A 121,896-nucleotide genomic window follows, 5' to 3' on the forward strand; every position below is an offset into this window, starting at 1 on the left:
CGGTTCGGGTTAGCATGTCGGCTAGCTGTCACGTCTCCTGTTTTGTTTACGCTCTTTCCTCCATCTCCAAAGCCGGGGCAGGGAAGTTGTTGGGAGTTGCAAGAAGTCAACAGTTTTGACCATTATGGAGTAATTTTGCCTTGTCGTACTGAATAAATGCAGTTGGAATATTTCATATTCCATTGAGCACAAGACAGACATTTGTCATGACCATACCATTTATTTAGCAATTGGGGAAAAACATTAGATAAAAAAAATATCCTGTAAAAATATTGGAGTAGAGATTGAAACATTCATGACATTTTGCTCCTCTGTCGTATTTTCCTCGTTTCTAATAATTCCCTCTCAATGGACTGAATTCAAAATCAGATGAAATCGTGACCCTGCCGATGTCATCCTCCAGCTGGGGATGCTAGAGCGCGTGGCTAAACGGCAGATTAAAAGACTAATTTCTCATCATCTGCGCTTTGCCAAATTGTTGTATATAGTCAAATCGTCTCAAAATATGATTCTAATTCACATAATGATGCTATTTTTTTAAAAAAATTATGTTGTCACAGGCACTTTAAACAGCGTGTTGTGAATTAAGAGATCAAAATAGCTGTTGCTGTATCACAAAAGCTTCAGGCTTCTGCTGGAAAGCAAAAAAATTAAATAAATGATTATATGTTAAGGACAGGCTTTTAGCACAGCATCACAATTTACTGGTTTAATCTATAGCAATTTAAATAGTGGAAGGCGTGTGCTCAGCTCTGTTTAAAATGAGTTTCAATGAGATCAGTTAATCCTAAACACAGCCAAATTATTAGGGCTGTTTTATTCCCTGTGTTCATTTGAATGATCTCAACACATTCAAATGATGGTTGTGAACAAAGCAATATGCGGGTTGAAGTGCTATAGCAGGCTATTTACCCAACACGTGTATATACAGCTTTGCACAATTTGAAGCAGCCATTCCTGTGTGTTAGTGCAGTAAAATAACACATGGTCACACCACAGCCTGACCCCTTAGCGTCTGTCTGATCTGGGGCGTCAACTTTACCTTTTACTGTCCCTTTGGAGTGAATAATTGGGTGAAATATTGTCAGTGAAATGGACGCTTGCACTCAAAATGGTGACGGAAAAAGTAAAAAGAAATTTTGTAAAGAAATGAACAACACAAGTAGTCAGGTTTATTCAAAACAAATCAGGAAAACTACATAAATGATATCCTTAAAATAGAATTCAAAGCCATTTTGTTACGCGAAGAACCTAATGCCCGAAATGTTGGATTTTCGTAAAAGAAGTTAAACGTTATTAACAACTATTGAACAGTCAGATGGTGAATGTCAAATGACTGCAGGCAGTTTGCAGTGCATTAGGCTTGTTGTAATTGGACTTGTTCAAGAATGTGAAGCGGTGTTGTTCTTGGCTGTCTGGGGAATACTCTGATCCTATTTAATGCAGGAACAGCTGTTCGGGATCACAATCTTAACTGCTCACCATATCTGTTAATGTACTAGAAGAAGCGCGGACTTTCTTGTAACAACACATTGGTTAGAGACAAAAAAATTCCCAAAAAAGGATTTTCATAGGCAAGATGCAGCTCATGCGCGCAAATCATGACTCGTGACTAAACTCAACTGTAAATATAACGGAACTGTACTCAACTAATATTCTACATTGGATTCTCAAGAAAGGTTGAAGCCACCTGAACATCATGCATTTTGTGCATTTGAGTAATTTATTTGCATACCGTTAGAGAGGACTGGCATTTCATCAGTGGAGCTAATAGCACAATTTGACAATCACTGACGTAGAGAGTGTTGATATTTCTGAGGCTGAAGGTTGCAAGCATGTCTTTCCAACCTTGAAGTTTCTTTCTATTTTGTATAATTTTGCAGTTACACTTGTATAAAGTGCAATTTAGTATCGTTGAATTGCAATTAGAACACGTTTATTTGTTATAAGATTTCATAAACAAACTGACAGTTGTAACATCAAATCAAATCAAATCAAATTTATTTATATAGCCCTTTACAAAACCCGAAAGGTCCCCAAAGTGCTTTACAACAAAGACAAACATGGCACATAGTAAATAAAAGGCAGGAAAGTATTATACAATGACATTAGGAAGAAAAGAAAAGAAAAAAAGAAACGAAACATCGCATCACGATTAGTCAGACAGCAAACAAAACAATAAAACAGATAAAATCCGAAAACATTAAAAACCCTAAGGAAATAAAACCAGGCTAAATTAATCTTGGGGAAAGGCGAGTCTAAAAAGGTGTGTCTTTAAACGAGATTTAAAAAGGCCCAAATTTGTAGTGGTGCGGATCTCCGGGGGAAGACTATTCCATAACCTGGGTGCAGCAACCGCAAAAGATCGGTCTCCCCACTGTTTGAGTTTGGACCTTGGGACTTGCAAATGAAGTTGGCCGGTAGAGCGAAGAGTCCTGCCAGAGTTACGGATGGTTAAAATTTCTGATAAGTAAGAAGGAGCCTGGCCATTAATAGAATTAAAAACAAACAGTAAAAGTTTAAAATCAATTCTAAAATGGACTGGAAGCCAGTGGAGCGATGATAGCACGGGGGTAATATGTTCACGTCTAGGTGTATCTGTTAAAAATCGAGCAGCAGCATTTTGAACAAGTTGGAGACGAGAAACTGAGGACTTGGGAAGACCAACATAAAGTGCGTTGCAGTAATCCAGCCTCGAGCTTATAAAAGCGTGAATTGCTTTTTCCAGGTCGTGGCGAGTAAGAAAAGGCTTCACTTTGGCCAAGAGACGGAGCTGGAAAAAACTTGCTCTTACAACAGAACTAAACATCAGCAAATGTAAATCAATTTCTTTGTCCGTGACTTTGTTTTTATGGGCTCAGATGACCGGAGTAGCTTTTGGATCTTTGGTACATCCATCATGTAATTTTTGGAATTGATGAAGTTTGTTTGCCAACCACACAATGACACATTATGAAGACCACCTGCAAAAAAATTGGCTTTTTCAAAGGCAATAAAATGCTGTTTTGATTGACATCCAAATTGAAATCCCTGTTCCTTGACCAAAGTCAAACCTTTTAATAAAAGGTTGTCAGCTATCTAAAAGAACATACAGTACCCATATTGATGATCAGTGTTGTCACAGACTACTTGAAAAAGTAATTTAATTACTGATTACGCCCAAAAAAATTAATCTAGTTACTTCACTGATTACTTTATTATCAAAGTGACCAAGTTACTTTAAAAGTAATTTATCAGTTACTTTTTTCCAATTTTACTCCCTTTGCCACCTCAACATAAGAATAACAACAGAAAAATGTCATCACATGTAATTGACTTTCCGATAATTGAATTTAAAGAGGACGATCAGAATTTTTCACATATGGCTTAATCTTCTAGTTACCGGAGGTTGAATTAGTCAATGGAGCTGATTTCAACTGCCATTGAATCGCGCTAGCTAAGCTACTCCGGAGCCCTGAAACTAAGAAATAACAGACAAACTGCATGGAATTTGTTGAAATCAACTCCACCGGCTAATTAAACCCCCACTAACACGAATATTAAGCCTAATGTCAAAACTTCTGAACTTCGGGTTAGGGTTTAGGTCATGGGTGTCCAAACCTGTCCGCAAGGGCCGCTGTGGGTCGTGGTTTTTGTTCCTACCAATTAAGCACAGACAGTTTAACCAATGAAGTTTATGCTAAAACAAGCAGCACCTGACTGCAATCAACAGATTACTCTTGTGAGACACCAGATTGGTGAAAAGATGTCATCTTGTTTTGTAGGAATGAAATCCAGCACCCACTGCGGCTCTATGTGGAATAGTTTGGACACCACTGGTTTAGGGGTTAACAGCATATCAGTGCCACTGTAAAACAATGCAAATTGACTGCACAATAATCAACAACACACTAATTAATTTCACAGTGCAATAAACACAAAGGTGGGGATGGGCGCGGATGCGCGCGCGCAGCCCGGAAGTACGCCGTACACATACGGTCAATTTGGCCACAAAACGCGGCGGCAACTAAGCACTTTATACTCAATCAGACTTACAACACATCCCAAAGATGCTAAACGAACACGTCACCTCAAAGCATAAATGCGCAACACGAATATGATGTAAACAATGCTTGCCAACTTGGTGCAATGACTACCTAGCGTTGCAACGGCAAAGCTACGAAACGGCCTCACATGTAGGGGGTCCAACATATCGCTGGAACCCTACAGAATGAAGGCAAAATACTCACGTTCATTTATATCAGCATTCCCTCGCACATCTCAATAGGTGGCTGCACTCAGCTAGAATGGGCACCCGTACTGGCACACGCCTTTCTCAGTCTCAAAACAGTGCGTGTGACTCGAGACCAAAAGTAGTAACAGAGCGGTTACCATGGAAACAGACTTTCTAGCATTTTCTATTCAAAATGCTCTTCGTACATGACTACAGTATTCTTCATTCTACATACATTATGAGGCAATAACAAAATACTAACGCACAGACACTAAGGAAACTAACTTTAATCAGATTACTGGTTTGGAAAAATGAACGCGTTAGATTACTCGTTACTGAAGAAAGTAATCAGATTACTGTAAGGCGTTAGTGATAACACTGCTGATGATACAGCATTATTAAAACTATTCAGGAATGTTTTTTAGGAGTTACCATTGTGAATTGCCTCTTGTTTTAGTGAGCCTTAATTTTCTGTGATTTTTACTTTGTTTTGTGGACTTACTTAAAAAAACAATATTGTTCAATTTACATTAAAGAGTCTGAGTTGCCTACCTTTGTTATTCAAGGACTGCTTCATGATCTTAAATGGAATTAGAGAGGATTGCTGTCATTAGCATTTGTTGTTCAACTATAGCTTTACTTTTGGATACAAAACACTTCCAGATGAATGTCTTCGCATCATTTGAGTGGCTGTGTCTTCTAGCTCTGTCTTGCTGTGTGCTGCTCCATTTTGTTGGCATGCAGCTTGTTTGACCCCCCCTTTCACGCCCCATGCCCCTCATCCAGGGCCCACTCGCACATGTTTTTCCCAAACACACCAACTTTTAGCGTGCTGTTAATATAGTGTAGTTAATTTTGCTGGTGCATTTAACAACCATAAAACACTAGGGGGTTTCAAAACCGCAGGGCGTAGTAAGATTAAGAGTTGCGAGGTTCAAACATATAAAGAAAATGTATATTGACTTGAAAAGAGTGGTGTGCGTGGCTTCACTTAACTAAATGGGGCACTTAATGGAGGCTGTATGATTCTGGTTGGCATTGGTGGGTGGTGTAAAAATGAGGGCCACAACTGTTTTACACAGTGTTGTTGGAGTTGCATGACTGTGCGGAAAGTTACTCTAAGACAGAATCGCAAACATTTCGTGACAAATGACGGTTAGCCATTAGGGGTCTAATCTTAATTATTGGCAGACACTGAAGGATATATAGAACATTCTCACCATCATGTGACATGTTCTTCCGGTTGGCAACAAAATCAAACGTTCACAAATGGCGCAAATAAATAATAAACAAACCACACACCATTTCATTTGCCCAAGCACTTGAGAGAACAGTAAGAAGAGCTGGAATGAATGATTCTGGGATATCCAAAAGACGCTATGTAAGGGAAATAGCTCCGAGAAGAGACCCCGCAGCTGCCATAATTTATATTTTATTCATTTTTCTAATGCATTGACAGTGACAATATTTCAAAGTCATTTAAGATGGATATTTACCAGCAGGAAAAAAAATAAATATACGGAAATTTGTGTTTTCTGTAAACTAGTCTTGTCCTACATTGTATTGGGCATTGCATTTCCATTGAAAGGCAAGGTCAGTCCAGACTCAAATTTTTTGGGGAAGTTCAAAATTGTGCACCACATTCAGAAATATCCAAAGAAATTGCCAGTATGCCCAAGGTTACAAGTATCATTGAGACTGATACCCCAACCTGATTAGGTTATCAATAGGTTTCTGTCAATAACACAACATCATTGCTACTGATTTTGTGTCTGTGCCTGTCAGCACTGATGATCTTACAGAAAAAGAACATATTTTTGAGCCGGCAAGTAAATGCCATTCTGTAGCAGTCAAACAAGTACTTACCTATAGCATCCGTCCAGAAAACATATTGCTACATAGATTTATACGCATTCGAGCATTCAAATAATTGTATGAAAAAGCATCAGGAGAATGTAAAGAAATCCTATCCAATACTACTGTACTACCTCAAATCGGGGGACATCTGGGTAATAGAAGTTACTGAGGTAGACTCACATGAGCTCCATTGAACAAGTACGGGCCTTGGAAAACAGCTGATACAATTGGAATGTTGGGGCCATGACGTTTTGACGTCATCCATGAAATACCACAATGCTTTTAGCTACTTCACTGCACATTGAAATAAAGCAGAGCGAAATGTACATCCATGGTGGTTAACAGTGTTGGGCACATTACTTTAAAAAGTAATTAGTTACAGTTACTCACAACTTCTTCCAAAAAGTAACTGAGTTAGTAACTGAATTACTCTATAGTAAAAGTAACTACGGTAGTTACCAGGGAAAGTAATTATTTCCTTTACTTCAAAAAGAAGTTGTTGTATGTCAGAGAATTTGAAATTTTCTGAGCAGTATTCGAGTCAGTTGAATAGAGAAGAACAGACAGGTAGTTGTGTTATAGAACCTTGTAATATTTATTGCACCTCACCAGCAACAGATTTATCCTACACTTGAAGTGCAACAAAAATAAACAGTAAACAATATAATAAAATAACAATCAGCAGTAAACAATATAAAGTGAGTTTAATCAATTAAATCTAACTCTCACAACCTGAGACAACTGGTCAAATAGACATAGCCTCCCGTACTTCAAGTATTTTGACTTGAAATGGTGTTTATATCTCCACCTTGTAAAGGACAAATTTTCGGCTGAATTCTCTACCGTCATATCCCTCTGCATCTGTTTTGCGTGTGTATGTTTGCTGCACGCGCTGTTCCGGTTTGTGTGTGCAAACACCGGCTCTGATTGGCTTACCATGACACATGACTAACCCTCAGCCAATCACAGTCACTTCCATCGCATCTATCCAGGTGGTGCATTCAGGTAGCCTCGTTCCCCTACTCCTCCCGTCACCCTCAAAGCATCTGCCGTCCTCAAGATGGAAGCAACATTCTTGCTGGCTGATAGTGGGGGATGGGAACGAGGCTAGCATTCAGGTGTAGCAAAAACAGAAACGTTAGCAAGCTTTGGAAAGTGTTGTCTAATTGAATGAGCAGAGACAAACAGCCTGGAGTCATAGGGAGTACGCGCTGTAATATTCTGATACAGAATTATCCGAGGCACCCTAAAGTGCACATGGCGCCAATATTGTTTTGCTCACATCATGCAGGAGTGAGCTAGAGACACGGCCTGCCGAAAGCAGTACGTTTGTGTTAATGTTGAAGTTATATGTGCTATTAAAGAAACAGAGTGCCAGCACGTCCTGTGTGGTATATCTTTGCTAAGAAAAAGCACAAAACAAAACACATGCGCTTTTCCCGAACCTGAACGCACCCCAAGTCTTAGACAGAGCAGAGTAGACTCGCTACGGCTGGTAGTTTTGTCAATTTATTCAGAGTAAGTAATGCACCACTTTTGACCGTTAGTAACGGTAACGGCGGAAAAAATGATTCGTTAGATTACCCCGTTACTGAAAAAAATAATGCCGTTATGTAACGGCGTTATTTATAACGGCATTACTCCCAACACTGGTGGTTAAATAGAATTAGATTGACTAAATAAGGTACAAATTAGCTAATAAGACAATGTTCCAATTCAGTATAGTTGATATTTTCACTTTACACAACATTGTGAATATTAGACATGTAACGAGGTGCGCCGAGCCTTCGAAGCGTGTGTCGAGAAATGAAGGGTAATTTTCGCAAAGTGCGTACCGAGGCTCGCTTCATTTAGGGAAGGTTCCGAAAACGATGACGTCCGAAGCCTCGCTGCCCAGCTGTACCACGTGATTGATTCAGGGAGTGCTTTAGATTTTGCTGCGCGGTTTGACAGCTCGCTACAGTATATAAACACCTCCGGCTACATTCAAAATGAGGGTGTTTGAGGAAGCGTTGCGACCAGGTGAGAGTCTGGATAGTTTGGAGGTGGTTTGAAGAGTGAAATGTTAAGGAGTGGTACAGTAGTTGATAGGATGGAGCCAGCAAAAAAGAGGACTTCCCCCGTGTGGAAAAACTTTTGTTTTTTATTTGAAAATGAATGAACCCCACTCCTTCCCCATGCTGTACATCAATGTTCAAGTTACACTTTTAATGTCCTCTGCCTGATTACCCTCATGTCAATTTCAGAAAAAAACATTGCCCAAGCAGTCATATCATGATAATACCATTTGGGGAATTCATTTCACACGCACACATTGCACACTATTTATTACATTAATCCCGTGCTACTTTTTAATCTTGTTATAAGTATCTTGTTATAGGAATTAAAAGAGTTCTAAAGACATTTATGTGCACTTAATATTCATCTACAAATTTATCTACACTTACATACACCCTCAGGTATTTATCATGAGAGAATGAATGAACGAATGAATGCAAAAATGTACAGTATGTATTATTTATACATTATTTTATGTATGTTATTTATATTAATAATATTTAAGTTTCAAACTATGCTTTAATGCTCTAACGATAATGTATGCATTTTTAGGATTTTTATATCCAATTATTCATATAATTACACCAAAACAATGTATGTTAAAAATGGGTGGGGGCATGACTTTATTTTGCACTTTTCACTTTACGCGGTTGGTTCCGGTCCCCATTAACAGTAATAAGTGAGGGATCACTGTATATACATATGTGACAATCTATATACATAGATGATTTGGTAAAACAATATTTTGAAAATTAAATCCTTCCTAACAGAAACACACACACACAAAAAATCAACGAATAACTCATGTAGTTGAGAGAAACTGACTGTGATCATACACTTAACCAGTAGTTGGTTCTGTTCTCACATGAAGCTTTGAGAAATGAACCCTTTCTCGAACCATTTGGCTCAAGTAATTCAATGCCTCACGAGGCTTCATCTCACCATCACTAGACTGAATAATGAAAGAGACAATTCTCTGGTTACCAATGCAGATCTTTTTGTCTTCAAAGCTCGAAATTGTCTTGTCTTACCTTATAACATAGGACAGGGACAAGTCCAGTCCTCGAAAGCCACTATCCAGCTTGTTTTCAATGAATGTCTCCCTCTTTTAACACACCAGAATCAAATGATCAGCTCATCAGCAAGCTATGCAGGAGCCTGATAACGATTTGATTATTTGATTCAGGTGTGTTGGAGGAGGGAAACATGGAAAACAAGCTGGATGGGGGCTCTTGAGGATCGGACTTGGGCACCCCTAATATACTGTAGGACATTGAATATTTTCTGTTAAAGCAATAGTACTCTTTTAGTATAAATGATCTTCATGTGAAAGATGGTTGCTCAAAGAATCTAAAAATGCAAATCAGGATTTTCCTGTTGTTTTTCCAAGTAAAATCAATGTATGAAAGGATTATACACTACACGACTGTAGCGCCACGGAAAAGCAGCAAACTGGGAGCTGCAGATAGCCAAGCAAAATCTTTGTTTATGCTGTCATGTACCAATGTACCAGCGTAATGGATCACACTGCTGCATCACAAAGTTTTCATCACAAGGACTGTGTACTCTTTAATATGTCACAAAGAAAAACAGAGAACAGTATATAGGGCACGAACACACACACAGTGTCAAGTCGTCAGCGATTCAGCGTACGTTTGCATGCCAACTAGCCATTACCGCTTGACCTGATTTTTTTTTTTTTATTGCCTGTCAACATCAATAAAACCCTGTCTCTGTGATACACAACTGGCACCTCGATCTCGCACGTGGCAATACGCGACTTTAAATATTGCCATCGCAATACTCAAGGAAGTTTTGAGTGTATCTGACATTATGGGCTTCTGGCATTTGAAAATGGCTGCTCACAGCTATTTTGCGTAGTTCCTGATAAATATTGGTCTTTATTGAAGTTTTTCTCCACTATTACACAGCAGAAAAATGAAATTATTATTTTTTTAAATTCTTTGACAAAATTCTGCAACAGCCACCTGCTGCAAACAACTTCTATTAGAATTTTTTATCCCACCTCAAAACCTATTTTTATTCCTTGGCTTTTAGCACAGTTTGCGTTTCTGCCCTTGCTGTCTTTTGTTATTTGTTGATTTGATTTGAGGATGTGAATGTTTGAAAGAGTGAAACTTAAGAGTTTCATTCCTTGTGACACTGAAGGACTGAATATGAAGCCCATTTCTTCTCTTATCTACTGGCTGTAGTGGAGCCCTAGCAATAAGATTTGCTTGAATATTCATTGGGTCATCAGAGGAACGTCTTAGAAATCATAATAGAACCAGTGTTGTGTTGTTTCATTTTCATATCCCTTTCATTTACTCATAGCGCATTTCTCAGATGACATTGTACAAAAGTCAGCCCTGCACTGGTCGCCAATCAATCACTGGGCACCAGAGACAAAAAACTACTTGGCTAAGAGCAAGAAGAAAAATGAGGTTATTCCATCGAGTTCTCATTAGTTATTGATCTCGACCATAGGACATAGGAACTTTTGCAATGTGGATTATATAGCGGAGTACGAGATCTACACTGAGGAGAAAAACTCTTAAAATGAAGGTCATTACACAGTACGCGTCATTCTCATTGTTATGTATACTATGACATACATACTGTATTAGGTCCATTAAGGACTACATCAGATGAAGATATTATGAGCATGAACATATTAACATGATTGTGCAAGAATTTTCTAAAGGAATTTGACAAATCGTAAACTTTTGATTATTCTTTTCAGTGTGGACCTGATATTTTTCATAGTTTATAAGTACAGGCGTGCTGCTGTTGTCTGCCTGAACAAAGCAAATGGTTGACCCAAAGGGAGACATCTGTTTCTGTTTACCTGTGACATCTGTTGCTGAGAATTAGTCATATATAACATTTGCAACATTTGCTTGACTGCCATAGTGCTTTGGGGCAAACATAGAAACAATGGTTTAATCTTAGAGTAGAATATTACGACAATTTAGCTCAAAAAGTGCAGACCTCCACTACTGAGAATGTTTTCTGATTTCATCTTCAATTTCAGTAGAATTGTTCTTGTGGTTTGTACAAAATATTGCCGACAGTCATCCAAACACGTACGGAAACGCATAAGACCTCAGCGAATGAACGAATGTTCATCTACTAGTGATAAAGTTATTCCAATTCACAGCAGAAGCTTGTTTTTCTGTTTATTAGTTGTTTGTAGTATATCCTAGAATGATTTCCTGACTAATGTATCGATAATCGTTGTATCGCGATATCATCAGATCATCGTTATCGTGAGCTTTGTATCGCAAATCGTATCGTATCGTGAGGTACCAAGAGGTTACCACTCCTAATGACAAATTTCATATTTTCCTCTGCATTGCCGGCAGAAGGTCAGATTATTTTCCAGTGCTGGTTGGGTTTAGCCAAGGCACAGACTATCACAGATTCTACTGCAGTTCGTTGTCTTTATAGACAGAATGCGTAGGTGGAGCAGAGGCATTATGGTGGTCTGGTTTGGTTTCCACAGTCTTAGATCTGTGCTTTTCTGTAACTTTTGGGTTTGATCTTATACTCTTGCTGGAGTGGTTTGCAGCTGAGTTTGAAATGGTTTTTCAATGAGTATCGGCATTTCCAAGAATAAGTTGCTAAGCCTCAGTCTTAAAGGGTGGCAGGCCCTCTTCAGGTCGGAGATTAGATTCTGTCCAAGTGGAGCAGTTTAATTAACCTGGGATCTTGTTCATGACTAAGCGAGAATCAACAATGTATCATTTCATTATCTGCAGTGATGTACTAGTATATCTATATGTAGTCACAAGCTGTAAGTCATTACCAAAAGAAGAAGTTCACAGATACAAGCTCCTGAAATTATTTTTCTCTTCAAGGTGTCTGGGCTCTCTCCCACCTGTATGAGAGGCTTGGTCATTCAAGAATGACTCAGTGTACAGCAGGTACCGTACTCCTCAACGTCGAGGGCTCAGGCATATTTTTAGAATTCCCGCTGAGCGCCTTACTGGTGTGGAATCCAGTAGGAGATCTCGGGGACAACTCAGGTCCCTTTGGACTGGCTCTTGCCTGAAAGTGCTATGGTATCCCCATAGAGGAGCTAGACAGGGTAGCTGAATAGAAAAAAAGTCTGGCCTTACCTGACCAGACCAAAGACAAACAGAAAAAATTGAGATGGATGGAATTTAAGTGTAAAACATACAATACCTTTACTCGAGGTTGTCTTTATCAACCGGTTTCACATTTGTTCATTGTGTACTAGTATTTGAATCATGTTCTGCCATGGATTAAAATAACTGACTGAACAAACTGTGTTAACGACAAACAAGACAATCCTTCATCACTACCACTGGAGCCATTTTTCATACATACTTGTAATGCCTGTCAAATATTTTATTTCAAACACTATATTCAGGATATATAAAGGTTTTGTTGAACAGCAAACCCCTGTTGGTAAAATATATGAAACACAATTTTCCTGGTTATCATCTAGCTGCAGACTTCATTGGTTAACACTATTTTTTTCCTTCTGAGTGCAGAATGTGGGGTACTATAGCAATTAGTTCAAAGTGGGAATCGGAATGATGGCAGGTGCTCTTGTTACAGGGCTCCAGACTGCGACCAAATGGTAACATTTTGCGACTAAAATTAGAAAATTAGTAAATTAAATTAAAAAAGTAATTTTTTTTATCTACTCGCACATGCGTGACCAGTAACATTGCGGGTTTTTTGTTTGTGTTTTTTGCTGACAAACTTCTTCTGTCATGCCACGTCACTTCCTGTTTTATTTTGAAAGCTTCACCCTCTTCATAGTCGCGTACTTGCCCTTCCTCTAGTCATCTAATCACCTATTGTTTCCACCTGTTCCCCATTACCTTGTGTGTGTATTTAATGCCCTAGTTCCCCTTGTCTTGTGCAGAAGTGTCTTTCATGTAAGGTCAGTCACATCAGCCTCTCGCCATTGCATCATAGTTATTTCGGTACATTATCCTCCATTGGAGTGCTTTGCGTTTGTAACTTTTTATCCTAGCCAGCTTGAATTTTTCCTCCTTGTGGAGCGCTTTGTTTTTGCATTACCTCCCGTTTGGAGCGCTTTGTGTTTGAAACCTTATTGTCTTTCTAGTCATCCTGACTCATTCCTCCGTTGGAGCGCTTTTTGTTTGTGCTTTTTTTCATCCCCGCATGTCAGCGGAAGAACCTGTGTTTTCAAAATAAATTTTTGCCTGAACCTCCACAGCTGAGTCCGCCTCGTCATCTCGGCCTGACAGAACACTTCTGCCAGAAATGGACCCAGCGGAGTCTCCCGATTTTTTTGCCACGATCCGAGAGCAATCGGCTCGTCTCACCTGCCAGGAGGACTTTCAAGCCACAATGGCTGCACAGCTGGTCCAAATGCACAATCAGCTGAAGGAGCTCACAGCCCAGCTGCTCCCAGCACAACTGGCTTCAGTTTCCTATACCCCTGCCTGCCCCCCTCCTGCTTCTTCCGCCCTGGTTCCTGGAAGAGGACCAAGATTGGCGCCGCCAGAGCGATTCTGCGGGGACCCAGGTACTAGCCAAGCTTTCGTCACGGAATGCAGTATGCACTTTGACTGTTCCCCCCATGAGTTCACGACTGACCGTTCTCGTATTGCCTTCATGGTGTCCCACATGTCGGGACGGGCCCGAGCCTGGGCCATGGCTGAGTGGGAGCGTGATTCGTGTTCGTGCCACAACTTGTCCTCATTCATAGATGCCCTAAAGACCACTTTCGACCCAGTATGCTCCGAAAGAGATCGAGCAAGAGAGCTCAGCAGCTTGCGTCAGGGTAAAGCCTCGGTCAATGACTATGCCATTCAGTTCCGTACCCTGGCCGCAGGTTGCGGCTGGTGCCACACCGCACTCTATGACACCTTTTTTAAGGGGCTCTCCCACTCTATCCGGGATCGCCTGGTACCACTCGACCTCCCGGAGGGGTTGGATGACCTCATTGCCCTCGCCATACGCACCGACCATCGCCTTGAGGAGTTGAGCAGGAGCCGGCCAATTCAAGCTGTGAGGCCACCTCCCCAGTCGCTGGTGCGGTCAGGACCTCGCCGCACCCACATCCTACCGGCCTCACCTCCTAGGGATCCTAACGATGCCATACCCATGCAGCTTGGTCCCACACGCACCTCCCCTGAGGAACGCAAGCGCCGACAACTAGAGGGGCTATGCTTCTACTGTGGGAGTTCGGGACACCTTGTGGCAGGTTGCACCGCCCGCAGGCCCAGACCGAGCCATGCCAGTCAACCAGCAAACCCCACCCACCGCTCTACGACCACAGTCCAGGTAAAGCACAGAGCTTTGTCATGTACACTCGCTGCCCTGATAGACTCCGGCGCGGACGACTGTCTGATGCCTTGGGGGGTTTGCCATCTCATGGGCCTTCGTGCTATCCCTCTAGAACGAACCCTGGTGGCCAGATCTCTCAATGGTGAGAGACTGTTTTCTATCACCCACTCTTGCGAGCCTATAGAAGTCACTGTCCAAGGACACACTGAGACAATGTCTTTCCATTTGTTTTCTGCCCAAGCCCAGACATTGGTTTTAGGCCTCTCATGGCTCCGCAAGCACCAACCACATATAGATTGGAACTCTGGGTCCGTACTGGGGTGGGGTGCGGACTGCAAGGGACGTTGTCTGGTAGAAAAGAACCCTGGGGTCAAAGGTCCTGTTATTGGTGAGACCGCAATTTATAAGTTTTCTCTCTCTATCACTCCAGAACCAGATATTGATTTGAGCACCATCCCAGAGTGCTATCACCATTTGCGCCAGGTTTTTGACAAGGCTCGGGCCCAGGCTCTGCCACCCCACCGCCCCTATGACTGCGCCATTGATCTCGTCCCGGGCTCCACCATCCCTAGGGGGGGCCTCTATCCCATCTCCGGACCTGAGAAAGCTGCCATGCGCGAATACATCCAGACCTCCTTGAAAGCAGGGCTCATCCGTCCTTCCTCGTCCGCGGCTGGAGCAGGTTTCTTTTTTGTCGGAAAGAAGGACGGGTCGCTCCGCCCCTGTATTGACTACCGCCGGCTCAATGATATTACCGTAAAGAACCGCTATCCCCTCCCCCTCATGTCTTCGGTGTTCGACCAATTGCAGAAGGCCAGGGTGTTCACGAAGTTAGACCTGCGCAGCGCCTACCATCTAGTCCGCATCAGGGAGGGGGATGAGTGGAAGACTGCTTTTAACACCCCAGACGGCCACTATGAATACCTGGTCATGCCCTTCGGTCTCACGAACGCACCCGCGGTCTTCCAGGCTTTGATCAACGATGTACTCCGTGACTTTCTTGACCGTTTCGTTTTTGTTTATCTAGATGACATCCTTATTTACTCCCCGGATATAACTACCCACAAGCAACATGTAGAATCTGTTTTAAAGCGTCTTCTCGCCAACAGTCTTTTTGTTAAAGCTGAAAAAAGTGAATTTCATGTCGACACGATTTCCTTTTTGGGCTTCATTGTAACTCCGGGGGGTGTTCAGATGGACCCTGCTAAAGTAGAAACGATAGTTAATTGGCCCACACCGGGCTGTCGAAAGAAACTTCAGCAGTTCCTCGGGTTCGCTAACTTTTACAGGCGGTTTATCCGCGGTTTTAGTAAGATTGCAGGCCCTCTCCACGCTCTTACTTCCTCCAAGGTGCGTTTCGAATGGACCCCTGCAGCTGAAGCGGCTTTCCTGGCCTTGAAGACCCGCTTCACCACAGCCCCCATCCTGACCATGCCTGATCCCTGTCGTCAGTTCGTGGTGGAGGTCGACGCCTCCAGTGAGGGCATCGGGGCTATACTGTCCCAACGAGCGGAGCATGATGGGAAGTTGCATCCCTGCGCCTTCCTCTCCCGCCGCCTGTCTCCAGCAGAGCGTAACTACAACGTGGGCGACCGAGAACTTCTTGCCATCAAGACCGCTCTGGAGGAGTGGCGGCATTGGCTCGAGGGGGCGGAGCAACCCTTCATAGTTTGGACAGATCATCGCAATCTGGAGTATCTCAGGACAGCTAAGAGACTCAATTCTCGCCAGGCCAGGTGGGCGCTCTTTTTTGACCGATTCTCCTTCTCTATCTCTTACAGGCCGGGGTCCCAGAACATCAAAGCAGATGCCCTCTCTCGCCTTTACGACCCCGAGCCTGTAGCCAAGGAACCTGAACCCATCCTGCCACTGAATTGTGTGGTAGGGGCGGTAACTTGGCAAATAGAAACGGAGGTTAAGCAGGCATTAGGGGGGGTCCGGACACCTCGGGGGTGCCCTGAGAACCTACTTTTCGTCCCGGCTAACCTACGCCCCCGGGTGATCCAATGGGCCCACTCCACGCCGCTTTCCTGTCATCCGGGAGTCAGGCGCACCATGCACGCCATCTCCCGGAGGTTCTGGTGGCCAGGCATGGAGCCGGAGGTCCGGGAGTACGTCGAGGCTTGCTCGGTCTGCGCCCGAAACAAGACGTCCACCAGACCACGCATGGGCCTCCTTCAACCTCTCCCGATTCCCTCCAGACCATGGGCTGAAATATCTTTGGACTTTGTCACGGGGCTCCCTGTCTCCCAGGGAAACACCACGATCCTGACAGTAGTCGACCGGTTCTCCAAAATGGCCTACTTCATAGCCCTGCCAGCCTTACCCTCTGCTAAGGACACTGCAGGAATCATGATACGACAGATCTTCCGCATTCATGGCTTCCCCCGGGACATAGTCTCTGACCGGGGGCCACAGTTTGTGTCACGCTTTTGGAAGGAGTTCTGCCGTCTCATCGGAGCCAAGGCAAGCCTCACGTCGGGATACCATCCAGAGTCCAACGGCCAGACCGAGCGCCTCAACCAACAGTTGGAGACCGGCCTCCGGTGTCTGGTATCCCAGAATCCATCCACATGGAGCAACCACCTGGTCTGGGTCGAATATGCCCACAACACGCTTCCCACCTCCGCCACAGGTATGTCACCCTTCAAATGCGTCCATGGCTACGATCCGCCTTTGTTTAGTGCACAGGAGCGTGAGGTCTCTGTCCCGTCGGCCCATGCCTTGGTCCGCCGTAGCAGGCGCATCTGGGAAGCAGCTCGACAAGCCCTCGTCCGACAAGGGGATCGGGTGAAGAAGGCCGCAGACCGCCACCGACGTCCAGCACCCGCCTACCAGGCGGGACAGCGAGTATGGCTAAGCGCCCGAAACCTTCCCCTCCGTGCCACCTGCCGGAAGTTGGCCCCCCGCTTCGTGGGTCCATATCCAGTCTCGAAGGTCATAGGCCCGGCAGCAGTGCGTCTACGTCTTCCACGCTCCCTGAGGGTCCACCCCACTTTCCACGTCAGCCAAGTCAAGCCTGTGGTGGAGAGCTCCATGGTACCTGTGCCACCCCCTCCACCTCCTCTGGAAATCGACGGCGGCCCTGCCTACCAGGTCAAGAGGCTGCTGGCGGTGCGGCCCCGAGGTCGTGGCTTCCAATACCTAGTGGACTGGGTGGGCTACGGCCCGGAGGAGAGACAATGGGTTCCCTCACGATTCATCCTGGACCCCTCCTTGATCAGGGACTTTCACAGGGACCACCCCGACCTGCCTGGACCGTCTGGCAGCCGGTCCTAAAGGGGGGGGTTCTGTCATGCCACGTCACTTCCTGTTTTATTTTGAAAGCTTCACCCTCTTCATAGTCGCGTACTTGCCCTTCCTCTTGTCATCTAATCACCTATTGTTTCCACCTGTTCCCCATTACCTTGTGTGTGTATTTAATGCCCTAGTTCCCCTTGTCTTGTGCAGAAGTGTCTTTCATGTAAGGTCAGTCACATCAGCCTCTCGCCATTGCATCATAGTTATTTCGGTACATTATCCTCCATTGGAGTGCTTTGCGTTTGTAACTTTTTATCCTAGCCAGCTTGAATTTTTCCTCCTTGTGGAGCGCTTTGTTTTTGCATTACCTCCCGTTTGGAGCGCTTTGTGTTTGAAACCTTATTGTCTTTCTAGTCATCCTGACTCATTCCTCCGTTGGAGCGCTTTTTGTTTGTGCTTTTTTTTCATCCCCGCATGTCAGCGGAAGAACCTGTGTTTTCAAAATAAATTTTTGCCTGAACCTCCGCAGCTGAGTCCGCCTCGTCATCTCGGCCTGACATCTTCATGGTTAAATCAACTAGTTGGCGGTAATGTAACGAACTGGTGTGCCAAGGGAAAATAAAACAGAAGTTAAAGCTGGAGGTGGGGCGATGCGTGGACTCTGTTGAGCGGGTTATAATTGGGGTGGTGCGAAACCCTGACAGCACTTGCGAACAATGGTGAAAAGTACAATAAGTCATCGCTGTTGAGCTGAAAGCCAACACATGGGGTGCGATTCGACTGCAGTGGCAAGCGGCAACAACACGCACCGCTCGTCTCTGAGTAGCTATGAATTTTGAGGGCATTTTAAAAATTTCCAGTCTTTTCTGAGCGCCAACAGCTTCCCATACTGCTGATTTTTTATTTATGTCTCGGAAATCGTGCAGGAGAGGTATCATAAAATATGCTGGTTGCAGACTGCTGAAATGATATGCTCCTCCTTGTTGAGTAACAAAGTATGGCGTGTGGGTGTCAATTTCTGGGTTGGCCAGTGTCCTCGCAGGTAATTTGTCGATCAATAAATCAATTGCTGATTGGTTCAGGTGACAGCGACAGAAATAGAACAAAATTCCCATGTTAACTTAATTTTTAAGGCGTATACTGGTTGATGTCAAAATAAGTTTGTGGGTTTATGCATTTATTATGAAAGTATTTATCAGTTAAACAGTGAAAATTAGAGGGGAAACTTTGCATGTCAATTTACAGTTTGTGAATCTTGTGCACCTAAAATTTTAAGTTAGGGGCCATTGTGCTCCTAGTAAAAAATGTTAGTCTGGAGCTCTGTCTTGTGTTTTTAATGATTGCATATTGTATTGTTGGAACAGTAGCAGACTGGCCAGCAGTTCTGAAGTTTTGAGGTTCAAATCCGGCCTTCTTGTGTAGATTTTGCATGATCTGTTTGCATGTCTTTTTTTTTTTTTTTTTTTTTTTAACCAATTGTGCTTCATTGAGAGGGACAAGTTCCAATAATAGAATACAAACCAGCTATACAAGAAAATAAGTGCACGAGTTCATCATATCAGCCCAATGTCAAGTGGTTATTTTGGATCATTTTTTTAATTCTAGGAGAGAACATTGTTGTCTTGTCAGTCAAGACCCACAGTGAAAATTGTTGTCCTATTTGAGTGATAGCAAGTGGCAGCAAACCTGCACAAATGGGATGGGGAATAACATGAATTCACACTTCAACTGAAATGGGTTTGTCTGTTTCAAAATGTGCTTTTACTCAACCCGTATCTTGAGTTTCGTGAGAATTTTTAATATATTTCAGACTTTTAAATCACTATTGAACAGTAGTCATGCAGACCACGAACCCCAAACATGTCTGCTTCCAATTAAGGCACTGTAAAGTTCTGAGACCACCCCTTGGTGCAGATTTACAGGCCTAACCCCTTTAAGGACCTCAGAAACACCTGCACTCCTCACACCCCAGCTGAAGATAGTTGTGAGCAGGATAGGTTTGTGTGTGTGAAGTTATTTAAGACACATGCAAACATTTGTTGTGACAAAAGGGCTTTATTACAAAGGTCTCAATTGTAAGTTCTGTTGTATGACTCTGATGATCTTTTCGTGTGTCTGTTTTCATTCAATGAATGTACATCAACCAAATTCTCACAGGACCATGTGGCCAGAATTCCAACAAGCCCCCATTTCTTTACAAACAGTGATAGAATTTTCCAACTCTTGTTCATAAAACTCCTATTCTTCAACAATAGCAAGAGAAAAGAAAAGTGACATTAATCAAGTTTGTTTTGGAAGCACACCATAATTTTGTGTAATTATAACTATTGACTCCTCAACAGTTAACATTACCCTTTTTCGACCAAATAAACCAGGATGCCTATTCAGTGCTAGTGCTCATGCTAGTGCTTTGTTGTAGTATATTGTGTTTTTACACATATATTGCACTTAGCTATATTGCACTAAAATGTCTATGTTCTAATACTTTTACTCTCATGATTTTGATATCACATTTCATATGATGGTTGTGAGAGATTATGGACTTCTGGCAGATGGAACTGGACATGTGCTCATGTTTCGTCGGCTCAAGGAAATGAAATCATGGTATCATGATCATCAACAATCATACTGGTGACCAGTGTTGTTAATAACGGCGTTAGAATACAACGGCTTTACTAACGATGTTATTTTCTTCAGTAATCTAATTAATTACTTGTCTCATCTTGGCAACGCCGTTACCGTTACTGAGGCGGAAAAGGCGTGCGTTACAATGCTTTGCGATGTTGGTTGACTGATGCGAGAAAAGTCTGAAAAAGACGGACTCACGGAGACGACAGAGCAGAGCAGGAGTGGGGAGGAGGCAAGGGAATGTGACGCCGTTGCAAACGCGATGCTACTATGCTAGGTGGCTCCAATAATATCTGACTGTAGCCAATAGCCTACAAACTACGCCCACGTGATGCTTCGGTAGAGATCACATATATACAGAACTAGATGCACATGACAGACACGGCGACATTGGCAATATGTATTATAATAACTAGATGCGTTAGTAAACAGCCGCCATCTTAAAGCAGTAGACTTCTCAAGAAAGCTCTGTTATAGAGAACCTTCCTAGCTAACCTATGAAACGTTTTATCTAAAATACTCCTAAATCGGCAAAACTTGACTTAAATCTATCATTAAATGATGAAACAGTTTTAAAATGTACACATGTTGAAAATAGACAGAAGGGAACTAATGCAATAACGGGAGCAATTTAAACAACTTTAACGGTTGATTCACAACATTAAATGACTTCCACACTTAGCAAAGGTTACTATCTAGTTATCGCAATATCCGCAATACACCTGTGTCTAGTGAAGTTCAGGGTAAAGAATTGGGCTAGGGCCAATTGTCCCAAAAACCCTTTAAACTTCACATTGTGTGACCTGTTTTTTTTTTTTTTTTGAAAAAAAAAAAACATGAAAATTATCATCAGTTAATTTGCCAAGTAAGTAATTACTCTTACATTCAGTTAACTGAGTTACTTACGCAATTACCTTTTGGGAGAAGTAATTTGTAACTGTAATTAATTACTTTTATAAAGTAAGTTTAACAACACTGCTGGTGACAAGAGTGGAATGACAATGATATGACCTGCCGAATCCCTCAGTATTCCAAATAAGGAGACCAGCAGAGATACAAGGCTAGAATTGGTGTTTTTTTTTTTTTTTTAATCTGCAACTTTTGTTCACGCCTACAAAACCAGAGACCTCTAGGACGTGTTGCCTTTTCGTCTGCCTCCTCGCTTTGCACGGGGAGGTCCAGAAACGATCCAGAATGGATCAATATTGCATTGATTGTAATCACTGAAATCTTAGCTAAACTTTGTATTTGAGACCAAGTGAGAAAGTTCATTCTTCCCAGGAAAAAGCACATCAACGTATTCTGGTTTACAGTCAGATAACACGTCTGATATTTGGCAGATGGCATTTGACTATTACAGTTGTTTCTAATAACGTTCTTCATAAGAAGTCGATTTTTTTTAATCGGCAAGCATCCAAGCTGGCGCCACTTCATTGCATTACTGTAATAGTACCTCACTACACAAGCAGTGTGTAGCAGTGTAATGTATTTTGTCCTACTGCCATTACCGTAAGTTGGTATGTAAGTAGGATTTGACACGAGCCAAGATGAAAATGCAGCGCCCTGGTTGGCTATGAGAGTAAGAAATACCAGGTAGAGGCTCTGAAAAATGCTTGTAAATGCTCCCAAAAAAGTCTCGCAAACTTCCCAGTAGGTTAGCGCTAGTCAATCAGCGTCACAAACCTCCACTTTGAATCAAATCAAATCAAAAGCCTTCATTGTAATTCTATGTAGTGCAGACAACGAAATTATGCTCCACTTATGATAAATGTTAGAAAAATGAATAAATAAATAGATAAATAATAAGGCACTTTTGCATCTGTTGATCGCAGTATTGCACATGTTACTGTACAGTATTGCTCTTATTCATAGTTCAACGATGCCTTGTTTTTCGCGATTAATGGGGACCAGAATCCTCAGTGAAAAGTGGAAAAACTGAAAAGTAGGGTTTAATTACAGGACCTGCTTAATACGTGGGGAGAACTTGGCACACCTCCTGGATGTCGTGTAGGCCCACTCACGAATGAAGAGCGCTTGTGGCCGGAATATGATGCTTCATTTGCAGGTAAAATAAAAGTTAACATTTCCCTGGAGATGTTTGAAGTTTGTATCAGGCTTTGGGTGCTCTCAAAGCGGTTAAAAATTGTGAAATGCCACTGGAAATAGTGTTGCGATGGTGCACAGCCAGTCAGCTCATGGGATGAAGCCACTCTTATTGACAGTCTCATCGGTTGATCATAATGGGAGATGCTGCAATGGTGCTCCCATGTGTCAATCTTTCACGAGGAACCAATCACCCGCCTTGCATGAGTGCTCGTGGGTATGTACAAAGCCCCTGAGTCATGTTTGTCCTAGTGTGAAACAATGTCTCTTGCTCCTCAAAATGAAACCAGGTATTATAATTATTACTTTTATTACTTTTTTTATGAATACGTTTTAAAACTCCACGATGCAGTGAATCCATGAAATGTGAAGTCGCGAGGGATCACTGTATAGCGCATAATGTTCACAGATTACAGTTCAATCCACCCAAGAACCAGGATTTAACACTGCCCTAAGCATGTGCCAAGATGAAAATAGTTTGTTCTTTGGGGTCAAGAAAGCAAGGCATAGGGCAGGAGTAGGCAAACTATTCTACAAAGGGCCACAGTGGGTGCGGGTTTTTGTTGCAACCCATCAGGACATCTTTTCCACAATCTGGTGTCTTATAAGTGAAGTGCTTCTTGTTTCCCTGGACCTCTCATTGGTCAAACTGCCTGTGCTGGAGCAATTGTTACAAAGACCAGAACCCACTGCAGCCTTTGAGGACCGGTTTGCCCACCCCTGGCGTAGGGAGTGGAATTCATGAGATTTATGTAATGTGAGTATGTGTGCTGCTTCACACACAGCAAAAAGCGTGTTTTCCCAAGCTCATTCTCTTTATTAAGCATAACCGACACAAGGCTAGAACACACAACAAGCGGGAAAAGGGCAAAAGCTCAAGTGCAATAAACACTCAGCTTTGTATTTAAATGTGGCACATTGCTAGACGTTGATATCAAGACGAATAAACAGGTTTGCTCGGGTCTTGAAGGTCGACATGCGTGAAGCATATTTGACTGCAAGCAAACCTTTGTGGGTAGGAGATGCTAGAACTATCATAACACCCACTTTTTACAAACATGATCAAAAGGTATTGAGGTCATATTTTTTTTATTTTTCGCTGCGACAGTGCAGTAAAGCTGCGTGTGTTATATTTGTTGGCCCTCTGGGGGCCCCTGCTGGTTGGAAGCCCTAGGCAGTTGCCTAGTTTGCCTATTGGGACGTGACGCCTTTGACTAAACGTACTTCATAAAAGTACAAAATCTGATTTTTAAAGGCGGTAAGAAATGACAATGCTTTCTATGATTCAATTTCCCACAGCTGGTGTGATGTTATCGCAGAGGACTGATGTCATTAATAAATGGGGAATTACACTAACACAACTTAGTGGACAGTGACACTGGGGGACGAACAGAAAACCTTTTTTTTTATTTTTTTTTTATTAAATAATATATTTTGATTTAAGAACAACACATTATTAAATATAATTTATCCAGGACAATAAAATCATAATCATTTCATTTTATCATTCCTTTTTCATCATTTTATAGGCTGAATTTGAAAAAAAAAAAAAAAAACCCACACCGGGGACATAGCAAAAGTCCATAAACAAACTTTTACCATAAGTAAATTAAACGGTAACACTTTATTTGAACTCTGTGTCATAAGACTGTCATAAGACTGTCATAACTATGACATGACACTGTCATGAACACTAATGAATGCTTATGACAGATGTCGTTAAGCGTCTTAACCCTAACACAGTTCCTAAACTCTAATCCCAAACAAAGACATTTGAAAAAATCTCAATATTGCAACAAAAGTGACATAATTTATTAAATGAATCTCAGTCATATCTGTCATAAGCCCTCATTCATATTCATGACAGGTGTCATAAGTGTAGCCAATTAGATTTGAAAATTTGAATTTAGAAGCCTGTACTCTTAAATTTAATACAGACGGCAATTGATAATACACACACAAAAAAAAGTTGAATCCGTATTTATCCAATTTTTGCGAAAATACAGCTTAGTTCAGACTGGGTACACAAATGGCACCCTAAAAAATGACCATTTACTTTTAATCAATAGGAAAATTACATAAAAAATGATTTTGGGAGCAATGGTAATCAGACCGTATTTCCCAAAGGTCGAAACAGGATGTTGCTATCACGTTTGCTTTCCATTTTCAGCTCTGGCACAGATTCAGGCCACCTTGGAGAATCTGAAAACCATTACAATTGTGTTGGTCAGAGTGCACTGTTTGTATAGCATCTCATAAAAGCATCTCTTGCCTAGCCAAAAGGCATTGTAATGAGGTGAAAGGGGTGATGCTGGCGCTACAGCAGGGATGGGATACCTCCGAAGAGATATCATTCTAGACGAGAAGAATTGAGAAGTTCAACAGACCTTCCCAAGCAAGTGTCTCAATTACAGCCAGTTCCACATATATGATTCACATGCATGTGTTTGGTTTCACAGAAACAAAGACATCAGACCACAGTGTTGTAATTCAGAGTGGCCGTCTATCTGTCTGAGGTTACCCTCACGCTTGTTTCAAACACTGGCTTTTGCATGCAATGCAGGATTAGGGTAAAGATGTTCGTGTTCACAAGCCTTCCCTTTGTCTCATCCACACCGAGCCATCCAACTTGTCTAAAGCATGGTCACGCACACAACGACAGAGCAAGCTGCTGACTGCTCCCTTTTCAAAAGACCTTTCAAAGAGTGGAACTTGATAGACCCTTACATTTGTATCTTTGCTTTGGCACCATAAAACGCACTTAACTTTGCGTGTGTTTAGATGCGGGAAACATCAGATAGTCATTGTGAACTCATCACTTAGGTGATATCCATAATACAAAGCTACTTGCCTATTGTGTTGTTAACATCGGTGACATGGTGGTGTCATTCATGCTTTACACATCTTATCGCACCGAACTGCCCATTCTATCTTTATGGGGTCAAACTGTTTTCTTAGGAATGCATTTAAGTTTCAGGCTATTTGTCAAAAACTTCAGACTCAGGAGGAACAAGGTAATTTCATAAGATCTAAGGTCTAACCCTCAATGGGTATTGAAGGATGTTACAGGCATATGACCATTTCTTTGTTGTTGTATGGACTGTGTGGCCAGCTTTTATAGACCATTCTATCCCTGTACCAGAAAGATATTGGTTTGCATTATTGGCATTATCATATTGGCCCGAATATACTGTAAGACGGTGTTTTGTGCATTGAAATAAGATTGAAAAGGAGGGGTCGTCTTATATTCGCGGTCTAGACATTATACCCATTCACGACGCTAGATGGCGTCAGATATCATTGAAGCGATGTTCTGTCGTGACAGATCTCAGCTACTCTCAAATTTAACCAGTTTGCATTATTTTATTGCAATGTTTTTCCTTATCTAGATTTGTTTCAAGAATACAGTTACAGTTAGACTTCACTTTGATGGTTAATGCAGTTATTGCAATTTTGTTGTTTTATCACAATAGATTGGTTTATTTACATTTCAAAAACCAGAAGCCATTCATTTACAAATGTGATTGCACTTCAGTTTACATATTTAAATGTTCAGATATTAAGATTTGAATGAGGCAAAATAACATGCTTTTTCTCTCAAATATATTGTTATAATCATTTATTGCGGATGTACTGTAATTATTTTCTGTATAAAAATTAATTTGGTGTTCAAAAAGTCTTTTTTCAAACTTGAGACTTGAAAGAGAGGGGGTCGTCTTATAATCAGGGCCGTCTTATATTCGAACCGATACGGTAACTTAAATCAATTTATTGTGTTAAGGCTTGTCTTTGTCTTTCATTCATGGTGCAGACGAGACACAAAGGAGCTCCAATTTAGTGAGTCTCATCTGTTTTTTGTGCATATAATGTGGTTGGGATGGCATCACTGAGCTGTTGATCTGTGTCTGTTAAGTGATATGCTTGCAAGTGTGAAGCCACTGAGAGAATCTACATTCTGACACTCATCTACAGTGTATCACAAAAGTGAGTGCACCCCTCGCATTTCTGCAGATATTTAAGTATATCTTTTCATGGGACAACACTGACAAAATGACACTTTGACACAATGAAAAGTAGTCTGTTTGCAGCTTATGTGTATAATAGAGTTAATTTGTTTTCCCTTCAAAATAACTCAAAATATAGCCATTAATATCAAAACCATCAACCAGCAACAAAAGTGTGTACACCCCTTTGAATAAACGTACATCCCTAAATGTCCAAATTGAGTACTGTACACTGTTGAGACGGTACACAAGAAAGCCTGCAAACAGTTTGCTGAAGACATGTCAACAAATCACATGGATTACTGGAACCATGTCCTACGGTCTGATGAGACGGGCGGGCTTTCTTGTGTACCGTCTTCAGAAGAGGCTTCCTCCTGGGGTGACAGCTATGCACACCAATTTGATGTAGAGTGCGGCGTATGGTCTGAATACTAACAGGCTGACCCCCCACCTCTTCAATCTCTGCAGCAATGCTGACAGCACTCCCGTAACGAGTCACATGACATTTTGGAGGGAAAATGACAAGAAGTACTCAATTTGGACATTTAGGGATGTAAGTAGTTTCTATGCTGTGTACTCACTTTTGTTGCCAGGGGTTTGGATATGAATGGCTATATTTTGAGGTATTTTGAGGGATAAATAAATTAACTATATTATATAAGCTGCACACAGACTAATTTTCATTGTGTCAAAGTGTCATATTTTCAGTGTTGTCCCATGAAAAGATACTTATGGTAAATATCTGCAGAAAGGCGAGAGGTGTACTACCTTTTGTGATACACTATATGCTTACAAACTTTGTGTAGCACCCAAAGGATAAGGTCAAAGGAACAAACAGTGGAAAGGAGCGTGCCCTTCAAGGGTCAAGGCTTCCCCTAAGAAATGAGGTCAAAACTTTGCTCTCAATAAAGCTGCTCCTATATCTACATTGAGAGAATAATTTCTAGTTTGTTTGTGTATCTACTGTGGTTCTTTCTTGGTAAGGTGTTTATATGTTCTAGATGCACTGCCTGATGGCTAGCCTGAGGATAGAGAATCAGGAATCAAGAACCGAAGGATGTGTCATGGTTAGGGAAGTCTAGGCTTTCCTGCTCAGGTGTTACTTGAACCCAGATAAATGTTAAATAATGGATGGTTAAAACCCGAACTCAATAATTAATGAAATGTTCTTTCAGAACAGGTCTTGAAAAATATTTAAGACCTACGCAAAGCCTCAGAACTTTTGTGAGTACTTGACAGCCTCCACCTCTTTTGTGGATCAGCATTTTCGCAATGAGGGTGTCTGTAATGTGGTAGTTTTACATTTTCATGTAACACATGACTGTTAATTGTGAGTTCTTATTAAACCACAGTATTTCTAAATCTGTCCCAGTTCATTGGATTATGACTGTCCTCTTATGATAGAGGATGTGCAAACCTATATATTTTAAATATTAGATCATTAAATGAGATCATTGTAAAATAATCATCCCCTGACATCAATCACAACAACTCCTCAGCAGTCTACCTCCAACTCTCACGCTATCACACTGATGTCATTTAAAAGCTCTTCTAAGGGGATTATTATTTGTTCATCACTAGCAATAAAAGACTTTCAACACTTTATGCTCCGTTAGAGAACAAACAGGTATTTAAGCATTGAGACTAAGCAGATAATAATGCTTATTAAGAGGATTTAACACCATGAAAAACAAACTTTCGACAAGTGATGTGCCCTTGACATGAAAAACAAATGCAGACAACAATAAAAGCTTCGTTTTTATTTTCTCCGTCTGACCACCTGCATTTTGCAAGATAGTGCCAGTTAAGACATAAAGCAAATGAAAGCCAGATTTTAGGGTCTAGTGAGTTGCAAGGACGACATGTAACGGGTAAACATCACACTCACGCACACATCACACTGTACGCGAGAGTCATTAGGCAATCCATCTGTTCTATGCTTGCATGCTAAGCTGTAATTTTCAAAAACCTGTTGCATGTGTCTCTTACATGTGCTGATATTTCAATGAAGGAGATCTGATTGTATCTTCCCCTACCCAAAGCTACTATCCCACAGAAACCCTCAAAGCCCAATGCTCTCTTTCGACCACACATACACTCACTTTGACACAAACACTGCGCCATGCCCCCACATTTTGTAGGTAAACATCTCCAGATTGATGAGGCTGAGTGGAAATCCCGCCGTTGTGGGAAAAGTGCCCAGAGCCATTTGTAAGCCCGCTTCTCCCTCGCCTCTTAACTCTTTACAGATTGTAAACCTCTAGATTTGTATATTAGATTACTCTTTTAAAGTTCTTGGGACCTCTCTCCAGGTCATGACAACCCCCAAAAGTAACCACAAAAAACACAATGTAATCATCCGTCCTTTTCTTTGAACACATGCAAAATACATACTAACTTGTTGCTTGGGTGTCAATACACATGTGCCAAAAGGTGTCTTTACCCCACTGTTAATAAACAAAGAATGCAAAGTGGTCATGGAACTATGTAATTAAAATTATATTATTCTTAAAAATGAAAATCAAGCTATTAAAATAAGGTACAGTGTATTACAAAAGTGAGTACACCCCTCGCATTTCTGCAGATATTTAAGTATATCTTTTCATGGGACAACACTGACAAAATGACACTTTTACACAATGAAAAGTAGTCTGTGTGCAGTTTATGTCATAGAGTTCATTTATTTTCCCCTCTAACTCATAATTTAGCCATTAATATCTAAACCCCTGGCAACAAAAGTGAGTACACCCCTAAGTGAAAGTTGTCAATATTAACATACAACATGTCAACTGTCAATATTTTCTGTGGCCAGCACTATTATCCAGAACTGCCTTTACTCTCCTGGGCATTGAGTTAACCAGAGCTTCACAGGTTGCCACTGGAATGCTCTTCCACACATCCATGACGACGTTGCGGAGCTGCCGGATATTTGAGACTTTGCGCACCTCCACCTTCTGCTTGAGGATCCCCCAAACATGTTCTATTTGGTTCAAGTCTGGAGACATGCTTGGTCAGTCCATCACCTTTACCCTCAGCCTCTTCAGTAAAGCAGTGGTCATCTTGGAGGTGTGTTTGGGGTCATTGCCATGCTAGAACACTACCCTGCGACCCAGTTTCTGGAGGGAGGGGATCATGCTCTGCTGCAGTACTTCACAGTACATGTTGAAGTTCATGTTTCCCTCAGTGGAATGTAACTCTCCAACACCTGCAGCACTCATGCAGCCCCAGACCATGACATTCCACCACCATGCTTGACTGTAGGTATGACACACTTATCTTTGTCAATGCATGCACATATGCTTGACACCATCGGAACCAAACAAGTTCATCTTAGTCTCATCAGACCATAGGACATGGTTCAAGTAATCAATGTGCTTTGTTGACATCTCTTCAGCAAACTGTTTGCGGGCTTTCTTGTGTACCGTCTTCAGAAGAGGCTTCCTCCTGGGGTGACAGCCATGCACACCAGTTTGATGTAGGGCGCGACGTATGGTCTGAGCACTAACAGGCTGACCCCCCACCTCTTCAATCTTTGCAGCAATGCTGACAGCACTCCTGAAACGATCTTTTAAAGAAAGCATTTGGATGTGACACCCAGCACGACGTGCGCTCAGCTTCTTTGGACGACCAATCCGGGGCCTGTTCTGAGTGGACCCTGCTCTTTTAAAACGCTGGATGATCTTAGCCACTGTGCTGCAACTCAGTTTCAGGGTGTTGGCAATCTTCTTGTCTTTTAAGATCCTCAGAGAGTTCTTTGCCATGTGGTACCATGTTGGAACTTTCAGTGACCAGTATGAGAGCGTGTGAGAGCTGCACTACAAATTTGAACACACCTGCTCCCTAAGCACCCCTGGACCTAGTAACACCAATGAGTCACATGACATTTGGAGGGAAATGACAAGCAGTACTCAATTTGGACATTTAGGGATGTAGTTTCTAAGGGGTGTACTCACTTTTGTTGCCGGGGGTTTAGATATTAATGGCTATATTTTGAGTTATTTTGAGAGGAAAATAAATTAACTCTATTATATAAGCTGCACACAGACTACTTCTCATTGTGTCAAAGTGCCATTTTGTCTGTGTTGTCCCATGAAAAGATATACTTAAATATCTGCAGAAATGCGAGGGTGTATTCACTTTAGTGATACACTGTATTACCTTTGAATTTCAGTTCAACAAAATTCACTTTAAAAGTAAGTAAATAAATAAATACAGTATATAAATAAACAACTTACGAAACAGGCCCAAACAAAAATGATGGTACCCTTAAGTTATTATTATTTTGCACAACCTCTTGAGGCAGTCATTGCAATCAAACATTATTTAAGGCTATAAGCGAGACTTCGGCATCTCCCAGCAGGTATTTTAGCCCACATTTCATTAGCAAATGGCTCCAATTTTCTCAGGTTTGAAGTGAGCGCAATCCAGAGGGCACGTCACAGTTCTTCATACAGATGTGTAATAGAATTTCGAACAAGGCTCATGGAAAGCTACTTCATAAAGTCGAATGTCTTTCTCTTAACCATTCTTGGGTTTGTCAGCTGTGATCTTACGAATTAGAACAAGCATTCAGGCATTTCCAGAGGTGGGTAGTAACGTGTTACATTTTACTCTATTACATTTACTTCAATAACGTTTAGAGAAAACTGTATTTCTTAGTGTGTTTTTTTTTTACCATGCCATACAGTAGTATAAAAAAGTGTCTGACCCTTTTGCAATTTCTCACATTTCTGCATAAAATCACTATCAAATGTGATCTGATCTTTTTCAAAATCACACAGATGAAAAAACGGTGTCCGTTTTAACTAAAACCACCCAGCAATTTATAGGTTTTCACATTTTAATGAGGATCGTATGCAAACAATGACATAATTGGGTGGTTATAATTAAAGCGGCCACTGTATTTTCATCTGTGTGATTTTGACAAAGATCAGATCACATTGGATGATGATTTTATGCAGAAATGTGAGAAATTCCAAAAGGTTCAGATACTTTTTCATACCACTGTACTTTCTACTTTTACTTGAGTATATTTGTGAAGAAGGAACGCGACTCTTACTCCACTACTTTGGGCTACACAAATACTTACATTTTTCCTCTTTATTCTGCATATTACTTTATTTTTGCTAGACATGCTCGCAGTGGATTTACCAGTTTCACCAATGTGACACAGCAACAATAGCCACATGAGTCTAATATACCAATCAGACATACAGTAACAATACAGTCACATGAAACCACACAAGCTTGCAGTTGGAAGTCCTCTAATTACGCCGGCCTGTTCAATGTCATGGCGTCTTTAATGTAAAGAATTCTGTACAGAATAAACTATTTCACAGAGCATGTTGCATTATTGCATCAACATTACTCAAAAGCTTACATTTCAACTTATCTCCCCTTTTTTACTTGGCACCGATAGGCCATGGAAAACCGGAGATATGATCGTTTAAATTCCATGGGTGGAAAAATATTTTCTCCACTAGAGGGCACTCGTGCTCTTTAAGAGGTTGATGTTTCATTTTTACATGTTTTTGTTGTCGGAATTTGATTATTTAGTGTCTTTTTTGGGCTTAATATGGTCATGTAATGGGTATAGTACAGTATAATAATAACAGTTTATATAAATAACGTTATACTGAAAAAAATATATATCCCATTGTAAAAAAAATAAATAAATCGAAAGCAGTTTATTCACAATGTTTGTCATTACTTGAGTATTTTTGTCATCGAACACTGTTTTTCTTGAACCTGAGTAAATTTTTTTGAATGACAACTTTTTACTTGAGTTTTATTATTTTCAAGTAACGCTACTCTTACTTGAGTAAATTTTTTGGCTACTCTACCCACCTCTGAACATTTCCCTTTAGAATACCTTGATAGTCTTGAGATTTCATTCTGCCTTGCCTAGATTCAAGACACCCTATTCCAGATGCAGCAAAGCAGCCTCAGAACATTATTATTATGTTTTAACAGTAGGAGCAGTACACATGATTGTGAATAGTGTACAGTAGGTTTAATACTTTTGGGCAGATGTGTAAATCATAAATTGAACTTTGCAAAGCGACAAACTTCAAAGAAGCTTTGTGGCTTGTCAAGCAAATTTCTATCAAGGTGCGTGCTGCCCGGCATCAGAACACTTGCAGGTCATAGTCCTTGCAACAGAACTGCCAGATGGCACCAGAGAAATACTTTAATTGCAAATTTCAAACCACAAAGATTGTTGGGTGCACAATGTTTGAGAAAATACAGTAAACAATACAGTACAATAAAGTACAGTAGCTGTTTTACAACTTCAGCTCACAATTGCACACAAATTCAGCCTTCATCATAGTGCTTTGATAAAAAAAGGGCACTGCACATAGTGACAAAAACTTTTCTTCTTTTGCCAGAATGGTACTTTAATTGTTGCCATTAACCATAAGGCTTGTAATATTGTAATATGTTAATGTCATCTCCAAGTGTGAACCTCAGCCTTTCATAATGGAAAGTTACTATTTGGGACCGTCTGGAAAAATCTCACAGTTGGCTCACACACTCCTCGTTATCCTTGTTAGGATCTTCAGTTCCAAATGGATGATTCACGAGTAGAGACGTAAACAAAGTGGATCCTAATGGATGAATGTGATATCTTTGATAGGAACCCTGGAGTGATAGAGGAGACATGTGCGGCTGCCTTCTCTAGACAATGTGCAGTTTTGACCCACTCGCCAGTGTACCTACGTCACTGCTCGTGCTTCAATTGGGCTATTGCACCAAGATAAAAAAAATATAATATATTTATTGAGGTGTTTGTTTCATTTTTATTAGGAAAGTAAACATGTGGGAGCAGGAATTATGAGCCTGCGTCAGCTGTTGTTGTGTTACCAGGATACCGTTTATGATTGGGAGGGATTTTTGTCTCGCTAAAAATACGGCACTTCACATCAAACAGAATTCAACTCATGTCAAGCCAAAAAAGTATTCATACATATTGAACAGAGGATTGAATTCTCCTCGTTGTGATTTTATTTATTCACAATAAGTGTTGCCTGAGGTGAAATGGCCACAATATAACAACACAATATAGTGATCTAACCATATCACAATTACAATTTTACCCGCACAGTTCAACCTTCTTGTTTGAAGTAAACCATTGGCTACCATTGATGGCAATAGATGTCCAGTCCATTTGAACTGATGGAGCTGGCAATGATTGATCATGTTTCAGTGCCACTGATGGTGATAGATGTCCAATCCAGTTAAACTAGGAGGTGCAGACAGTACAGTACATTATCACTGGTAGGCAGTAAATTAAGGATAAGATCATTGAAAGAAAGTGAATTTAGACAGTTGTGTATATTTTATTTTATTTTTTTGCCACATAGAGATTTAGAATATCATAATACACCTTCTAATTAGGATCTAGGGCCTGCTGTTGTGTCTAGATTATGAATCAAGCCTTCCCTTGTGATGGGCAGGTGCAGATAATATCTTCAGGGTAAAGACTTCGAATATTTGAATGCTGCTGTCATGTTAGTGTAACCCGAGTCTGTTCTGTGCCGCCCCGCGTTCCGCTCCCACCTCTGACTAGGCTGGGACGCGAACCCGCGCGCCACAACGATTCTAGTCGGCAGGCAAGCTCGGTAACCACTGCGCCAATAAAGCTCGAGCCAACGGCGCAGCCGTTAGCGACCTTACATGAAGGAATCGGCGGGGAGGTTTCCACGTGCTACAACGGATACACTTTCTGTGTACCCGTTACACTCTCCCCCCGAAACCTTCGCTGCCGATCCCAGACGAGCCCCCATTTGTAACCCGAGTCTGTTCTGTGCCGCCCCGCGTTCCGCTCCCACCTCTGACTAGGCTGGGACGCGAACCCGCGCGCCGCGTTGATTCTAGTCGGCAGGCAAGCTCGGTAACCACTGCGCCAATAAAGCTCGAGCCAACGGCGCAGCCGTTAGCGACCTTACATGAAGGAATCGGCGGGGAGGTTTCCACGTGCTACAACGGATACACTTTCTGTGTACCCGTTACATTAGTTTTTACAAGATGGAATAAAGTAGGGCACGGGTGGGGCAATGTTTTGATCCCACAATCATGTTTAAAATGTAACTGAATAAGAGAAGGGCAGCTGTTGGCTTGCCACCTCATTATCTCATCAGCTGGGACTTTCTGTAGCTCTGTTCCCTTGACAAGAGGTGTTTGAAGTTCTTAAGCAACAATGAATTCTCAAAGCGTTTCCTCTTTCTCTGTCTGGGTGATATCATTGTGTCCAATTGTTGTGGTATTTTAGTTGTCACAGACCACAGACATGCTTGACTTCACATCTGCATTTGTTATTCCACTTTTAGTGATGTTGAGCCATTTTAAAATGAGTGTTATCTTGTTACTTTTACCAGTTGTGTTATAGATTTGCATAACCCACAACTCGTCAGTCCACTTGTATCTGAAGGCACCATCTCAAAATGAATTTAATTTCTCCTTTTTTTCCCAATTCAAAATTTGATTATACACAATATATTGGTCATTTGCAAGAGTGACATCCATTAAAAATTTTTTTTTTTAATCTTGTTAGTCTGTAGAAAGATTTATTTCAGGTGAGAGAAACATAGTTGTAAAATGTGTAGTAGGTGTAATAGTAGGAGTTATCATCCTACTAAAAAAAAAAAAAAAAAAAAAAAAAAAACTACATTTTTTTCTATTGTTTATTGCAACACAGCCAAGCTACCCATTATTAGCTATTTATGTTGATCCATCATGTGAATTAAAGATTTGTTGACGGATCAGAAGCACGCGCTATTGCTCCAATGACTCATCTCACACAGGCAACTAAAGGGCGTGAACATTCTGGAGCACGTCCACAGCATGTGCAGACATATTGTGGTTTCTATGTGAATTCAGTAGACAACCATACAGTGTCAATATACAAACGCTTCCATACAAGTTTTATTATTATGAACGTTTTGAAGGTTTTGCAGGCTGAAAGTCAGACGAGAGATGAGTGAATGCACTTTTCCTACTAGCACCAGTGTTTATGATTCATGTCTGGATATTGTAAATATTATGGCCCAATTGACTTTGTAGCATGATGGACTTGGATTTTTCACTCACACTCATCATTTTTTAAACAATTTTTTTTCAGTAAACCCATGACATAACCTTTGCATGATCTCTATGGTAATAAAATATTCCTTTCTACAGAGAACCTTCTAATGGGAGAGTGAAAAGATGTGATTATTAACAGTTGGAAACAGATGGAAATTGAAGGTAAATTTTCCTTGGAAAATAGGAAGTGGAATTTTTTTGGAGGGGGGCAAGCTCTGCTGCAAAAAGTAAAAAATAGTCATCAATACTAATGGTTGAACAGGAAAAATCGCATGTTGTAGTCAAATTTAACGTGATTAAATTAAAGTTGATACATCAATGGCATTAATGATATTCTTCCAGCAGAGTACAGTATCCGACATGTATCAGTTTCTCATAAAGACATTAAAAATGTTAGCGATAGAAACGATTGATTCAAAATACAACTCACTTCAAAACTTTTTATTTTAATTTTAAACCCTAAACAGGTGGATTATTGCAGCCCAATTAACACTTTCATGCAAGAATTATGATTTTCAAAAAAGAAAATAAATAAATAAACTTTTTTTTTTTTCCCAATACAGGGCAGTCATTTGACTGACTGTCTGCCACTGAAGGCGCTAGACATCCAAACATTTGTTCATTCACCCCTCCCAGTCAAAAAGGATTAGAAGTCTGGCGTCGTAAATAGCAATTAAAAATTCATATTCGCTGCCAGCCCTGCCAGTTTAAATAAAAAGGATGTTTATCGTCATCAATGGCGTGCAATGAGTTAAATACTATTAAAGCGATCCACGGATAGAAAGATTTGTAGTTCTTCAAATATAAACGTTATTATGAGTTATAATCATTTGATATTGAAACCCCTCTTGATATTTTCATTTTTATCCAATTTGTAAAATTAGTTTAACCAGTAGGTCGCCATTGTTGTTGACGTCACAAGGCGTTGACGTCACATGGTTACGCTGCCGGGCGTACAGAGTATGACTCTAGCGACATAAACATGTCATCTGTCCAAACCTTTCAATTTGAACCCGAGAGGAACATTAATGACCATGACAGCACTGTCAATATTTTAGAAAAACGATCAGCAAAAGCAAAATGAACAGGAGAGACAGGATGAGACGAGATTAGACAAAACCTGTGTTTTGCCAAAATGTGCTACACCAGCAAAGCGTCTACAAGACGCGAATTTCACACCCAAAGTACTACCGTGTACTTTCAGCTTAGAAGTTAGTTAGAACATACTAAAGATGCCTTAAGAAAATACTTATATATTATATATAATATATAACATTATACAGTATATAATATATATATAATAAGGGTGTCAACAATAATCGATGCGGCGATGCATCCCGATGCGGGGCAGGGACGATTCAATTCGATGCGGGCAACACGCTGAATCGATTCAGCGCATTTTAAAATATATAAGTACGTTCAAAAATCTTCCCTGCGCAATTCCGGTGATGCAATGGATTTGGTTTCCCCATTTGTATTGTTATTCTCATGTTTACCTTTAGAGAGAGCTACTTTACATTCAAAGCAAGCCCGTAGAGGTTAGATCGGGCCTAAAAAAATTCCAGCCCAACCCGACACGGCCCGTTGGTATTGAAGCCTGACCGGCCAGATCGATTAACTATAGATTTGCATGCCCGAGCCGAGTGATGCGGAAAAAAAAAAAAACGCAGCAGCAGCAGCAGCAATTTATTTTCATTTCTTCAAGTTTTCTTACTGTTTAAATAGTCTACATATTTTTATAAGAGTTATAAAAGCCTTTACACAATGAAATAATGCTGGGAAAGTTTAATATAAAAAAAGCACGGTTTTGCAGACACACAGAGGAGAAGATTTGAAAAGAACACATTTGCCTTTGTGTGCATAAATAAAAGTGTCTTTCCTAACAAATTCTCAGTTGGCAGACAAAAAACGCAAGTTTACTCAATATTTAAATAGTCTACATATTTCTAAGAGATTTATAAAAGCATTTACTCAACAAAATAACGCTGGGAAAGTTTAATATTTAAAAAAAAACACGGTTTTACAGACACACAGAGGAGAAGATTCGAAAGGATCACATTTGCCTTTGTGTGCATAAATAAAAGTGTCTTTCGTAACGAATTCTCAGTTGGCAGGAAAAAAAAACGCAAGTTTACTCAATATTTAAATAGTCTACATATTTTTGTGAAATTTATAGAAGCATTTACACAACGAAATAACGCTGGGAAAGTTTGATAAAAAAAAAAAAAAAAAAACACGGTTTTACAGACACACAGAGGAGAAGATTCAAAAGGATCACATTTGCCTTTGTGTGCATAAATAAAAGTGTCTTTCGTAACGAATTCTAAGTTGGCAGGAAAAAAAACGCAAGTTTACTCAATATTTAAATAGTCTATATGTTTTTGTGAAATTTATAGAAGCATTTACACAACGAAATAACGCTGGGAAAGTTTGATTAAAAAAAAAAAAAAGCACGGTTTTACAGACACACAGAGGAGAAGATTCAAAAGGATCACATTTGCCTTTGTGTGCGTAAATAAAAGTGTCTTTCGTAACGAATTCTAAGTTGGCAGGAAAAAAACGCAAGTTTACTCAATATTTAAATAGTCTACATATTTTTATGAGAATTATAAAAGCATTCACACAACGAAATAACGGGAGGAGAAGAAGAAAAAGAGGGCTGCGCCACAGCCCTCTGCGCATTTTTTTTTCTTTTCTTTTTTAATAATTTATTAGTCCGGCGCGGCGGCCCGACCCGACCCACCGAAACGTGAATGCTTAACATTTCGGGTCGGGTCGGGTTCGGGCACAAGATCTAACCTCTACGCAGGGGGGACGAGGAGCCCAAATCCGCTTCCTTACCGGAGTAACGTCACAGACAAGCGCAGTTGTAATCGAGAGAGCAGAGAGATAGGACATAACATAACAATGGCTGAAACGGAGAAAGAGGGAGCGAGAAATATTATAGATATAAGATAGGCTAGGCCTACATTTTACTTGTGTTCTACATTGCAATTTAGTTGATGTTTTGTTTGCAACTGAACTGATCCCTGGATTGATATTGCGATAAAGATGCTGCTGCACTACAATATTTTCTTTGTCGTTTTCTTTAATATTTACTTGAATATTTTTATTGATGGGTCGTTGTGACTAAACTACAGTGACTGTTATTACTGATTTTGCACAGGAGTTCAGATGTTGCACTGTGTGAAAGGCTGCTACTGTGTGTAAAAAAAAAGAAAAAAAAAGAGAGAAAGCCCTGGTCTCATTCAAAGCACTAATTAAATGCTGTGATCTGATTTTTTTTTTTAAAGATATATATGAAAGTATACTATTTTCATTTGACTTCAACCAGGAGTGACACAAGAGCCAATAAAAAGTTGTTTAATGTCTGTCCGCTTGTGTTGGCTCATGATTCACGAAAAATATGCTTTGCTTTAGAATTTTAATGCATCCCAGGCTTTAATGCATCGCAATGCATTGCCGAATCGAACCGAATCGTGACCCTCTGAATCGAATCGAATCGTGGCCTTCCGAATCGTAATCGAATCGAATCGTGAGGGCGGTGTCGATGCACACCTCTAATATATAATATCAAATAAAGGTGGTTTGAATATGCTACGTGACTAATGTGGTCAACAGGAGAGGGAAACACATGCAAAAAGTATTTTGAGGCAATTAAAAGCTAATAAAAGACTCAATAAAAACACAAATAGTAAGTACTCAGCTCGCCGCGTATAACTGATGAGCGTATGTCTTGGACGTCTCGCTGTGTAGAAGGAATTGCAGTAACCCGATACTATTCGTTGAGTGACATTTTACGTAATCACCCCGAGCGTCCATAAAATATGGCGCCCTCCGTAGGTCAAAACATGTACTAAATATTATATATTTTTTTAAATCAATGGCAATTTTTATGGATTTTCTAATAACATATTTCAGGAAAAGAGAACAATTATGGCTTTTTAGAGCCTACTAGTCTTTAAGTCCGAGGTTCCCTTTTAACAAAAAACGTTTTTTAAGAATGATCAAATCTAGCCAATTGCTCGACAAAGGGTTAAAAGTTTTAAGTGCCAATTTTTGAATAGCTGTCCACTGCAGTGTCACTACTCCTGACAGGATTAAAATTGATCTGACGTGTATTACCGTCACCGGCAGCAAATTCTAACCCTTAAAGGGCCCTCCTTGAACTTTATAGGGAACCCCAACCGTCAACAACACCGGACGGAGATCATAATGATACAACAGCGCCATCTATCGACGGACGCTGGCCTGTGGCGCCTCTTTACCAGCCGGACGCCACCTCCTCTAACCCTCCCTTCGCAGCAAACACAGTACAGGCCGGGCCAACTATTCGTCTCTGAACAAGGACAACACGGACCCTAACAATGTCTGACATGGAGGACGATTTCATGTGTGACGATGAAGAGGACTACGACCTGGTATTGCAATTAATATGAGCTTAGTAGCGCCTCTTATCTTGAGTACAACCAGAAAGCAGCGAGAATGCGGGTTAGCTAACGTTAGCCTGGTAGGTAGTTAGCCTCTTGGGCTAATATATTCTACAAGCTGGCCACGCACACATCCGGCTAGTTGTTACTGTCAAACATTTGACTCCCAAAATTAAACAAGTATGTTACAGGATAGTTTGTGAAACTTGCACGCGTTTTGCCCGTCAAGTGACTGAAACTCTAAATTACAGCCGGCTAGTTAGCAAATACGTTGCCTGATTTAAACGGACGCTCGGAGTAGATGTCCGCAGGAAGTGGATGAATGATAAGAGCAACTTGAGCTGATAAAGTTTGTGATGTTGCACCATGTGGTACCATTCAGGAATATTCGGAAGACAGCAATTCAGAGCCAAATGTTGACCTGGAGAACCAGTACTATAATTCCAAAGCATTGAAAGAGGATGATCCCAAAGCAGCGCTCAGCAGTTTCCAGAAGGTGGGGTTCTCATTTTAACTCATTGCTTGCCATTGACAGAGATATACGTCTAATTCATTCAAGATGGGAGCACTGGCTGTAAATATTCATGTTTTGCCGCCATTGATGGCGCTAAACGTCCATCCATTTTGACTGGGAGGGGTGAATATGAATTGGATGTCTCGCGCCATCAGTGGTAGCCAAAGAGTTAATGCTTAAGATCACCCCCCCCCCCCCCAAACACACACACACACACACGTTATTGATGGTGTTAAACGTTAAAAGAGTGAGGGCTGGCAGCAAATGCACCAAGTGTTCATTTGCTACCACCTACCCAGTTTAAATGGATTGGACATCTAATAATCAGTAGAAGGATGAAAAGAGCCACATAATTTTATGCATATCACTGTCAATGGTAGCCAATGAGTTGATGTTCTCTTGATTTTTCCACTAACATTTAACGTTTTGTTTGATCAGGTACTGGAACTTGAAGGCGAGAAAGGCGAATGGGGGTTCAAAGCACTGAAACAGATGATTAAAATAAACTTTAAACTGGTAAATCTCACACCAACCCGTAACATGGAGCTGATATAAGCACTCTTGCTCAAAATCCTTGTTTATATGTGTCGTCATGCAGACTAATTTCCCAGAGATGATGAACAGATACAAGCAATTGCTGACGTACATAAGAAGTGCTGTCACCAGGAACTACTCGGAGAAGTCCATCAACTCCATTCTGGACTACATCTCAACCTCCAAACAGGTACAATTGATAGTTGTATTGAGTTCATTTTGCCTCCACTTATAAATTTTGAGGCACCACACTATGTTGTCGCTCTCTAAATTACATTCTGACGTGGGTTTCATATGTCACCAGATGGATTTATTACAAGAATTCTACGAAACGACTCTGGAAGCTTTGAAGGATGCGAAAAATGATAGACTTTGGTTTAAAACCAACACAAAGGTACTTTATCTTTCTCATGCTATTAGAGTTCACAATATTAGTAGGGGTCGGACTTAAAATACATTACGCAAATTTATCTAATTGTTGTGTAATTTCTGGTCTATAAGGTGCGCCTGACTATAAGCTGCACCCTCCAAATTTCACAAGAAAACTTTTTTTTTTTTCCAAATATAAACCACATTGGACTAAATCGTAGATGTTCACATTGTATAACAGCATTTATAGCCCAAAAAATATGCAGCCCATTAGCCTGTAAAAATCCTTATACTCTATAACTCACACTGAACTGTAGACCACTGGGTTCAGAATGAGAAGGTGGGGGGTGGGGGAGTGTTCATAGTCCAAAAATTACAGTAATTAGTAGGGATGGGACGGCACACTTAAATTCACAACACAATGCGTAATGATACAATATAAAGAAAGGTTGTTTAAAAAAAAAAAACATATAAGTATAACACCATTTACCGTAATAAAATCTGACAAACTACAGTACTGTATAAAGGAGCCGCAAAATGGAATGGCGACTGCCTGTCATCTCACATTGTCTGGATTTCAGGCTATGAAAGAACGTCACCTAGGGCTAGTGAAATACATTCCAAAAACGTTTAAAGCCAAACACTAGGAACTACAACTATTATTTCTAAATAAATTTGAATAAAAAAAAAAAAAGAAGTAATTTTATCACTTGTTGCATTTTGTTTATATAGTAAAACAGGCACATGCATATTTTGTTGAACAAATAGCCATAGAATTCTTTATACTTTTGGCCTCTTGGGCTTCATGACCGCTTGATAACGCCATACAGCAAATTAACCACATTAAAGCTTTGACCAAATAACGTCAACATTGCTGTTAGTTGCTACTGTGCCTCATGCCTCCCACCCAGCATGCAATGCAGCGCTGAGGATATAAATCACTTTCAAAGTTCATGTTATTTGCTAATTATTTATTCCTTTGCTGTTCCAGTTCTTTCATTATGTGCTGGTTATGCTATTTAGTTTATTACGTGATAATTTTAGTTTCATTTTGAAATTGTTAGGTCCCAATTTGGGTAGGTGACATTTCTTGTTTTTTTGTTGTTGTTGTTGTTTTTTTATAAAGAATAAAGAGACAGTAGCTTTAACTGCTGTATTTTATTTTATTCAGAACATCATATTAAGAATTAGTTTTACCTGCAGTCTCTTTTTGTTATGAAAAAAAAATCAAGAAATAACACCTATCCAAATTTTTCGGGGAACCTTTAATGTATAATGTTTAACAATGCAAGAGTGTATAAGAATAACTGGACAGTAGATAATACATTGGTACCTCTACTTACAAAAGTAATTGTTTCTGGAAGTAGTTTCGTAAACTGAAAATTCCGTAAATAGAGACGTTTTCCATATGAATGCGCTAATAGGCTAATACGTTCCCGAGCCCCCCAAAATTCAGACATAAATCTTTTATTAAGCATGAAATTGCATCAAAACATGGAACAAATACTGTACATGTTACAATTAGATTATTGCTTAATAAACCTAAGATGAGAGTTGTGCATGATGTAAAAACAAAGAATAGAGTCAATAATAAAAATTAATACACGCACGTGATGTTGTCCGTACACGAGGGGCGAATGAAAAGGACGCTGGGATAGACAAATATAGTAGAGGTCCCTCTTAGACAATTGGATGGTAGGAAGATGCTAGGCAATAGCTAATGGCAGACCAGCTAAAAGTTTATTTCATTCAGTAAACTCTGGGAGCTGCGAGTAGCAGCTCATACTGTATTTTTGCCTTTCGTATCCTGACATTTCTTTCATAACAAGAGGCATTATTTTCCCATTGAGGTGTGTCGTAACCTGAAAATTCTGTATGTGGAGACGTTCGTTAGTAGAGGTATCACTGTGTATGTATATGTATATGTCACACTTTTCTTTTTTTTTTTTAATTTGGCATATACATGTGTTGTTATACTGTATTTCATGTCTATGACAAGAAATGTTAATGATTTTAGTTTTAAAGCAACACTTGGTAACTTTTCAACCCATATAAAATATTTTCATAACATTTGTGATGATATGTCGACTGACAACTGGTTAAATGACACCTCTTTTAAATCTTGAGGGGGTCTGTATCGCTTTCACCAGCATTAATTATCTTTGAGGAGGGTAGTAGGAACGCTGCCACACAAAAAAACTACAAAGGTGCCGACTGCTTTACAGCATACATCACTTCCCCCTTTCTCCATTCGTTATAAAGACAGAAGTCGTTGTGAAGGCTGTCGCGTGAATTCTGCAAAGATGGCAGAGCAACAAAAGAGAAAAAGTATTGTCAGATGAGGCAAAGAAAAAGGTTAGGATAAAAATGACAGTAAAGAATAAATATAGGCCCAGCTTTCACTCACTGGCGTGACACCCCCCCCCCCCCCCCCCCCAAACCAAACTTGAGTTTTGGAGGACCGGTGAGGGAATACGGTACAAAATCTTAACGTTTCTATTTTCAACATTCTCACATGCTGTTGTTTAGCCACAACTGGATTCATTACCTCATTACTATTTATCCTTCACATAGCCGCTGGAAACAGAAATGTTGTTTAATCCATCTGCAGGCAACCGGTAGATCAGGATTTTACGACACTGTGATCTGGTCCTTGTAAGAAACGCAGTCTTCCTTAAGGCAAAACACTACCACTTTTGTCCACCTGCATCAATAAAATCGGCCAAAACCGAAAAGTTACCTAGTGTTGCCTTAAGCAAATGGATGCTAATTTTTGGTGCAATCCTTTCTATATTAGTATTATTCCAGGGGCATGTTTTAAAAACAGATTTATTTAGTATGTTTAAATTTCCTTGTGTCTGTATAATGCAATTGACCTCAACTGGCATACCTTGGGTCTCTAGCCTTTACGTCATTACCTGGTCTTTCCTTTGGAAAGATCAGGTAGTGAGATTCTACGGCCTCCCCCTATATGTTATTCTGTTTTTTTTTTTGAATGGGAATCCTTCGGCGCGCTGCGCAGCCCGAACCGCTTGACCGATCGGCACCATTCAAGTATCGACACGTCCGGAATTTTCGCGCGACGCAGGGACTTTTTCAAAAATCCCCCAAAAATTTTCCGTTTGCCCGTAAACGGCAATTTTCTGGAAAAAAAAAAAAAAAAAGCAATTTTCAAAACGCTACTTGTCCTACAATTTTTGACTAAATCGCATAATTTGGGCATCAAAAATTCCGGGACGGTGAGGGGCATAATTATTATATAATATTGAACACACTTGCTTCCATGTTTAGATGTCCGGCAGCGCCATTGCAATTTGTAACAAAAGTTCTGTGTTGCTTGGAACACAAACTGCGATAATAATGATCTTTTTTTAATGTGTTTTGCGTTCCGTAATTAATCATAATTAACATGTTAAAGTCCTGCCTTGATTTTTACTAAATCAAACGAGCAGTAATGTTTTTTTGCTCTACTCTAGCTAGGGAAGTTGTATTTGGAGAGAGAAGAGTACGGAAAGCTGCAGAAGATCTTGAGGCAGTTACACCAATCTTGCCAGGTGAGCAGACTCTCACTACATGAGAGGTGTAATGGTTTCACATCTTATTCATTATTAGTCATTTTTGATTCTCATTGGCATTCACAACTCTTTCTCATATTTTTGTGGACATGCGAATACTAGTAGATGTATTCAAGCCATGTTAACGATCTCAGGTAATGGAAAAAAAAAAACGTGTTTCCTCAAATAGTACCCATCATAACCCGGACTTAACCCATTCGTGGTCCTTGATTGATATAAAAGTCCAATTTTAACTGGGAGGGCTGGCAGTGGACATTCACAGCGAATTAGTTAATTATTCATTTAAAATGTATTGCACATTAAAGGGTAATGGTAAAGCCGTAACGATACGCGTGTCAAAACCGAAATCAGTCACAATCCTGTCTCGTGGAGTGAGACGATAGAATCGTAGCAGTCGACTGACCTGTGAGATTGGAAAAACAATAAGTATTATACCACAACGAATAGATGAGACAGCTAGCAGGGAGAGAATGAAAGTCTCGAAATCTTAATATCCTTGCACTTTCTCCTAAATTTTAGTCAATGCCATTATATTTTTCATCCACTCGCAGCTAAATTTGGCCTTTTCATTAAAAATATTCTCATCAACTAGTTTTGTTGCTGACAAGTGATAAATGTCCACTTTGCGGAAGACGGAATTATTTCACATTGTTTAACATTTGACCAAAAGCTTCATAATGAAGACATCAAATCTAACATTGTCAAAATTAAGTCGCTAAGCAATATGAATTAGAAGATTCTCCAATGTGCTCTGTGCTCTTTAAAGCTGTTTAATGGTGAAGTTGTTTTACAGGACATTCTTACCGTGCTAATTCCGGTTTCACAAGAAGAGCGTCCCAAAGTTTTAACATTACAGCAGTAGCTGAGTGCCATTGAAAGACTCTACTCTGCATAAAGCCTAAAGCCTCATGTTTTATTTTTTAAGCAACGTATGCTATATTATATTACTGAGAAAAAGGTATTAATTACAACTACCTATGTGCTACATAATTTATGCTGTTTTTTTCAAGACATTTTCAGGGACAAAGGTTCATTTGTTCATTAATGGTTTTACGTAGAGGGGAAAAATAATGTAGTTTAAATCAGTTTTGATGTTAAAGCTGCCAAATTGTTTTCTTTTCTTCTTGAGTTTTGGCTTAAAGCGACCCCCCCCCCCCCAAGTAATTTAAGTAAAATATTTTTCACATTTAAAAAAAATCATCTCGCGTATCAAATCATGGGTCAAGAATCATGACGCGAATTGTATCGTGAATGTTTGTATCATAACAGCCCTATTAATTTAAAAATTACTAAAAGATATGCATTTTGACATATTTGTCACAGACAGACGATGGCGAGGATGACCTGAAGAAGGGGACACAGTTGTTAGAGATCTACGCTCTGGAAATTCAGATGTACACAGCACAAAAAAACAACAAAAAGTTGAAAGCCCTGTACGAGCAGTCGCTCCACATTAAATCTGCCATTCCTCATCCACTTATAATGGGCGTAATTCGAGGTAAGTGCTCGTCTAGTCAGCAACTTGCATGTTAACAAAGCTTCTTTCTGATGAGTGACGTGCGCTGGTTTGCTCCTGAACAGAGTGCGGTGGCAAAATGCATCTGAGAGAGGGCGAGTTTGAGAAAGCTCATACAGACTTCTTTGAGGCCTTTAAGAACTACGACGAGTCCGGAAGCCCGAGACGGACGACGTGTTTGAAGTACCTGGTGCTTGCTAACATGCTAATGAAGTCAGGAATCAATCCTTTTGACTCGCAAGAGGTGTGCTATCAAATTTATGAAGCCTTTTGATTTTAGATGGCATCAATTTCCTTTTGGTTGTTCTGTGGCAAAAACAAAATTGTAGATCTTGTTTTTAAAATCTTGGTATTTCTTTTTCCCCCCTTTAAAGGCCAAACCATACAAAAACGATCCAGAGATATTAGCAATGACAAATTTAGTAAGGTAAGAATATTGTTTTATTTAACCAACCTTTGTTTACCTGTGTAATACAAGTGAAATCTGTTTGCAATTTTATAAGCGTTTGGAATGGTCAAGGTTGTCCATTAAGGCTACATCTACACTAGGACGGACGATGGCCGTAAACGTGTAATTAGTTGGACTATATGGCATGTCTGCTACACTTGTATGCCTATCATCCGGATGAGTTGTTAGATGGATAATGTTGGTGGGTAAAATTACGCGCCGCTTAATATGGACTGCTGTCTCCGTACAACACTCCTATACTAAGGAAGTGACATCATGCAGTCGCCATTTTTAGTGCGGCATGACGGCATCGTAAACAATGAAGGTGGACGATCACGACGTGGCATTCCCGCTCCTCTTTTCTTTCCTACACATTTTTCTTGAACTTTCAAACTACGTTGCAATAATATGCTTCAATTCAGTGCCCATTTGTGGTCCTCTAATCGCAGACGTCGCGGAGATTAGCGTTTTTTACAGAGCTCGTCTCCCGCGTTGTCTTCGATCAGCCAGCTGCAGAGCTGGCCCCTCCCAACTCAATGCCGACTGAACATGAGTATACTAGTATAAAAATGCTTAGAGGAAAATTAAACCCCTAAAAGTGACCTGTGTGGTACCCCCTGTCAAAGAGGCGCGCAATCAGTTTTTTTCCATGACATTTCTGCCTGTCAAAACTGTCGCCACTTCCAGGATCGCCACTGTTATGCACAAGCAGTCCTGGTTGCGGCTTCCAGGAAGTATACGCAGCGCCACACCATATGTTCTATTTATTTTTTTCCAAGTGGTGAGAGTGCAACTGAGCATCGATTGTAACATCCCAAGTAACGATGTCAGGCTTATTTCAATCACAACTCTGCGACTGCTTGTAAAAACCGAGCAAGCTCTCCCTTCACTCTTGCTCCTGCGTGATGCGTTCAATTGAGTTCACGAAAAAAACAGTGATCACAAAATAATGACAGTCAAGAAGATGTAGTAATTTCGAAATTTGCCGCCGGCGAGTATTGAGTTTCCGGTTCAGAGGTAAACTGCGTGGGCGATGATGTAACATATGAGGCTGCTCCTTTCTACGGATGCGTAGTTTACGCAAATGCAGGCGTACCTTGGAGAAGCTGGGGGGACCTTAAAGCACCTTAAACGTAAGTGTGGAAAGGTATAAAAATAGTCGACAAAATACCCTGCGGAAAATTATCCGTCCAAGTATAGACGTAGCCTAAGTCTTTGTGCAGTAATAAGCATAAGCATTTGTGATCAAAAGAATCTGTAAAATTTATTACAAGAAAATTTAAATATTTTTTGCAACGTTACAGTATATTCCTTTTTATTTTTATTTTTTTAAAGCTTCCCTCATGCCCACCATGATTTTGAATTTTTCATGACGTAACAAGATGGATCTCAATTAATTCTAAATCTTAAAAAAAACATACAGTGGGGCAAATAAGTATTTAGTCAACCACTAATTGTGCAAGTTCTCCCACTTGAAAATATTAGAGAGGCCTGTAATTGTCAACATGGGTAAACCTCAACCATGAGAGACAGAATGTGGAAAAAAAAAACAGAAAATCACATCGTTTGATTTTTAAAGAATTTATTTGCAAATCATGGTGGAAAATAAGTATTTGGTCAATACCAAAAGTTCATCTCAGTACTTTATTATGTACCCTTTGTTGGCAATAACAGAGGCCAAACATATTCTGTAACCCTTCACAAGCTTTTCACATACTGTTGCTAGTATTTTGGCCCATTCCTCCATGCAGATCTCTAGAGCAGTGATGTTTTGGGGCTGTCGTTGGGCAACACAGACTTTCAACTCACTCCACAGATTCTTAAGGGGTTGAGATCTGTAGACTGGCTAGGCCACTCCAGGACCTTGAAATGCTTCTTACAAAGCCACTCCTTTGTTGCCCTGGCTATGTGTTTGGGATCATTGACATGCTAAAAGACCCAGACACGTCTCATCTTTAATGCCCTTGCTGATGGAGGAGATTTTCACTCAAAATCTCGCGATACATGGCCCCATTCATTCTTTCCTTTACACAGATCAGTCATCCTGGTCCCTTTGCAGAAAAACAGCCCCAAAGCATGATGTTTCCACCCCCATGCTTCACAGTGGGTATGGTGTTCTTCGGATGCAATTCAGTATTCTTTCTCCTCCAAACATGAGAACCTGTGTTTCTACCAAAAAGTTCTATTTTGCTTTCATATGACCATAACACATTCTCCCAGTCCTCTTCTGGATCATCCAAATGCTCTCTAGCGAACCACAGACGGGCCTGGACGTGTACTTTCTTCAGCAAGGGGACACGTCTGGCAGTGCAGGATTTGAGTCCCTGGCGGCGCATTGTGTTACTGATAGTAGCCTTTGATACTGTGGTCCTAGATCTCTGTAGGTCATTCACTAGGTCCCCCCGTGTGGTTCTGGCATTTTTGCTCACTGTTCTTATTATGATTTTGACGCCAGGGGGTGAGATCTTGCATGGAGCCCCAGATCGAGGGAGATTATCAGTGGTCTTGTGTGTCTTCCATTTTCTAATAGTTGCTCCCTCCATTTTCTAATAGTTGCTCCCACAGTTTATTAGTTCACACCAAGCTGCTTACCTATTGCAGATTCAGTCTTCCCAACTAGGTGCAGGGTACAATTTTGTTTCAAGTGTCCTTCGACAGCTCTTTGGTCTTGGCCATAGTGGAGTTTGGAGTGTGACTGACTGAGATTGTGGAAAGGTGTCTTTTATACCGATAATGAGTTAAAACAGGTGCCACTACAGGCCTCTCTAATCTTTTCAAGTAGGAGAACTTGCACAATTGGTGGTTGACTAAATACTTATTTTCTCCACTATACAAATATTGTTAAGGATTGCTCAATAGTTCTACTTAAAAGTAGGTACATAAGCTTTTTAATACTTTTTACAGATTCTACCACAAATACTTGTAAATGCACACAGACTTAGACATCATGTATATGATAGTGAACCTTCGCATAGTCACAATTTGGGAATTGCCAATTTGCAGATTTTTGGGGAAGTTGTACTCTGGCTCAATGTGGTGATATCTTGGTGTCAAGCAAGAAGAGTGGTGCCTTGACTATCCAGTTCCTGCTTACCCCTTAATATACTCTTATCTCAAATTGTTTTGTCAATGTCTTGTTTTTATTTTGCGTCACGATTTATAGCTATGGAGATACTTTTTATTGGTCCGGTAACTGTATAATAGGTTGATAAACCTTTTATCTGTTCCTCCAGCGCCTACCAGAATAATGACATCACTGAGTTTGAGAAAATATTGAAAACAAATCACAGTAACATCATGGACGATCCCTTCATTAGAGAGCACATAGAAGGTGAGTGTTGATCGTGACTCATGGCAGCGACTGTTACAGTTCACCTAGAATGTGTTGCCAATCCAGTTATGATTTTGTTTTTTTGCAGAGCTGCTGCGGAATATTAGAACTCAAGTACTTATCAAACTCATCAAACCATACACAAGAATACACATCCCTTTCATTTCGAAGGTAAAATGACTGCATCGGAACTTTGTTGTCTATGGCTGTTTTTCTGTTAATGTCGAACAACAGAATGAGCAACAATGACAAATATGAGTTTTTCTATGATTCAAATTGTGTCACTTGATAGAAAAAAAAATCAGAATTGTGTGACCTGAAACCTGTTAAGATTAACCCCAGCATAAGAAATTAGAACAACATGTCATTATCATAATCACAGTTTAAAAATCCAAAGCAAACAATTTTTTGACTTGCTGAGTGATAATTGCGTCTTTGCTTTATGTTTCAGGAGCTAAATATCGATGTTTGCGATGTGGAGAGTCTGCTGGTGCAGTGTATTTTGGATAAGTACGTGCCCACTCTGTTTACCCGCTTGACCGGAAGTGTCAAACTCATTGTTGTTGTCATTATGGTTTCTCTCTTGACTGTAAAATCATAAATGGATCATGGCCTCAATATCAAGATAAATCTACACATAAATTGATGGATGACTAGTTTTCAAATTAGGAGTCAAAGAATAGTTGTTTATTTGAAAGATTTTATTGGCTTCCACTTCAAGCGACTTCCTTTCTTTTTGTGTCCTCCTCAGCACAATCCACGGGCGAATTGACCAAGTCAACCAACTACTAGAACTCGACTACCAGAAGAGGGGAGGGGCTCGTTACACAGCTTTAGACAAATGGACAAATCAGCTGAACTCTCTAAACCAGGCTATTGTGAGCAAGCTCACATGATGCCTCTGGGGGAAAAAAATCAAGAGACAAGTAAAATGGCATGTTTGAATACATCCATCGAGTATGCTACCGTGCTTCGGAGACGAGAGACGCCACTCGTTTTGGAAAAACGCCACAGATTTTCAAGAAGAGCCCCGAGATTGAGTTGTATTGTCCTGATGAGAGGAAATCACTGACACTTGTTTTTCATGTACCAGATTGGCAGATCCTTCCATGTGCAGATATATTGGTTGTTCAAATGTGTATGAGAAGACATACACAGTATTTTAATGTAAACTGTTGCCTGTTGGTAATAAACTCCTGTCAGCACTTATTACGTTGAACTTGGAAGTTATATCCAGTTGTCTCACTGGTGTGGACAAGGGGGGTATGAGGTTATTCATCTGAGTACCAAGGTGTTGGGAGTTATTGTATTTAACAAATTACCAAATTCATGCTATGTCATGTCTTAATGTTTGAGTGACACCTCTTTGAGCAATGAGCAGCCATTCACTGACTGAAATCTGATACTTTTGGAAGCCTTAGTCTCATTCCTTGTATGCACACAAGGCTATCAAATAAACATTCAAACAGCTTGCCATACTTAACTGAATTAATAGTGCTGACACAATGGTGTTTTTTTTCCAATGTAATTTTAGTTTTGAATAAGCTTGACCTCTTGCTTTGATATTCTATAGATATGGGAAAATTCCCAAATACATGAGTAAATATATATTAGAGAAGCTTTCTTAAACATCTCAGTCTCCTAGGCACTTTCATTGGTGGTAGATGTTTGCAGACTCCCTATAACTAAGTTAAGGTGTCATTGGTTAATTCTGAACTATTTTGTTCTAATTTTTTTTTTTCTCGCCAGGTTTTAAATTTGTATAGGTCATAGTTCAAGTTATTGTACATACTCTTGTAGCAATTTTTTAAACATCCTTAAAATATGTGAAAATATTCCAATTAAAAGAATAGATGTTAATAAATACAAAATAATTCAAGGAAATTTTGAATTTAAAAACCTGGGATTGGGTCTTTAAAATGTTTTTATTTTAATTATTAACTCGTTGGTTGCCACTGACTGCTATCAGCGATTTTTCGATCGCTGCCACTCCCCACTCAAATTGGATTTGACCTCTATAACTAATGGTAGTGAATGAATTAAGGGCTACAAACAACAAAATAATCCAGAGGTATAAGGATAGTGCAAAAATAATCCTATATGCATTGTTTTATCCTATATATTTTTTACACTCCTGAAACAAACTTTGCAAAGCAAAAAGAAAATGTCCATCGACAGCAAAAAAAATCACAACCAAGATTTCTCAATGTATCGCACTGGATGCGCAACTTTGTTTTATATAAATTCACGTAAAATGTAATTTGTTTGCAGCCTTATTTTTTATGGTGCAACAGATTTGCAAAAAAAAAAAAAAAAAGATTTGTGAATTAGTATTATGTTTTTGCTTTATTAAATATTAAAACCACTGCTGTAACCAAAATAAGTTTGCTTAATTCAAATTGCGGAAAGACGGACATTTGAATTTTGAATGTACTTTTTTACTTCTTAACCCTTTCATGCACGAATTATACTTTTTTTTTTTTTTTTATCAAGCTTACAGGCACTTGTTCATTCGCCGCTCCCAGTCAAAAGGAATTGGACAGCTACGTTGTCAATGGCACAGAAAGATGGGCATTCACGGCAATTCCTTTCAGTTTAAATTAATTGGACCCATACAAGTTGGACCATTATCTCTGTCAATTGCATCCAATGAGTTATATACTATGAAAAAAAAAAATCTAATTTAGAGTTAATTGAGTATGTTACCAGGGTATATTTGTTTTTATTCATTTAAATTTCATTAATTTAGCTTCTATTAACATTGTATTAATTTATTAATGTATTTATAATCATAAAAATAATATGAAAAAAATACAATAATGATTAATATTTTAAAAACCATATAGTAATATATATATATAACTGGGTGCCATTTTCATGATGTACTCCTGGAGGGATGTAGTTTCCTCCTGGATAGTGGCTCTGATGCTCACTAGTCCTTGGCCTCCCTCTTTCCGCTTTGTGTAGAGCCTCAGGATGCTGGACTGGGTGAAACCCTCCGTGCATTGTAAGGAGCTTCCTTGTCCTGATGTCGTTATCCTGTATCTCTTCCAGCGGCCAGGATACGATGCCGGCAGGGTATCTGATTACTGGTAGAGCATAGCTGTTAATGGCCTGGATCTTATTCTTGCCATTCAGCTGACTCTTGAGGACCTGCCTCACCCTCTGTAAGTATTTGGTTGTGGTAGACCTCCTAGTTGCTTCCTCATGGTTCCCATTTGCCTGTGGGATCCCCAGGTATTTGTAGCTGTCCTGCACATCAGTTATGTTGCCTTCTGGTAGTTCAGCCCCTTCAGTTGAGATTACCTTACCTCTTCTGGATACCATTCGCCCACACTTATCAAGTCCGAATGACATCCCGATGTCATTGCTGTATATTCTTGTGAGGTGAATCAGGGAGTCGATGTCACGCTCGTTCTTGGCATACAGCTTTATATCATCGATGTAGAGGAGGTGACTGATGGTTGTTCCACTTCGGAACCAGTACCCAAAACCAGTCTTGGTGATGATCTGGCTGACGGTGTTTAGGTCTATGCAGAACACCTGGGGTGACAGAGCATCTCCTTGGTAGATACTGCATTTGATGCTCACATGTGCAACTGGCTTTGAGTTGGCTTCACGAATTGTCTTCCACAGCCCCACTGAGTTCTGGCGGAAGGTCCTTAGTGTCCTGTTGATCTTATACAGCTTCAAGCATTCTAGTATCCATGTGTGTGGCATTGAGTCATAGGCTTTCTTGTAGTCAATCCAGGCAATGCACAGGTTGGTGCTCCTGGCCTTGCGGTCTCTGGCGACTGCCCTGTGCACCAGTAGCTGCTGTTTGGCTCCACTGGTGTTATTGCCAATCCCTTTCTGTGCCCTGTGCATGTATTGCTCCATGTGCCTGCCCATTTTAGCCGCGATGATGCCTGATAGGAGCTTCCATGTGGTGCTGAGGCAGGTGATAGGCCAGTAGTTAGATGGTACTGTTCCCTTCTGGGGGTCCTTCATGATGAGGACTGTCCGACCTTGGGTTAGCCACTCTGGGTGTGTCTCCGACTTCAGCATCTGGTTCATTTGTCTTGCTAGGCATTCATGGAGTGCAGTTAGCTTCTTAAGCCAGTAGGCATGAATCTTGTCGGACTCTGGAGCTGTCCAGTTCTTCATTTTGGACAGTCTTGTCTGGATGTCTGCTGTTGTGATGACTACTGGGTCTTGTTCTGGGATGTTACGATGTTCTGACTGCAGGTCTGCCAGCCGTTGGGCGTTAGTGTTGTGAGACGCCTCTTTTTCCCAGATACTCTTCCAGTATCGTTCAGTCTTAGCCCTGGGTGGATCTGCTGTGGTCTTGCTACCCTGCCACTGAGAGTAGACCTTAGCTGGATTTTTGGAGCTCATAGTGTTTATTCTCCTGGCCTCTACTTCTCCTGTGTACCTCTTTAGGCGGCTAGGTAGGGCTGTGAGCCTTTGCTTAGCAGTCTCCAGTGCCTCAGCTGTGGACAGCTTGCTATATTTCTTGGGAAGTTCCTTCTTAGGTTTCACGCTTTTGCTCAGCTCTGTTAGGAGGCTAACTTCACTCCGTGTTGCCATGATTTTTGCCTCTAGCCTTCGTTTCCATGGAGGCTCCTTCCGACTACTGGCGCTGTTTATCTTGTAGCCAAGTGACTCGGATGACTGATGCTGCTGCATATATCAGCTGATTGGTCTCAGTGATGTTTATGGTGGGGATGTTCAGCAGTGCTGTATTAACATCCTCCAGTATAGATTCTGATGGTACTTTGTTCGTTAGCCTTGGCAGGCAGGAGGTAGTTGAGTTCCCCCAGGACTTCCTGATCTTCTCTCTCAGGTCTGCTGCTCTCTCATTCTCTTCCGCTGCTCTTGGGGCTTGGTACCCAATTTCGATGTGATGATGGAACCCCCCACTTGACCTGGCGTCCTGGCTCCCCCTTGCCGTAGCATCTTTGTACCTTGGATAAAACCTATTGTGCCTCATCAATCTCTAACTGTTGGTAGCAAGTTTTTCTTGCAGACATTAGAACACTGAGCTAGTAGTTGTTTCTTGGTCAGTGTGGATGTGGGATTTCGAAATAACCATTCTTCCCACATTCTCTGCATGTACCCCCTTTCGCAAGGGGTACATGCACAGAATGTGGGAATATACAGTGTATATATAGATATTATTATATATGTGTATATGTATATATATATAATATATATGGCGGAAAACAGAAAAGACTGAAAAAGCAGTTTCTGCTCTTGCATTCCTCTTTAAAAGAAAGTGCTGTATTTTAAGCCAATACAGCTGTTGTGTTTGATAGAACAACATGTTTATATGCTGCCATAGCAGATTCATGGCGCACTAAGCCTCCGAACTATTTTCAATTTGTCCGTTTTACCCTGAAAACCCCCGTTTACAGACGTCACGCAACCATTTTTGTTTTAACCTAGCCATAAAAAGAAGGTAAGTAATTATATTTTTCATTCAAAATGTCTGTCATTTTTAGCTTAGAATCATTAATTGATGTCTAATATTATTAAAAAACTTTTTAAAATTATTCACTCACATATTTTAAACTTTTAAACAAATTACGTCACAATGAAAAATTTGGCGTCTGTAAAAAAAGTCACGGATATCTACCTCATAACTATCACTTAATTGTATTTTTTTTTTTTGGTGACTGTCGCATTTTCTCCGATATGTTAGATGATAAATAATCAATCCAAACAAAGAAAAATTGAAAAAAAAACAGTTTTAAAGGGTAAATATATGAAAAAGAAAATCTCGACCACTCCTTGAAGTCTGCGATTTCTGCATCGCGACCCTTGTTATATTACCATGTTTCACCGATAAAATCCCCCAAAAATCCAGCTGCGTCCATTCACAGCTGTGTCTTGACACTAAGTGATACATGCTCCATGGAATTTTTGGATCAAAACAAGGTCAGTACGTGATAATATCTCATTAAAGTCATGGCGTCTGTTATTCTGTTCTCGTGTGCTCTCACCTCCAGATTGGGTTTTGCTGTTTAAAAAACATGTTTTTTGTTGTTGTTTTTTTTAAAATGCCCTCATGTTCAAAATGTTTATTCCCCCAGAAAATTGAGATTTTAAGATTTCCAATGATGTATCACACATGCATATCGGACAATTTTGAAAGTTGGCCAAATTGGTCGTCTCAGAGCGGAACTTCAAGTCACCTGAGTGTTTTCCGCCATATATTATATACTTATAACATATATAATATATAAGTTTTCTCCCATAACCAAAAATAGTCACTTTCCCTATAAAGAATTAAACTCAACTTAAGTGACCACTGTACTTGAAAAGGTTAATACATTTCTTTATCAGATCGGGACCGGACTCTGTTGTGGCATATCCCCAAAATGAGGTGACTCGGACTCACATGCAAAAATATGTCATCTATGAAAATTACTATGAGGAGGAACCAGTCACTGCCAACCCTCACAAGATGTATTGGACGTCTGTCGCCGTCAATGGCAGACGTGTTCCTGCGCCTCTATGACTGCATTTGTCGCGCTGGTTCCCCAGCCAATAGGAGCTTCGGTGAATCTCAACTACTTCCGCTCAGGTGACTCCTGTTTCCACTGGAGAGTTGACTCTGCTTCAGTCGCAGTTTAGCCAGCGGCCAACGCTTGGAGCTAACGCCCGGCTAGCGGTCGCTTCTCCGCCTCGAGCCTCTTCATACACGCTGCCAGAACCGAGTGGACGTCTTGCTAAACCTCCGGGGTTTGTTGTCATTTGTATTGCCTACTATGAAGAAGATAAAAAGGCCCACATCCTGACGTCCACTGTGGGGTCAATGACGGACACTCGCAGCGTCGGTGACTGACATGGATGCGAGCCACATTAAGGTAATAACTTATTTTTGTAATAACTGGATTTTTTCCCCCGCTCTCCTTTTTTTGCGGTGGGTAGGAGGGCAAGTTGTGTTATTGAAGCATGATCATGTAATGCAGCGGGCGAAGCGTTATAAATTTGGCAAGGCGAGGCCCAAAACTGACTTCTGGATTCACCGCGTACATACATTTGTATTGCACTTTAATTCATTAATGTGTGCATTCTTACACATTTTAAACAGCATTCTCTCCATGTGGGAGCTAACCAGTAAAGCTAACAGCAAGTCATTTTCTCTTGAAAACCGCTATCAGTCATTTATTAACATTGAATTTTAATATCCGTCTCACAAGTTTTATAGTCTTATCACCACTGGAAGATATATTATGTTATATACCGTTCATCATTGCCTGCGGCGATGATCGCCGTCAATGTTGATGCTAACTTGGCTAGTGAGCTACATGAGCCAAAACATCTCAGCTGTCACTGGTCGACGTTTGGAATCAGCAACAGCTGAGCGACAATTCACTTATTGGATAGCCACTGAATCAGTATCTACTCTCAGGCGGCCATTCTCAAGAATGCGTGAGAGTGCTTTTTGTGAGGCGCTGTTCGTAATAGGTAATCCAAAGAAGAACGTCTGGTTCGTCAACATTTATGACATTCCAATCCAGTTGGTCGGAGGAGTGCAGACATTCGGCGTGGCAGTGTTTTGACGTGACGTAATAAGGTGTGGTGGGACCCGTTAATGTACCTTTTGTTTGTATTTAGATGTGTAAGCATCTAAAATATATTTCCTAATACATAAAATTACCAATAAAAATAAAAATGCAAAGCCAGTACTCATAAGCAGTGTTGTTAATCTTACTGAAAAAAAGTAATTAATTATAGTTACAAATTACTTCTCCCAAAAAGTAATTGCGTTAGTAACTCAATTACCTAAATGTAAGAGTAATTAGTTACTTGGCAAAGTAATTGGTGATAATTACTTTTTTTTTTTTCCCTCAAAAAAAAAAAAAAAAAAAAAAAACACATTGGCCACACTATGTGAAGTTTTTTGTGAAGGTTTTTGGTACAATTGGCCCGAGCCCAATTCTTTACCCTAATTTACCCTTTACCCTGAATCAACTGTTAAAAGTTGTTAAAATTGCTCCCATTATTGCATTTGTTCCCGTCTCTCTACTATCGACATATGAAAGTTTTAAAACGGTTTCATCATTTAAAGATAGATTCAAGTCAAGATTTTGCCGATTTAGAAGTATTTTAGATAAAAAGTTACTTAGGTTCGCTAGGAAGGTTCTCTACAACAGAGCCGTCCTAAAAAGTCTACTGCTTTAAGATGGCGGCTGTCTACTAACGCATTTAGTGCCATGCAGTGTTGTTAATTTTACTTTAAAAAAGTAATTAATTACAGTTACAAATTACTTCTCCCAAAAAGTAATTGCGTTAGTAACTCAGTTACCTGAATGTAAGAGTAATTAGTTACTTGGCAAAGTAACTAGTGATATTTTTTTTTTCCTCAAAAAAAAAAACAAAAAAAAAAACCACAGGTCACACGATGTGAAGCTTAAAGGGTTTGGGGGACAATTGGCCCTAGCCCAATTCTTTACCCTCCACTTAACTAGACACAAGGGTATTGCGATAACTAGCTAGTAACCTTTGCTATGTGTGGAAGTCATTTAAAGTTGTGAATCAATCGTTAAAGTTGTTAAAATTTCTCCTGTTATTGCATTAGTTCCCTTCTGTCTACTTTAAACATGTGTAAGTTTTAAAATTGTTTCATCATTTAAAGATAGATTTAAGTTAAGATTTTGCCGATTTAGGAGCATTTTAGATAAAAAAAAAATTACTTAGGTTCGCTAGGAAGGATCTCTACATCAGGGCCTTCCTGAGAGGTCTACTGCTTTAAGATGGCGGGTGTTTACAAACGCATGTAGTCCTTAAAACATGTTGGCAATGCAGCAGTGTCTGTCATTTGAATCTAGTTCTATAATATGATATCTACCGTGTCATGTGGGTGTAGTTTGTCGGCTATGGCTGCAGTCAGGTATTATTGGAGCCACCTAGCATCGCGGTTGCAACGGCGTCTTCCCCACTCCTGCTCTGCTCTCGTCCCGTGAGTCCGTTTCTCTCAGACTTTCTTTTATTCAACCAACTTAGTAACGCATAGTAACGCACGCCTTTCCCGCCTCAGTAACGGTAACGGCGTTGCCAAAATGAGAAAAGTAATTAATTAGATTACTCATTACTGAAAAAAATAACGCCGTTAGTAACGCCGTTATATTGTAACGCCGTTATTAACAACACTGCTCATAAGTAGGACAGTTTATGACTAGTAAGTATCTAGTTGTCATTCTCTATCATTAAAAGTGATAGACATCACATCTATTTGAACTGGAATAGCTGGCATTGAATGATCATGTTTCAGAACCATTGACAGCGATTGACGTCTGATTGCTGCCACCCTATCCCATTCCAAATGGATGGGCCATCTATTGCCGTCAATGGCAGCCAACATTAATTTATGGTAGGGCTGACCGATATGAGAAAAAATCTTACATTGCGACTTTTGGGGGCTTTGCGATGTATTGCAATATATATTGCGATATTAAAACAAGAAGAATTTTCAACAGATAACTGTATTAGCTCTGTTTGGGAAGACTTTCGTTGACTCTCTTGAACACATTGTATTTATTAGAAATGTCCCGATCTGATCTCATGATTGGAAATCGGGCCGATCGCGGCATTTTTCAGTAGATCGGAATCAGGTGAAAAAGATCGCGTTTGAGGTTTTTATGCTTCATGCTCGTACAGCGTCTCGCGCTCCCCCTTGCTAAAATCTTTAAATAGCTTATTTGGAGTGTCCTTTTCTCGCATCTTATCATATGAGTTTCCTGCGTATGACCATGCACTGAACTGTACTCACTTGATGTGTGAATAAACTGAACTGAAGCAGTGCGACCAAACTTATTTTCCTGGTCACCAGTGCAGCTGGCGTTTGATACTTAAAGTTAACGATGATTGACAGGTTTGTAGTTTTGATCTGGCAATCAAAGACACAAATGTGTTAATCATTGTTTAGATTGGTACTAGTGCTGCAACGATTAATCGATTAACTTGAGTAATTCGATTAGAAAAATGATTTAAATTAAATTTTGCTGCTTCAAGTATTTGTTTAAATAAAGTGGTGTTGTATGGTTTGTTTTTAAAGTGTTTGCATTTAGTTTTATTGAGTTGGGTGGATACACTGCCCTCTAGTGGCAACAGTGTATATGATATAACTCATTTCACATGGTTGAATCCAGCTGCTCCCTGTTAAGACAAACATAAACTAAGATTTTGTTTGAGATGTTTTTTTATGCATTCGTAATTTAGTTTATAGGTACATTTAGCCATTTTTTGTGGGAACATGTGTTTGCGCCATTTGTTAAGAGCATTGTTAAAAAATTGTTAGGATTTTATAGCATTTAAAGCAGAAACGTGAAGTAATTTCATAACATGCCAAATAGGGTCACAATTAAAGTAATGAAACATTGTCCAACAAATAAAGCATGAAAAAATAATTTATATGTTGTATATTTGACAAGATAATCGCGTTTCCGAAGTTCGAGCCTGAAAGGGGACGAACCCGGAAGTGATACGTCACACCGGGAACAGCGATGGCAGCTCCATACATACGGCCGCCATACAAAGCCCTTCACACAATGATTCAAACAGCGATATAAGCGATAGATCGAGCGCAAGGGAGTAGATCCAAGTTTTTGAAGAGTTGGAGGAAGAAAAGGAGGATGCCATGTGACGGTAGCAGCTCATGTACGAATGTTTGTACAGCCTGTACGTCTCTTGAATTATCAGTTGACTGTGTGCAAGCAGTAATATTATTTTTAAAACAATAGCACTGTACATAGCTTTGTTCGCCCCTGGGCAGGAAATGTGCATTACAAAAAGAAGCTGTCGGTTTGATGTGATATTGGGGGTTATGCTGATCCCCCACCCTTCCCACAGTGGGACTGTAAAACATTTTTTTTTTTTTTTTTAGTTTTATTTTATTAAAAGGGACCGAAGTGCAAAATAACATTGCTTATTTAAGGGGACGTGCTCCAGCAATATCCAGGTAAAATGTATAATTTGCAGACGTTTATTTTTCGGTGTGCCAGTACTTCACAAGTTTCAAGTAGTGCCCAATCTGTCTCAATAAAACCATTATTGATAATTGTCATTTGGCTAAATTTCTTATGTAATGAACTTTAAGATGATATTAATATATATGCGCAAATGGATTTCAGTAGTCTCCGGTCAACCCAGGACAGTCAGTTCAAACATATATGTGCAGTTCTAAAAGTGACAAATCAAGATTCTTGAGTCTCACAAAACAAAGGCTTCAGTGGACAGCTGTCTAAATGTGCATTGGTTCTACCATCCCCAATAGATGCCCATCTGCCCGTGACCTCAATGCAACTTCCACAATTGCAGCTATTCTCCTTCACGCACTCACTGACACATGCAGTGACCATCAAAGGTTTGACCATCTTGGAGCGTTTGAAGGCAAATTATACTGCATGTTACTTAAATTTCCCTATATTGTGCAAGCGTTCTTTTCCTTGCTGTATAATTAGATTATCCTGTGTTACTGTCTCTGTTATCCTCTCAGTTTTAATCCTGTCACAGCCTGCTAAGAGAGCCTTTCTCCTCACAGGAACAATTTGTTGAAGGCCTCCTAAATGCATACAAGTATATAATGCAACTTTCAAATATTTTATGGTATGAGCATTTGTGTAAGATGTTGAAAGGCGGTAGGTTCCCCCACCCTCGAACTGTCTCGTGCCACTATAAACTACTTTGTTACTAAAAGACAATCACTTCTTGCACATTTTGATAGTCAAATGTGCTGTTTTATTTTATTGAATTATATATCCAGGCTTAATTTGTTACATGTGTATTCAGATAAGTCAACATCTGTGGATTTGTGAAGTAAAAGTGTGGGATGATGGTGGGGGAACACCCACCACCAATGGATGTGTGACACAATAGCTATCTGTGTCAGACGCACAGACTTCACTGTAAGTGGCATCCCGAGCACTGTTAGAGAGAGATTAGGAAGCTTCTTTGTCCTCTGAACTTACTCACCCTCAAAGACCAACTAGATCATGTCTTAAAAATAGTTTTGACTTTTTAATACATCGATCCAATAAATAAGTTGCAAATGAGAACATGTTTCCAATGTCCTTAAAGTGGTTAAATAAAGAATAATAATAGTAAAACTGTCAATTATATTTTGACATTTGACAAGGACACAGCTAAGTTAAGTGGAAAGCTCTTGGAAACCTCAACAGCAGTAGTTTACTGGATGCATTGTTTATGTACATCAGTAATAGTAAAAAAAGACAAAAAAATTAGTGGCATGGGGCTTCATAGAACAAAGATATACTATAGCTTGTCATGTACTTAAAATTCCCAATAAGTCATGACAATATTTTTCATGAATCGCGGCCCATACTGTGTATCCATGTAAATAACCAGGCCTTCACAGTTAGCTTTGTTTTAGGAAGAGGATTGTAAGGATTTATTTGCATCTTTTGCTGACATTCCAAGGTCTTTTTACAGGATGTGAAACTTTCAGCCGAAGTGGAACCGTTCATCCCGCAGAAGAAAGGTCTCGAAGGAACCCTGGTCAGCATGAGTCTGTCTGGAGAGCCGGGAGGTGGAGGTGGAGGAGGAGGCAATGGAGGGGTGGAAACTACTCCTATACCGAGCTATCTCATCACCTGCTACCCTTTTGTCCAGGAGAACCAACCAAACAGGTACTGTCAGTGGAAATGATTACAAGGTAGCACTGTTGCTCTATGATGATTTCTGCAGCTGCTTTTGATTGAAATTGTTTTGAATGCAAGAATCAAAATATGCCAAGGAGCTGCTCTGTGTTTGCTGCACTTTTTCCCTCCCATCATTGTTCTGCCTGTGCACCAGTTTGTGAGCAGATATCTGACTATGCCTGTTGTCCTCTTTGTCTTGAAAGAGAAAATAGTTTAAAAGTTTTTTTTTGTCCAACTTTGTTCACCCTTAGGTATGTGTGTTAAAACAGTTAAATAAGTGACCAAAAAGGAATCCCACTCTTCCTCCTAAGGTACCTGTGTTGTGATGGAATGTCTGTTAGGGATATTTCAAATTTTACAATAACGCAGTGATTAATTCCTTGAGTCTACTGTACAAAAAGCTCATGATTTGATCTTGGCTTTCATGCGTGTCAAACCCAATTATTGTTTGACAAAAGCCTGCGGAATCCGCAGTAGGCACACTGCACATCTAATTAACAAAGAATGGAACGTCATGTCAGCGCTTCTCTGACTGAACCCGTTTTGTCAGATGTTGTGAAAGTGGCTAGCTTCGATGATCAAAGCGTCTCTTCACTTTTTGAGATATGTGCTGAATGAACATTTAATTTTGTTCCCCCATATTTGTGGTAGAAAACAAAAGCGAAGGTGCAGATTTCTTAAAACACTTGTCTGTTATTTTTGCTTTTCGACATGGAATAATTATGTTTAAACAATAAATTTGAGCTGTAATAGATACTGATATTCAATGCCTCTATGTTGGACTAATAAACTCATTTCAAATTCTTTTTGCAAGTTTCCCTCATTTCATTTTTTACATCAAATGTAAGTATCAAAGATAACCCAAATAAATATAAAGGAAGTTTTTAAATGGAAATTTAATTTATTACATGGAACAGAAAACTAACGTAATTTTCGGACCGCCACTACATTTTCCCCCATTTTGAATCCTGTGGTTTATAGTCTAGTGTGGCTTATTTGTTGATTTATTTGGTTTAATAGGTAACACTTTATTTGACAGTGGCGTTATAAGACCGTCATAAGACCGTCATAATTATGATATGACAATGTCATGGGCATTAATAAATGCTTATGACAGATGTCATTAAGTGTCATCCGGCAAATTTTGTCACCAACTCCATTTATGTTCAGCTCGGACCTTTTACATCTGTTCAAAAGTGATATAATTTGCCGGATGACACTTAATGACATCTGTTATAAGCATTCATTAATGGTCACGACAGTCTCATGTCATAATTATTATTATTATTTTTTTTTTTTTTAAACCTGTCCTGTTCAGCTGTTTGACACAGAGAATGGAAGTCTAAGTGCCCGGATTCTGAACAGTTTTAATGTTTCACATTGAGAGTCTGACATACTCCCATTGTGATCATTCAAAATACCTTTTTATTATGACAAAGCAGCGAACAGGAAGGGATTATGGGGGGGACAGAAGAAAAGAAATACAAGAGAAGAAGGAAAAGAAACACATACACAAACAACAACAAGAAATACATTGAACATCTAAACTAGTTACTAATATGCTGGTGCTATCGTCAGCGAGATGTATTTCCGGTTTACACCATGTGGGGGCCTATTGGCCAGTGAAAGAGGAGAATGGGGGTGGGGGTGTCTACAAGACTATAAGCTAAGTGATTGAAAGGGGTAGAGTGTACACAAATCAGTTCTGTGATCTAGAACCCAGTAATCGTGTGAATCTCTTATGAGTGTAAGCCCGTTGGCGACCAACCCTACACCGCCGCATCGCCAATCCCGGCACCGGAACCCCCAACCCGAGCATGCCCTACCACATTCAGCAGCACGCAAGCCCCACCGGGCGCGCGACAGCCACGCAGACGGGCGGAGAAACCGCGCGGGCGCCAACCCAGGGCCACGGCCCCCATCCAGCCAGCCCGGGGAGGGAGGGCGGCCGGGGGGGTGGGGGGTCCATGCGCAGCCCATCCCTCCTCCCGCCGCCCAGCAAAGGAGCCATCGTTCCCCCCCCGGGACCCAGGGTGGTCCCCCGGGCCACCCGCGCGCCCGTCAACCGGCCTTCAGGGTTGGCAGGAGGGGACGCATCACCAACCCCACGCCTACACCCACCCCCGCCCGCCCACCCGGGCCACGAGCCACAGCCACAGCCCCCCAACCAGCACGGCACGCCACGGGACCCCCAGCGGTCCACCAAGCCCCAGGCAAGGCAGGGTCCCCCGCCGGTGCAGGCGACACCCCGCTGATACACCGGCGCCCAGCCAGCGACCCGCGACGGAGCGCAGGGTGGATGCCCAGCCAGAGAAGAGAGGGGAAGGCGGAGGCAGGAGAACGCCCAGGAACTGCCACGGGGCGATGCAAGATCAGAGACCCGACCCCCCAACCCACTCCCGCGGCCGGCAGCCGAGGCAGAGGGGAGGCCACACCCCGGGAGCCACGCCATATAGAAAAAGTGTTGGACCCACCTACCACCCTATTACTGTGGCTGCCAGGTTCCCGACTGGCAGCCATCACCCAGCACCGTGATGGGGGTGTGAGGGAAGGGTAGTGCAATGTATGCATTAAAATAGGAGAGCTTGGCTTGGGGCAGTGGGACCGCAGCATGGAGTTTCTGCCCAGCCGCCCGTCCCACCGCCCTTTGCCGGAGCTCTCCTGTGGAGTATGATGTGTGTGGTGCATTTAAAAAAGGTGCAGGGATGGCGGGGCCTGTGGTGAGGAGGCAGCCGTGAGCCCCCCCCCCCCCAACAGGTCCCAACCATCCCACAACCTTGGTGTGTGGTGCATTAAAAACAGGGGGGAGTCGGGCTGGGACTGTAAAGCCCCGTCCCAAGTCTCCCCGGAGAAATGTATGAGCATGTAAGTGCCAGGGTGAAAAATATTTGCAGTGCCGAAGTGAGAAGTGCGTGAGTTAAGAGGCAGGCTCCCGCGGGCGTGGCCCCGTCCACCAGAACCACCGGCCCCAGGGCGGAAGAAGCGTCAGGGCCCCGATCAATCCCCGCCCCAGACCACCCACGGCGCCTCCGCGACCGCCCACCCCCCTCCCACCCACCGAGCACCCACCCCGCACCCCGAGCAGGCGCCACACCAAGCGCCGGCGACCAGGGGGCGTCCACCCCACTGGCAAGGGACAGCAAGCCTCACCCTAGGCCCCGCGGACCCCAAGAGGCCCCGCCAACGACCCCGCCAGCAGCGGCGGCCGCCGCGGCCCAGGGAGGCGGACAGGGCCGGAAACAGACCAATGGGAGGGAAGCGCACCCCCCACAACCCACCCCCGGGCCAAGAGGGGCGCGCGGTATGGCACCAGAGGGCACCTCCCCGGCACCCGGTACAGGGAGACGCGGCTCCGGCCGGGCGGACCTGGGAGGGAGCCATGGCTGCCGCATACACCCCCCGGCCCCCACCCCAACTCCACCCCACCCCGGCCGGCCGGGGAAGGGCCGCGGCCCCGGACCGGCACCCGCGCGGCCCCCCCACCCGCCCACGACACCAGCGCGCGCCCGACGGGACCCCCCGCACAGCCAGACGCAACCAGACAAGCCCCGGCCGAAAATCCCGGGGGCCAAGACCGGCGGTGGGACGGCCCAGGGCAGGACGCCAACAAACTCCACCTGTAAAGCTGACAGAAGAAGAGGTTTTTTAAACACCATTAGATGTATGCCAAGGACCAGTGAAGTGTATTATTTACGCATAGTTCCTTAATTGTTCCAAGTCTGATAAGTTATATATAGGGTGTTCCAAAAAAAGTTGCATATGTTCCCCAGTAGCTGGAAACCAAATTATCTATGTAAAATAAGCCCATTGACCGACTAAACTGTGAAGGAAGAAAAATTATTTATTACATGCTGTTGGGAGTGTATAAAACAGTTCGGATTTAAACATGTCCAGTTTCCAGCTGCAGAAGGATGCATACAACTTCCCTGGACACCCCGCATACATCAATTTATGTATACATTTTTATTATTTTTGTGGCATTCCTTCGCAGGTGAGAGAGAATCCTTATTCTATGTTCATCATTCTTGCGACCGTTTCCCACTGTTGTTCGTATTTGTCCATTTTATTTGTCTGTTTGGCAGATATTTTCTCTAATGTTATATATTCAATGATTAGATTTAGCCATTGGTTAATGCTAATGTTTTGTTTGTTTTTCCAATTCAACAATATTGTTTTTTTGGCTATCGTTAGACTTGCTAGTAGTGGACGGGTTTGATGGATAGAGATATTCACTGTATTCAGATCGCCAAGCAGACAAAGAGTTGGAGACAATGGAATCCTGCAGTTCAATAGGAAAGAGAGTTTCTTCGTTACCTGTGCCCAGAAATCTTGTATTGGTTTACATTGCCAAAGAGCATGAAAGTATGTATCTGAAGTATCTTCGTTGCAGCTTGTACATTTATCGGATTGGGAGAACCCCGTTTTGTGCATTATGACGGTCTTATGACAGTCTTATGACACCGCTGTCAAATAAAGTGTTACCAGTTAATATTTTGTGGTGTAAATATCCCATAATTTAGTGAGGACAGATATGGCTTATGGTCCGGTGAAAATGCCGTTTTTAATGTCAAATTTGGTGGATGGCGGCTTATAGTCAGGTGCGCCTTTTAGTCGGAAAATTACAGAACTCAATTTTTAAAAATTCTCCAGTTAACATTACTGGTTCTTTAAAATATGCATCCTCTAAAAGTTATTCACACTCACATTATATTTAGCATATAAAGTAAATCATAACAAAATGAATTAAATAAAAACAAGTAACAGAAAAATATTAGACCTTCACTAAACAATGCAAGGAATTTATATTTTTTAGGGCTATCAAACGATTAATATTTTTAATCGAGTTAATCACAGCTTAAAAATTAATTAATCGTAATTAATCGCAATTCAGCCCATCTCCAAAATAAGCCATATTTTTCTGTAAATTATTGTTGGAATGGAAAGATAAGACAAGACGGATGTATACATTCAACATACTGTACATAAGTACTGTATTTGTTTATTACAACAAATCCACAAGATGGCATTAACATTATAAACATTCCTTCAATTGAATAATGAAAGGGATCCACGGATAGAAAGAATTGTAATTCTTAAAAGGATAATGTGAGTACAAATTGTAGTAATTTTGATAGTTTGTATATTGTGACTAAATATTGCTATCTAGTGACGTGGCGACTTAAATGTTCCTAACTGCCCAAATGCATGATGGTAATTTGGGCAACCATGAGTTACAGTGGTGGCTGCAAATCGTATATCTTCTCTGCGTTGTGTATAATACATGGTGTTAAGAAAAAGATCCAGTCATTCTTCCCCACGCCGCTCACCACAATTGTTTTATTATTGTAATAGTAATGCCACAGCTTATACCAATAAATAGCGCGGCTCCAATGAATGCCTGTGTTACCAATTCGCCCGTCTTGGTAATTGGCGGTGCTTTCAACTCCTCACCGTAGTGAGGAGTGAACCGGCGATTCATGTTGGCTCGTTGTCGTCGGTTGGCTCGGTTCGTCTGATTTCCTCCTTGGCGATGGTGTGCATACAAACACCAAGAGGCGTTGGATGGCTTTTTGTGGGTACTTTTATTTACAAAACAAAAGCATGTGGGGGGAGCAGCACTTGAGCCTGCGCTAACTGCGCACTTTCTCGACTCTCTCGCTTCCTCTCTCGCTCGACCACTCTTTTCCTCACTGCTCATTCTGACAATATCGGTCACATTGAAAATAACAGCGGCCCCTTGGGGATGCCGGTAACACCTGCATCCACTCCACTTGCTTGTCTCTGCCTTTAGCTCTCAATATAATTCAAACGGCGCCATTGTAGTCTGTTCGCGGAAATGCTTGAGTGGGTCGTTCCGCGCATGCGTTAAGTGCGTTAACTATTTTAACGTAATTAATTAAAAAAAGTAATTAATTAATTAAAAAAAATAATTTCCGGTACTGCCCTTTAACGCGTTAATTTTGACAGCCCTAATATTTTTTAAAGATCACTTTCATGTAGGCAAAAACATTTATTTATTCTGGTCTAAAGGTAGTTACTTCGGGTCTGGTAAAGCAAAATAAACTCTGCTTTCACCCAAAAAATTTGGTTTGTCACAGACAATTACGCAAATAGAATCACCAGTTAAAAACTTTAAGTAACTTTCACACCATGTTACTAAATAAAGACCAATGTGGCCTGTTTATGGATTTTTATATGCTAATGAGTATCATATCATTGGTGTAATCCTTAAATACAATTTGGACAAAATAAAATATAATTTTCTTAAAAAACTCTTTGGCAGTGGTATATATTCTGGTGCACTTTGCAGTCCAAAACTGCGATCAATTTGTTCTCTTGGGTTATTCTTGCAAAGTAATATATTTGTTTGAAGTAATTTTTTTTCTTTTTCATTATATTGTATGTGGTTTCACAAACCTCTGGAGGCAACCAATACTCAGCCATGAAACAAGTTGGATCCGACTGCTTTATGTTAATAATGTGCTATGTTACATTGGTTTATTGAAGATTGCATAATTAAGAATGGATTAACAAAGTGGACATTGGTCCATAAGTAGTTCCCATCGACTTCTCTCTATGTTGATATAGTGATCTTCTGTTTCCTGCACACATCCGCTTCCTTGTTTCCCCTTCCCTGCTATTTGAATGCAAGGAAATGGCCGCTATATTGGGTTGGATGTCAAATGCCAACGTTTCTGTATCATGAACAGCACACCAAATGAACATCATATACCTTGTTGTGGTACATATACAGCTCGATAAGGGATCTTTACTTCTCGTCACAAAATCATATCTTGTCAGGACTTTGGTTGTTGTTAAATATTTTCAATTCATCTGATGATCGGATCTTGATAGAAATGTACTGTAACTGTATATATTGAGCTGGGCTATCAATTTATTTCTTTGATCAATTAAATCGTATTCCTCGAAGTTTTTTTGCGTCCCCGCTGACACGCACTGCTCACTATAACAGTACAAAACAGAGATTTTACAAGAGACAAGTTGCATATACTAATTTCTGAATTTTCAAGCCACCCCCTATTTTTTTTACTTTACAACAAAACAACAAGCGAGCACTGGGTAGGTTGAAAAAAAAAAAACCTGTACTGTTCCCTCTCATGATATACTGTATTCGAAGGACTGCCACTAAAAACAGTGAATCAGACAAAATAAAATTACAACGAACGAATGAATGATTTCAAACATGTATGAGAATATAAAAAAAATGAACAAAAACACATTTTCCAACATAAAATGAAAATGATTGAAATACATAATGTACATATTCAAAAAGGAATTGGAGTTAATTACTGTATTGGAGTTAATTACTGTATAAATGTATATAACAAAAACAATTTTAAAAAATTCCACTAGAAATACTGTCAATTGCTTTGACCTGGGAAAAAATTGGGGACTTTTCCTGTGAATAACGGTTGTTGTACTTCTGGGAGCAATGGGACCTTTGACATGTGCTCTAAGCAAAGTTAGCTTGGTAGTTAGAAGTGCTTTTTAAAGGATTTCTATTTCTAAATGCACTTATGTTATAGGAATATTAATCATTCTTTTGTTCTTTACAGGCAGCATCAAATGTACAATGCAGGGGAGCTGCGCTGGCAGCAGCCTAACCCTGGCCCCGGTGGTCCCTACCTGGCCTACCCAATCATGTCCTCCCCTCAGCCACCTGTGTCCAATGACTATACCTACTACCAGATTATGCCTGCTCCGTGCCCTCCTGTAATGGGCTTCTATCAGCCATTTCCTGCCACGTATGCAGGCCCAGTGCAGCCCGGAGTTGTCAACCAGGTTTCGGCAGATGTTAGCGAAAGGCTTCTGCCTCATGGGCCGGCGTACAGCATGGCCAATCAAAGAGGGAGAGGAATGGTCCGATCTAATCTCCCAAAGGTAAAAAGGGTCTACTCTCATACAGTGATTATCTAATTTACAATTGGAGTGCTCCAATTTTGAGATGAAGAAATGTTCATTTGGATGTAACCCGAGTCTGATCTGTGCCGCCCCGCGTTCCGCTCCCACCTCTGACTAGGCTGGGACGCGAACCCGCGCGCCGCGACGAATTCTAGTCGGCAGGCAAGTTCGGTAACCACTGCGCCAATAAAGCTCGAGCCAACGGGGCGGCACAGATCAGACTCGGGTTACATGGATATTGAGTAAAATGCGAATTTACAAAACCCAACAAATGCCACTTAGGCCAAAATAGCTAATTAAAAGACTTCCCTTAAAGGCACGTTCAATGTTGGCTTTTCTAACCGAGCAAAACTACAGTAATTGAAATTTGAGGATGGACACAAAATGAATTGAATTTATAAGTCTAGTTACCACTGTATTTTCTTACATGTTGAATATGATTATGACAGAAAAATGTCTTCCCCTATTGTGAAAACCAGCAACAGTTAGGTGTTTGCCAGCCACCGAGGGGCCGTCGGCCTCCAATCAGAAGTCCGGCCATGCAAAAGGAACTGTGCCCCACGGTCCATGATAGCTGGAGTAAGAAAGTACTGGTGGACGCAGCTCAGCAGACGGGTAGGCAGTGTCCGGCAGTGCTTGAAGGATGTTAAAAATGTATACAAATGGTTAAAAAGAAGGAAAAAGCATAAGATCAAACATTCAAGCTTGGTTTTAGCTGCATTGTTTTCCAAAAAAAGTCTTTGACCATAAGCATGTTACTTTCGTTTTCGTGAGGAAGTTAGGTACACTACAGATGTGATATTTGGATCGAATCGGACGCCGATATGGGCAAAATAATGCGCATCGGTATCGGATCGGCCAACACGGAAAAATTTCGATCCAGACTTCCGATCCAGTTTTTTTTTTTAAAAGTCCTGTCCGCATTTTACAGCACACCTTCAACACACTACATTTACATTACCGTCTCCCAATTTACCGAGAGACTTTATCGGTAAAAATGTCAGCTGTGTGGGATCATTTCACCTTAAAGGACAACAAAGACGAAGAGGCAGAGTGCAACATATGCCACAATAAAGTCAAGCGTGGTGGTAAAGCTGTAAGAGGTTTTAATACAACCAACCTAAGCAAGCATTTAGCGAAATACCACCACAAACAATATAAGAAGTATGTTAAGAAAACCGAAGACAAAAAGAATGGTTCTACGCAACTAACACTGGCAGAAACTTTTGCTATGCATGACAAACTGGCACTCGACAGTCCCAAAGCCCAGGGAATAACAAGAGTCATTGCCGAAGAATTCATTCTGGATGACGAGCCATTATCTCTCGTGAGTAAAGACGCACCATCCAACACTTAGAACCACGGTACAACATGCCCAGCCGTCATTACATCCTTGAGCGATTCGAGAACGATTCACAATCATCCAAATTCCGATTATTGAAATATGTCAAGTAAAGCGGAACTAAACACAGCGCGGTCTTCGGGACGCAATGAGAAACGGACCGCATTGCATCCCGAGAGTAAACATCATGCTTGTCATAGACCCGGGTAATGCCAATGCTCAACTCACGACTTTAGCTCAACTCATGCAGCTGGATAAAAAACACAAGAATACCTGACTGCTGCTACAAACTACGTCAACATCGTTTTACTGTAGATTATAGATATCATATGTATATAGAACTAGATGCAAAATGACAGACTTGACGGCGTTAGCAACATTGAAGTATTGAAAACTAGTTGCATTAGTAAACAGCCGCCATCTTAAAGCAGGAGACTTCCCTAGTAGGCTGTTGTGAACCTTCCAAGCGAATCTAATTAACTATTTATCTAAAATACTCCTAAATCGGCAAAATCATGACTTGAATCTGTCTTCAAAACAGTTTTGAAACTTTCACATGTCGAAAGTAGACAGAAGGGAAATTATGAAATAACGGGAGCAATTTTAACAACTTTAACAGTTGATTCGCAAAATTAAATGAATTGAATGTAGTTTAAAGCTGCTGATACAGAATGGGGACTTGAGTATTTTATTTACTGTTTTAAAATGTTAACTTGATACTGAAATAGTTGTTTATTTAATCCTGAGAGGCTTTTTATACAATTTTTGTAACTAATGCACGAAGCATTAAAAGCATCTAATAGCTTGGGGGTTTGTGGGATTTTCCACTGAGGTTGTTTGTGTGTTTTGGTTTTTTAAGACAGTTTACAATATTATTTGCACGTTTTACTGAGTGGCTATGCCATTTCTGTTTATTTATGTTTTGTGTTTGTCACTGAATAAACAGGTCAGTTTCTTGTTACCAACCGTTGTGTGTTATTTAGACTCACCTAATTCAGCTGGCTAGTTGTTATCAAGAGTACTAAAACCTTTTTCAACATGAGTCTGACAACTAAGTAAGGAGGCTAATAGAGGCTAAAAGGAGGCTACAAATGCTAGGTTTATAAACAGAAATGGAATGTTGAGATTCCAGTTGGGTTATTTACCTTGCGCAAGCAAGGTGTTACTTGTATTGTGGTTTAAAGAAAGTAAAGGACTGATTTATATGCCTTGGTAGTGCAACATATTAACACGATTGAAATGTTAGGTGGGTTGTCGTGGGAATCTATTTGTTTTTTAGTACAATTTTGACTGGTACTATTTTAGTCCCTTCAAATAATTGATGGTAGCTTTGCAGTTAATGCAGGGCGATCATCTTATAAAGTTCGTTTATTATAATATCTATTTGTAACCTTGTCTGATAGTAACTGCATTTTTCTGTACTTGTGATACCGCATCAGATTTCCCAGGTGAGGTGTCAGGCCGGGGTTTCGTAGAGACTGCAAGTCCACTGCCATGGAAGAACCGAACAAAGAGGCAACAGGCATCCAATGCAGTTGAAAGCTACAGTGATCAGGGTACTAGCGAAGCGGATATAGACAGTGACAGTGGATACTGCAGCCCCAAACACAAACAAGCAACAGGAGTACCACATCGAACTGCAGAGACGTCAGTGCCATCCACCGTATGTTTAATAGTTGATTCTTTTTTTTTTTTTTTCTTTAATCATGATTATGATGTTTTGACGACGCTTTCATAATTTGTTGTAATTTTTGAAGCATATTTTAATTATATACTATCCACAGCACTTCTTAATTATCTTTTTTTAATTTTCTCTAGGGAGTTGAGACTGGTGTAATGACAGGTAAATTTGAAGCTTTTCAACAAGGGTTGGACCCTTTCCAAACCACACACCATACCAGGCTGTTCTCATGGCCCAATTGTTGTTCTTTGTCTCTGCTAGCAGGTACATGGGTAAATGTAACTTCACAGGCAACACAGAAGCCCTGGGGGGACAAGAACGGCCATTTCTACAAAACGGACCACAGGAAGAACCCTGAACAGAAAAACTTCTCACAGGTACAGTAAAGTTCACTGAAGTTGCTTGCTTGCATTGACAAAATCACAGATTATGTACATTTGGATGGTCAAACTGTTATTTCCTCGAGAAATATGCCCCAAAAAATTTACTCCAGTTTGAAATTAATCTGGTTAAGGAGGAAAGTGATTGAAAGGTGCATCTCATCCCATCGTTTCTCATGTAAAGAAAAAACAAAACAAAACAAAACAAAAAGAAAAGCACACATTAGCCATATGCATTCTTTTACCTCTGCCAGTAGGTAACCTATGGTACTTGTACAAAAGGCAGAATTTATGTATTATCTTCTGTATGTCTATTAGTGTTGAAGATATCTTAAGAACAAATAAAGGGACTATCAGGACTATCAATCTTGTAGGATATGTTTATAATATGAAATGGAAGAGGTTTATAAATTTTAGGATAACAAGGTCAAAGGTCATAGGTCGGAAATATGTGTTCGAGATAATCAAGAAATAATAAAGGGTAATTATCAAGCTTGCAGGGATTTTTTGTCAAATGAAAAAAACTTGACTGCATTTCGGGTAATTAGGTCAAAGGTCACAGAGTTCAGAAATGAATTTCAAGAAAACTTGTTTCTCTCTTTTTAAAAAAAAAAAAAATATATATATATATTTTTTCCCTATGGTAGGATTTCCATGGTGTCCTTCCAGGGCGTGGTCTTCCAAATCACTCAGAACAAAGACAGCAGTCAGCACTGGTCGCACGTGATGAGATCACTCCAGAGCCCCTTTACTTTGAAGTAGGAAAAATGAATAACCTTGTTCAAGTAGCTTTTCGCTTTTCAGCTCATTTGTTTGTTACTCTAGTGAATATTTTACACATTATTATATACATTATAAGGATGAAGATGAGTTTCCAGATTTAGCCACTGGACATGGTGTCCAACGCTGCGCGAAAGCAGAAGCCACTCCCACACAGACGCAAGCGCAGCCAAAACTACCTAGAAATCTGGTATGTCACGTTTAAAGTTGTAGGCTGTTGTCAGTCCCACTACCAGTAATGCCATTTCTTATCTGGTTTATATAGCCTCACACTAAGTGGAAAGGAGCGGAACACTTCTGCTTAAAGTTGCATTTTCTTGCTTCTCGCAGATAGAAAACATAGCAGAAGACTCACCCATCAGCATTGTGCAGACCCCAATCCGCATTACCACATCTGTTCCCAAGAGGGCAAAGAGCCATCGAAAGAAAGCCCTGGCTGCTGCCAAGGCCACTGCTCAGGAATATTCGGAGATTAGCATGGAACAGCAGAAATTACAGGTATTGTGTTAATATCTCAATATTTAGTGTTAAGATGGGTTCAACTGTTCAACTTCTGTCTTTTATTTCTCTCCAAAAAGGAAGCCCTAATTAAGGCAGCAGGCAAAAAGAGCAAAACCTCTGTTCCGTTGGATTTAGGAGACATGCTGGCAGCATTAGCTAAACAGCAGCAGGCATTGAAGGCCAAACAAATCACAAATACAAAGCCACTGGCTTTTACAGGTAACATTTTGAATTGCACTCTAGGGGCCAAATATCTCGCATCTTGGAATTCTTGAATTTTACATGTCCACTAATTTTATTTCTGGTTAGTGGGAACAACCACTCCGTTATACAATTCAGCTTCAACCAACTTGGCCGCCATGTTGAAAGGTAACCCTCAACCACAAATGGGCCCCCCTAACTCTCTGGATTCGACTCCGCCCCGGATGAAGCGAGGGAAGGAACGGGAGATCCCCAAAGTCAAGCGGCCTACAGCTCTTAAGAAGGTCAGTAGTTGATACAAATTACAGTGGTACCTGTATTTACGAAATGAATTGATTCTGGAAGTAGTTTCGGAAACTAAAAATTCCGTAAGTAGAGACGCATTTTCCATGTTAATGCCCTAATCCATTCCAAGCCCCCCAAAATTCAGACATGAATCTTTTATAAAGCATAAAAATGCATCAAAACATGTAACAAATACATGTTACAATTAGATTATTGCACATTAAACATAAAATGAGAGTTCTGCATAATGTAAGAAACACAAAATAAAAGTCAAGAATATAAGTGAATAAATAAAATGAGAGTTCTGCATAATGTTAAAAACACAAAATAAAAGTCAAGAATATAAGTGAATACACTCACGTAAAGCTGTCGGAACACAAAGGGCTAATCAAGAGGACGCTGGGATACACACGTACAGTAGAGGTCCCACTTAGCCAATTGTATGGTAGGAAGATGCAAGGCAATGGACAATGGCAGAGCAGCTATAAGTATGTTATGTTCAGTAAACGCTGGGAGCTGCGAGTAGCAGCTCTTACTGTGTTTTTGCCTTTCGTATCCTGAAAATTTTCTTTACAAGAGGCAATATTTTCCATTGAGGCGTCTCTTTTAACATACTTGCTGCCAGAGCCGGAATTGCTCTAAAAATGAACAGTTTTTACATTGACCACACAGTAACTTGGCATATTACCACCTATAACACCCAAACTAAGTAAACCGATCAACAACGTTCGTACTGTTCTAACGGCTTTAATGTCATTTAATAAAATAACTCATTGGCTGCCACTGATGGCAGTAGATTTCAAGTCCATTACGACTAGGAGGGGCTGGGAGCAATTGTTCAAAACATGAGCATTCACAGCCAGTCGTCCCAGTCGAAATGGATCTGGCGTCTGTCCTCTTCAATGGCACTAAAACATGGTCTTTCAATGCTAACGACTAGAGGCGTGCGAAATTTCCGATTCTTAGATTATTCGCTATTCGGCCGTGGAAGATTCGAGAACGATTCACAAATATCCAAATCTCTGATTATTGAATTATACCAGGTAAAGCGGAAGTAAAACACAGTCAGCGCGGTCTTTGGGACGCAATGAGGAACGAACCGAGAGTAAACATCATGTTCAACTCATGCCGCTAGATAAAAAAATCATACCTGACTGCGGCTGACAGCCGCTACAAACAACGCCCAGTTGCTAGTTGCTACAAACATACGGCTACGGTAGATATCATATATATGTAGAACTAAATGCAAAATGACAGACGACGTCGGTGTTATAACATGTATTATTGAACAGAGATGCGAAATGACAGACTTTCCGGCGTAAGTAAACGGTCGCCATCTAAAAGCAGTAGACCTCTCTAGAAGGCTCTGTTGTAGCGAACCTAATTAACTTTTTATCTAAAATACTCCTAAATCGGTAGAATCTTGTCTTGAATCTATCTTTAAATGATGAAAAAGTTTTAAAACTTTGACAAAAGTAGACAGAAGGGAAATTGTGGAATAATGGGAGCAATTTTAACAACTGTAACAGTTGATTCACAATATTAAATTAATTGATTGTAGTTTAAAGCTGCTCATACAGAATGGGGACTGGAGTTTTTTATTTACTGTTATTTTTGTATATTTGTTTGCTGTTATATGTTAAGTTGATACCGAAATAGTAGTTTGGTTTAGCCTGAGAGGATTTTTGAACAATTTTGGAACTAATGTACAAAACATTTAAAAAAAAAAAAAAAAAAAAGGAGGGGGTGCATCAGTAATCGTTTTATAATCGAATCCGAGCCTCTTAATCGTAATCGAATCGTTAGGTCGCCAAAGATTCCCAGCTCTACTGACGACCCCATTTAAAATGGATTTGATGTATATCATTGTCAATGGCAGTGAGTGACTTAAATATTGGAATGAAAGAATTGAAGGCTGAATTTGAAAAATCATCTTTTGTCATTTATCATTTAGTTTAGCATTTCCTCTGTTTTCTTAGATTATTCTTAAAGAAAGAGAAGGGAAAAAAAGGTAAAGCAAGCATGGATCTTTGTCACGCGTGGCAGGGCAGGATGAGTGCATAAAAGGTAAAAAAAGGGAGCAGACGTCCACTTATGCACTTTTAATAGACAAAAATAAATAAATCCAGCTCAACCACTCGTCACTCGGGAGTACAACGGACCATGTACACATGATCAGACTTGACTCCCCAAAAAGTAGGTAGCAACTGAAGAAGAAAGTAAACATACAACATAAAGAGGCGCCACCGTGTGGTGGAGGTCCAAAGGAACAAAGAGGATCACAGAAGTGATCGTTACATATCATTGTCAATGGCAGTGAGTGAGTTAAATATTGGAATGAAAGAATTGAAGGCTGAATTTGAAAAATCATCTTTTGTCATTTATCATTTAGTTTAGCATTTCCTCTGTTTTCTTAGATTATTCTTAAAGAAAGAGAAGGAAAAAAAGGTAAAGCAAGCATGGATCAAGAGTCATCAGCCCATGACGAGCATGAGGGTGATTGTTTACATTTTACCGAAGATCTTTCCCAGGAGCCTGCATCTCAAGAAGGTGGCCTAAATTAGATATGTCTATTAGTGGTTGTTGTTTACGTATGTTTAGGAAAATGAGTTAATAATTCTTGCTTGTTTTTGTCACAGAAAATGGTCTGAGTGTGCCCAGTGATGCGTCCCTCTCTCCAGCCAGTCAGAACTCTCCATACAGCATCACGCCTGTATCCCAGGGCTCTCCTTCAAGTTCAGGCATTGGGAGTCCCATGGCTTCAAACGCAATTACAATAATCCACAGTAGACGTTTCAGAGAGTAAGTGACTCACTTAGAAATTTGTATGCAGCTTTAACGAGTAGATTTCCATTCCAAAAATAGCTCACGTCTGAAATTGAGCAGGCATTGGTTTGTACAACGCACAATTGTTGAGGATGGCACAGATGTCTGACACATTGTGCCTCCTGAGCAAAAATGCATGCAAGAAGTCACAATTGTGTCTTTGTGTCTTGAGATGGAGGTCGATTGTCCTTGCCTACCCTTTTCTAACACATTTTGCATTCATACCCTTAAAGGGTTCCTGACTGTTCCTCAAATGTGTCCACCTGCCCTTCATTTCATACCATTACATATTGTGTTACTTATTATTACATTATGGACATTGAATATATTGTGGGGGTGTTAGAGCAATTACTTGTTTAATCATAGTGGAGTAAAACCATATAGTACAATGGTACTTGACTTAAGAGTTTGATTGCTTCTGTAACCAGGTTTATGACTGATTTACTCTTGTCAACTGGAAATGTGCCCATCTAAGTGAAATGTCATTTAATCTCCTCTAGCCTCCTCAAATGCCTTTTTTGTCACATATTCCTTGTCAGGTACTGTAACCAAGTACTGAGCAAGGAGATTGATGAGAGCGTGACACTGCTGCTACAGGAGTTGGTTCGTTTCCAAGAACACGTCCACCAGAAGGACCCCATTAAGGCCAAGTCCAAACGACGCCTTGTCATGGGCCTCCGAGAGGTCACAAAACACATGAAACTGTGTAATTTAAAGTGTGTCATCATCTCTCCAAACTGTGAAAAGATCCAAGCCAAAGGTGAGAAATGCGTTAAATTTTTTATCTAATGTATGACACACCACAGCAAAATGAGTCATGGTGTTACACATTTTTCAATACTGAGCTTTCTGTAAACTTATAGGTATCAGCTTTTAAGTGACATTTCGCTACTACGTTTCTTTTCAGAGAAATTGCAACTTGAAGTGTGCTTTTCCATGCATTTTAGGTTTCCATTAAGTGGTTTGTGAATACCTGTTAAGTCCACTACCATGCATTTGCAGCACCATCTAAATTGCAAGCTCACAGCTTATTCAGACTCAACAATTTCCGTCTTTAAAACCATTCAATCTTTTTTTTTCCCCGACTATTTTTTCTGGATTGTACACACACTTTATGAAGACAATGATGATAAATTAAGCAAAACAACCCAAAAAAATTCTACATGTCACATGACTTCACACATTACAATAAAACAGGTGGTTGTACACCCCATTTGTCAATAATGTCCAGTAAAGGTTTCCACATTTGTTCAAAGTCCTCTGTCTTCCCTATTACAACATTAGTTGACAATTCAATCAAAATCTTTTTTCGTGCAGTTTAGAGTCTTTTGAGTAAATACCCAGTATAAACAGTTTCACATTGTAACGTACATTAATTCCACCAATATTTTGACATAATGCGCCACACTTCTGTCGAATACCTTTGTAATTTGGATCACTCCCAAACACAATGAAGAAGAGGTCCTCGTCCTCATAGACATATTAATGCAGGTGTCTGGAACATTGCAAGACCCGATTTTTAAAGTGCGTACGACAGGAGAAAAAAAGTCTTAAATAGCATTATTATGTGAATTAGAATCATATTTTGAGACGATTCGACTATATACAACAATTTAGCGAAGCGCAGATGACGAGAAATTAGTTTTTTAATCTGCCGGTTAGCCACACCTACCATCATAGGGCTCTAGCGTCCCCAACAGGCAGATGACGTCAGCGGGAGAATGGGCTCATCGGTTTTAGTATTCAGCCCATTGAGGGGGAATCATTCAGAATGAGGAAAACGCGACGAAGAAAACCGCAAAATGTCATTGTCTCTCTACGCCAATATTTTTGAAGGATATTCTTTTTATCCAAGTATTTTTCCTAAATTGCTAAATAAATGACTGGTCATGACAAATAAGTCTAGTGCTAAATGGAATATGAAATAATAAAAATGCATTTATTCAGGACGACATGGCATAATTACTCAATACAAATGGTTAACACGAATACCACGAATGGCAAAATAATGCTTTACTACATGGCAAAGTCGTAAACAGCGAGAGACTCATAGGAGGGTGGCTGCAGTTGTTATGCAGCTAACATGACAATATTTGTATGAGGAGAGCTTTTTACATGCCCATCCATGATTTAACGTAAGTAGTCCTTAATTTAAAGAAAGTTTGTATGTTTACTTTATAATCGCTGTACTCGTGGCTATTTTTAACACAAAGTTGCCGTTTCTGATCGGTTGGAAAATTTGACAGAACACTGGGCACATGAAGAGGGCAATAGGCAGAGTATAGTGCTCTCCCGGCGGGGGGGATGTGTGACAAGCCGCCGATCGTCGGCCGAGGGGGCAAGGAGCATGTCAGCCACAAAATGCAAGCCACCTACATATTAAAATGATCCTAGTATTTGACATATGTAATACAAAACACAATGTTTTCTCACTTGCTCGTAAGTCTTATGGTCCCACACTAGTAGGGCTTGTTTTTGCCAATATCCACTGGTGAATGGGAACCTTTTGAAACCACAAAAAGGCTCACACGCCTCTCCCTCCTACAGCAAGATTTTTCTGCAGCCGTTTGGCTGACGTGATGTGAAAAATAAACCAATTAATCCGCAAAATCAGTTGAATCCTTAGTCTTTCTCATACAACAGTACGGCTGTATACGTCACAGTGCCCTCTTCCTCAATGCAAGACTGAAGCCGGAAGTCTGTCATTTTCGTAGCGCGGGATTTAAACAATTGAATAAATATATCGATCGCTTCTTCACACATCCAAGTAGTCCATTTCATTCAGGACCATAAAATAACGCGTGTATTATGAAATAAACATGCTTTTCCGTGTCACAGGCCCTTAAGTTTACAGTTGTTATACATACTCTCATCAACGTTATATATAGCAATTATCTTAATCTTGTGTTAATAGTTCGGTCAAATCTTAATAATTAAGTTTCTTTTCTTAGTTTAACTTGAGAATCCGTATAAGTCTCTTTGAACACGTCACAATATTTCATGATAATAATAGTAATAAATCAAACTTGTATAACGATTTTTTGGACACTCAAAAGACGTTTCACATAAGGAACACAAACAATAACAACAGAATTAAGAAAAAGCCAGTTTAAACAGGTGGGTTTTGAGAAGTGGCTTAAAGTTCTGCAATGAGTTTGAGTTCTTGATGGGTTGGGGCAGTGAGTTCCAGAGGGTAGGGGTGGCGGTGAGTTCCAGAGCGTAGGGGTGGCAGTGGTTTAAGACTTGGTCCCCCATGGTCCGGTGCTTAGTGCATGTGATTGGCGTGAGGAGGTTGGTGTCAGCAGATCGGAGGTGGCCAGTGGGGCTGTGTCCATAGAGGTGGCTATTACATAAGTCGAGTCCGGAGATAATGAAGGCGTGAATGAGTATTACAGCCGTGGACTGGGAGAGCAGGAGCCTAGGTGATGTTACGGAGGTGGAAAAGGTATGTTTTTTTTTTGTTTTGTTTGTATTTTTTTAATGTTACTGATGTGAGACCGGCACGAGAAAGTTGAGGCCGTTAAGACGCCAAGGTTACGGACAAAGTGGGAATAGGTAATGTCATGGCCATCGATGAAACAAGAAAAATTTTGCACAGAGGGAAGGAGAGCTTTGGGACTGATGATCAGGAGTTCGGTTTTATTGCTGTTGAGTTTGAGAAAGTGATTGTCCATCCAGGTTTTTACATCAAAGAGGCAGTTTGTGATTGTGGAAAGAATGACTGGGGTAATGGATTTGGTGGAGAGTTCAGTTGAGTGTCATCAGCGTAGCAGTGGAAATGTAGTTATTGCGAATGATATGACGGAGAAAGCATGTAGATTGTGAAAAGGAGAGGGCCGAGCGCCAAACCTTGGGGAACATAGGGTGACAAGGATAGGTTTGCAGTTATTGACTGAGACAAAGTAATGGTCAGAGAGGTATGACTTAAACCAGAGGAGTGCTGTGTCGGAGATGCCAGCGGAACTTCAAATGAATGAAAGGTCGCCAAGGAAGGTTTCATGAGTAAAAATGTTCATATAATAAACCTATAATGCCTTAGATCCCAGAATCTATTCTCTGTGCAACCATCGACTCATTTTGTTATCCCAGATCACGTATGATAAATTATCAACTAACGATTATTTTCTTTGTTGATTAATTGATTGTTCACTTCTTTCAATTACCTTTACAATTTACCTTGAAGTTGTTTTTGGCATGTTGTAAGTAGCAATGAAATAAAAAATCAGTCACTATTCAGTAAGAGTGTAACGGTACATGTATTCGTACTGAACCGTTTCGGTACTTGGTGCTCGGTTCGGAACGGAGGCATACCAAATGAGTTTCTGACTTAATGTAACCCTTACTTTTCGAGGCTGTGAGTCGATCGGATTACAGTTTCTTTGTGTAGATTATATTTACTCCGTCTTCGCTACTATAATGAGGACCAACACGGTAGGACAGTAAGAAACGTCAACGGCGCGACAGCGTGGCCGCCGCGAGAACGCAGTGAAACGCGGCAGTTAATGTCAGTCAGCCAATGCACACCAGTCACAGTGCGACCGCGTGTTAGACGCGTCCCAGAAGCGGCTCAACGCGATGCACGCGAAAAGAACGGCAGAGTTTATTATTTGATGCGAGATGCGGCCCTCCTGCGTCAATACTACTAGCTAGTAGACAGGGCAGACCAGAAGTCACTCGTGTAAAAATACGGTGGATCCGGTCGATTTTCAAACCAATATGCAATCGTAACCCACTTTTTGAGTCCATCAGATCTCTTGAGTGGTAGATCAGGGCACAGTTGACTTGTCTTTGTTGATTTACAGTTGTCTTCTCAGCTATGATAATAACCAACATGGCCCCATGTTCAATACAAAACCCTCCTACCACAACAAAACAAGTAGGAACTAAATATACAATATAAATCAATACCACATCACATTTGTAAAATGCAAACACATAATATAATAAATAATAGCTCATTTAAATAAAATGAATTGAGCTAAAACACCTGTAATTAAATAATAAGAATAATACACAGATCCTGCTTACACAATTAAATGTATTAATTTCTGTGTGGTGCTTTAACTTGAGAAAATCCCCCAATAAAGCTTTTGAAAACCGTTCATAAGAAAAAAAAAATCATTGAGGCATTTCATTTTTAAAATACATGTTAAAATCTTTGTCATTAGGATTGCTTTTCTCTTTAGCACAGGACTTCTTTTTTCTTCTTTCTTTCAGAAAGAAAGCTGACCAATACGCGGGGTCTGAAAGGCAAATTGTTGTTGGATAATCTTTAAATACCCGCTACTTTTTGAGCAGTATTCTAGCTTTGTATAGTCTAATGTTCCTATTGTTGAAAGCACAAAAGTGTGTAGTAAACAACTAGCACATTTATATTTTGCATTTTGTTTTCTTACTGTGCCGAAAATGAACCGAACCGAGGTGCGTACCGAACCGAGATTTTTGTGTACTGTTACACCCCTACTATTCAATCTTTGACTTAACAAAAATATAATGAAGTAATTTGATAATATTTACAACTGGGAAGTTATATGTTAATAATTTCAAGAATTTAGACAAGTTTGTGAAGAAGGTCCTAAACAATTAATCGGTTATCAAAATAGTTGTCGATTAATTTGCTAACCAATTAGTTTTCGATTAATCGATTCATTTTTGCACCTCTAATAATACCTATTTCTTAATTGCGTTAATTAAATTATATGGATTCATGATTCTTGTACAGTACATTCTAGAAGCATGCTGTTTTTGGATTATAAATTTAAGTGCTTTGTCACCATCTTTTGGCATCGAAATGCAACAAACCGCTTTTAGGGATGGACAAAACCGCTTTTAGGGATGGACATTTCTGTTCCTATCATTTGTTCATTTAATACTTGTAAAGTTGTAGGATTTTGAAATTTTCTGGGACTTGTGCTGTGTTGCAGGTGGTTTGGATGAAGCTCTGTACAATGTCATTTCTATGGCCAGAGAGCAGGAGATCCCATTTGTGTTTGCTTTGGGTAGAAAGGCGCTCGGACGCTGCGTCAACAAACTTGTGTCTGTTAGTGTTGTTGGCATCATAAACTATTCTGGAGCAGAGGTAAGTCGACGCCGTGTTACTACCACTTTTGTTCATTTCTTTGATAGTTCTCTATAAAACGGAAGTAAAATCTTCCTCTTTCAGGGTCTATTTGAGCACCTAGTGTCGCTAACAGAAGAGGCAACAAAGGCCTACAAGGAAATGGTGTCATCTCTGGAGCAGGAGCAAGCAGAGGAGGCTTTGAAACATGTCAAGAAAGGCCCACACATGGGACATTCTCGCAACCACTCCGCGGCTTCCGCTACCTCCTTCTGCTCCGTTATCTCTGAGCCCATCTCGGAGGTCAATGAGAAGGAGTATGGTGAGTTTCTCCACTTGTTGTTTCATTACTATGAAAGTGAAAATACATTCAACTAAAGTACGTATGTGAGTAAATTAAGACGAGATGATCAAGACACAGGCATGAAAATCTCTCACCTTTCGGCGAAATTCGCCGTTTTGAAGTCAAAAAGGGCGACCTACGTGAATTGCGTAGATCCGAGGAGAAATTCTTTTTGGGAGGAGGGGGGGGGGGGGGTCGGCAGGTTTTATTTAATTATTATTATTATCATCATGTGATTAACTTAGTACGTAAACTGAGCACTTAAGAACACAGTCAGCAAATCCTTCTAGATGCTTCGCTGACGAGAACCAATCATCGGCCCAAGCTGCGTTCCATTATTCCAAACGCGCGCACTCCTTACACGTGTACATGGAGTGCTCGGAGAGCCTTCGGTTGCATTGCAAAGCAGCGAAAACAAAAAGCAAGCCTTATCCACATCGGGGCAGACCAGAGCGCAGCATACACACTTGCCTTTATTTGCCAGCAGATTGAATTTGGTGAGTAATGGTTTCAATCGTTTTCACGTTTTGCGATATAAAAAAGTTACTGCCATTCGTTGCAGCTTGCGTTGAACACTGCCAGAGCTAGCCAAATCTCCCATGGAAAAAAAAATAGCTCCCGTTAAATTGGCGTCAAGCCTGTGTATTTAGCGGTAATATAAACTAAGAAACACACTGTTGAGTCAAATTAAGCGGCATTCTCTCGGATGGAGAGGGCGCCTCACATCGCTCCCGTCGTCCGCCGGAGACGCGTTATTTTCGGCTTGGATTTGAGCTGACGGCCGGTGTCGGCACAACAGCGGCCCGACGAGTGGTGGGAATGAGTCCTGCTTCTTAAAGCTTTTCAGAAATACAGGGATCCCTCATTTTTCGCGGTTAATGGGGACCAGAACCCGCCGCAATAAGTGAAAACCGCGAAGTAGCGCCCCAACCTCCCCCCCCCATTTTTTTGTGCGTGTTCAATGCATTTATTCAGATTTTACATTGGAAAAAAGATACATATATATAAGACATGTTTTTTCACCAAAGCATCATTTATAAATGGTTTTCAAGCACTTCAAAATGTAAGAATTATGATAAGTTTTAAACATGTTACTGCCCCACCGAATTATTTTTAAACAAGAATAAAGTAGTTAGAAAATGCTTGGCTTTATTAAAAGCTTCATAGTGAGTCTACTCAAACCCTCTCAGGCTTTGGTAAACGGTGATTGGCACATGTGCAAAGTTTTTCTTTTTATATATATTTTTTTGTTTGAAGCAACTTATTTGATTGAATAATAAAGACACAAATGTCCTAGCCAAAATGTGGCCCAAACGCAAAACATTACTTAAATGGAAAAATTTGTTTCAATCAAGAAAAATAGTTTTCAAATGCTTTTTTTTGTCTCAAATTTATTATTGCAATCAAAAACTTTTTTTTTTTTATTGAAGCTACTTTTTGGGATTAAAAGTATATACTGTATTTTGATTGAAGCAACTTTGTTTTTGATAGAAGTAACTTTGTTTTTTGATTGAATAATAAAAACACAAATCTAACTCCATCGTTATTGAGTGAGAAAGAAATTAAGAAAGCTTTAAAACTAAAAGCCACCGGGGAGTCTGTTTTTTTAAATATTTATATTTCATTACATAGACATGCGTCGTAGGGAAGGGAGATTGAGGGATAAAAAAAGGAGTTAGATGAGGCTACTAAAGGCAGTGGATACCTCATCAGCTGGGTGAATAGCAGACCTGGTAAGAACAAGTTTGCAAGGATAGTCGGGTATTAAATCCAATTATAAACACAATTACAATGTTATTTTTCTATAAGATTTTTATGTCATTGCTTTATTCATCATTAGGTGCTAGAGTTGTTAAGTATGGATAATAATGAAATAATAGTTTTAAGAAAACTGTGCTGTTGGTGGCTCAGTGACCATCTGATGTGGTTTGTTCTCAGATGAACAAGTTGAGGAAGGAAGTTTTGATGCAGACGTTGAAGGAAGAAAAGAGGCAGACTGACTGAGTCACAGCCAGAAAGTGTTGATGACAGTTTTGATTTCTATTCACTGTTGCCCCCTCCCAATTAAAGTATGTCACAGTCGCAGCCAATTATTATCTAAAGCTGGTTAAAATTTAAGTTATGTTGTTTTAAGGTGTATTAAATACTTGTTCATGTGCCCCTTTTGATCTACGAGCACCCACCCCTCCACCGGTCTCTGCATGGCCCTGCTGAAACACAGTGTGGGTCAACAGAGCTCAATATTTTGTTGGGGTGTACAATACAGTGTACTGGAACATATTTCCTCCACACCCTTCTCACCTTTTTAACCCCTGACCCATTTTCATGCCTGAAGACATCAGTAGTGACCTGCTGTGATGTTTCTCACATGCACCCTGATTTAAAGGAATCGAAATGCCACGAAAACCCCCCCAAAAATTCATGTAATATTTTTTACCCTCCGGAGAACCGAGGTTTTTTTTGTGATGCCTTTTTCATTTCTCTTTGCTATTTGAGATTAGTAAGACTTACTAAATTTCATAAGAAAATTTGGTTTTTGTGCATGAAGCCGTTTTGTAATAAAAGATGTCCACGTATGAGGACAGTGGGTTTATCATAATAATGGGACCAGAATTATCTAAGTAGTGCTCCTAAAAATCAAAAGCTAGCACTACATTTTTCATTGCCCCTGGATTTGGCTTTAGTGGGACATAGACAATTATCGGAATGGATATGCCCCTGTAAATGGGATCTGTTCGTCTATGCATTGAATTATCCCGGTCATGGCAAAATGATAAAATTGAGCAGAAATTCAAATCAAATTCATAGTCGAGACATATGATTTTGGTACAGTGTTATCTAATTAGCTAGTGGACATGGTGAAAAAAAAACTTCTTATAAAAAGTCTTCTTTTCCTAGTTTTATTTGATCACACAAATTAGCATATTTATCACTTCAAAGACTAGTTAGAACTATAAATCCAATTAAAGACTCCCAGAATCAGCGAACTACTTCACCCAGTCAAAATTGTTAAATAATCTCAAAATCCTCAAATGAAAACAGAGGCAGAAGAAATGTAATGTGCTCAAATGAATATGCAGGGTCTCAGGGGGCTAAGGAAATTACCAATATTTACTTTCAAACCACCATTAATCACATATTGGTTAAAACGTGGTGAATTAAATGGTGTTCTATTGTGACTTCTGTTATCTGATTGTTATCTATTTGATATACAGAACATGGACTGGTTTGATCAAAATGCTGCAATTTCTAACGTAAACCAGTTGTAGTACACTGGACTAAAGTCCAATTTAAAGTGGTGCATCACTGCCATCTGCTTACACTTGGAGAGCAGTAAAACTGTTTCCAAGCTTTAGCTTCACCTTGGAGCTGTCAGACATTTCCTTGTTCCTACACCACTTGTTCCTTTTTTATTTATTTTTGCATGTTTGTAGTTTTACCGCTGTACTTAATCATGGTTTTACATGTTCTGCACATGAAATACACGTTAGCGAATTAGCTAATTAGCTTGACGCTCTGTGCTAACTATTAACACCTCAATAACAACAACAATAAAGGCTAAACAGTACAAGAGGGTTCGTGTACTCACCTCTTATAGCTGCACACAGGTGTTAGCAACACACTCAGGACATTTTTCAATTGACATGACTTGAAACTACAGCTGGAAATCTGAAAGATAAGCAACGAACTATCTCTCTTCCCCTCTCGCGCTAAAAAATAACGTGCTCACAGAAGCGCGCCGGGTCACACTTCTGTTCCTGCCTGTCTCATGCACAAATTTATTTTCCAGTTTTTTGAAAGAGTAAATCTCGCACTCAGTTACGGGCAGCATCCAATATCATGTGCGTGCGTCCGTTAAAGGTGTCCGGGCGGCAGACGTGTCTTGAATTTCGTTCCACTACGAGCGGCTGTCATAAAGTTATGAGGGAAAATCATCGCTTTTGAGCTTTTATGAATCATAATTGAATCGTCACATGTCGAAACGTGATGCATGTAATAATCGATTTTTTGGAAGTCTTGTAGTAGCCAGCAGCAAGTAACGGGTTTATATTGTTTCCTCGTTTTTCATAGGGAAGTTGTGGAAAGTTTAATTTGCCCATTTCTTCTGTCTGTTTCCACAGCCTTTAAATGCACGTTTTGCCTTGTTGTCCACCGTCAGTTAACTCAGAAGACTGAGGCTGCATTCGAGGAAGGTGGGAAGTCAGTTTCCAACCTCCGATCTGGAAAAAAATCATTGAAATGCCTCCACTATTTGATCGCGTATGAGAAGGCAGGTTTGCTGGAGGTCAAAATGTCTTTTGATGGCCAAAATAAAAAATAACTTGTCGAATTCAGACATCTTTGCTGTTTACATTCGCTTGCAACGCTTTGTGGTCGCAACTGGTACTCTCCGAGCGGGATAAGTCCGACTTCCCACCTTCCTCGAATGCAGCGTGAGCACGAGTGGCAAAAAGCACTCCTCTTTATTGTGGTCGTATTACGCATCTAAAAAAATAGTTCTGCAGAATGAAATGAATTACGGCAGTTTGGTGTGACATTGTTTTAGCGGCATGGGTGTTTTGGAAAAATGATCTGTGTTTTGAATTTATTTGACTATGTGGGATCTGTTTGTAGATCTGTATCAGTTTTTTATTGGCATGCTATGAAGGTGCCATTGACTCGCGCTAGCTTAACCGCTCCGGAGCCCTGAAACTAACAAATACAGTAACTTGCAAACTGCACAGAATTTGTTGAAATCAACCTCACCAACTAATTGAACCCCTACTAACTCAAAGATTGAGCCTAATGTAAAAAATGCTGAACTTCCGCTTTAAGATTATTATACTGTATGAGGATTTGAAAAGAAAACACTTATAAAGCCTTTCCCTTCCTTGCAGAGACCACAAACTGGCGAAGTATGGTTGAAACTGTTGATGCTCCAGAACCAGTTGAGGCCGAAATAAGCGCCCCTTCGCCTTCTGTGGCCCCCCACAGAGACAATGAGACTCTGTCGGCCTCCGCAAGCGCCGTCCCACAGAGAGCGACGCAGGCTCATGGCGAGCGAGACGAGGTCCGTGCCGACGATCGCCTGGAGCTGGCCTCTCAGCAGAGCACGGAGACTGGTTCGCTAGACGGCAGCTGCAGGGGCCCGTTGAACTCCTCCATCACCTCTACCACCTCCACCCTGGTGCCCGGAATGCTAGAAGAGGCCGAGGAGGAGGACGAAGAAGAAGAGGACTACACGCCTGAGCCTATTTCTGTGGAGGTGCCCACCCTCAACAGCCGTATCGAATCGTGGGTGTCCAAAACCCTTGAGATGCAGCTGGGAAAGAGCCAGGACAGTACAGAGGAGGAGGAAGAGGAGGAGGAGGAAGAAGAGGAGGAAGAAGAAGAGAGAGCACAGAGCGAGGAGGAAGAAGGCCTCGTTTCAGATGGTGTCACAGATACTAAGGTGGAGGACAAAATAGAAGAGGTGGAGGCCAAGGAGGTCACGGCCTGATGTTGCTCCATCTCCTCATCCCATAAAACCAGCAGCTTTTGTCCTTGCCTCGCCACTTCCTAACACTTCACGTAATATCCCACCTAGGGCCTGATTTACTCAAAATATGCGCCTTCAGAAACGGGCGCAAAGTGGAGTGCCCACGTAAAAAGGCGTGTGGAAGCCGCTCTCCTAACTGGTAACCAATCTTTTCTATTCAGACTGTTAATCTTGAGGCGACACAATGCCGCATGAATCATGCAAGGTGAGCGAAGAAGTAATTTTGTTTTTTTTTAAAATAGATTTGTACAGTGGCCTGTCGGAGAGTCATCAAAGCTGTTCTATAAATTGCTTAAAGTCTAACTCATTGGCAGCCATTGGAGGCGCTAGTCTGTTTCAGTCAATGGTAGTGAAACATGATCTCTGCCACTCATCCCAGTTCAAATTAATTTTATGTCAATGGCAGTGAATAAGTAAAAAAAAAAAAACATGAGGCTGACTAATAGTAATGATTTGTGGGGAACATTTTTTGAAATTGGCCATATCGGGTTCCTGCTTGACAGTGACGCTACATTAAAGGATAAGACAACACCTACATTACATAAATGACCTCCTGTGAAACTCGAGCTATATAAATACAGTATGCAAATCACAAATTTCTTAGACCTCTGACACGGAAGAAAATAGCTAAACAAAAAAAATGTCAGCCTTTCTGAGCGCAGTTACCCGTATTTTTCAGACTATAAGTCGCACCTGAGTCCAAGTCGCACCAGCCCAAAAATGCGCAATGAAGAGCAAAAAAAAAACCATATAGAAGTCGCACCGGAGTATAAGTCACATTTTTGTGGGAAATTTACTTGATAAAATCCAACACATAGAACATATTCAGATAACTATAGCATAAAGAACATGCTAACAAGTTTACCAAACCATCAGTGTCACTCCAGAGCTCCAAAATAACGTGAAGTAGGCCTGAACGATATTGGGAAAAACTATTGCTGCGATTTTTTTGGGGTTTGCGATATATTGCGATATTATATTGCGATATTAAAAAACATTTATATATTTTTTTTCAAGCTATTTTCACAAGATGACTTAAATAGCTGTTTGGAAAGACTTTAGATCACCACAGTGTACAGTCATCCCTTGTTTTTTGCGGTTAATGGGGACCAGAACCCGCCGCGATAAGTGAAAAACCGCGAAGTAGCCCACCCCCCCATTTTATTTTTTTTTTTTTGTGTGTGTGTTTTGTGCCCAATGTATTTATTCAGATTTAGCATTGGAAAGAGATACATACAGGTTGACCCAAAAAAACGTTTACACTCAGTTGACTGCTTGTTTAAAAGCCATTGAAACATATCTAAATAGGTTGTCATGCTTAAGTGATTCATTAAGGTCACTCAATGCAGCTGGTAATCTCTCGTCTCTACAATTCCTGTGCTTCTGCTGAAAATGAAGAAAACTTTAGCTGTACCTGAATTGCTGCGTGCCGTTCTGACACCTACTGAGATTACAGCAAATCTGAGAATATCCAGATGTGCAGTCTACAAAGTTAAAAAGAAGCTGAAAGATATTGGAACAGCCTCACGAAAACCTGGGTCTGGAAGTGCTGATCTGTGCCGACCAAAAAGTTGATCGACAAGGTGATATGTGGCCACCCCAGAGTCCAGATCTCAATCCCCTGGATTAAAGCATATGGGCAACTGTGGAGGACAGTGCCTGTAAGAAGCCACAAACTGCTGTGGCAGCCTTGGAGAGGTCCATTGTTAGATCTTGGGAAAAGATGACAGCATCCTACATAAAGAAGCGTTCCGCAGGCGCCTGGAGGCTGTTGTGACACTTAAGGGAGGACACATTGAAAAATAGAGTGTACTGTACATGTTCTTTACAATAATGTATAATTTGTGATTCAATTCTAATTCTAAGATGAATAAACATGGCATTTAAGTTGTATTATGGCAGTGTAAACTTTTTTTTGGGTCACCGTGTATAAGACGTTTTTTCTCACCCCCCCCCAACCCCCCCCAAAGTGATTTAAAAAATGTATAAAAATAAATGGTTTTTAAGCACTTCAAATTTCATAATTATGATAAGTTTTAAACATAACTGTCCAACCAAATCATTTTTGAACAAGAATAAAGTACTGTAGCAGATAAATGCTTGGCTTTATTAAATGCTTCTGTTTATCTACTTTAGCTGTGATCGTTGAAGTGACATGTAGAAATGTCAAACTCCTCATGATCACTTCTGGCATTTAAATGTCTCCAACGTCCCCACAGTACACACATTCATTCCAGCGCGGCTTCCTTGCAACTGTTTAACAAGTTCAACGATGATTGACAGATGCCCGTGTGAAGTCTGCTTCTTTGGCCGGATCAAAGCCATTGTTGTGCCGCAGTGACTGAGAGGATCAAAAGGCTGGGAGAGGGAGGGTAGGAGGCTGTGCGCAGACCAGAAAGTGAGGCGTATGTGGATCAAAAAAAAGAAAAACTATCGCACGTGCTTGCGATGGGACTATTGCGCACACGCACATCGCGATGGCGATGTTTAAACGATATATCGTTCAGGCTTAACGTGAAGTGATATAATAATGTGTTAATAATTTCACACATAAGTCGCTGCAGAGTATAAGTCGCACCCCAAGCCAAACTATGGGGGGAAAAAAAAAAACCTGCGACTTATAGTCCAAAAAATACGGTACCTTGCATATAAATACTGAGAGACTTGAACACAGAGGTAAAGATTATTGCTATTTTAAAAAAAAAAAAAAAAAAAAAAACAGGTGGGGTGGGTGTCTATTTCTGGGAAAATTGGCTTTTACACATGTTTTCTTCTGTTATTCATCAGAACAATTAGAATCTGATTTTTCAATTTATTAAACATGTATAAACTCATAAGAAACTGCTATTCTTTCCGCTTTTATCCATATCATGCAGATGTTGTCTCAACCTTTAACTGTTGTTAGCCACTGTAACGTTGCAGTGTTTGAACAGTAGCAGTTCTGCTCGATGGGAAGATGAACAGACATGTACCTAATTAAATGCTTAAAAGTTGAAAACAAACAGTCCTAAAAGCTGAATTGAAAAGGTACTTTAAGAGTTAAATACAACTGAACTTTACTTAAAAAACAAACAAACTAGAAATTGCTGTAAAGTTACGCATTGTTAAATATTTAGGTGGTTCTTTGTTTTTCCTCCGGGGGGAGTCCGCTTCTCAACTGACTAATCCAAAGGCTGACTTGGAGTTGGTCACAAGAAAGGGTCATGCCACAAAACTTTTAGCTCAATTGGTGCTGGACTCTTGCAAAGCAGTTTTCGGGTGTGTTGTCTCAAGTTTTAAAAACAAGTTAACATGAACAAAATGTATCTTTTACGCAGTTGCAAATTTCCTGATAATTATGGGAGAGAACATTTATTTTCTGTAGCTCACTTATATGTTTGCGTTCCTCATCCTATTCCATCACTTGAATCTTGAAGTGAAAATTGCTATCTTAGGTCTCGGTAAATCGGGCTCCTAATCTCAGGTATCCGTCAGTGCTGACCACTCGCACGCCACGGAGAGGGTCGAGGACCAAGTGGCCGCAGGTTCATTTAGAGAAAAAAAACTGATGTTCAGCCCATAACCTGCAAACACTTGAATTCGGAATCTTTTCCTTTTTTTTCCCCACTCACTCTGAGCGAGGGTTACAAAAAGCTTCACAAATCATGTGACTCCTAAGTTTCCGTCTTAATCGAGCGAAGACCATTTACAACTCTTTGGGTGTTTGTTTACTGGCACATAGCTTCCATTGAATTTGCTGTGTTCATGAGCTTTACCTTTTTGTACATAATGTGTTGATATGAATGCTTCCCCTTAACCTAGTGAGGGAGTGCGGTCGATTGGTCGGGCAGTCTCAATTGACACCCATCGTTCTGCAAGTGTTTTGTAACGTTTGGATAAGTGGTTCACCCCCATTTTGCGTTCTAATAATTTAAAATGACTTAACTTCTAAGAAGCAAAACAGTAGTGTCTTTGTGTACCGTACTGCTTTGTCATATTGACCACGCTGTGTCAGTGTTCCATATATAGTGTTGCCGTTTGTTCTTGAGGGCTTTCTACTGGAGTCTTTTCTTATCGAGCCTGGGTAATGTTATCTACTTTGTAATCCAAACTTGGATGTTTAGTTCAAAAAGCAGCAATGCCTGTTTAAATTGCGCATTTGAAGTTGGAACTTGAACAAAGCAGACTCTTATTTTCATAAGATGGGCTTTTTTTAAAGTTACAAAGTTCTTACTATATAAAAAAAACAAACAGGCATCCAACTACAGCTATCAAGCCCGCAAAGACCCTTGTTACTAAATCACAGCTTGCGTCATTCACACTACTAATGCCTTTTAACTCAGTGTACTAAGAGATGTTGATTCTGTATTTAAGAAAATGAAAACAGTCAACCAATTATCAAAGCCATTTTATCATGTCCAAGTGAAATCCCATGACGTCTGTGGTATGACGAAAGAAGTGTCACATTTGGATTCTGAAAGTATTTGTAGTTTGATAAAAGGTACTTTGTCCGTGGATGGCCATTTTCTTGCCACATCATCCAAGTGTTCATCAAAAACAAACGTGTATTTTTTGCACTATGTACATACAGTACTAGAAAAAGCGGTATTGTGATTAAAAAAAAAAAAAAAAAAAAAAAAAAAAAAAAAACGGTTCAATGAAGTACTTTTCAGTGTTCTGTCTTTATATGAATATTTATGACTGTCTTTCATGACTACATTACTAGCAACATTGTACGAGGCTGTTTTCCCTAAACTATATGGACTGATGATTAACATCATTAAAATGTTGTCTAAATAAATCCAATGGCTGTGCCTATTCATTTTTTTTCCGATAAGATTTTTTAGCATGGATTCAGTGATGGAATGTCACAAAGTAAAAGTACTTTGTTACTGTGTTTAAGTACATTTTTGTGTATCTGTAATTGAGTACAAATATGAAGTGGTACTTTTGACTTCAGTACGTTTTACATAAGGTATCTGTACTTTTTACTCCACTACTTTTCAAATTCTTTTCGCCTTTGTTACACGTTACTTATGTTTGTTTTCTTTTTTTCCTCATTGTGATTTGATATTTGTTTTCTACGGAGTTCTTAAGGTGACATTGAAGAGGGAAAAAAAAGTTGAAGTAAAAAAAAAAGTGCCCCAAAAGGGACACGGAAGATTTTTTGTTGTTGTTGAAGCAAAAAAAAAAGCCCCAGAAAAAAAAAATTGAGGTCAAAGAAAAAAAATGTTTTTTTTTAAATCGAAGCTTTTTTTTTTTTTTTTTTTTTGCATCCAAGCAAAACATTTTTACATCGAAGCAAATTTTAAATTTTTTTAAAAAAGACTTTAAGCAAAAAAGAAAAAAAATATATTTATTTTCAACGTGCGTTTTGCGGCTCAATTTCCAGGTAAACAATGGCAACAATGGAGCGTGTTCACTCATGGGGCAGGTTAATTGAGTTTTACTTTGAAATAGGCCTGAAATATGATGACATAAGATCAATTCTTGATATTAAGCACTGTTTCCAAATAAGCAGATGATATTTGAAGTGAGTCTTAAACTCAACTGGACATTTTCGTCAGAAAACGTTCTGTGACTTGGCGGTCCTTGTTGACTTCATTAGCAACCAATTGCTATATTCCGGACAGCTACATGATTACCGATGAATGTCCAGCAAATGCAGAGAACACGGGCCACGAGCTTAGTGTCAGAAAAGAGGACGTTTGTCTGGTTATTATCTTCCAAGATTGTTTTTTTTTTTTTGGGGGGGGGGGGGGGGGGGCTGTATGTGGAAAAAAAAAAGTTTTTGCTTTGATGTATTTTTGTTTTGTTTGACCTTTATTATTATTATTATATATTTTTTTTTTTACTTTTTTGGCTTTGACAGAAAAAAAATCTGTATCCCTTTAGGGGAACTCATTTTTTTTCCCCCCTCTTTTTTTCTTCCATGTCACCTTGAGGCAGGTGTCTCCAAACCGGTCCTCGAGGGCCGCTGTGGGTCCTGGTTTTTGTTCATACCAATCAAACACAGACCTTTTAACCAATGTGGTTTCTACTAAAACAAGCAGCACCTGACTTCAATCAACTGATTACACTTATAAAACACCAGATTGGTGAAAAGGTGTGGTCTTGTTTTGTTGGAGTGAAATCCTGCACCCACCCTATGTGGAATAGTTTGGAGACCACTGCCTTAGGGGCTCCGTAGTTTTTATGCCTCTGTCGCAATCGATAAGCCCCGTGCAACTATACCGTAACTGAGCACTAGAGGCAGCAATACAAGAACAAGCAATAAAACCACCACACTCTTGTACTACTTTACGTAAGGTTAGGGTTAGGCGGTATGCCCCTGATAGTTGCTTGCAATCCATCATTTAGCTAATATTTTGGAAATTTTTAGTTAAGTATGTATTGCAGTCAATTTTATCGCTTATTTTCATTCCGTACATTTTTTAATTAAACAGCAGTCAATTAATTTTCTGGTTCTTTCTTTGAATATTGACGCAGATCTTTGTATGTATATATAAATATATATTTTGTAATTTGTTCTAGACTTCACAATACTTGACACATCAGCTCCTTCATTCACTGCGCCCCGGCTGCCTGTAGGGGGCTGTGTAACTCCACTCCATTTATTAGAAGTCGGTGGCAGTGAAACTCTCACACATGCTTTTGACCACAAAGCCAGATTTACATTTAAAAAGTACAAAAGCTGGACCGCATACTAACAAGAAGGAGTGCTTCAGGAGTGATTTGTTCGAGAATTCAAGGTAATTATTATATTTTTCGTACCATGCATGCATTTTGAAACGTTTTGAAAAAAATGAGAGAAATTAGCTGCCCCGGCATTGGCATTATACCTAGCAATATTTACGTAAAATAACTGCCAACTGCCCGGTTTTTTTGCTTTTAACCAAGTATCGAGACTGTTTTACGTCCATATTTATAAAGAATTCAGTGATTTAAGTATTGATTCACAAGAAGTTTCACTGGAAAAGCTCTGTTTACATCAGGCGGCTGCTAGCTACATTCACTAACAGAATAGCATTGTACTTCGACATATTTACAAAAAATGCTAACTGCATGGGTTTTTTTTTTTTTTTTTTTTTTTTTTTTTTGCATTTAACCAAGAAGCGAGACTTTTACTTTTTATTATTATATTATGTATATACAGGATATACTGTATGTATATATTTTCCCCAAGTGGAAGCTTCCATGATCCTAATAAATTTAATAATTAAAAAATATATATATATACACACAGTGTGTATATATATGTGTGTGTGTATATATATATATATATGGCTGAAAACACTCAGGTGACTTGAAGTTCCGCTCTGAGACCCCCAATTTAGCCAACTTTCAAAACTGTCTGATATGTATGTGTGATACATCATTGGAAAGCTTAAAATCTCAATTTTGTGGGCGAAGAAAAATTTTGAACAGGAGGGCATTTTTATAAAAATATATATTTTTTAAACAGAAAAACCCTATCTGGAGGTGAGAGCACGCGAGAACAGAATTACAGACGCCATAACTTTAACGAGATATTATCGCATACTTACTTTGTTTTGATCCCAAAACTCCATGTAGCATGTACCACTGAGTGTCAAGACACAGCTGTGAATGGCCACAGCTGGATTTTTGGGGGATTTTATGGGTGAGGCATGATAATACAACGGGTCGCGATGCAGAGATTTTCTTTTTCATATATTTACCCTTTTAAACGTTTTTTTTTTTTTCAAACGTTGTTTGGATCAATTATTTATCATCTAACATATCGCAGAAAATGCGACAGTAACAAAAAAATACAATCAAGCGATAGTTATGAGGTAGATATCCGTGAAATTTTTACAGATGCCATTTTTTTCATTGTCATAATTTGTTTAAAAGTTTAAAATATGTTACTGAATATTTTTTTAGTCGTTTTTTTTTTTTTTTTAACGAAAATGTGACATCATTTAATGATTCTCAGCTAAAAGCGACAGACATTTTGATTAATAAATATAATGAATTACCTTTGTTTTATGCCTGGGATGAAACAAGCTGTTGCGCGACATCTGTAAACGGGGGTTACCAGGGTAAAACGGACAAATTCAAAATAGTTCGGGGGCTTAATGCGCCATGAATCTGCTATGTCAGCATATAGACCTATTGTTCTATCAAACACAACAGTTATTTTGGCTTAAAATACAGTAGTTTATTTATAAGAGGGGTGCAAGACCCGAAACTGCTTTTTCAGTCTTGTCTCTGTTTTCCGCCAGATGCATTATTGCATTTTTTTGTTATTTACTGTGCTTTTCTCCATGCAGTTTCGTCATTTTAAAAATTAATTTTACAGAATTTTCTTCATCGTGCCTTTCAAGTAACTTTAAAAGCAGTCTCATAGTGGCATCTTCGGCATAACAGAATGGCTATGTGTGTGTACGCTCGTGTTGTGTGCAGCATGAGTCACTCTGCTCTCCTAGGATTGGCTCCTAGCTTTAGGTGAGGGAGGGGTGGAGATGAAGGAGGAACTGGAAGCTGCCTGTCAATCTGCTCCATTCACAGATTCGATCCACACACAGAGGGAGAGAGAGAGCAACTCCTATTCGCAAACAGAGAGCTTGGAGTTCATTCACAAAAGCTGCACGGAGAACAGAAACGGAGGAGAGTTATCAAGGGAAGGACAGATGACTTAAAATTGCAAGTTTTGGGCTAACTGGACCTTAAACTGCATGGGATATCCCAAGTTAGAGTCTGGTGAGTACAATTTATGTGGCACTTTTGTTGAATATGTTCAGTTAAACCCAAGAAATTCAAAATGTGACTACTTTTCTAGTTAACACTTGCGTCCCATCGACTGATTTTACAAAGAAATTGCACAGCAGAGCTCCAAGCAGGTAAAGCTCGAAAAAGTCGGACCTTCTATTTGTACGCGTGTATTTGAACACCCATCTCTCTACACAGTGAAGACATGCTGAAGCGCACTAAATACAGCCGTCTGCACAATGATTCAAGAACCTCTCTGGACGATTGGTCTATTCGCATTGACTCTCATTTTGACAATTCTCCATCCGGCGGGAGCGGGTCGCTTAGGTCCGAAAGCGTCAATCGGCACCCGGAGATAGGAGAGCAGTTCGGTGTGACCAATCCCCCCAAAAGACCAATCACCATCCATCGCACGTGCAGTTTTCCCGGGACAGAGGCCAGTCCTTCCTGCATCCTACACCAATGCAAGCAGGGCTCTTCATTGGTCCATAGAGTGGTCCACCACCACATGAAGGTAGACTAAGACTCATTTTGGGGTGTGTTATGTCCCTGAATGTATGTGCAAGGTGCACACTACTCTTGTCTCCATTCACTCCTTCACACACACTTTTACGCCCTCCTCACAGACAGCTTCCTGTGTAGGCAGTAGTGACTCATGCTCTGGCTCTGCGCTCGTCGTCACATCTCTGCTGCGTCCACGTGTGTGTGTGTGTGTGTGTGTGTGTGTGTGTGTGCACGTTAGTAACTGGCAACCAAGAACTAAGTGATGAGCTGTAGGTCTTCTCAGCTCTAAACAAGCATACATATACTTTTTATGTCCTTGACACTTCCCTCCACTCACAAGTTACGTATTAGCACGTTGAATTTTAGTATCTGAATATGTATTCGATATCCTTGATGTGAAGTTGTTATAGAGCATTTTGACTGATCTTTCAAAGCCTCCAGAATATTGTTCTATTATTGCATGTTCATAGAATTTGTGTTTGATTCCACCTTTTTTTTATCTTTAGCAATCAGCTGTAGAACAAGTAGTTTTACAATTATGGGCGTTTCTCACCCCAAAACGGAGAGAATTAGCTTTTTGTGGATTGAAACGAGAGTGTGTGTGTGTGTGTGTGTGTGTGTGTGTGTGTGTGTGTGTGTGTGTGTGTGTGTGTGTGTGTGTGTGTGTGTGTGTGTGTGTGTGTGTGTGTGTGTGTGTGCAACTTGTCAGAAACATACAAAGAAATCATTTTTCAATTCCAACCGACCCAAGGAAAACAAAAAAAGACAGTGACAGATACAGGGCAGCGGAAAACTTTTGGGTTGCCTGATTGACTCCTCGATTCCTTAGATATGAAAGAGGAAAACGCAGGTGGGGGCAACTCACAAACAATGATGTTATAGGTTGTTGGACACATTGGAATGAGGTAAAACACCTTATCACATGAGTAACTGAATTAAAGCCTGCAACAAAACTCAAAAACTTGTACATTTGGAAGAGGCAGGTTATCGTTTTTGCGTACAGCCATTCCAGGCAGGACAAATATGAGTTCCTTGTCCCTCATAACATCCAGAAGAATTGGAGCCATATCAGCCTTTCAATGCTTATTTGTCTAAGAAAATAACAATTGTTTTGAGTCAGGCCAACACTGTCATTTTCCTATCCTATGTAGCACCTTGGGAGTCACTTGTCCAAAAGAGTTTATAAATTGCTTCAGCCTGTGATTAAGCTAGCATGTTGCCTTCTTCTGATTGTTGACAGCTTTGTTCCTTCCCTCAATCATTGCCGGCAGCTTCTTGAGTGGCAAAAGTGCCTTTTGGACTTTGTGTTAAATCAGGAAACTGCCTATTCTAACAATACCTGTAATCAGGATTCCACTTGTGTAGGTGTCTTCTACAACCTGTACAGAAAGGCTGATCTATCATATAATCATACTGTTTCAAAGCAGAAAAGTGATGGACGCTATTTTCTTTTAATTTCGGAATGGTGTGTATTTAGCAAGAAATACACACTGAGTGACATTCTCACCCGAATGCACTTGAGCCATGGCTCCCATTAAGTTAGTGTTTGTTCACATCGCGACCATGATGCTCAGGTATGCATTTCACATATACATATAAACGACAAGCCGTACTCAATTTGGACATTTAGGGATGTATGTATTTACTAATGGGTGTACTCATTTTTGTTGCCAGGGGTTTGGCTATTAATGACTATATTTTGAGTTATTTTGAGGGGAAAATAAATTAACTCTATTATATAAGCTGCACACAGACTACTTTTCATTTTGCCAAAGTGTCATTTTGTCAGTGTTGTCCCACGAAAAGATGTACTTAAATATCTGCAGAAATGCGAGGGGTGTCCTCACTTTTGTGATACACTGTATACATATACACTAGAGATTTGACCGAAAATTCAGCGCCGAAAACTATTGGCCAAAAATAGCTAAAAATGCATCATCCGTATTTGGTTTTGAGGACTGAACCTTTACCAACGAATAGTGTGAAGAACCTTAGTTCTTTTTTGACGACGTCCTCAAAGCACGGTGAGACGCTGGCTGATGCTATCTTGCTAACACTACCGGCTCACAGCCAACATGTCCACTATTTCGAAGTATTGAGTCTGTCTAATCGCACTCAGTCATGCGTTAATCCCTTCAGACGTGATAGTCCTGCAGACAAGTGGAAATGCTCCGCGGGAGCCGCCCCAGGGCTATGGCCCCTCCCCAGCCAACCGGGGGGTGGAGTCAGCACGGCCCATCCTTCCTCCTGAATTTCTGGCAACGGGGCCACCGCCTTCCCTCTGGGACCCAGAGTGGTCCCCCGGACCATCCATGCCTCCATTAACCGGCCTTCAGGGAAAGGAAGAGGGGACGTGCCACTGGAACTACGCCCACCAAACAGTGCCACAACCTCCCAAACAACACGGCACACCTCGGCACCCACAAGGGCCCGCTAGGCCCTTGCGAAGAACAGAATCCCCACCCAGAGTGGGCGACACGCTGCCGACCCACTGGCACTCAGCCAGCGACCCGTGCCGGGGCCCAAGAAGGATACCCGGGTAGAGTAGAGAGGGGAAGACGGAAGCAGGAGAGCAACGAGAAGCCGCTGCGGGCAGCACAGGATCGGATTGCCTTGATTGCAATTGCCTCATCAGGTGTTGCCTCAAGAGGCAATTGCCAGCATGTGTGGTGGTTACCGCCGAGGGGTGTCACCGTCCATGGTGCTGACCCCTGTGGCGAGCCCTGTGGTACTAGGATGCCACAATGTATATATTTTTGGTATTGTTATGACATTCCTTCACAGGCAAGAGAGAATCATTATTCTAGGTTCAGTATTCGAGCAAATGTTTCCCATTGTTGTTCGTAGTTGTCCAATTTATTTGTCTGTTTTGCACACCTTTTTTCCAATGTTATCCATATATTCTGTGATTAAATTTAGCCATTGGCTCATGTTAACATTTTGTTTCTTTTTCCTATTTAGCAATATTGTTTTTTAGCTATCATGAAAATTGCCTGTAGCGGACGGGCTTGATTACAGTATTTGAGAGATTCACCGGATTCAGATCGCCAAGCAAAGATTTGGAGACAATGGAATCCTGCAGTTTTTTTTTTAATTTCCTGCAACCAGGCCTCAGACATCCCCAAATAGCATGCAAATATGTATCTGGAGTATCTTCGTTACAGTTTGTAGGTTTATCAGATCGGGAAAACCCCATTTTGTAGATATTAGATGTTTTAAACTGGATAAATTGCAGATTGTTATTTTTAGTCACTGAAAATGTATTTTTAAAAATGCGGTTCCAATAATTATTATCCAATGTTGCTGAAAGGTCGTAACTCCATTTTTAGATTGGTAAAAAAAAGTTGAGTTTTTACATGAGAATAATTTATATATTTTGAAAGTATTTTTTTGTTTGTTTTTGAGGGAGGATATTTGCTACAGCGGTGCCTTGAGATACGAGTGACTTGACTTACAAACATTCAACATCTTGTTTATTTCTGTCGTTTCAATCACTCCAATTTATCAAATTAATCTTTAGTTCTCTGTTTTTTTTTCTCTCACAGTATATGGGTAGCGTGGAAGTGACCCAGCCCATGAGAGTCCTTGACTTTGACACAAGGAAGCTAGTAACACGGTAGGTTCGCACCCAGATACTGCAACATACAGAATTAGAACATCTAAGAAAGGGAACAGTAAATGGAATGTGTGACGTTTGCTAGTGCCCGTGGCTTTCTCCTCGGCATTTGATGGTGACGTCCTCCCGCAGGATGCCTCAATTGACATGACCATAGCGAGCTCTGTTTGCAAGATTACTGCACAACCAATTGGCCGGAAAATCCAATTTGGTGAATTTCCTCCTAATGATTTGACATATACTTATTACGAAGAGGAATATCTTAAATCTATCATGTGCAACTTGTGTTCAAGGAGAAAAAAAGCTTTTCCAAGAATTACTCTCGACACAGATCGTATAATGACAAGCATGCAGTAGGGGTAAAAATGATTTGACCCTAGTTTAATGGTTAAATTTGTTCATAAAAAAGCGATCAGTCCCTAATCTTATGCTTATCTACCGAATTCGATGAGTTAAAATATATTGGTGTTTTGACTTTATTTCATGCCCACACTTGTAACTCAAAACAGTTATGTTTCAAGTCTTCTAAATGTTATTCATCGGAGATTATGAATTAATGTAATATAGAAGATGTAGTTCTCTCTCTGGTTAACTTTAAACAGCAATGAAATGTTTAAAACAATCATTTTTTTTCAAACATCTTTTAATTAAGTTTACTGTCGCCATTTGGCAGTGGAGCTTCATTTTGCATCACAAATCAAGAAAGAATCAGCCGAGCGAAGGCTCGACAAATGCTTAGGTCAGGGCACTTTTTAATTTAGGTTCCACTTTATCAGTAACAAATATATGATTACTGAAAGCCAGATGTCATATAAGAGTAGGAAAACATGTCTGAAACCGTTGTGAGAATGTACAGAGTTTGTTAAATTGACTTTTTGTGTGTTTTTATCAGTGGCGTGGGAAGTGGGGTGCTGAGGGTGCTGCAGCACCTCCTGGTGTCGGGGGGGGCAAGTGTTTTGGTGGACTTAATTTTTTTTTACGATAAATAAGGCGGAAAACAAGCGGTGAAGTTCCGCTCTGAGACCCCCAATTTGGCCAAATTTCAAAATTGGCCTATATACATATGTGATACATCATTGGAAATCTTAAAATCTCAATTTTCTGGGGAAAGAAAAATTTTGAACAGGAGGGCGTTTAATTTCTTTTTGAAACCCCTAAACCCTCATTTGAGGTGAGAGCATAATTAAAGACACCATGATTTTAACGAGATATCGCGTATTTACCTTGTTTCGAGCCAAAAACTCCGTGTAGCATGTCTCACCGAGTGTCAAGACACAGCAGTGAATGGCCACAGCCGGACTTTTGGGGGATTTATGGATGAAACACGGTAATATAACAAGGCTCGCATTGCAGAAATCGCAGACATCAAGCAGTGGTCGAGATTTTCTTTTTCAAATATTTAGCTTTTTAAACGTTTTTTTTTTTTTTTCTTAAAATTTTCTTAGTTTGGATTGATTATTTATCATCTAAAACGTCGGGTAAAGTGCGACAGTAACAAAAAAATACAATTTAGCAATAGTTATGAGGCAGATATCCATGACCTATTTACAGACACTATTTTTGTCATTGCGATGTAATTTGTTTAAAAGTTTAAAATATGCGAGTGAATAATTTCAGTCTTTTTTTTTTTTTTTTTTTCAAACTAAATATCAGACATCAATTAATGATTCTAAGCTAAAAATGATACATTTCGAATAATAGATATAATTACTTACCTTCTTTTTATGGCTGGGTTGAAAGAAAACATAACTGTCAACCCGAAGTGGTTGGCAATCTTACAAATAGTGACGGATGCCTTTACAAATTGGTGACTAATATTACAACGTTTTATTTAGCGTGCACTATGAAACAAAAATAAAACTCAAATTTTAAAATAATATGAATTTATTGGTAATATTGTAACATATAACCTGGTGCAATCAAAGAACAATCAATATCTTCAGCTACATCATGATTGCTAAAATTTAATCACGACTTTTGTTATAATTGTATGCAGCACTTTTGGCAATTTCTATCATGTCTTTTGATGGCTCCACTTCAGCTCGCAATTCAGTTTGATTTGGGGGTAGTTTGTTAGTGTGTCTGATTATAAATTAAAAAGGTCAATTGATAAAGTCAACTTACCGATGCAATCTTTGAGTCAGGGAAAATTTCTTTTACTAATTCTGAGAAGTGATCAGCAATAGTTGCAGGCAAATTGTGTTCAGCAGCAAATTGGCAGAATATAATCTCCGCTTTCGTCACAGGCACTCGCAGCATAGCTTTTCATTCTGCAGACTGCATCTTTATGACCAGTGTTGTCAATCTTACTTTAAAAAAAGTAATTAACAGTTACAAATTACTTCTCCCAAAAAGTAATTGAGTTAGTAACACAATTAGCTGAATGTAAGAGTAATTAGTTACTTGGCAAAGTAACTGGTGTTTTCTTTCATGTTTTTTTTTTTTTTTAATTTAAAAAAAAAAAAAAAATCATAGTAACTTTTGCAATGTTTGGGAGTCATTTAATGTTGTGAATCAACCGTTAAAATTGTTAAAATCGCTCCCGTTTTTGCATTAGTTACCGTCTGTCTACTTTCGACATGTGAAAGTTTTAGAAGTGTTTCATAATTTAAAGATAGATTCAAGTCAAGATTTTGCCGAATTAGGAATATTTTCGATAAAAAGTTACTTAGGTTCGCTAGGAAGGTTCACTACAACAGAGCCTTTCTGAGAAGTCTACTGCTTTAAGATGGCGGCTGTTTACTAACACCGCCAAGTCTGTTATTTCACATCTAGTTCTACAGTATATGGATGTGATATCTAGCGTAGGATCAAGTGGGCGTAGATTGTAGGCTGTCGGCCACAGTCAGGAAATATTGGAGCCACCTAGCCTAGCATCACGTTTGCAAAAGGTTCACGACACTCCCGAATGGAGATAGAAGCAGATGTTAAGCTCAAAGCACAATTCTCGCGAGCAAACGGCTACAGACTATTCGGTGCATTGTCTCATTGCCGAAACGGTGACAAAATCAGAACGGAGAAAAAAAAAAGGTAATGCACGAAAAATGTACAGATTTTGAACGTCCGGCTCACACATTTAAAAATCAGTCCGAAACCGTACAACTTGACAGGTTTGAACAAAAGCGGTTGCGCAGTCTCTGTAAACAGGGGTCTCCAGGGTAACACGGTCAAATTGAAAATAGTTTGGGGGCTTAATGCGCCATGAAACTGCTATGGCAGAATATACACATATTGTTCTATCAAACACAACTGTTCTTTTGGCTTAAAATACAGCAGTTTATTTTCTACTTGGCTACAGGTCTACTTTCGACATGTGAAAGTTTTAAAACAGTTTCATCATTTAAAGATTGAAGTCAAGATTTTGCCAATTTAGGAGTATTTTACATAAAACGTTACTTAGGTTCGCTAGGAAGGTTCACTACAACAGAGCCTTTCTGAGAAGTCTACTGCTTTAAAATGGCGGCTGTTTACTAACGCCGCCGAGTCTGTCATTTCGCATGTACGGGTAGTTCTATATGCATGTTATATCTAGGCGTAGATTGTAGGCTGTGGCTACAGTCAGGAAATATTGGAGCCACCTAGCCTTGCATCGTGCTTGCTACAGCGTCACAACAAACACTCTTCCCTCTCCGTGTCTCTGACTTTTCTCGCGTCAGTCAACCAACGTAGTAACGCATAGTAACGCACATTGTCTCGTTGTCGAAACGGTGACAAAATCCGAACGGAGAAAAAAAAAACGTAATGCAAGAAAAACGTACAGATTTTGAACGTACGGCGTACTCATTTAAAAATCTGTACTCACTTGTACAAATTACGCCGAAACCGTACAACTTGACAGGTATGCAAATAGCCACACCACGATAGCAAATAGCCACAGCACAACAGCAAGAAGCCACAACACGGCAGCAAATAGCTACAGCACAGCAGCAAGAAGCCACAGCGCGACTCCAAGAGGAAGACCTGGAAATAAACTACATTTCACGGAAGTAGACATGAGAACTACAACTCCCGCCCACCTCCTGCTACTGCGTAACCTCAACTCATCATTTCCACACATGTGCAGAGTTTGAAAACGTTACAGAAATTTGCTCACACATTCACACTTTGAATATTGCTATATGTGGTGACTGTCTCTACGGACCTTCACGAAGTCACCCCCCCCCCCCCCCCCATCAGATGCAAATTTATATAAAAATGAATCGTTTGTGCGTGTGTTGCTGTCATTTTAGAGATATTTACAATCCTTTTATAGGTAAATCTGAGGTCAGCTAGCTCCCCATTTTAATTAAAAATTGTGTTAATCGTTTGTGCTGGAACGGTTTAGTAGATATTATGCTTTGATTGAGAGATTAATTTCCAGTCGTGACGTCACTCTTAGCTTTTCCGTAGCCTAGCTCCCGCGGCTAATGGAGCGTACCGAATCGCTCAACAACAGAGGGGTGTCCAAACAACTAGCATGAACGTAGCACAAACGAATGAGGGGCTGAGAGTGATGTAATCACTCCAAATTTATATCTCAAGCCCTCCATTTACAGCAAAAGAGACCCGAATTTGTTTGTGCTATGTTTGTGTTAGTTGTTGGGACACCCATCTGCTATTCGGTACCCTCCATTAGCCGCGGGAGCTAGGCTATGCCTTAGCCCAGCTCCCGCGGCGAATTTAATTAATTCCTTACACTCTAAGGAAAAACTACGAGTGACATCACCACTCGAAATTAATATTAATAAAAGCCTAATAACAGGAGGAAACAGGAGGGTGAGGCTTCAAAATAAAACAGGAAAAGATAACAATATACAATAACCCTCACCCAGTCGTGACAGTATAGTACACTTTATATTCACTGAAATGGATAGAAATTATTATTTGCTGAAAATGTGCATTAAAAAAATAATTTATTCATCTTATATTTGCGGTCTAGAAATTATACCCATTCACGACGCTAGATGACACCAGATATCATTGAAGCGATGTTCTGTCATGACAGATCTCAGCTACTCTAAAGTTTAACCAGTTTTCATTATTTTATTGCAATGTTTTTCCTTATTCAAATTTGTTTCAAGACTACAGTTACAGTATGACTTCACTTTGATGGTTAATGCAGTTATTGCAATTTTGTTGTTTTATCACAATAGATTGGTTTATATACATTTCAAAAACAAGAAGCCATTCATTTACGAATGTGATTGCACTTTAGTTTACATATTTAAATGTTCAGATATTAAGATTTGAATGAGGCAAAATAACATGCTTTTTCTCTCAAATATATTGTTATAATGTTTCAGATGTACTGTAATTTCTGTATAAAAATTAATTTGGTGTTCAAAAAGTCTTTTTTTCAAACTTGAGTCTTCAAAAAGACGAGGTCGTCTTATAATCAGGGCTGTCTTCTATTCGGGCCAATACGGTAATGTACGTAAAGCAAAAATTGGAATTGTAGAATTAAAAAAAAAAAGAATCATGGAAGCAAAAATAATACTGGAAAACAAAAAGTGACCTGGTAACCACACAGATCCATTTCTCCTAATTCCAGACAAAAGTACCATTTTTGGAGTCTCAAAGCTACTTTTTGAACATACAATTATTTCATATTGTCTCGTTAAATAAATTAAAATGCATACCGGAAGAAGAGAAATGCCAATATCATAAAGCACGTATATTAGCAGTGAAAGCAAGATGGTGCTCCTCTGTGCCATATTACAGTATAATATGATTATCTTATTGAGTTACTTTCACAGGCTCATGACTGTGTAAACATCAATTGAATTTCTAAGCACAGAAAGGTGGAGCTTGGAACCACGTTAGCTACTTGTGAGAAGCTGAATATTCTACTCAATTTCTGCCATTGAAGTTGATAGATGTCCAATCCACTTGAACTGATAGATCTGGCAATGAACGATCGTGTGTCAGTGTCACTGAAAATGATAACTGCTTGCCCTCTCAGTCCAAATGGATTGGACGTCTATTGCCGTTAATTGCAGCCAATGCGATACCAATTTCGATAGACATACGAAACTTAAAAGTGTACTGTTATGAAATGACGCTTTAACTGGATTTTGACTGTTTACTGGCTCCATGGCAACAACACTCATGATTTCTGATATTTTACTGCACTTCAAGGAAAAGATAAAAGGAGTTACTCTCAACTTGGCGACTTGTACCAAAACCCAAGATGTTACATTTACAGTAATGTGTTGATATTTTTATGACTTTTTTTTTTTTTTTTTTAAATCTGTCTTCAAAGAAAAGCTTATTTTGTGTGTACGTGTCATGCAGAGAGGCCATCAACAGACTGTGCAAGAGGACGACGGATAAAAACGCATCGAAAACAAAGAGTGTAAGGCACCCACGCATTACCCACGTCACACTGAAATACGCTCATGTAATATACAAAACAAGCTATTGTTCTGTGCTGTTTTCAGCCTGAACACAAGCAGCTGTCATGTGTTCTGGGTAGGAACAACCTGCAGTTTTCGGGCAGGCGGGTCATCCTCAGCGTGTCAGCAGACACGCTGACTCTGCTGGCGGCCTCCTCGCAGGTGAGCCCTCAAACCTCACGTGTTCTGATCTGATGAGTTGGGTCATAGAAACAGTCCTTTCTTCTCTCTGTCCTAGAAAATCACTCAACACTCCATCCAGGCAATATCATTCGCCTCAGGGGGAGACCAAGTATGTTTGTATTTTCACATGTGGCGAACACCACGTACTTTTAATTCAATGTTCAGTGGCTTGCTTTTATGAGGCACCATAACCTGAGGAGTTAGTGCAAACACAAATTGAAATGGAACTGGAATTGAACTGGAAAATTGTAATTAATCCAGTTCAATACAAAACGGTCGGGGAAAAAAATTACTGGTACAGAGGTAAAAACCTATAAGGTTTGATTTGAAAAAAGAAAATCGCATAAAGAGCATCTCTTTCTTCTATAAATGGTCATTTTGTAGGCCTAGAACTCCAAGTTCCGGTACTTGAGGTGGTCCCTGGCATTTTTTCACCATTGACGGATTTCATGTCGAGGCATATTTTTACATACCTTTTCAGATTCTTATGCATATTTTTTAATTCATCAAAGTCATTTTTTTTTTGAATTGGATAAAATGTGTTTATTAAATCTATCTTCTATCCTGTAGCATCTATCTGGTTCCTTCCGAGGCAACATCATATTCCCAAATGGCACAAATTAGAAAGTTCAGTCCAAGTTTCGTGCACTGTAGGCCAATTGTTGGGCACGTATATCAAAACAGCACGTCAGCAGCAGCATGCCCTGTGGCTCCAATTCTGCGCAATAACCAAATTCTTCGTTTGCTTGCGTATTGTTTTAATGTTGCTTTAAGCACCTGCCTGCTGATTGATTTATAGTTAAAGCAGTCTTATAGAAACAAATAAGCAGGTGCAGAAGAAACAATGTTTACACAGAGAAAAATGTTAACAAACATTTTGATGCGTAAACTACGTATAATGATACATTCATGTGCTTTCAGGACATGGAAAATTACATTGCATATGTAGCCAAAGATCAAGTCAATCAAAGAGGTAAAGTGGATTCTTGCTTTTTCCCCCTCCTCAGATTACAATACTGCTCTTACCATTTGTTTGTGTATGTGTCAGCATGTCATATTCTCGAGTGCCCTCAAGGCCGAGCAGCCGAAGTCATCCGTAGCATCGGTTGGGCCTTCGAGTCTCGCTTCACCCAGCTTCTATGTCACATGCCGTCGCTCGTCTGCGCTGACCTCAGGTCTGCACGGTGACAAATGTTGTTTGTGCTGGTTTTTTTTGTTGTTGTTGCTTGATTTTTCAATTGGATTATATCAATCCCAGTGGTGAAGACTATGCCATTGCCAATTAGTCAAATATGACTTCTAGGAAAACGAAATGAGGAACGAACCCACGGGTAGTGGTCATTAGATTAAGCAATGAATACTTGATTTATTATGTAACCGAGTTAAATAAACTTGATCTTTTCAAATGGCATTTGCCCCTGCGAATTCTCTAGAAATTCAAATCATAATTCATCTTCTGCGTGTAGATCAGCTGACAGAATCTGCTGCGCATGGAGCCGAGAGGAGACGTTAACAGAGCAGAAAGCTGCCCAAGAGAATAATCGGGATGTTACCAGTGAGCGTTATCACTACTACAATGTGACTCCGAAGAAGGGATTTGAGGACACGCGGGTCACGACTGTAGAGAAGGTATGGGTAAAGCTGGACCAAAAGAGCTGCCAAACTAAATTTGAATCAGTGAATTTCCCATTGAGTAGTTAAAATAACAACAATGTCCGTTCGCCCCTATTACGAGGACAATTGGTATTCAAAATGGATGAACGGATAAAGTTGTTGACCAAATCAAGTCATTCTTCAATAAGAAGAAGACTTGTGACACCGGTTAAATTTCAGACACAAGTTTATAATTGACTACTAATTTTATTTGGGAATGTAGACTATTGTATTTTCTCTGTTGATGATTAAATAAATTTTGCATAGAGAAACAAACTGTAATGGAAAGATTTTCTATCATGATACTTATTATCACTTTATGTATTTATGATTTTATTATTATTTTTGCCTCTTATTAAACCTGGTTGTTCCAGTTATAAAATAAGGATCACTTTGTCAAGGGAAGGCTGGCCAAGACAGCAGCATTCTCAAACTAGTAAATTTGGCGAAAACATAAATACAGTTGTCAGGAGCAATTAAAAAAAAATACTGTCAGAAAAAATGCAATAAGTAACAAAATGAAGATGCTGTAAAGTCTCAAACAATGTTTTTTATACGTTCCAAAATGAATAGTTCCAGGAGAAATGTAATGGAATGTAAATAGCAGATGAGATACATTCAAATTAGTACAGTACATTACATTCTATTAGACTGATCATTTGCAACATGGAGTGCTTTGCAGATTTGTATATATATATATATATATATATATATTAAAGATACACGATAATATCGGTTACCGATAATAATTGGCCGATAATGCCAATTATGACGTCACACAGATAATACAGATTTAAAAAAAAAAAAAAAAATCAACCGATAATGTCAAGCCTATAATTTTATTAAAAGATTTATTTAAAATTTTAAAGTATACACAAGAGAAAGTATTACTGTGCAGAAATATCATTGCTCTTTTTTTCAACATCAAATGTGAACAAGTAGTAAAATCCAACGTCTAAATAAAGACAGATTGTCTGACATTGTGCAATGGTAAACTTTTGGCAACAATTACTTACAGAGTAAATACCTAAGTTGCACAAAAATGGCTTTAAAAGTAAGCCATTCCTAACGTATAACATTACTACACAGCAAAAACACAACTCCTTAAAACTAGTTAAATTCCCTTGTTTTCAGTGTAAATCTATTGGAAATAAGTGAAATTAACTGCCAGCACTTCAAGTATATTTCACTCAGATTTCTTGAAGAAAAATAGCCAGCTGAAAATAAGTTTAACAGCCTTATTTTAAGCAATAAATTATTATACATAATCCTAAAAAAAAAAAATAAAAAAAAAAACTTGTCAGAAATGTTCCTTATTCAAGAAGATGTATGGTTCAAAACCAACTTTGAAAGCAATTTTTTCTTGATTTAGGTGAAAAATTACCTTTTTTTTTTTTTTTGATGTTTGGCCTTAATAAGAACAAATGGCAATATTTAGTTCAAGTAAGTGGAATAATCTGGCACATTCATCTGTTCACTAGTCCTCAACACTCAGAAGAAGAAGTGGAAATTTATTTGACTAGATTAGATATTTGATAGATATTACAAATAGACAAATAGATATTTGACTAGAAAAATGCATTATCGTGCATCACTAATATATACATATATATAGATGTATATACATATACTGTATATAGATGTGTATATATATATATATATATATAGAGAGAGAGATGTATGTGTGTGTGTATATATATATATATATATATATATATATATATATATATATATATATATATATATTGATGTATATTAGAGATGTCCCTAACGATCGGGTACGATCACGTCATTTTCAAAGTATCGGAATCGGCAAAAAAATCTCAGCCATGCCTATTTCTAATATATATATTTCTAATATATATATATATATATATATATATTTCTAATATATATATATATTTATTAAATCGTTTTCTAATTGTATTTAACGTTACAGACATAATATGTTACACTCATCCAGTCTTTCGTTTAGGCTTAAGGTAGGGTTTATTAAATTGATCCCAATAACGGCAGTGATTAATTAAAAAAAAAAAAGTATCACGTTGAAATATTTAACGCAATTAATGCATGCGCTGCACGACCCTCTCACGCATTGTCGCGCTCAATCTGTAATGGCGCCCTTTTACCTATATAGAGAGATAAAAGGCAGCGTAAAATGAGTAGAGTGAATTTTGGCAGCCTTTGGAACCTTTTTTTAATTGGCTAAAGCCTTACAATCCCTCTCCCTACAATTAGAAATATCATGGTAAGCAATGTGGGGAAGCAAGGTAGCAATTGATCTTTTTTTTAACACCTTATGTTATTTCCCAATGCAGAGAAGATATATCAATTGGCACCACTACGCACAGTCATGGTTCCACTTCCCATCATGCATTTGGGCATGGCTACAGTATCATTTACTGAAAGCTCAACAAATACACTAGATGGCAATATTTAGTTACAATATACAAAGTCACAAGTCTTTCTATCCGTGGATCCCTCTCACAGAAAGAATGTTAATAATGTAAATGCCATCTTGAGGATTTATTGTCATAATAAACAAATACAGTACTTATGTTCTGTATGTTGAATGTATAAATTGGTCCGAGTTTTATTCATTTTTTTCTTAATGCATTGCCAAAATGTATATGATCGGGAAAAATTATCGGAAATGATTGGAATTGAATCGGGAGCAAAAAAAAAAGCAATCGGATCGGCAGATACTCAAACTAAAGCGATCGGGATCGGATCGGGAGCAAAAAAACATGATCGGAACAATTTATATATATATGTGTATATATATATATATATATATATATACATATATATATATATACATATATATATATATATATATATATACTGTATATTAGATTACTTTACATCAGGTCATACTGATTATACAATATTCGCCCCTTCCAGTCAAAATAGATTGGACGTCTGGTGCCGTAAATGACAGCCAATGAGTTAAATGAGTGCCCTGTAAGGGTTGAGAATAATAAAAAAAAAGGAAGAAAGAAAGAAAAAACATAGTTTATTGCATGAAAGTGTTAAGGAAAACTATGTGATGTCCTAAAACTCAAAATATCTCCACAACATGGCACTGAATTTTAAGAAATGTCTTTTTACTGTGTATTTTTGTAACTTTCATATTGTTGTTTCAGGTTGGGTCCTCTGCAGCAGTTTCACTGTATGAGAATTGTTCGATAGCACAGGAAACAGATGAGCAATCAACAGGTACACCTTTGAAATCCAGATACAGTATATGGACCTCCTGAGAAATATTGCTTTCAGTCTATTCAGACTGTCATAATTTTGATTTCATTCTGTATTGTTATCGTAGGATTTTTAAAATGTTAATTGCCAATACAAGACAGTAGAAGAAAAAAATGCTAATGGGCTCTTTTACATGTTTTGGTATGGTTGTATTAGTCAGGTATTTGTTGAAAAAGTAATATTGTCAAACATTTATTGAGCGGTATGATGTGCCCCCAGCACTTTGCTGATACCGAATCTGGAGCCTGTAGAGTGCCTCTGGAGAAATGGTACATGAGGCATTTCTGGGAGAAACATCTGCATTTTGATCAAACCTACTCATGTTAGTAATCAGTTCTCAAATGTTTTTAACCTGGTGAAAAAAGAGAGTCTCTTCTGTTATTTGATGGATTCGCTGTACAGTAATCATGAAACAATAATATGTGGTACTGTATTTAAAAAGTGTCAGTCTTCTAAAATGGCTGTCAGTCATGGGCAGGCTACTCTGAATTGGCACTGAGTGAATGAATTAAAGGGCAGCTACTAAATATCTAAAGTTCAGCAACAGAATATTTTGTACCCAGAGGTGGGGCTAGTGGACAGGCAAGCCAGGCAGCTGCTTGACCAATACAGTAAAGGGGCCCCCGAGGGCTGTCAAAATGTACTCACCAGAAATTACAAGAAGTGGCCATTTGAAATGAGTAACAAACCCCCCTTTGGTACTCCACCCCATCTGCCTTAGCAACCTCCACGTGACGCTGTTAATGGACCCCGCGTATTTCGTGAAAAGTGAAACTTAACTATGTAATTTTATTTGAAACAGCCCCACAGCATCACTGAGCCCACCCCCATACGGTGCCAGGCATCAACTGGGACCATGTGCTTTGGTCAGATGTGACCAAGATTGACCTTTTTGGCAACAAACACTGTAAGTGGGTCTAGCGTGCCCCGAAAGATGCGCATGCTGAAAAGCACCTCATACCCACTGTGAAGTATGGGGGTGGGTCAGTGATGCTGTGGGGCTGTTTCACTTCCAAAGGCCCTGGGAACCTGTTAGGGTGCATGGTATCATGAATGCTTTAAAATACCAGGACATTTTAAATCAAAATCTGTTGCCCTCTGCCCGAAAGCTGAAGATGGGTCGTCACTGGGTCTTTCAGCAAGACAATGACTCTAAACATATGGCCAAATCTACACAGAAATGGTTCACCAGACACAAAATCAAGCTCCTCCCATGGCCATCTCAGTCCCCAGCCCTCTTTTTGTTGGCAAAAGGGGGTTGTACAAAGTATTACCACCAGGGGTGCTAATAATTGTGACACACAATATTTGTGTCAAATAATTATTTTGTTTATGTGGGATTTTTTCCCCACTGAATAAATGCACTTGTATTGAAGGTCGGATTTTTCTCTCTTTTTCCCATTAAGGTCCCATATTATTTGAATTAAAAAAAATATTAGAAGCTAAAAAACACATCTTAACCAGGGGTGCCAATAATTATGGAGGTCACTGTATTTATACTATTAAATGTTTTGTTGATTAAAATTATTTATATATGTCGTCTGCCACGTATTTATTGTGTATTTTATGTGTGCAAAAACAAAAGTTTTAAGGCGTGCAAAAGAGGGGTGCGGGGCCAGAGAGATGTCTTGCATTGAGCCCCAAGAAACCCTAAAAACACTATTGTTTGTACCTCAAAACTTTCCCCCACTAATTGTTGTGTATTTCCTTCTACTTTCTGCCCTAGACCCACTGGATTGTGAAACAAGGTGCAATCAGTATTCTGCTTGTGAAAGACGTGACCTGATCCATGAAGAAGCTTGGTTTCATGGCAGGTAGGGCATCATTGCATTCATTCCTAATTTAACAGACTGTTGAATAAAATTATTCCATTTTATCCTACTATAGCTGTGTTTACTAAGCCCCTTTCATCCCGCTAAATTCCGGTGTGAGGTGACACGGGATTTTCCCATGTCATGGCTATCAGACATGTGGAGATGTACTCGGAATTACCGGGTTGGACACTTTCAGACTTGTCCCGTGTTGGCAACTATGTGTGAAGGGCGGGATTTTATAACCCAGACATTACTTCATTTCTGGTCGGCATCGGCAATAAAATAAACCACACATTTCCAAAGATGGACGATGGACTGTCTCTTTCTAGTGGTTCTAAGAAATAGATCCACTAGCAATTTAATTTTAATGTGTTTCCAGTTTAATTTTGCTATCTTTCAATTTTGCCATGTTGACAGTTGCGATGTTTTTTTTTACCTCTTTCGTTTTACTAAGAAAAAAAAAGAAAATGAAGATCAGCCCGCCATAATATTTATGTCACTAGCCTTTGGCTGTGACCCGGGAATTAAACAGCTGCTTTCACACATGCTGCGTCCCTGGTGAGTCTCGGACATTTCACGAGGACGCGACCCGGTTAATGTCCGTCTCATCTCTGTGTCTGTCAACCTAGGAAATTTTTTTCAGACATGGGCTACCCGTTTAAATCCCGATATTTAACCGGAGTGCACCGTATGTCTGAAAGGGGCTCTAGTGTCCCAATTCATGGACCTTAAGATGGATTTCAAGTACCGAGTTTTTTTTTTTACCAACAACTGCCAACGGCCTAAAGCGTAACTACGCCTTCTGTGCTAAACTTGTGCATGGTGTGCACGCTTGTATAAGCACGAGCATTAAGCTTGGAGTGAGCTGGAGTTGGGGCTGTGCTGTTGCCTACAGAATCCATGGTAAATTTTGGACAGTTACCAGCTCGTGTGTGCAGTGTTTTTGCCAAGCGGAGACTGGGTGGCTGCTGCGGTGACGCGCGTGAACGTGCACAGCAGTGTATTCGCCCAGAGTCTCTGTAGTGAAGGGACTGTCTCAGTTAAAATCTGTGTAAAGGTCTGTGTACTCATCAGGACATTATGGGAGCAACCATGGAACAGAAAAGTATTTTACATTAACACAACAAAATTCCATATACTGTAGTACCTTTAATGCCTGCTACATGTTTTGAGTGTGATTATCCCTGCGACTTATTATAAATAAGTTCGGTAATTGATCATTTTTATTTAAGTGTGTGTGAGTGTGTGAAGGAGGGTGGAGGGTGCGGCAAAGAGTGTCTTATTGTCCAAAAAGTATATCCAAAAAATGGTTACAAGGCTTAACCAAGCTAACAGTGCAATCCTTTGCTCAGGTTAGAAAGAGAACGAGCCGAATCACTTCTCACGCATAACGGAGACTTCCTGGTCCGAGAGAGCAGCTCCGCCCGCGGTCAGTATGTGCTCAGCGGGATGGATGGAACCACAGTGCGACATCTACTGCTGATCGATCCACATGGCCAGGTTAGTGTCAACAATATAACACACAAACTCTAATGAGAAGCCTTACTACTTTAAACTCAACATTTGTCTTGTTTGTGCGTAAGCAGGTTCGGACAAGTGACCAGGTCTTCCTCAGTGTAGGTCACCTGGTGCGGTTCCACTTGCACAGCCAAATACCCATCGTGACCGGGAGCAGCAAGCTTTGCCTCAAAACGCCAATCCTGCACAGACATTAGCATGAACATGCAAGTGCTCATTACATCTGCCTCTGTACCTACTGTAAAAAACTGCATGAACAGACAACACAGTAGTTTCCATCAACAGGTTACATTACATCCAGGTGTCTAAACTTTTTTCTCCGAGGACCACTTTCCGAAAACGCCAGGGCAAATTTGAAATCCCTCCACGTTCATCTGAGAAACAGATGATTGTACTCGGGTAAAAAAAAATATGGGGTTTTTAAAATATTTATTTGAAAGTGTGAATTCATTTGCTGCTATTGACGGTAATAGACGTCCAATCCATTTTGATTGGGAGGTCTGACCCCCAGTCAGATTGGATTGGACGTCTATCTGTGTCAAAGGCAGTGAAACATGATCACTCAATGCCAACCTTCCCCGTTGAAATGGATTGGATGTCTAAACTTCTCACTGGCGTTGAATGAGGAAGGGTCTAATTGCAACAAAATAATACAGAGGATATTGGAATATATTATATTTACACTGCTGAAACAAACTGCAGAACAAAGTGAAACTGTCCAGCGACAGCAAAATCGTCTCGAAAAACACATTCAAGAGAGCTGCATTTATCACAATGGATTATTTTTTTGATATGTAAACTAAATACTGAAGTTCTGCAATTTCCTACATGAATTTCTATAAGTTGTCAGGTTTTGACCCATGAACTAATGGAGAGGCATTGTTTTAAGTGACTAGCTCCATCTAAAGCTTGGAAATGCAAGCCAAGGTAGGAAGTTTGTGCAAGCTACTTTCATTATATATTTTCGTGATTTGCTGCAGGCCAGTAAAAACAAGGAAGTGGGCCCTAGTTTGGACACCCCTACGTTATATTGTATTTGCAATTTGGAACTCTGTTGGGTACATAGTGCCTTTTTATGTGAAGTATTTGTCATATCCACTTTGTGCCTATCTGACTTTTCAAGCACAATCGCCAGTGTTTTTTTTTTTTGGTCTCTAAAGGGATTTTATTTTAATGACTGGCATAAATATACATCAGGGGTCTCCAAATCCGGTCCTCGAGAGCCCCTATTCAGCATGTTTACCATGTCTCCCTCCTTTAACACACCTGAATCAAATGATCATCTCATTCGCAAGCTCTGCAGTAGCCTGAAAACGATCCTGAATATTTGAGTCAGGTGTGTTGGAGGAGGGAGACATTGAAAACAAGCCAGATAGGGGCTCTCGAGGACCGGAGTTGGATACCCCTGATTGAGGTGGGTGGCGTTACTGTTGGAACCTTTATAGAAATCCGATCATGGCACAGACAGATCAGCAATACTTGGCAAACATGCAGCGAGAATTTTGCGTGTAGGAAATCGGGATATGTCGGTATGCCGATCATGAAAACTGAGCCCCAAGGTCTTCAAAATTCATGCTTGTCTGGTCATGTATTTAATGGTGGATGAAATTTCAAAGAGTAAAACTTGTTCAAATCCATCAAACACATGATAAAATACTTTTCAGAAGGCCAGCTTCAGCCTGATTTCTATTTGAAATAAAGTTTATATTTTCTTTAAGTTGTGAATTTGCTGTTTTGGTAGCCGTGAGGAGTTATTTTCAAAATTTAAAATAGTGTTTCACTATTTTCCCATTCATATACAGTACAGGCACAAAATAAATCATTCTGGTGTGGCTTTGTTCTTTCTAATGATTAATGTCCACCTGTGTGATATATAATTATAATGCATATTTTATATTTATACTTTTTTTTTTTTTTTTTTTTTAAATTAATTCGCTCATGTTTTTCAGATGTCTCGGAACTGCAACATACCACACATATTTGGATTATTCCACAATTTTCATAAAAGTACACATTTAAGGATAATGGATTTTGGACCCCGTGAGTACAAAGATGAGATCATTGTCACTGACATATGAAGACCCTGTTTTAGAAGAAAAAAAATATCCTGGTCTCGTTAAAAATATGACCTTTGTTCAGTAATTTGATTCAAATCCTCCATTTAAATTATTTTTATTGCTGTTTCTATTCATGATACAACGGATCACTTTGTTTCTCGTGTTTCACACTGTTTTCATTAAAGATTTTCTTGTATGACTTTCATTTGATATTTTTTTATTTTTTGTCCCACTGTTAAGTAACAATGTACAAGTGACTAAATACACAAAAATGCCCTTGCAGTGCAAATGTCCCGACTATAGTAGAATTGCTTCTTAATTATTTTTCGAAATATCAAATATCTTTTAGTCACCCCGAAAACTTTTATGGAGACTTAAACATTTTAAAGGGATCCACTGATAGAAAGACTTGTAGTTCTTAAAATATGTCATGTCATCTGAATGAATGAATGAATTTATTGTCATTGTCATCATCATCAAAATAATTGACAGTTTCAGAGTGTGGAATTTTACCCGAAGGAAAGACGAAGACAGACAAGGAAAGACGGGAAAAGCAGATGCTTATCGATACCCGTCCCCCATCAGCCAGTGACGCACAGACAGCATATTGTGTTACAGTCCAGTCATAATCTTCACATTTCGTTCAAAAGTCATTGATTGCCATGGATTTTCACATATTGTCAATTCGAGTGGGTTCATTGTATCAGTTGATGTCCAAGTAGGTGTAGGGAGGGAAGGCTGGGGGTGCCATGGAGGCTCGCGTCTGTTGTATCCGCTTCAGACGATTAGTCATCATCCTCCCTTGCCTGGTTTCCTCGAGCGAGCCTTTCGTGATCACGGTGCTCCGTGTTGATTTTTGTGGCCATTTGAGCGGCAGCATCACTTAGTGCTGCTTGTTCCTTCGTCACCTGTGACAATTTGTCGCCGTTGTGACGAGCAACCTCCATTATCTCGTTGAGTTGATTCTTCATCCTCATCGAGAATCGGCGAACCCAGAGGGCACCAAAAAGCAACAGGAAGGCGAGAGCCATCAGAGAGCCGAAGACAAAGAGGTCCTCGACGTCCTCAATCTGGAGAGACGTTAAGCATAATGGCCTCCATTTTCCCCAGGCATCCTCCACATAACCAGATGTGAACGTGTTGGCCGGACATGGTCGTTGGCTTGGTGTAGGTCTCATCGTAGAAAATATTTTATCCAGAGAGCTCAATGCCCAATCCATAAGCTCCATTGTGTAGCAGGTCAAACACGGCACTTTCGTTGCAATGGCAGCTCAGTAATGCGATTTTGCTGGAGGGCATATCTTAAGAGCAATTGTTATGTCTTATTCTCTGACCCTGACATTTAATGCTGTGAGAACATCACATCTGTGATGTGTGTGCGCTCTGCGGTTATGACGGATTTTGGTCAATGTAATGTTTTATTATATTTTGTTTGTACATTTTTTTGAAGTAACTCAATGAATTTATATTCGTTAGCGCTGCATCACATGTATTCCATAGGCGAGCCCCAGTGTTTACAATCGA

The 121,896-nt window shown here is 40.0% G+C and overlaps 3 protein-coding genes across 7 annotated transcripts; all 3 read left to right on the forward strand.

Annotated features, from left to right (window-relative positions):
- Positions 1-39,720: 39,720 nt before the first annotated feature.
- cops2 (COP9 signalosome subunit 2) lies at positions 39,721-51,678 on the forward strand. Its single transcript, XM_057854649.1, has 13 exons — positions 39,721-39,902; positions 40,294-40,407; positions 40,864-40,941; positions 41,024-41,149; positions 41,264-41,353; positions 44,805-44,882; positions 46,227-46,401; positions 46,485-46,663; positions 46,794-46,846; positions 50,101-50,198; positions 50,287-50,369; positions 50,650-50,708; positions 50,950-51,678. Exons 1-13 carry the CDS (start codon positions 39,849-39,851, stop codon positions 51,092-51,094), a joined length of 1,332 nt encoding a protein of 443 aa, XP_057710632.1. The 5' UTR covers positions 39,721-39,848; the 3' UTR covers positions 51,095-51,678.
- A 5,084-nt stretch (positions 51,679-56,762) lies between these two features.
- On the forward strand, positions 56,763-95,837 carry secisbp2l (SECIS binding protein 2-like). 2 transcript variants are annotated; one of them, XM_057843958.1, is made up of 18 exons: positions 56,763-57,049; positions 62,637-62,833; positions 70,423-70,747; positions 71,248-71,383; positions 73,550-73,773; positions 73,929-73,953; positions 74,056-74,168; positions 74,819-74,929; positions 75,031-75,141; positions 75,282-75,449; positions 75,530-75,671; positions 75,762-75,937; positions 78,356-78,488; positions 78,578-78,740; positions 79,304-79,524; positions 84,689-84,843; positions 84,928-85,144; positions 90,043-95,837. In XM_057843958.1, exons 1-18 carry the CDS (start codon positions 57,029-57,031, stop codon positions 90,642-90,644), a joined length of 3,240 nt encoding a protein of 1,079 aa, XP_057699941.1. In that variant the 5' UTR covers positions 56,763-57,028; the 3' UTR covers positions 90,645-95,837. The 2 variants fall into 2 exon arrangements, with proteins under 2 accessions (XP_057699941.1, XP_057699933.1); XM_057843950.1 differs by having other exon boundaries at positions 56,764-57,049; positions 74,053-74,168; positions 90,043-95,836.
- Positions 95,838-96,706: 869 nt separating this feature from the next.
- Positions 96,707-120,577, forward strand: LOC130920910 (SHC-transforming protein 4-like). Of its 4 annotated transcripts, XM_057844452.1 has the most exons (16): positions 96,707-97,414; positions 99,195-99,386; positions 99,466-99,526; positions 99,594-99,909; positions 103,445-103,515; positions 109,789-109,849; positions 109,935-110,051; positions 110,128-110,181; positions 110,994-111,045; positions 111,121-111,247; positions 111,539-111,701; positions 114,872-114,944; positions 116,710-116,797; positions 118,150-118,297; positions 118,384-118,521; positions 120,265-120,577. In XM_057844452.1, exons 2-15 carry the CDS (start codon positions 99,362-99,364, stop codon positions 118,510-118,512), a joined length of 1,485 nt encoding a protein of 494 aa, XP_057700435.1. In that variant the 5' UTR covers positions 96,707-97,414; positions 99,195-99,361; the 3' UTR covers positions 118,513-118,521; positions 120,265-120,577. The 4 variants fall into 4 exon arrangements, with proteins under 4 accessions (XP_057700435.1, XP_057700444.1, XP_057700451.1 ...); XM_057844461.1 differs by lacking the exon at positions 120,265-120,577 and having other exon boundaries at positions 99,113-99,386; positions 118,384-119,508; XM_057844468.1 differs by lacking the exon at positions 120,265-120,577 and having other exon boundaries at positions 99,711-99,909; positions 118,384-119,508.
- Positions 120,578-121,896: the final 1,319 nt, after the last annotated feature.

The sequence above is a fragment of the Corythoichthys intestinalis genome, chromosome 1 (genome assembly GCF_030265065.1).
Source record: "Corythoichthys intestinalis isolate RoL2023-P3 chromosome 1, ASM3026506v1, whole genome shotgun sequence".
NCBI classification, from domain to species: domain Eukaryota; kingdom Metazoa; phylum Chordata; class Actinopteri; order Syngnathiformes; family Syngnathidae; genus Corythoichthys; species Corythoichthys intestinalis.

Coding starts and splice junctions, on each gene's coding strand:
- cops2 (XM_057854649.1), top strand. CDS start 39,849: ATGTCTGACATGGAGGACGATTTCATGTGTGACGATGAAGAGGACTAC. Junction 40,942..41,023: donor TTAAAATAAACTTTAAACTG/GTAAATCTCACA, acceptor GTCGTCATGCAG/ACTAATTTCCCAGAGATGAT. Junction 50,199..50,286: donor CATTAGAGAGCACATAGAAG/GTGAGTGTTGAT, acceptor GTTTTTTTGCAG/AGCTGCTGCGGAATATTAGA.
- secisbp2l (XM_057843950.1), top strand. CDS start 57,029: ATGGATGCGAGCCACATTAAG. Junction 57,050..62,636: donor TGGATGCGAGCCACATTAAG/GTAATAACTTAT, acceptor GTCTTTTTACAG/GATGTGAAACTTTCAGCCGA. Junction 74,930..75,030: donor CAGAGCCCCTTTACTTTGAA/GTAGGAAAAATG, acceptor ATACATTATAAG/GATGAAGATGAGTTTCCAGA.
- LOC130920910 (XM_057844452.1), top strand. CDS start 99,362: ATGGGATATCCCAAGTTAGAGTCTG. Junction 109,850..109,934: donor ACGCATCGAAAACAAAGAGT/GTAAGGCACCCA, acceptor TGCTGTTTTCAG/CCTGAACACAAGCAGCTGTC. Junction 116,798..118,149: donor GAAGCTTGGTTTCATGGCAG/GTAGGGCATCAT, acceptor TCCTTTGCTCAG/GTTAGAAAGAGAACGAGCCG.